Source organism: Rhinolophus hipposideros (assembly GCF_964194185.1).
Source record: "Rhinolophus hipposideros genome assembly, chromosome: 22".
In the NCBI taxonomy this organism is placed as follows: domain Eukaryota; kingdom Metazoa; phylum Chordata; class Mammalia; order Chiroptera; family Rhinolophidae; genus Rhinolophus; species Rhinolophus hipposideros.
Genome location: NC_138068.1, coordinates 20,364,332 through 20,480,445, shown reverse-complemented (window position 1 = coordinate 20,480,445; position 116,114 = coordinate 20,364,332). Strand labels below are relative to the sequence as shown.

General features: G+C 40.3%; 2 protein-coding genes across 12 annotated transcripts; one reads left to right on the top strand and one right to left on the bottom strand.

Moving 5' to 3' along the window:
* The first annotated feature begins 19,097 nt into the window (after window positions 1-19,097).
* TP53INP2 (tumor protein p53 inducible nuclear protein 2) lies at window positions 19,098-27,909 on the top strand. 2 transcript variants are annotated; one of them, XM_081034162.1, is made up of 4 exons: window positions 19,098-19,333; window positions 23,093-23,268; window positions 23,792-23,960; window positions 24,529-27,909. In XM_081034162.1, exons 2-4 carry the CDS (start codon window positions 23,145-23,147, stop codon window positions 24,779-24,781), a joined length of 546 nt encoding a protein of 181 aa, XP_080890288.1. In that variant the 5' UTR covers window positions 19,098-19,333; window positions 23,093-23,144; the 3' UTR covers window positions 24,782-27,909. The 2 variants fall into 2 exon arrangements, with proteins under 2 accessions (XP_080890288.1, XP_080890287.1); XM_081034161.1 differs by having other exon boundaries at window positions 19,117-19,333; window positions 23,672-23,960.
* On the bottom strand, window positions 27,904-114,411 carry NCOA6 (nuclear receptor coactivator 6). Of its 10 annotated transcripts, none has more exons than XM_081034146.1 (17): window positions 114,217-114,411; window positions 99,955-100,032; window positions 83,939-84,044; window positions 78,427-78,708; window positions 75,392-75,547; window positions 69,443-69,565; window positions 62,595-62,723; window positions 61,080-61,510; window positions 60,647-60,779; window positions 58,436-58,582; window positions 54,851-55,967; window positions 52,207-52,328; window positions 46,119-49,121; window positions 43,158-43,226; window positions 40,420-40,456; window positions 36,938-37,086; window positions 27,904-29,725 (listed from the first exon to the last, which is right to left on the bottom strand). In XM_081034146.1, the coding sequence occupies exons 4-17, from the start codon at window positions 78,659-78,661 to the stop codon at window positions 29,682-29,684; spliced, it is 5,895 nt and encodes a 1,964-aa protein (XP_080890272.1). In that variant the 5' UTR covers window positions 78,662-78,708; window positions 83,939-84,044; window positions 99,955-100,032; window positions 114,217-114,411; the 3' UTR covers window positions 27,904-29,681. The 10 variants fall into 10 exon arrangements, with proteins under 10 accessions (XP_080890272.1, XP_080890273.1, XP_080890275.1 ...); XM_081034147.1 differs by adding an exon at window positions 92,160-92,238 and having other exon boundaries at window positions 60,647-61,510; window positions 114,217-114,349; XM_081034149.1 differs by lacking the exon at window positions 114,217-114,411 and adding exons at window positions 92,160-92,238; window positions 106,876-106,896 and having other exon boundaries at window positions 60,647-61,510.
* Between the last annotated feature and the right edge of the window lie 1,703 nt (window positions 114,412-116,114).

The window sequence follows — 116,114 nt, the reverse complement described above, 5'->3', positions numbered from 1 at the left end:
AAAGATCATTATATCCCCAGGCCCTATACTGGGTGTTGGGGAATAATGCATTGACTTTGTTGCACCCCCTGTCTTCATGCAACTTGGAGAGTAGTTGAAGAGAAACAATAGTCTTCAGAATAAAACAACAAAAAGACTCACAAACCACCAAGAGAGAAGGAAAAATGGGGAGCAGGATGCTAGGAGAATGCAAAGTCAGTCCTGGAGCTGTTAGCTTTTTTGACCAGTGGGAGGGTCATGTCTCCACTGGGAGAGGGGATGGTGAAGGACTAGAGAGAGGCACTCTAATCCTTTGAGCCCTGCTCTGCCAAGCATTCTGCCATACTTTTAACACACATGAGCTTATTTAGTCTGCACAACGTTCCTTCCTACAGATGTAAGTATGTAGTGTAAGCCCTGACATTTGGGGTTTCTTTGGGGGGGGGGTTGTAATACAAGTACCTGACCTCAGCTTTGATTCCTGAGGCATCTACTTCAAAGACAGTTATTTCAAATAAACACATAGCCAGTCACACAACTAGATAAAAGGCCAGACTGACTCCCCCCCCACCCCTCACCCCTGCACTGAGTCTCTTTTGTTTTAGAGCTCTTGGTTGATTTCAGTAACTTACCATTTGGGCTACTTGTTTTTTTTCTCTTCCTATGCTTTAAATTCCTGCTGTTTTGTTTTGAATTCACCAATAAAGACTGACTCCTCGAAACCCTAGGCCCCCACCCTTGACCCCAATAAAAGCAGAACCTAAGGCCTGTGCGCGCTCTCTCTCTCTCTCTCTCTCTCTCTCTCTCTCTCTCTCTCTCTCTCTCTCCATATATATATATATATATATATATATATATATATATATATATACATATATACATATGTATATATATACATATATACATATGTATATATATATATATCCTCAACCTTGCTGTGTGGCCCCAGGTGTGCTATGTAATTTCCCCGTCTTATAAGTAATAAACCTGTATCTTTTCAAAGTTTACTGATGGCTATTGCTGAAGAGCATCTTATGTTCATAAGAACCACAAGGGCTAGTCCAGCCATACTATTAGTTATTGATAGGCTGAGACCACCACAAAACAAAGTGTTGGTATCCCTTTTTACATAAAAGGAAGAGATTTATGTATTACATCATCTTAGAATGAAATATATTACATCATGAAAAGTGGAGGTGATTATAACACAAACCTCAGTGAGGATTGAACATAATTACATAATGTAAAATGCTTAGCACATACAAAGTACTCAACATACATTGTTAGCTGTTTTATTATTATTTGTATCATCCTAACAGATGACTTAAAAATTCTTAGGGTGAGGATTCTCTTTGGGAAAAACAGTGATTAGCCATTATAGGTAGAAGATGTAATCCAAACCGGTGGTTCTTAAGTATGAGTGTGCATGGATAATAGACCTAAATATAACAGCTATATAACTATGAAACTCCTAGAAGAAAACAGGAGTAAATCTCCATGACCTTGAGTTAGGCATGGTTTCTTAGTTACAACACCAAAAGCACAAGCAGCAAAAGAAGAAATAAATAAATTGAACTTCATCAAAATTAAAAACTTGTGCTCCAAGGGACAACGTCAAGAAATGAAAACACAAATCACAATGGGAGAAAATCACAGTGGGAGAATATATCTGATTAGGGACTTTTATCCAGAATACATAAATAACTCTTACAACTCAATAATAAAATGACAGCGCAATTTAAAAATGTGCAAAGAATTTGAATAGACATATCTCCAAAGGAGACACACAAATGGCCAATAAACATATGAAAAGATGCACAACATCATTAGTTACTAGGGAAATATAATCAAAACTACAATGAGATATCACTTCACACCCAGTAGGATAGCTATAATAAAAGACATATAATAACAGGTATTGACAAAGGAAGTGGAGAAATTGGAACCCTCATACGTTACTGGTGGGAATGTAAAATGCTGTAGCCAATTTGGGAAACAGTTTGATAGTTTGTCAAAATATTAAACAGAGTTGCCATATGATCCAGCAATTCAATTCCTAGCTATATATTCAAGAGAAATGAAACATGTCCACACTAAAACACTTGTACACTAATATTCATAGCTTATTCATAGCTATTCATAATATCCAAAAAGTGGAAACAACCCAAATATCCATTTTATTTGCCATGGATAGATAAACAAAATATGGTATATCTATACAATGGGCTATAACTGGGCAATAAAAAAAGAATGAAGTATTCATGCTACAATATGGATAAACCTTGAACACATGCTAAATGAAATAAGCCAATGACAAAAGGCGACATATTATATATTTCCATTTATATGAAATATTCTGAACAAGTAAATCTATAGAGACAGAAAGTAGATTAGTGATTGGCTAGGGCTAGCTAGGTGTGTGTGTGGGGGGCGGTGTATGGAATGGGGAATGACTGCTACAGGATTTCTTTTTATATGGGATTTTTTTTGGGGGGATTATGAAAATGTTCTAAAATTAGACTGTGGTGATGGTTGTACAACTCTATGAATATACCAAAACCACTGAACTATACACTTTAAATAGACGAAATTTATGGTATGTGTATTATGTCTCAATATCTTTTAAAAATGACTGAGCATCAGAAACACTTGGGAGATGTATTTTTAAATGTAAATTCATAGCTCTTACAGACTGTGATTCACTAGGTCTGGGATGGAGCCTAGGAACCTGCATTCTTAATTTCTTTGATTTATTCAGATGCTGGTGGTTCAGGGGCCATGATTTGGAAAACATTACCTCGAAGGCATAACTATCCAGTAGCTTATGCAACAAAAAGATGAAAATATTCACAATAGCTAGCAAGTACCAAGTGCTTACTGTGTGCTAAGAATTATTTTAAGCGTTTTACATGTTTTATCTCATTTACTATATATATATTATTACAGGTACTATAATTAATTTCCCCATCACCACCTGTACATGAAGAACCTGAGGCACAAAGAGATTTAGGAATTTGTCTAAAGTCACCTAGCTCATAAATGGCATAACCAGGCTCTGAAGGCTGCCAGACGTGGTTAAGCTGCTCTGCCTGAGAAAATGAGGGGACCTGGGTTTGTGTTGAGTTGAGTTGGGTTGGGTGGTTTGTTGTAGCTGAGAAGGAAGGGTAGAGAACTGAAAGGAGTGAGGTAATAAAGGAGTAAGCAAGGCGATTTCTCTCCTGAGAAACCAGAAATCCCAGGTGATATGTGGGTTACCCAGGAGGAAGAAATTGAGTCTAAATCACACACCTGGATAGTTTTTCCTTTGGCAGTTACTGAACACCTATCATTGCCAGGTCCTGTACCAGGCTGTGGACATACAGTCCAGCTAGTACATTTCTCTTATTCCAAATAGCAAACTGATTATGGCCATGAAAATTAACTAGGAAGCTATGAGGGAGATCATAGGGCTAAAGAGAAGGTTGAGAACTAGACTTGGAATAGTCAGGACCCAGGTAGGCAGCACCACAGGGCTGGGTAGCAGGGATCATCTGGCGGGTCCATCAGGTATCACCACTGGAATGAATGAACTCCAACAAGTTTTTAATGGTCTTGCATCATGCCATTCAAGAGTCAAATTCCTTGGAAAGAACATGAAATCAATTGATATTAGGTCCTATATATCTGCCATTTCTGCTATGTGGAGGGCAGAAAGAAAAAAGAATCTGTGAGAAGTCAGATGATGAATTTACTATTCTTAGGACAACATACCCTGTAGGCAATTGGGAACCAGACTTTTGAGTGAAGGCAAAGGGTGATTGGATGCTGGATGGATCGGGGGAAGGGAAATAACCACTAATGATGGGGAGAAAGATAGACATAGTCCCTCCCATATTGGAGTTTATAGTATAGCAGGGAGTCATACAAAATAGAAATAATCAGACAAATGAAATAGTTGCAGGTTGTGATTAGACCCATGAGGGCAATAGATCAGGAACAATGATAATGAATAATGGAGGACCTATTATAGACTGGATTGGGTGGTCAAGGAAAGCCCACCTGAGGTGGTGATATTTAAGCTGAGACCTAAAGGATGAGAAGGAGCCACTGATATAAAGAACTGGCAGTGGTGAATGGTGTGCATGGGGAAGAGAGCTTGCAATGAGGGAGGCCGATATGGAGTGAAGTGAGTAAGCGATGAGACTGGAGAAGTAGGCAAGGGTCAAATGGCCGTTGAGGACCATCATGCTAAGTTGGATTCTTATTCTAAGAGGAATGGGAAGTCCACTAAAGGGTTTCAAGTAGAGTTGGAACGTGATCACAATTTGGATTTTTAAAATATCTCTCTGGCTACCAAATGAAGAATGAATTGGAAGAAGCAAGGGTGGCAGCAGGGAAACCAGTAAAAAAGCTACTGCAGTCAACCAGGTAAAAGATGATGGTGGCTGGGACCAGCATGGCAGAGAGAAGTGGGTAGACTCAAGAGATATTTTGCCGGTAGCATTGATCAGCTCTTTCCCAAATCTCCCCATATTGTATCCCCAGCATTCAGACCTTGACTCCTCTACAGGAGGACTGAAGACTTTCATTAACAAAAATTTGAGAGGCAGAAAGTTAGAGCAACAATCTCAGATCGATCAGTATACAAAATCTTTAAACACAACTGAAGGCTTTTTTCCTCCCTGGCTGCCTGATGACCAGCTACCATTATGAGTGACATAAGTAACAAGCCAGGCGAGCAAGTTCATGACACATTAATTTTTTCCACAGAAACAAATGGTCATAGAGGTCCTTTACCCTGAGAATGCAGTAGTACCTAAACTAGAAATTCAAGAAAAACTAACCAAAACGTATGAGAACACACCAGATAATTATCTTTGTCTTCAAACTTGAACCCATTTTGGCAAAACAACAGACTTTGATCAACTTTACAATTTCTTGGATTATGCAAGTCAACCCACACATAGATTTGCAGGATATGGCCTGGATAAGAAAATAACTCAAAAGAATCAGCAAAAGAATCCTAATAGCAGAGTAAAAAAAATCAGGGGTTGCTATGAAAGCAAAAGGAAGGATTAAAGAGGCTGCATTGGCTTAATCTGTGACAGTATTGTTTTTTTTTACCAGAAGAAATAAACTATACAAAAACTTAAAAACAATAACAACCAATGGGAGTGAGTAGAAGGCAGTGGCACGTAGGGAAAAATGAAAGGCAACCTTAAGATTGAAAAAGGAAGAAAGGCCTGATCTAGTTCATTGTACAGACTGGGAAACTAAGGCCTAAAGAGGAGCAGTGCGGGGCCTAGGATTACACAGAAGGTCAGTGGTGGCACTGGGCCTGGAAACCAGAGTTCTCACCATCTGACTCCTACCCTAGCTGCCTCTTGTTCCTGGACTGGGTCTCTGGTGAGGCCCACTGGGAGACCTAAACCAGTTCCCTCCTCAGAGCCTTGGGCCCAAGTATTGTAAGGGCCCAAAAGGAACCAGAGACCTGGCTTTATATAATACCCTGAGGACAGGTGCCTTGGCAGAGCCATTCCCATGTGATCACAAAGAAAGGGCCTGTCAAGAATTAGGCCAATTCCTAGGAAGTGTTTTGGAGAAATTAGAAAAGACTAGATCTTCGTTCCATTATTTGAACCACTGAATCAAGCCTTGCCTGAAGACATTATTGATGAACGTTTCAACCAAATTCCTTTTCTAGTTGAATCCAGTTTGAGTTGGGTCTTTAGTTACTTGCAACCAAAATTTCTTAATCAGGCTCCCAACGGACTCTCACATACTTCCCTGGCTTCGCTTACCATTTGTATGTTGATGACTCTCAGCTCTTTGCTTCTGGCCCAGATTTCTCTTGTTGAGATTCAGACACGTGTATCAAACTCCCTCTTAGAATCGCAACCTGAATATCCCAAAGTCACTTTAAATTCCAAATATCTAAAACGAAGCTCATGATCTTCCTTCCAGCTCTTCCTCCTTAATTCCTCATCTCTGTGAAGGGCACCATCAGTCAAATCCACCTACTCCTTTCCATCTTTACTGCCACCACCCTGTTCTAAGGAACCAGCATTTCTCACCGAGAGGTCGACTATACTCTCCTGACTGGTCTGTTGCTACTCTCCATTCTCCAACCCATTCTCCATGCCCAACATCCATTGTTGAATGAATGAACAAATGAATATCACTATCCCCTCACTTAAAATCTTTCACAGGCTTTCCTTTGCATTTAGTTTAAGAACCAAAGTCCTGGAGAGGCTTGTTGGCTCAGTTGGTTAGAGCTCAGTGTTCATAACATCAGGGTTGCTGGTTCAATTCCCACATGGGCCAGTGAGCTGCGCCCTCTACGAAAAAATTGAAAAAAACCACTTGACTTGGAGCTGATGGGTCCTGGAAAAACACACTGTTCCCTGTTCCTCAATATTTCCCAATAAAAATTAAAAAGAAAAAAAAAAAAAAGAACCAGAGTCCTTAAGACGACTTGCAAGGGCCAACATGATCTATCCCCTCTACCTACTTCGCTCGCCTCTTCCCCCACTTTTCTGCCCTATTTACACCCGAGAAAATAAACTATTAATAGTCATTCCCTTGGTACATTCTACTTTGCACACTCCACCGCCTACTCTCAAAAGAACCCATCATCAATTGGCAAAATCTTACTTATCCTTCAAGATCCATTCTTAAAGTTTCCTTCTCTGTGAAGATTTTGATTCCATTGGGGAGTCAGTTCTCTTATGCCCCCAAAGCACTTAGCAGCTATCTCTTACCTGCACTTCATGATCACTCTCCAGTAATACTGTTATTGGAAGTTCTTGGGAGTCTGATTCTTCTGTTTGTTATGTCTACTGAATGTTACTCACGGTATATTATTTCCTTGTGTATTTCATCAGTTGTTTCCTTGTGGATTAGCTCATGTTTGGATGGCCCTCATGTGTGAAAACTCTGTATAGCCTGCAATGGTGAGGTGGGTGGGGATCAACGGGATTTGCATTTGTTTCTGCTAAACATCTGACAGATAGTTTTGGAGTAGGTCTTCTTTTATGTTAATTTCTCAGCCTCAGGGATTCCCAGCCATGCAGGTAATGTAAATATGAACCCCGGACTCAAGGAGAGCAGGCATGGGGTTTCAAATTCTCAGGAAATAGTTTCTTTCCCCCACTTAAAGACCAGGTCAAAGAGACACATAGGACACAAGGTTTTGTCTCCTTTCTAGTAGTCAGATTTTTTGTTGTTGTTTTCCCCTAGCCTACTCTTTCGCTGTGGGTGTAGCCCCTCAAGGGTCCTTGATTTATCAAAGGTCTCATTTCCAACCCCAAACTTCACATAAGCCCAAGACTTCAACACCTCAGTTGTCTGTTAAAACCCAAACTATTGCAGGTTCCGTTGTGCATTTAAAAGGATGTTTGTTGTTTTTATTTCTAGCATTTCCATGTGTTATATAGCAGGAAGTTCCAGATATTTTTAGAAAAGGGAGTCAAACTGAATACTTACTAGACACAATTGTCCTTGTCTATTTACTTACCTATTTTCTCCATGAATATTAGCACTGGAAGGGCAGGGACTGGGTCTGACTCGTATCTGTGTCGAAACACCCAGCCCAAGACCTGGCACAGAGTAAATGCTCAGTGCATTTGTTGATACCAAACCTCCACTCAGACACCTCTAGTGATGGAGAGCTCACTTTCTCCCAAAGTAGACTTTCCTTTGGAGAGGGTTGGCTACCTGGGTGACCACCTGGCTAATGGGGGATACCTGCTCCTCCCAATATTCAACTTGTCCACTCAAATTCTACAGAAGGGCCACTCAGGGCCTGGATGATGCCAGTGCTACCTGAGACTTTGAGCTTTGATTCAGGATGAATCACATGGGCCAGTTCTAAATGTAAATCTAAAGCTCTCACGCACCATTGGTAGATGTCTAAACTGGCACAACATTTTTGGGGAGCAATTCAACAACATCTATGGAAATTTGAAATACGTATACCTATCAACCTTGCAATTCACTTTTTTGAATCTATTCTATTCATATAAGAATAGTCATGGTAGCATTGTTTGTAGCAGGAAAAAAAATTGAAAACCACCCAAATGTCCCTCAATAAGTGATCAACTAAATAAGCTATCTACAGTCATACAATGAGAAACTATAAGACAGTGGGTTTTTGTTTTTTTTTAAATTGGGGAATATTGGGGAACAGTGTGTATCTCCAGGGCCCATCAGCTCCAAGTCGTTGTCCTTCAATCTAGTTGTGGAGGGTGCAGCTCAGCTCCAAATCCAGTTGTTTTCAATCTTTAGTTGCAGGGGCGCAGCCCACCATCCCATGCAAGAATTGAACCGGCAACCTTGTTGTTGAGAGTTCGCGCTCTAACCAGCTGAGCCATCCGACCGCCCCCGCCTTTTTTTGAGTGAGTTAGATTTACATGTGTTAACATAGGTTGAACTCCAAGTCATATTGCTGAGTGAAAAATGTGAAGCCACAGGACAGGGTATGTGAGGTCTGACAATTAAGTTTGTGAACTTGTTGCAACAATGTTGCTAACCTTTTCTGATATCAGAGGGATTATTTATTATGAATTTGTGCCAATTGGACAGTTAACCAAGTTTACTGTTTGGAAGTACTGAAAAGGCTGTGTGAAAAAGTTAGACAACCTGAACTTTTCGCCAGCAATTCATGGCTCTTGCATTACGACAATGCACCAGGTCACACTGCGTTGTCTGGGAGGGAGTTTTTAGCCAGTAAACAAATAACTGTATCAAAACGCCCTCCCTACTCACCTGATCTGGCCCCCAATGACTTCTTTCTTTACCTGAAGATAAAGGAAACATTGAAAAGAAGACATTTTGATGACATTCAGGACATCAAGGGTAATACGACAGCTCTGATGGCCATTCCAGAGAAAAGTTTCCAAAATTGCTTTGAAGAATGGACTAGGTGCTGGCATCGGTGCATAGCTTCCCAAGGGGAGTACTTCGAAGAGGACCATAGTGATATTCAGCAATGAGGTATGTAGCATTTTTTCTAGGATGAGTTCGCAAACTTAATTGTCCGACCCTGTCTAATATGATATATTTATGTAGAAACAAACAAACAAACCTACAAGTAGCATAAATTGTTACATCCTGGAAGCTATTTGGCAATATCTATCAATTTTTACATTGCTAATTTAAACTTTTTAGATAACCTCAACTGACTAATCCCCACTGATAGATATTCATCTAATAAATAAATATGTAAAATAATGGATACAAGTATTAATTGTATTATTGTTTGTAATAATAAAATGTAGGAAACAACCTTTCTTTCCATAGAGGACTGGTAAATATCGTGTATACATACAATAGGATACTATGCAGGTGTAAAAAAGAATGAGGCTGTTCTCCATGCTGATAAGGAAAGGTCTGTAAGATACGCTGTAAAGTGAAACAACAAACAAACAAGGGACAAACAGTTTCTTTCTATGTGTGAAAAATACATATATATATATGTATATATATACATATATATATACATATATATATATGCTTTGCATTTGAAATGCATAAAATATCTCTGGAAGGAATTACAGGAAATTGGAGTTGGTGATTGTTTCCAGGGAGCAGACCAGATGGTAGAGAACAGGGGAGGGAAGGACAGTGGCTTTTCACTGTATTCTCTATTGAACCTTTGGAATTTTGAACTATATCCCTGTAACTAAGTAAGTAAATAAAACATTTGAAAGCATAATTCTAAACTCAGAAGCAAAACAAGCCTCATGAAACAAAACACCTCTTATATGTATGTTGTGTAGAAAAAGGAAAGAAAGATACTTCTGGGATTGAACGAAGGGTGGTCAAAGGTGACCTTGACTTTATCTTGATTGTTTGAATTTTCTGTTTATAATTTTTTTTTAGAAATTACAAGTTTGCTTGGATTTTATACAATACTTGTGTAAATTGTTGCATTTTAGTTTTTAAAAATAGACTTCAGGTGGATAGAATACAACCATCCTCAGGCAAAGGAGAGAGACTGACGCTTTTCCTTCTGAGAGAAAGATTCATGTCATGCCCTTTGTCCCACCTGCCTTCTCCAAGGACACCCTGGCTCAAAGGAGGCACCTGGACCACTCCTGGCATCATTCCAAAGAGCCTCTTTGTCACCTCTCACCCACTTGGCTCCCTGTTCCCAGTGTTCTGGGCTGAGAAACAGAGCCAACTGACTTGTAGGGTTGTATTTCTAGAGGTCCCCATCGACACAAGGTTGAGCAAGGCCAGCCTAGGAAAATTGGGACATGTGGCTCTGACCTCTTACCTCTCCGTTCATCCCTTTTAGTGCCTGCCACCTTTATCCCCACTTCCCAAACTGTGTTTCTCTCTCAGTCCATTCAGTGAAGAGAGGGTATCTGAAGAACTCATCTAACTAGCTGTGTAGGAGTTTAGTCTTCCCCCATCTTGACTAATTGTATTTTAGGAAACATCTAAAGAGGGCAATACTTAACGGTGTAGGAGGACACAATAAATGTGAATTTCTGGCACCAGTAAGTTAGGGATCCTGAGGCAAAAGGGCTTTGCGGTCACTCTTTTTTTTTTTTTTAAACAGGACTTTATTGGGGAACAGTGTGTACTTCCAGGACTTTTCTCCAGTCAAGTTGTTGTCCTTTCAGTCTTAGTTGTGGAGGGCGCAGCTCAGCTCCAGGTCCAGTTGCCATTGCTAGTTGCAGGGGGCGCTGCCCACCATCCCTTGCGGGACTCGAGGAATTGAACCGGCAACCGTGTGATTGAGAGCCCACTGGCCCACGTGGGAATCGAACCGGCAGCCTTTGGAGTTAGGAGCACGGAGCTCTAACCGCCTGAGCCACCGGGCCTGCCCTGCGGTCACTCTTAAGGCATGTTGATATGCAATGCCATATAGTGCTTAAGAACTATATGGGCTCTGAAGCCAGGCTGACAGGATTTATAACCCAGTCAGTCTATCACTTAGTAGCTATCAATCCTTAGGCAGATAATCCAAACTCTCTGTGTCTCAGTTTCCAAACCCACAAGATACGGGTAATAAGAATAGCTCCCTCACAGGATCATTGTGAAGCTGTAATGAGATACTACATGAAAAACCTTGAGAATACCTCCTGGAACATAGAAAGCAATCAATAGGTATTAGCCATGATCATTATTACTTGTACAAATACTTTTTTTTAAAGGACAGAATTTAAAAGCTTTGAAGTCCCCTGCAGAAGAAAATTTAAGTCTGCCAAGTCAATAAATTACCTGGATATAGAGCAAAGAGGTATTAGTCACCAGTTTTCTATTCCAACTCAAGTCAGGAACACTTATCATGACAGAGGAAGTTCTTAAATAAAAAACTTAAGGAAAATGATGTTTTGACCAACATCTGTGACAACTTTATTTCAAAGATGGAAAACATCTGATGTGGGAGTTATCTACTGAACTTATCCTTCTCAAATGAATAGGTCGATGTTGATTTTGTACACATAGGTCAGTGGTCATATTGTATTTCCTTAACTAAATCAAGTAAGTATATTTCAATTCTGACCCATTCTCTGCACCAAGCTACAGAGAATGGATAAGAATCTTTAAAAGATGCCATTAAGCCCAAATAAAGTCCATACCCCAGATAAATCTCAGGGTCCCACATGACTCAGGTTTAGCACCTTCAATGTCACATTCAAGAACAGCAGTATAAGGGCAAATTCTTGAAAATTAAATGTTCAGCTACAGGGGACTGATTTAATAACTTCAATCCACCCTTATTATGGTACAATGAAATACCATGTGGCTGTAGGAAAGAATGAGGCAGCTCTGTATGTATTATCAGGGACTGCTCTCCAAATTGTATTATTAAGTATAAAAAAAAAAGCAAGTTTCAGAACAGTGTGCATAGTATGCTATCTTTTGCTTTCAAAACAGGGAGATCATATATACATATGCATATGCGTATATGCATGGACTATTTCTGGCAATTCACACAAGAAACTAGTAACAGTAGTTGCCCCTGGGGAATGAAAATTGATTGGAGGGTGCTGGAGGTGGAAATGGGATGGAAACCTATATATATCCTTTTGTTCTGGGATTTTGAATCATGTGCATTTTAACCTATTCAAAAATGAATAAAAGATGTATTAAATCCAAGAACAACAGTCCAACTTCCAAATGTAATTTTAAAAAGACTCTCACATTTGTTAACTCTCAAAAGACATCAAAGGGTCTCCAATCCACGTCAACACTCTTTACAATCTCCTTAGTTCTCACGAATCCTCTGATGCCTCACTGCTACCTGTCAGTGTCCCTCACTCACCAAACCTTATCATTTTCCATCAAAACTGCCCCCCTAAGCCCTGTCCCACAAGTTTTGCTTTTCTCTTTCCTTTCCTCTTCCCTCTCATCTCTCCATCCCATTTCTGTCACCATTACCCCAGTTCTGTATCTCAAAAGCCTAGAAATCAGTAAGACAAGACAAAACTCTCCTTAGAAAGCCATGGGCAGAAAAAAAGTGAGCAGGCAAAGGAATTTCTCGTTATACTCTCATTATATGAAGAAACAGAGGCCCATAGAGAGTCACCCAAAACTACACAGCAAGTCAGAAGCAGAACCAAGACAAGGATGCGGGGCTCCTTTAAAACCATATTCCAGGCCATTGAACCCATTTGCCCAAGCCTTCCATTCATCCTTCAAAGCCTGGCTCAGATAGCCTCTCTTCCTGGAAGCCTTCTTTGCATTTTATTCCCCTAGGACCTTGGCCTATGCTCTGTCCTCGCACTTATTTCCCTGTATTATAACGTCTGTGATTATGTTTCTGTTTACACTGAGTAAGATTCTCAAGTACAGAAAAGATATTTGTCTCCCAGGAAGTAACTAGGCACTCCTGATTGTGTGGTGAACTAAAAGTGTGCAGTGCTCTAAGAGACAGGCAGACAGTGTGTTCTGGATACTCTGAGGAGGGAAAGGTTAATTCCTCCCAGAGAGATCTTGGAGAGCTTCCTGGAGAAAGTGCCATTTGGCTAACAGATACCCTAGAGTTGCATACGATATATTCAAATTACTCAATTTCAACTATATGACTTTGGCAAAAGAAACAAGATAGAAAAAATAATTTTTCTCAATTATGACACTCTTATGAGTTTCACAAAAATATTGGTGCTGAGACAAAATGTACCAGATAGAATACGATTAGTAACTCAAGCTGCCTCTTAATTTTCATGTAAAAAACTTTTTCAACATATGTGTTGCTGTTTTCTATTGTTGTGTAACAAAACTCCACAAACTTAGGGACTCAAGACAACACCCATTTAATTAGGGTGATCACATGGTAAGTTATATAAATGCCTAATCACTACGTTGTACACCTGAAACTAATATAATACTGTATATCAATTGTAACTTAATAGATAAATAAATAAATAAATAAATAAATAAATAATTTTTTTTGCATTTAGTGTCACACTGAAAAAAAAAAAAAAAAGGACGACCCCTATTTCTTAGTTCATAGTTCTATAAGTCACAAGTCCCGGCAAGGCTCGGCTGGGTTCTCTTCTCAAGGCTGAAATCAAGATATTCACCAGCTGTGTCCTCATCTGGAGACTCAACTAGGGAAAGTTTGGCTTCCAAGTTCCCTCAGGTTGTTGACAGGATTCATTTTCTTGTGGCCCTGTTACTGAGAACCCCATTTCCTTTCTATCCATTAGCTAGGGACCGCTCTGGGCTTCTAGAGATCCCTCTTGAGTCCTTGCTATGTGGCCATCTTCACAGCATGACAGTTTATCCCTTCAAGGACAACATGGGAGTGTCTGCTGCTTGAGAAAATAATTTTATGTTAGGTACAAATACATTTTTCACACATAGGCTTTACAGTTTTTATGCTATTTGTCATTGTATACACATGCACATACAATATTTCTATAGACAGCTGAATATACAGAAACATGCACTGACACTTATTACTAGCAGGAAAGCTGGTGGTGGTTTGGAGTGTGATCATTTGTACAGGATGAGAGAGAGAGAGAGAGAGAGAGAGAGAGAGAGAGAGAGAGAGAGAGAGGCAGTGTGTGTGTGTGTGTGTGTGTGTGTGTGTGTGTGTGTGTGTGACAGGCTAAACAGAGTGGGTGAGGGCAGCTTCACTCATCCTTCTGTCAGTACTTATTGAATGCTTATTGTGTACCAGGTACCATGAGAGGATGCCTGGCCAATAGTGTGAATTGCAGTCTGGAGGTGGCAGGGAGGCAAGGAATAGCTGTGAGCAGAAAAGAGCAGTGGTCTGAGCTTTAGGGAGTCAATCTGCTCCTAAAAGAGTGGCTGGTTCAGCAGGAGGGAACTCTGTTGTCCATTGTCTCCTTCCCAGTCTCAAATGTGGAGGGGTGCAACCGTTTCCCATCAAAAGTTCTAAATGTGGGAATTCCTGCAGGTCACTCACATCAGAGCAGTTCACTCAGGTACTTGTCCACACTTAGAAAGTCACCACCCCACCTTCACACCATGGGCAGATGAACTAAAACTCAGCCAAGCCTTTGGCTTCCTGCCAGCTCTTCCTGAAACGAATCCTGTCCCGACCCTCACCTCATCATCATCAAGGACTTACACATAGTTCATACAAACAAACGTGGGTGCATGGAAGTTGGGGCTGGAGGACTGTTTAGAAAGCCTGGAGCCAGCCAGTTTGTGATGGGAAACTGAGGCTCAGACAAAGAAACTGACTCAATTTCAACTCAGGGCCCAGGGCTAGGCGGTGAACCCAGGATTGACAGAACTAGGAGTGAAACCCGGATTTACTGACAATCAGACCAAGCAAGGTCTTTTTCATGATGTGAACACACACACACACACACACACACACACACACCACTCTTACCCTCAATTCAGACATCTCTGGCTTGAACAACAAAGCTTTTATTTTTTTTAAAGGGAGAACTGCTAATGAGTCTTCATTAAGCCACTTTTTTTAAAGATTTTTTTTAATTGGGGAAGGGGTACAGGATTTTATTGGGGAAGAGTGTGTACTTCCAGGACTTTTTTCCAAGTCAAGTTGTTGTCCTTTCAATCTTAGTTGTGGAGGGTGCCATTCAGCTTCAAGTTGTTGTCCTTTCAGTCTTAGTTGTGGAGGGCGCAGCTCAGCTCCAGGTCCAGTTGCCCTTGCTAGTTGCAGGGGGCGCAGCCCACCATCCCTTCCAATCGGCAACCTTGTGGTTGAGAGGACACGCTCCAACCAACTGAGCCATCTGGGAGCTCAGGGGCAGCTCAGCTCAAGGTGCCGTGTTCAATATTAGTTGCAGGGGGAGGAGCCCACCATCCCTTGCTGGACTCGAGGAATTGAACTGGCAACCCTGTGGTTGAGAGCCCACTGGCCCATGTGGGAATCGAACCAGCAGCCTTCGGAGTCAGGAGCATGGAGCTCTAACCCCTGACCTACCCGGCCGGCCCCACAACAAAGCTTTTTGAATAGGAATTCAGGGGATATGGCCCCTTGTTAAAGCATAGGTTTATCTGTTGGGGGAATTGGGGGATTACGTCTGCCTTAGGTGGCTTTACCAATTAAATTTTTTGCCCTCTCTGTCTCAGTTTCTTCATCAGTAAAATGGGAAGAATAATATTACCTATGTTAGGGGATTGTTGTGAAGATTAAAGGAGTTAATCAACATAGGTAAGGACTTACAATCGTACCTGGCACATGGAAATCCCAGTAGTGTCATCATTAATATTACTTGTTTAACTCTGTAGCCTTAGTGGGAGGCAGAGGGAGGATTCTGTTTCTAAAGTGATCGGGCCTTGCTGGTTTTGACTCAGATTCCAAGCTATCCACTGGGCTTCATCTCAGCCTTACCCTCTATCTGAAAGCGGGAAGTGGGGAGGGGGGTATGATGAGCCAGTTCTTCAGCGGGCTCATCATACCTTTGAGTAAATATACTCAAGGTCCTGTGAGGACACACCCAGGCTGACACATCTCTGCCCTTTGAAGTGGGGGGCCCTAGGCCATCAAGGAGTCCCCAGGGTTTGGTGAGGGCAAGCCCAAGCCCCAGACAGGAAAAGAAGGGTGGCCTTGTGACCTCCAATCCTGGGGCCCATAAAACTGGGCAAGTGCTTAGATTTACACGGGGATTGGATGGGCATGTATTAACCCTGAGGGTGTGAGCTCATGTGCACCTGTGTGTATGTTTGCACATGGATACCTTCATTGTGAAGGCATAGGTGCCGATGTCTATTCATGTATGTACACAGGAGTGGCATCCTACATCAGATTGGAAATAAGACTCCAGGTCTACTCCAAGCACGGTGCTTACTGCCTCTTTTTATAGCCCCCAAGCCCAGGCCAGGATCCCAGAATACTAAGCCCACTCCCCGGGCCCAAGGTCTGCAGATGGCTCTGCTGTTCATTAATTCTAAGCGAGTAACTTAACCTCTCTGTGCCTCAGTTTCTCCACCTATCAAATGAGGTGTTTGGTTGAATTGAGGTCTGAGGTCTCCTTCAGCCCTGATAATAAATCTCTGCAGTGGAGATGGATGGATCCCTGGAGTTTTAGGATGGGATTCCCCTAGGCTCCAGCCCCCTACTTCCATGGGTGCCCCTGATTCTACAGAGAAATAGAAGACTGGGGTCTGCCCTAATAGCCTGCACATGGGGTTCAGCTAAGACTAGGAGCAGAATCCAGGTCATTTAGAATATCAGAGTGTTCTACCATTTAGAATACCAGGAGCCCCCTTTCCTGGGCTTGGGGAACCAGAACTGTGCCCAACAGAATGTTTCCTGTACTAGGGTAGAGGGTTCAGGTATAGACTCCTATATCAGCCACTCTTCTTGAGCTGAGCCTTTGATTAGAGTCTACTCTGGCCAGCCCAGCACAGGCCAGGTCAGGGGAGTATATGGACAGAGATTTTGCCCTTGGGATGCCAACTATCCACTTGGGAAGGCACACACACACACACACACAATTAGTCATCATTATTTACTGTTTTTTTATTATTAAAGTTTATTGGGGTGACAATGGTTAGTAAAGTTACATAGGTTTCAGGTATATAATTCTGTAATACATCATCTATATATCACATTTTGTGTTCATCGCCCAGAGTCAGTTCTCTTTCCATCACCATATATTTGATCCCTTTTACCCTCATCTACCATCCCCTCCACCCCTTATCGTCACTTACTGTTTAATGAAAAAATAAATGTCCATCAAGGTAGCTCTGGACACATGGGTAAGGACAGGGAAGGCTACTTAGGGGAAGAAGGGGTGAGTAGAATCTTGAAGCCAAGAAAGATGTCAATTCATAAAGACCTAAAAAAGGTATTCCAGGAAGGGGGAAGAGCTTGAGCCAAAGTGTGGTTGAAGAGTATTCAAGAGACAGTGATGAGTTTGACCTTAGGGGGATGAAGCTGGAATGAACTGAGGCTGGATCACGTAAGGCCACACATGCTGTGTTAAGGAGTGTGGTACTTTGAGACCCACAGGTTTTAGAACAGGCAAGTGGTGTGACAGGAGAGCCCCATTAGGGCTCATTTAGTTTAAGTCAACAAGGAGGTCAACAGAGGATATGAAGTTAACAGGAAATAGATGTGATGGGCAGTGGCTCAGCGTTGCACAGAACGAGGACACTTTGGGAACAATAGACCAGGGGCCAAAACACTGCTTTCTCCTCCCCAAAGAAACCTCTGGGTATTATTTCCTGGCTCCTTCTCCTAGTTGCTAAGGGCTGAGAAATCCCTATGGGGTTTCAGACTAGGCTGGGACAGAATTTTCTCATCAGAGCATGAACCTCTGAACTAGTTCATCCCCATGCCTCAGACCCACCCCACCAGCCCTGCTTTACTGAGAGAGGACCCAGAACCCCTGGCCCTGGAAATTCTGAGGATGTGTATTTGTGGTCTCTCCCCAGGCATTTCCCAGGCCATTGGGGGCCTAGAGAATGGGATTGGCAGAATCCTGAGAGTGAGGAGTTTGAAAGACTCACTAGAGGGAAGCACAGACATGTTAGGCTTGACAGAAAGAAACTGAAGCCCAGAGTTAGCATAACTTGCGTGAGTCACACAGCAAGTTTGGGGCAGTCAGGACTGGGCCCAGATCTCCCTGGGGAGGCTGAAGCACTCTGGGGTTTAGATAATCTGGTACATATATAGAGAGGAAAGGGTTGGGGCCAGGAACTGTGGGTTCAAATCCTAGCTCTGCTATTTACATTAGCTTTGTGACCTTGGGAAGTCACTTGGGCTGAGTCTATTTCCTCAACTGGAAAATGGGGATAACAGTGAAGTTGTTGTGAAGATCCAAACACATTTAAAGTGCAATAGCACAGTGCCTGGCACTCAGTGAGTGTTCATAAAGGTCAGCTAATAGTCTGGCAGTGGCAATAGTAGCTATTCAATAAATGTTTTGAAAGCATTATTGAATATGAATTCACATACTAACAGCGAGATTTGTGAGCTTTGGTTTTCTCTCAGTGTTGTAAATCGGGACTAATAATAATAAATCCCTGTCCTGTCACTTTTCGTCCAGCCCCAGTAGCAACGTAGATTAAATAAGATGTGGTGTGTAAACTTCCATAACAGAGTAGTCTCTAGGTCAATGTTTATTAGCCCAGAGCAGTTCTTTTCCAAGTCCTCCTCTTTAAAATTTCCCTTCAGTGGAACCAACTCCTCTGCATTCCCAGGTGCTGTCCCGGAACCAGGGAAGGGGAAAGTCCCCTACCTCTCAAACATGCCCTGCTGAGGAAATGTGGGGTGGAAAAGCAGAGAATATATAGGGGTGAGGAGGTAAGCCAGAAAAGTGAAGGAGAGCAGGGAGAAGAGTGGTGGGGAGGATGGAGGTGCATGGACATTGTGTGGAGTTGAGAAAAGGGTACAGATTGGGGGACTTGGATATAGGATGCAGGTGAAAGGAGATGAGGGGGAGTGGGAAGGGTGACGGCGCTGGGATATGTGGAGGGAGTGCCGGAAGACAGGGATCCCGTAGGAAGGAGTGGAACCTTTTTCATCGAGAGGTCTGCAGGACACCCCGGTAGGGATCCAAGCTTCCAGCAGTCGCCTCGCTGGACGGCAGCCCGCGGCTCGCAGTGAGGCTTCCAGGCTGGAGCCACTAGCCAGAAAACCCTGGAGACGGGGAGGGGGGATCCGCAGCCTGGGATTGGTCACCGCTCCGCCTGCCATGACGCGAGGCGGGCGGGCCCCTTTGTGACGTCACAATCAGCTGTTTGAACGTTCCAATTTGTGCTGCGAGCCCAAGAGCAGCGGCGGCACAGACTCAAAGCCCCGCGGGCCAGCGCAGCAGCCGGGAGCGTCCCACGCGTAGCCCGGCTGCCTCTCTACCCAACCCCGGCGATGAGGCCCGGCCTGTGATCCGCCGCAGACCCTCGGCCATCCTGCCGCACAACTACCTCAGCGCCACCCCGTCCGCCGCACCGCTCCCGCTCCCAGGTGAGTCCCGACCAGCTTTGGCCAGGGGGCTCCGGGTGCCCGGGGACACGCCCCGCGCCCCCCGCTCCGGGTCTTTGTCTATCTCCGCCGGCGGCGGCTGGGGCTGTATTCGCGTCTCCCGATTGGCTGCCTCACGCCCGGTAGACCATGACGTCTCTCTATTTGCATTTGACATTGAGACGTCACCAAGGCCGGCACCGCCTCCCGTCCTCCTCCCCTCCCCCCGCTCGGGTCGCTTGTCCTCCCATGACCTGGTGGGAGCTTGGTCGCGGGCTGGGCCCATGGGCGAGGAATGCTGAAAGGCAGCGGGGACCGGAGGGGCCTTGGCAGTTTCCTGGGTTAACCAAGAGCTGGGATCAGGCCTGTGATCTCCTGCTTTCTCCTTGCGACTTGAGAGATATTCGGACTGCACTGCTGGGTCTAGGTTGGGGGCTGGGCGTGGTCTTCGGGAGTTGAGGGGAGGCCTAGAGCTCCAGCTCCAGATCGTTGGGACAGCGCCAGATGGTGGTGGAATCCCCTCCCTTCGGCTCCAGGCTCTGCACCCCTGGGACTAACATAATAACATCCTCCTAATCCCTGACATATGTGCAGCGCCTTAGCTGAAGTCACTCCCAGGCCCATAACTAGGAGTCTTAGATCCCATTTCACAGAGGGGAAACTGAGGTCCAGTGAGGGGAAGTGGCTTACTCCTGGTCATGTAGCCAATTAGAGTCATGCCTACCAAGTGAGTGACAGATGTATTAGCCATGGACACCTGCCTAGTAGGAACTCAATACAAGTAACAAGTTACACATCTTCCTGGCACTGAGGACTCTCCTTGGGCTCAGCACCATCCAAATTTGATAGGGCTCCTAGGTCGCCTCACTCCTGGATCATTTTCCAGGAGGTCTTTGGAGATTGGGTCCCCTTTTGTGGCCCTGACCCTCACTCTGTACCTTGGGGTCCTAGAGGCCAATAAAATTGCTGCCTTCCAGCTGTTTTGACCACAGAAAGGTGAGTCATTGGCTCCATCAGGGTGTCTCCAGGGCTCATGTTGGGGTGGGGTGGGGAGTGAGAGTTCCCTTTGTTTGGCCCTTCATCCCCTCCCCAGAGTTGTCAGCTAGAAGGACATGACCTGGCCTAGTGCTGGTGATTACAAGACTTGTGTTGCCCTTGTCTCTGGTCACAGAGAGAGGCAGGAGAAGGGATAGAACAAGAGAACGCCTGACTTTCCAAGTGGATGGGCCTTAAGGCTGGATGGGCTTTGCTCAAGGATGGGCTGAGGCAGAGGTGGCTTGGGGCTCAAGTGCTATTCTGGGCACAGCTGCTGCAGTTATTAAAGGGAATGGTTCTCCCTGGAGCAGGGCTGGGAATGTGAGAACCAGGAAGCTGGCAAGGCTGGGAAAGAAAATCCGGGAGACTCCCTGGTGGTCATGACAGAGGCGGGCACTGGCTGGCTGTTGCTGCTGTTACTCTTGGCTCTGTCACTGACTTGCTGTGTGACCTCAGGTAGGCAGCTCTGCCTTCACCCCCAGCCTCCCTTACCTCAGTCTGTCTAAAATTTGTGGAGGGGCAGAGTAGGCTCTGGTACACCGTGGGGGTTCTGGTCAATACCTGATGAATGAATTTGGTGTCCAGAACCCCAGACCCCTTTTATAGCTGGGCAGAGGGGCTCTGCGGAGAGCAGTGACTCCATCAATGTCTGACTCCTAGCTGACCCCCCTGTCTCCCCTGCATCATTATATTTTGGGGTATTGTTTGCTGAGGCTTTTCTGACTGGCTGCTCAGTGACCTGGGGCGAGGCCTGCCCCACCACCATCTAGCTATGTTTTTTTTGGATAGACTTCTATCCTCTATTCTCAGGTTGTAAAATGGACTGGGTGAATATGATGGTCCTTAAAACAGCTCTTAACTTCTTTATCTCCTCAATGAAGTAGAAGGTCCTTGGAAGGAGGGTGTTCCTCATCAATGCCCCAATCTTCCCTTCCTTCAGGAGGGGCCAAACTTTCTGGATTTTTGGTAACTGAGTCACTAACTCCTCCCTAGGGCTACGTTGAGACATGTGGCTTGTGCTGGGCAGGCACTAATTGGGGTGGCCCAACCTTTCATAATCCCTGTAGATCTCCCACCAGGGAAGCCAGCATCTAGGGAGCATTTCTGGAGCCCACTTTGGGTCTCCAAATGTGGAAATATTCTCAGGCTCTGGAGGTTAGGGGATTCTGGGGCAATGGAAGAGGTAGCTACAAGCATAGAAATACCCCAGTTGGGTTAGCATTAAGAGTAGAATGCCTCTAGGGAATGGAAGTATGGACATGCTGCCAGGGAGTTTTATAGTTAGTGTGGAAACCACCCCTCGAGGAAGGTGACAGATGGCTCAATAACAAACTGTTGACCATCTTCAGGAGACATATATGGAGTGTCAAACTTGAAGGACATCCAGGTTGCCCCTAGCCCAGGTCTAATCCTGAGGTAAGCTGAGGTGGGGAGAGGGGCAGATCTATAACCACCTCCTTGGTGTCTGCATTCCTGGAGCAAGGGGTCTCCTTCCTTATCTTCACCTAGGGAAGGGCTGATTGAGGCCTTGAGTCCTGGTCCAACACTCGGTGCTTATCCTTAAGGGCCCCTGGGGTCTGATTGCTCTCTCCCTCCATCACCTCCCACTGACCTGTTGTCTCCCTGGGGCCAGACAACCTGATCTTCTTTCTCCTAGCCAGTGATGCTGTCCTTGAGCAGGAGCTTAGAAATAGGGGGTAAGAGGGGGAGGGACTGTGGGAATAGGATCTTCCAAGTTCATCTGACATACATAAATGAGGCTTGTGCTGAGATGGTAGCTGTTCTGTGGGATTTTTGCTAGTGAGCACTTTTCAAGACACACAGACTCGAGTAGTGGTTCTTAATCTCTGTACTCAAGGAGTGCTGTTTGGGAAATCATGATGAAAACCAAGGTCCTTCTTCCCAGAAAAAAACACATGGACCATGGCCCCTGGACACCAAGTTGAAAATGCCTAATCCAGATAGACACCCAGCAAAGGCAGCGGAGTATAGTGATTATGGGTGCTGCCTCTGGCATCTGACTGCATGGGTTCAAATCCTACCTCTATGTTTTACAAGCTGTGAAACTTTGGACAAGTTAACTTCCTTCTCTGAGCCTCAATTTCTTCATCTTTAAAAGAGGGATAATAATTATACCCACTTCCTAGAGTTGTATTACATGAGGTGCTTAGTATAGTACCTGACACATGAATGTTAGCAATATGATGATGATAAGTAATCACAACGTTGGGCAGTTTCTTCTTTGCTTGGAGAACTCCTATTTACCCTTCACGGTCCAGCTTGGAGGGCCAATCCTCTGGAGACCTTCTGTGACAGAGTCTAGTCATATGTATCACTCCATCCATGCCCCTAGAGCATGCAATGATATTCATAACTAGTTGATTAGTTTATTGAATGTTTACTCTGTGCCCAGAAACTGTTCTAAGCTTTTTGTGTTTAGCTCATTTCAATCTTAGAAGGGCCCAGACAAGGGTACTATTATCATTGCATTTGACAGATGAGAAAACTAAAGCACAGAAAGTTAAATAACTTTCTAAACTCACACAGAAAATAGAAAAGCCTGAAAACAGGCTGACCTACCAGAAAGCACACACACCGCGAAGCTTCCCCACACATTCCTGTTGTACTCTTACCTGGTCTCGAGGCGGGAGGTGCTATCGCCAGCCAGGAGTTGGGGTAGACTTAATTCAGTCTGTGGTGGCTCTGACTCCTCTCTACTCCTCCCAGGTTTTTTGCACTGCGATAGGGCGCCCCACTGAGGCCACTTCACTCCCCCACCATGTTCCAGCGCCTCACCAGCTTCTTCTTCAGCACACCCCCGCCCCCTGAGGACCCCGACTGCCCCCGAGCTTTTGTCTCCGAGGAGGATGAAGTGGACGGCTGGCTCATCATTGACCTGCCGGGTGAGGCCTAAATCGGGGGCCAGGACTCTGACTCCGGGGCCTGTGAAGGTCAGGTGGCCAAGTAGCGGAGGGGAAGGGAGCTGCCAGAGGACAGGGGAGTCACCCCAGGTCTACTGGGCAAACTGGGACTGAGGCAGTGACACTGGAGGTGGGGTAATAGGGCCCCATCCCATGCTAGCCCGGGCCATCTCCTGGCGGCTCAGTGTTGGGGCCCACACCTCACTGTGCCCTAGGGCACTGGATCGGGACTTCTGTCCCTTGGGTGCCCCGTGGACGCGGCGGGCGGGGCTGCGGGTCTGACTAACGATGCCCTTTCTCTCCCCGCCCCCCTGTGTCTGGTATGTGTGTGTCCCTTCCCGCTGCGCCCCCTCCCCCGCATGGCTCCCCCTCCCGCGCCCCGTAGACAGCTACGCGGCTCCACCCAGCCACGGAGCTCCCCCCGCCCCCGCAGGCCGCCCTCCGCCCGCGCCCTCCTTGATGGACGAGAGCTGGTTTGTTACCCCTCCCGCCTGTTTTACTGCAGAGGGGCCTGGACTCGGGCCCGCCCGCCTCCAGAGCAGTCCCCTGGAGGACCTCCTCATCGAGCACCCCAGCATGTCCGTTTACGTCACCGGCAGCACCATAGTGCTGGAGCCGGGGCCCCCTTCCCCGCACCCCGACGCTGAGCTGCCTGACGGCGACCTTAGCGATGGGTGAGCAGGCCAGGGCGGGGCATGGAATCCTAGAGGGACTTACTTTGGAGGCTAGGGTCCCCTCCTGGAGGTTGGGGCACAGAGCTCAGGTGCCCGCCGGGCACTGAGGGGGCGGGGCCTTTAGAGGCGCGTCTTCGAGGCAAAGGGCAGGGCCTGTGGGCGGGGGATAAGGCTTAGGAGCCGGCCTGAGGGTAAAGGGGCGGGGCTTTGAGATAGGGAGAGGCGTGGCTAAGTCTTGCGATGGGTTTAGAGGCTGGAGGGGCAAGGCCAGAACGCCAAGCGGGTGGGGCTTATAGAAGCTTCTGAGAAGGGCGAAGACTGAATTAGAGGTTGGAGCCTAGCCTTCCCAAGGGTCCGGTTTACGTGTCACATGGGCTGGAACCGGGGAGGTATCTCCAGGTTGGCTTGGAAGAAGGGCTTGTACCCCCAAGAAGGGCGTTGGGTGCCCCCAGTGAGTAGAGAAAGCACTGCTCAAGGGCGAGGATGCCGGGCACGGTGGGAGGTGCCAGCGCCGCCCTTCTCTCCCCGACTCGTTCGGCCCTGACCGAGCCCTGATCTGTCCTCGCAGAGAGCTGGCGCCCGTCCGCCGCGAGCCCCAGGCCCTGCACCACGCTGCCGCCCCTCTGCAGGGGCGGGCAGCACTGATGGAGAAGGCGGGCCAGGTGCGGCGGCTGCAGCGGTCCCGGCAGCGGGCGGAGCGCCACGCGCTGAGCGCCAAGGGGCTGCAACGGCAGAACCGCGCCCGCGAGACCTGTACGCGCCGGCCCAAGCACCAGGGCAACTTCATCTACCAGCCGTGCCAGCGCCAGTTCAACTACTGAGCGTCAGCCGGCCGCACCACAAACCCCTCACCGACCCCCGACCCCTGTCGGAGGCCCTCCGGCGCAGCCAGTGTGCTGTTCGAGGGGCGCCCGCAGTCTGCCCGGGGCTGGACACCACAACCCCCCTCATGTGTCTGAGGTGGGGTAACAGCCCCCTCTTCCACCCACTCAATTTCCTTATCTCTGATCCTCTAATCCGCCTCTGAACCCCCTCCTTCCCTTCACCTTCCCTCCTTCTGGCCCCCATGCCCTGCATCTAGTCCACCATCTCCCCTACCTGACACTCCTTCCTTCTCTCGTCCCTGTCCCCATCGCTACCTTTACATTCATTCCCCTTCATCCTTGTCCTCCAGTCCTCTACCTCTGGCCCACTCCTATTTCTGAGTCTCCTCTTCCAGTCTGAGATCTGGCTCTTTCCTCACCTTACAAGCCTCACCCTATCTCATGTTTGGCACTACACTCGCTCCTGCTCCCTTATTATTCTTTCCCAGTAATTCCCTCCCAATGGATTGGGAAGGGGGGGGACTGAGACTTAAAATTTCTGTCTTTAGTCTGCCCCTTCCCGTTCCCCTGGGGGCTGGGCTCCTTTAGTTGCTTAGGCCTGGAAAGGTAAAGTATGTGGAAGAGGACTGTGAGATGTGAGTTAAGAGGGAGAAGGTGGAGGGAATCATGGGAAAGAGGCAGCCTATTAGAAATGTAGACAGACTGGTTGAAAAGCTGTAGGAAGCAGGGCATCATGGGAGCTGGTACTGTGCTTGCTCAGAGGCCAAGCCCTGCTCTGGCTGAAGCCTGGAATCGGCCCCCACTTCCCTTTCCTATAATCCTACCTCCCAAATCTCTTCCTGAAACCTACCCCTCTGCAGGCCCCTAAGTCTGAAGGGCTTAGTTAGTACCTTGCTGCCCTACCCCCAACATGTCACTCCAGGAGTAGAGGCTGGGCAAGGCCCTGCCATCCTGGCCATCTGTTCACATGCCCAAGGTGCTAGTACTAGCTTAGGAGAGATACAGGACAGAGGGCTTCTAGGCAGGGAAAGTGCACACCCCAGTGTAAGAATGTAAGGGAATGATGCTGGGAGGACAAGCTGTGGGGTGAAGCCATCTCAAGAATGACAGCTCAGCCTTCATCTTGCCTCTGGCTTTGTATTTCACACCCTGCCCAGGATGCCTACTAAACACTCCTGGGTAGGAGGCCAGGAACTTCACTGTTCCAATCCCCAAATAGTCCCTATCCAGGTTCAGGGCTTTCAGGGGGACTCTCCTCATTTTCTCCCCCAGTGCTCTTCATTTCTAGGCTGCTGGGGAGAAACAGGTGCCCTATGGTTGGTTCCCCCGCTTTTCCTCTAGTAAGTACCTGGAGGAGGGAACCTGAATCCCTGGGTGAGACAGAGGGGACAGGGGTAGCCAGTTTTCCCCTTCTCTTGGTGGGACTGAATTTTGGGCTCAGACACCAGCAACAGCCTCTTGGGATACCCCGAGTTGCTTCCCTTTTCCTCTTTCTAACTGTCCGTTTCTAGTGCGTGCTTTTTCTTCCTTGAAACTTTTAAGATTTCCTGTTACATTCTAACATAGGTCTTCCCCCTCACCCCAATTCCAGGTTTTCAGGCCTCACTGCCAAGCTGAGGCTTGGAAAAAACTGCAATCTCATGAGGGCAAAGGCAGCTGCCTTCCCTGACCCTGTCGCCCCAAGCCTCATGTGGGATGTGTGGGTAAGGGAGGAGGTAGCCCCATGGATGCTGGGATGGGGACAGAGGAATCCCTGTTGGGGTCTTTTATCCAAGGGAGTAAGCCAAATCTACACTAAAAACAGATCAAAGTCCTGCTGTCCACTAGGGCCTCAGTAGTTGACAACCTTGCTCCTCTCCCCAAGGTTCTCCTTCAGTTATGACCTAGTGACTTTTATTCTTCCGGCTACGCTGTGGTCGGTCACTTCACAGACAGCTTAGGGTCTTCAGCACTTCCAAGGGCTGAAACTCCCTCCAACTCTTCTGGCCTACTCTTTTGATGCCAGCTAGGGCCTAGGCTCAGTCTTGGGCATGATCCTTCTGGTGAGGGAAGAGTGAGTTACAGGGCATTTGGCTCAAATTTCAAAAGGCCCCTCCCTTACCCATAGTTCTAGAACCTTCCACTCTCATCACCTAGCTGGTTGCAAGGCTCATAGGTTTTTGTACTTTCCTATAGACTCTGTAGCATTTGAGTGTGGCAATATTTTGTGTATAGATTTCTAAGAACCAACACTACTCAGTCTCCTGCTAGTCTCACTCCTGAAGCATAAGACCTCGTCATACTGTATTGACTGTGTATGTGCCTTTCACCTTGAGCATGCTTCAGGATTTTTTTTTTTAAACCACAGAACTTGAATACATGAGGGAACCAGAATTCATAAAGTCCTATGCAACCTTAAGACAGGAGGGGGTTAGAGAGTCTGTCTTGACTGATGTTTTCAGAGACCCTAGAGAAGTTTGTTCCAGTTTGTATAACTTAATGTCAATACTACCAGCACTTTGCCAAAACTGAGTATGTCAGAGGGACCCGTTTCTAGAGAGAGTCCCAACTACATCAAAGGGCGACTTACAGTAATTCCCCAATATGTCTGAGTGCTCTCTTCAAGCTGGGTGTCCCTTTCCAGCCTTTGCCAGTCTGGCCCCAGCAGGGTATCACGTGTATGAATGCAGTTTGCTGTTTTGGAGTATGCCTGCTCCCCGGCCCCTGCCTGGAACCCTGATCAATTTGCTCTTACCTGTAATATCTTAGGTGCAATAAGGACCCCACTAGAGCTCTTGGATGCCTCCTCAGATCCATGTGGCTTTATGTGAGGGGACCGAATGCAGACACACTATAACCCCTTCTACCTTCCCAAAATTTGCCCTGCCACCCAGTTCCAAATGGAGCCAAGTTGAGTGTATCCCTCTTGGGTGTTTTGTGTTTAGACTGGCTGAAATGAGGAGACTCTGGTTGACCATGTTGTGACATGTCAACAGACTCAAGGACACAACCACCTCAACCCGGTCATGTGGCATGCCTGTGTACGTGTGTAACAGGATTCTGATTGTTAGACTGTAATGTTATTCCTCTATGGGAGAGAAAAAAAATTAATATAAAGAAAAACAAATAAAAATCTATTTAAAGCACATTATACTTTCTGCCTGGATACAGCTGAAGTAGGAGAGAAGCATTTTACAACCTCTAGCACAGTACTGGCAGAGGGTATTATTATTAGACTGGCTTTGATTCTGGTTGTGTACGTCATAAGGAAAGGAAGAGCATAGATTAGCTTGCTGGAAACAGAGCCAGACAATGTAGCGTCTGACTCATAAATAACTACTTTTATGGGATCCTTACAACGTAAGACATATATAGTAGTAAGACAGTTGAAATAGAGATGAGAATGACAGAGAATCACAGACTCCTTTTGGTCTCAGCCATTGGGTTTTGGCAAGGGGAAGGAGCTACTGCAGGAGAAGGTATGGAGTATACTCCTATGTCTAGCTATAGGGGACACAGCGCAAGGCTGAGGCCCAGATCAAGACAAGGACAGAGCCCCAAGTATTTGAGTCCCCTGAAGGTAGGCAGGTGGGTAGGGTGGGAGCAGAAGCAACTGGTTTGGGAGACTACAAATTTTTCGGTAAGAACTGAGCAGGAAAGGGAAACACTGAGCATGTTGCTACTAAGTCACGCCTAAGCCTGATGCAGAAGAGGAACAGGGCAGCCCAAGAGTGGAACATAGGGGACGTGTGATAATAACACAAAATGACTGCTTTAATACGGGACTGCCCCACCTAACCACAGAGCTGGACTGAAGGTGGAAAGCTGACTTAAACGGGGCTGGATTCTTGATGCTGTTACAAAGAATCTTGCTGGTCAGTCTGGGCTTATCTCTTACATGGAAGAGGTATAAACCCAGTTGTTTTGGAGCAATCCATCACGTGCATGGAAAACCAGATGTTCTGAGGTAGAGAAAAAGTGCCATTTGGGTTGCTGATGACGTCCTGTCCCTAGTAAATCCTGGGTGGCCTTTGATCCTAAGTTGATTCAGTTATTTGCAATCAAAGAAATTTGACCAACATATATACAAGTACCTGGTACAGTGCGACGCTACAAGCAAATCAGTAAATTGTGCCAAAGTGCAAAAAAAAACCAGCCTATGGATTCCTTCTGGAGCCAAGCCACTGTGGTGCAGTAAGGAACTCTTTTTGCCAAAGAGCTGCTTTCTTCAAAGACAAGAATGAGTTGAATGGGCAAGAAGGTGCATTTTCCTCAACTTGCCAGGTGCATCTCAGATGCAATGAAGACAAGATGGGATTCTAATTCACAAAGAAGGCTGTTCCTATTCTTTTATGGTCCAAAGAAGAGCTTGCTCATCCAATAGTCCCTTACCAATAACATACATTTATCTTCTAGGACAATGACATTTATTTAACACATTCAGTATTTCACATTGTACAAACCCTTAGATTCTCTTTATTCACTGGTCCATTTCTACAACAAATACATCCAAAACACTATATAATAAAATTATTTACAACATTTCCAAATGAGATTTCTTTTGCCCCCACTACTGCTATTCACACAGTACTTCCACAGCACAATACATCATTAGAAGATCTAAAAATGCTCACCCTGTACTCTAGGCTGCTTAGGAAATGTGAAAACTAATAACATAATCGCATTAGCTCCTCTCAATACATGGCATAGAAACCTTGAACTTCATCAACACCAAAAGGGTTCAACAACTCTGCTTTCCCCATTGCACTTTACAAAACAGGTTGCAGGGACTAGGAAAAGGGCCACGTTATTAAAATGACTAGCTGTACAGAAATGGATTTTAAAAAGTCACAGCTCAAAATTGCGTTTTTATAAAATTCACATACATTTACAAGTATTAAGTCGCCGTCCAGCTTGTTTACTTGGATTTTCTTCGCTTGGATTGCACCACACTGGTTATATCTGTGGGGAAGAAAGGAAGGACATGTTCAGTGGACGCAATTCTTTATAGCAGTGACTTTTAGGCAGTCCACAAGAACCAGGACTGACCTAAGTGGAGCTCTATTGGCTCTGAACCAGTTTAAGGGTTTCAAAAGGGGCATTTGGTGTGAAGAGGGTCTCAGGCTTCTGTGGGAGGAAGGTACGGTGCTATGTACTAGAGTGTGTCAATTGGGGAAATGTGATGGGAGATGGTGAACACGTACCTGGTTGGAAAAAAACGGCAGGGTGGGAAGATCTTTAGCTGGTCAATAACCCCACAATCTCTTATCACCAGTTCCAGTCATCCAAAGAAATGATGGATAGAATAACAATGCTTTTGATAAGAAATCAATGAGCGATGCTACAAGCAACTGAGTAAATTGTGCCAAAGTGCAAAAAAACCAGCCTCTGGATTCCTTTTGGAGCCAAGCCATTGTTGTGCAGTAAAGAACTCTTTTTGTCATGCTATAGTCAAAATCTCTAAATAACATGACCATGACCCTTGGTCAACAAGTGTCTACTGTGGCCTAGCCCGGAATATCAAGGAAGCAATTCAGAGCAAGCCACAGCCTACTTTCTGAGCCTAGGTGAGCCTGAGGGCTTCATGGAAGAGGTGGGAACTGAGTGATTTATACACAGGATAACAGTGACATAAAAGGGAATGAGTGTATTTTAATTCCTTTAATTCCTCTTGCATTATCATAGTGTCTTAACTCAATCGTTTCTTATATTTAACCCATGTTTCTAAAGAACTTTTCCACACACAAGATCTTTTACAGCAATGAATAGTTTGAAGCTCTCCAAATGTAGACATTTAAAATCTCATATTGATCTTAACAAAAATTCACCCTCATTCTTAATGCTGCTCCATAGTAGATATTTCAGTTTTAATATGAAAACAATGTTTCAAAATTACTTCCTATCAAGGAGAAAAAAAAGTTTTCTTTCTAACACATTAATATATAAAATGAACCGGATTTATCCATTCCTGGAAAATAGGCTGAATTTTCTGATCTTGCATGTTAGATGCAGTGTTTTAAGCACTTTTTCTTCTCTCTTTTATATCATATTTTGATAATCCAGACTTTAGGTGCAAAAACCAAAAATGTTACTGTTCTGTTAGCCATAGTAATTGCTAAGAAGTGATTACTTTCCAACAAATGACCTGGGCAATATTTTCAGGCTTCTGTTGGAAATTTCAATGTCACATATTGAGTATTTTCTTGCTGGGATGTCATATTGCTTGTGCCATGGCGTAGAATCGGTCTCTCATCGGTCTTCTGCTAATCAGAAGACAGTTAATCTGACAGGGTATTGCTAATGGTGTCATTTTAATTCCATGTAAATAAACGAAGAGTCTCTCACACAACCCACAGCTCCTCATAATCAACGCTTTACATCCAACTCTCAAGCTTCATTTTCACTGTAGCAAATTTGTCATTTATAGTAAAAATATAGTTTTGTCTTGACTGAGTGTTCATCCTTAGAAAAATATCTGTTTATGAGGCCAACTTTGGGAGCTTCTCCTTTAAGGATCAAGTGTGTCTGAGAAACACATATGTGGCTGGGAAAAGGGGTGAGGAATTAGGGGCGATAAACAACCTCAGGCTCTCCCTCCCCCCCACTTCCATCTGTTTCTGCTCCAATGTACCCAAAGATCTGGCAGGCTGCCTATGCTTCTGAGGACGAATCAATGAGCAAGGCCCTGAGTAAACAAGTGATTTGTGCTAGAAACTACCAAAAAAAAAAACCCAAACCTTTTAGATACTAGGCTGGGGGATGGGAATGGTGGTGTATGGTACACTTTTATACTTCCATGCTATAAAAAAACCCTATCAACCTGATTTTGAAGTCTCTTATCACCTTCCCTGGATAAATCTAACCAATGTGGGTCATAGCAGAAAGTCATTTTTAATTAATCTCTTTATAAATCTGTCTGAAAAGATGAGTTTTTTTATGATTCAATTTTATACGCCCTTCAAAATGTTGCCACTTTATTACTCTACTGAACACAGTCCAGAGAATCACGAGGCAAACTCTTTAAGGTAAGGACTTCTAGGGAAGTAAATGGTGGCTGATGGTACATTCAGGGTGTGCATCAGGCCTGTTCCTAAGGCTGCCCAGCTCATCTGACTACGCATAATCCCATTCCCAAGCCCCCACAATCAATACCATTCTGGCAAAAACCCCCATCACATATATTGTTGAAAATTCTGTTTTTTAAACCATCAAGGATTTTACAAATGAATGTCTTTACATATATCAAACAGTCCAAGACTAAGTGGAGTTATATCATTTATATATTCATATTTTAGAACCAACTATATGGTAAAAAACTGGGTCAATAACAGTCTTTCAGATGGTTGTCCACCATATATGTCCTCTGGGAACATTTAAATTGATAATTTGATAAAGGAATTCAGCCTGGTAGCCTTGTTTTTTGACCTTAAGCAAATGTGGCCAAATCTATAGTACAAGGCTCTATTAAATCTTCTAGTATATAGGCTTCACCTTCCAAGGAGTTTTAGAAATTAACCTTGACCTTGCTCACTTCGTTGTACTTTTTACTGTATGATTTTGAGCCAAAATTTCTATTTAATTATAAAAAAAAATTCTGGAAATGTACTTTCAAAATTTGCAAGGCTGGTTTCTAAATGATGCTACAAGGAGTGCAGTTTCAGGCAGTTACTGCTCAGGGTTACCTCCCCTAGGATGTACCTAATTATGTTTGTCATTTGCATTTCTAACACTTCTGTTTGAAGTATCTCTGTATACCCTGTGATTTTAGATCGTTGCTTCTCATTCACTGGCTGTGGGTAGGGTAGGGCTTTCACCCCACTTTGTTGTGAGAGGCATCTTAGGGTCCCCCAGGCATACTCAGCTGCTGATGATTACAGGTTGCTTTGAACTTCCCTCATATCAGCCTGTTTCCCCTGGTTTCTAACTTAGGCATTGAACTTTCATGTTTTTAACTACTGATCCTTTTCCCCAGTTGAAATATAATACAAAATCATACACAAAAGAGTAAATAAAGAATGTTAGGGGAAACTAAAAAAATAATTTCTGTGTTAATGGGGAAGGCATCATGCCAGGAAGCAGAACTATTCATTTGCATATTTGTAAACAACACTTCTGATTAAGGGCAATTTATAAAAGAAGTTCACTTATTCGTGGGAGCTAATTTCTGTGTTTGTAATTAAAAATGTGCATGTTTCAGCAACCCAACCAACCAAAAACAAAACAGATTAGAGCATGTCGTATCAACCATGTGGCATTCCCTGGACCTGGCCAGAAATCATCCACCCCACTTGCTCCAACCTGGCAGTCTAGTAGGCCTTGGCCAGCGTGACATAAGCAACAGTGTGATGTAAGCAAACTCTGGTCTCACAGCAGGAGCATGATTAATGTCACTGGTTCCCTGACAATCAAAAGTTCTCATTATAAGCTACTTATAATATTTCTTAGCTTTCAAGATTCTCATGAAAAACACACATAATTTCTGATTTTCTTTGTGCATATAAAACCAAAATTTTGGAGTACAAAAAGACAAAACCCTTTTTGCCCTTCAAAACTTTAAGAAGTACTGATGCTATAGGAAGATGTTTCAGCTTCCTAGCACTACATAGGTCTCCAAATTTGAGGTACATAAATTTTAGAAACCAGCTTCATATTTTATGATCACTCCCTGGGTATGGGTTCAAATACAATCACAGAAAAGTTGTTTTATGGCTTTGATTCACATTTTTAGATACAACATAGTAAGCCAATAATAAGTATACTTTTGTCTTTAATTTGGATCCAAGAGCTCTAGCACTGGTTTCTGACTTCAATGGTAACTTACCTTAGGACAGTTAAGGATTTACAGCCTGAGGGCTTGAGGCTGTGAGAAGATCTACACAGAATTGTGATTCCAGGGTCTGGCCAGAGCTCAGCCATCCTCTAGGAAAACGCTTACATAGCACCTCTCTTTGCAAGATCACAAAGCCTGTGAGTCATTATGGCCTCTCCCAAGCCAGTTGCTAAACCTCACATCATGGATGGGGCAGGCATCCCAACATGACTACCACCACTTTGGGATAATGTCCAGTTTAAGTGTACCGGCCTATTCCCCACCCCCTTTCTGAAACAGGTTCTGACTTTCCATCTTTTCCTGGCTGGCAGTTCTCTAGAGTGGCTCTAATTTGGGCATCTCTTAACTGTCCCAGCTGCTCCTTAACTTTTCCTGGTGTACTGTAAATGACACCTTTAGTATCTTGTGGCTCTGGGCTCAGGTCAAGTCTCCAAAAATGTGGTATGTGTCATCTCTAAAGGCCAACACTTTTTTCCTACTTTAAAGGTAATTATATACCATACTCTACAGCCTACAAGACCTTGATCCTTTGGGAAAGTGAGGAGCTAAAAGAGTACATAGAATGGAGGGGAAGAGGATTTTCCCACAGAACTCCAGGACGCTTCCATTTAGTGCTCTAAGTTTAGTACTTACATACTCTAAGATGTGCTTCCTTCTGAACAAGTTTCTGCTGAGCAGATGATTCCCAGGGAGGAGGAAGATAGCTGTTGGTTGCATTTCTATATCTAAAGTGGGGATATGTAGAGGAGCTGCCTATGGTGTACGTGACATTCCTGAAGAGGAAAAAAGGCCCCGCCCCACTTCTCCCCTGGCTTTCAGGCAGGCTGAGGTGAGGTGACTTTTACGCCTCTGCTTTACAGGTATATGATCTGTAGACCCGTGGACTATTCCCAGGGGCTCTTGTGAGGCATCATGAAATTTCTGCCCAGAAACCTGACCTGTCAATTACAGTTGAGCTCTCAGGTCAGCGCCTGGTGTGGGTGCACCACAACCTGCACTGGTTTTCAGGCTGGCATCCCAATGGTACTTGACTGTTTCTCAGCAGCCCTGCTGATATCCGGCACTTGGCCAGGATCCCAACCTGAGCTACTCAAGCTCAGTGCATTTCCAGAGAGGGGCAAGTATCATTCCCTCCCTCAGATCTGGACATTTGCACACATTGTACCTTTGGCCTAGAATACTCCATTTAACCCCATAGCTTGGATAATGCCTCCTCATTCTTCAGATGTCAGCTTAAACATCATTTTCTCCAGAAAGCCTTCTCTGACTTGGCAGAGGAGCAAAGCATCCCAGCTATGTGCTCCTACAGTACCATGCAATTTTGCCATCATAGCATTTAACGTTTAACACACTGTATCAGAGCCTATCTTTCTGGCTAGCATATACAGTTGACCCTCGAATAACATGAGGGTTAGGGCGGCCAACCCCCACACAGTCAAAAATCATATAACTTAAGTTGGACCTCTGCACCTGCGGATTCCTAGCTGCAGATCAAAAATACTGTTTTTCATCCTCAGTTGGCTGAATCCACAGATGCGAAACCGGGAATACAGAGGGCCAACTATATAAAAAAATCCGTGTATAGTGTACCCACGTAGTTCAAAACCATGTTGCTCAAGGGCCAATTGTAATTAACATGATGAAGACAGAGATTCTGTCTTTTCACTATTATATCCCCAGAGCCTGGCATATAGTAAGTACTTGATGTATATTTGATAGATGGTTATTCATTTAATAATTACTGATTGTATATCACTTTGTATTAGGCACCATGCTAGGCAGCAGAGATACAGTGGTGAGCAAAACCAGACTTCTGCCCTAGCAGAGAGAGAGAGAGAGAGAGAGAGAGAGAGAGAGAGAGAGAGAGAGAGAGAGAGAAGAGAGAGACAATGTGTGTGTGTGCGTGAGTAAATTACCTATCATATAAATAGACATAAAGTTACAACTGTGGTGTTATGAAGGAGAACATGGTGCTGATTCCTTACAGCAGTGACAACTGAGCTAAGGTTAAGTGGGAAGAGTAGGATGTTAACAAGGAAAAGAGAAGAAGGAAGAGGGAAGAACACTCCATGCAATAGGTGTAACAATATGCACAGGCTTATGATGACAGGGATGAGGAGGGGATGTCTGAGTAGCTGAGGGAAGTCAGATGAGGCTGAGAGAGGCTGATGGGTCTGACCACATAGGAACTTGTGGTCCATGTTGACACTTTTAGACTCTGATCCTAATTATAAGGGTACAACATTGAAAGGTTTTAAGCTAGGAGAACAGTGAAGATGGGAGAAATAGAATTGGGCTACTTAAGATAAAATCAGCAGCTTTTTGTGATGGATGTGAGGGTGACTGGAGAAAGGTGCCAAGGAAAACTCGCCTAATGGACAGATGGTGGTGCCTCCACTGAGATGGGAACAATGGCAGAGGACCTGCGCTTGGAGGTAAAAATCACAAGTCTGGTGTCAGATGTATTGAGTTTGAGGTCCTGTTAAGGATGTACGTGCAGTTGTCTAAGATCTATAGAGGTCTGTAATAGAAATACAAATTCATGAGTCATCTGTGAAAGGCTGTAACTAAAGAAGTGGGGCATGAATGAGGTCAGTTAGGGGGAAAATACAAGTTGAAAAAAGTCAACTTAGGATTGAAGTTTGAGAAAAGCCAATATCTAATGTCTGGGCAGAGAGATTGAGAAGGAGCAGCCAAAATGAGTAGACAGAAAACTATTGATCTGGGTCACAGAAGCCAAGGGCAGAGTCATAAAGGACAGAGCAGTCAACAGAGAAGAGAAAACCGGTAGTGACCTTGAGAAAGTCAAAGAAGATGGGATCAAAGGCAGAAGTGGAGGAATTGGCCTTACACTCAAAGAGGGACAGATGCTCTATTAGAGGAGGAGCAAAGGTGACAGACACTGGTAGACATATGTCTTTGTAGTGAGAACTGAGGGAACTCTATTTTCTCTGTGAAGAGGTGAGTCTTTGCTGAGAGAGAGGGGAGAAAGTAGGGGCCAGAGTTTTGAAAACAGTAGAGAGTGGGAAAAGAGAGTTGACTACTGAAACATAGAAAAATGGGCCATATTATTGAGGACCTATCTGAAGGGGTGATAATGAATCAAACTGCCCTCTTATGTTCTTTTTTCTAACAGTGCTTGCTGCTCTTGTGTACATACACAGAAAGCGCATAGTTAAGTGAACTAACAAATTAAGGAAGGACCAAACAAGCAGCATAAGTCAAGGTAACTTGACAAAGTTAAGGAACAGAAGCAAAGATGAAGGATAAAGTCCTCTGCTGCTGTGATACAGACTCTGTTCTTCTATTTGATCTACAAGTAGCACCCACAGCCCACTACTAACCTTTAGTAGAGCTGGAGGCTGAAGCAGGCCGAGAGGATCGTTTCCGATGTCCGTTTTCCACACTTTCAGAAGCCACAGCTGGCTCTTCAGTTCGGGAGTTTCTCCGGCTTGGAGTTTTGGACTTTTCAATGATCTCTTTGGGCTCACTGCTGACAGACGGAAGCACAAAGTTTCCAAGGAGGTGAGGGAATCAAGTCACACAAAAAGGGGCTCTTCAGGTACAGTTTCATTCATAAGGCAGGGGAACTACATAGGCATTCTGGAGAAAAAATATTCCACCCTGGGACAATGAGCAAAATTACCTTTTGTATTACTGACAATTTAAAAGTGAGTCTAGCTTGTTACATTAGTAAAAATAAAATATTAAGGCATAATGCTGGAGAAATTGTGGAAAAACAGGTAAAAGACATTAAGAATTTCAGACAAAAAAACCCCCAACTTCCTCATCCATTTTCCTAACATAACAATATTCCCCTTCAAAAATTAATAGTACCTAAAATCTAAGAAATTACTAACATATACCGGCATTTACTATGAACCTGGTGTAGTCAGATAATGGCTTATTACAAGTCACATTACAGAAGAATATACACGGGAATATCACAATACACTGATGGTATACTGATTGCCCCTACTTCAATCCCCTTTTTTAGTACACAAAGATTTAAAATTGATAACATCCAGTATTACTGAGGGTATATGGACAAAAACAGATGGAATGTAAACGGTGTAACCCAGTGGTTCTCAACAGGGGACAGTTTTACCTCCTAGGGGACGTTTAGCAACGTCTGGAGACATTTTTAATTTGTCATGACTTGGGGTTAAAAGGGGAATGGGGAGATGCTACTAGCATCTTTTAGTGCCACCAACCAAGGATGCCACTAAACATCCTATAATGCATAAGACACCCCCCCTCCAAAAAAATTATCTAAACTGTCAATAATGCTGAGGCTGAGATACCCTGGTATAATCCTGACGCAGCAATTGCATTTCTAGGTGCCTAAGGAAATAAATCTTTTTACAGAGCTCTAATTACACAAGGATGTCAAAGCATTTTATTCATACTAATGGAAAGAGAAGACCTAAATACTTAACAATAGACTAAATCATAGCACATTATATGCAGTCAAAAAATTCATTTTGTAAAGGTTATTTAATAATACAAACTGTTCATGATACCATGGTGAGAAAAAAATGTTACTACCATTATGAATAGTATAATCCCATTTTCATTATAATTATATTGAGTATATATGTAACCACATATGAATGAATGGGTGTGAGATATACGTGTGTGTACAATATATAGCATTTATATGTAAACACTATATATTAGATATAATACAATATATTAGTTCTATATAAACAGTTAGTGTTTATGTAACATATGAAACACTATTTGTACATATATTCTGTGAAGAGGACTAGAAGATGATGAACTTAAATATACGCAATGAATATTGTTCAATTGTAGGAATACTGGTTTACTGGTGAGTAATTTTCTTCTTTGTAATTCTCTGATCTGATTTGAATTTCAAGTTTTCTTTAATAAACTTTTTACTACTTTCATAGTATATTTTTACTACTTTTTTTATATTTTTTTAAATATTTTTTTACTACTTTTTTTATATATTTTTTTTATATTTTTTTACTATTTTCATTTACTACTTTCATAGTATAAAAATATGCATGTTAAAAGCATTAGAAAAAAAGAAGCTGATTAAGTTTGCTTGTAAGACATAGAACTAAAACAAAAGTAATGCAACAACAACAAAAACTGGTCAAAGAGATGCCTCCTTTGGGAAGTGTCCTGTGTTTTGGGTTCACAGTCCATATTTGGCATTTGAGAGTTGCCATCAGACTATCTAACTTGTTTTATTTTAATGTCTTCTGCCTTCCACCAGCTTACGAGCTCCTTAAAGGCATAAATTATGGCCTGTCAACTGTGGCTACCCCTCCGCTGCTCACTCCTGCCAGAGGACCCTGTGCTGGCAGCACTATGGCTGAGAATTTGGCTACACCGTTCTACCCTAGTTTTATATGTAACAACTGCCCCACAAGCCAAGGCAAGTCAAGGAGAGGTGAGGCTGGAGCTGGTGTGGAATTACAAGTCAGAGGGATTTACACATTCTTTTAGAGGTGGTGAGGATGGCTTTCTGGCTGGGAGCCCAGAAAATGGTCAAAGCCTCTGAGGAAGGAAAATTCCTAATGGAGGTGCCTCTTTTTCCTGGCAAAACAAATGCCACAGCAATGCTGTCCTGGCGTTTAGTTTATATAATGTTATGAACATTATGTAGCGAATGTTCAGGTAGCTCTAGAAACAAACACCCATAGGGTCGTTTTGGTCTGATTACCTTCTTTCGCTAGCCACATAGTTGGTGTATGCTTGAGAAATGCAAATGAATTCAATTAATAGCCCAATCCAAATAAAACTAGACAGGCAGAGTGGTGTAGTAAAATAGCAAAAAATTTGGAGTCAGAAGGACAGGGGTCAAGCTTTAGTTTGCATTTATTGGCGATATTTAATTCTCTCTAAGCTTCAGATTCTTGATCTATAATAGAAATCCCCATCTTGCCTGCTGCAATATGTTAGTGAAGTGTGAGGGCTCTGGAGTCTGAAGGTCTGGGTTTGAATTTCAGTTTCAGTATTTACTAAAACTGTGACCTTGGGCAATTTAGTTAACCTCTGTGAGTTTTAGGTTCCTTATCTCCAAGGGAGAATTTACTTTCCTAATACATACTGTGAAAATTAAATGAGATAATACATCCAGGGAGTTGTAGCCCAGTGCATGGCATGGAACAGCATTCAAATAAATGCTGGCTATTATTACTACCTCACAGGGTTAATATGAGGGTTAAATGAAAAAAATGATTGTGAATGTGTTTTACAAGCTACGGTGATGTACAAATATGAGAAATTCTTTAAAATGTTATCTAGTACATTCCTACACTAAAAAAGGAATGACTGTTGGAAAACAATACTCCTCCTCTCCATGGGGCAGAGGTTGAAGCCACAGTTATATTTCATTTTTTTAGGTTATGTGGGGCAGCATCGTATAACAGAAAAAACATGGGTTTTGGGGTCAGGCCCCACCTGGCTTTCTCCGTCTTCCACCTTGAGGATCAAACAGCTCTACTTCAGGTGTTGCAAGGACTTTTTTAATGAGAATGATAGCAATAGCTCAGACATAGTGAACATTTACTATGTACTAACCACGCTGAGTGCTGAACATGTTACCTCATTTAGTATTTAAAACAATCATGAAAGGTAGACATTTAGCCACCAAGTTTTATTAAGAGAAATGTAATCTCTGAGGGTTTAGGACTCATGACAACTCCCTACTTTAGCAGGAAAAAGAGACTGGTGCAAAGAGGGACGGAACAGGACAAGGTGACGAGAGGTTTAAAGGCTGAGAAAGCGGATACCCTTCCAAGAGGCTTATGCCATATTCATGCTAAGTCTGCAGAAATGATCATCTTACCTTTGCCCAGAGACTATGGCAGCATTTGCCTCGAGTTCTGTAAAAAAATACAAAGGACAGAAATGAGATGTGGAAGTGCCTGGTGTATACGTGCCCCGGGAGAAGCTAGATGTCTAAGAGAATTCTGAATGCCCTGTTTAGGCTGACATGTCTCTGCCCAGCAGTAGCCTCACCCTACATGGTACAGAGACAGAGCTGGCAGAGACACAACTCGGATGTCTGGGGCATAAGACACTTACTTGGTCTATTTTTATTTCTACTCCACACTGCGAAATAATCCTGTTTGGATCAACAGAACTAAATTCACACTGCCTGGTTCATATTTCACCCTGCTATAACTAGGTTAGTAAAATAAGCCTCTTCCTCTCATGTAGAAGAGATTGTTTTCATTCTTAAAATATCCCCACCCTCTTGACACTGTTTTTTTTTTTAAAGACAGTAATCTTCCAATATGTCTTAAACATCTATGAAGAACACACTCCTTCAAAGAACTTCCTTATTGAGTTTTAGAGGGCAGACTACTTTGAGGTATTGCCTACAGACCTCATTACGTTCCTCTCTTCCTCAACATCCCAGCAAATACACTCCAAGAAAAGAAAAGCTCAGTAATTTGTCTAGCAGGTTTTGCTTAAATGAGCCTCCTATGGGTTTGCCAGGCACTTCTTTCTTAGCACCAGCAAACAAACAACTTCTTCCTCCATTGTATGCCTTTAGGAAAGTTCCATCTTTACTAAAAGACTTCCCTGATGCACTTGATAGCGGTGATCTTTCCTGCTTCTGGTCTACCACAGTTCTGTACCTGTACTGTCCCTGCTTTTCGGGACCTCAGCACCTCAGGCTCATAGTACCATACCCTACTGATCACCTGGTAACCTCCTTGAAGGCAATGAAGCCAGAGTCCCTGGGTTGGATTCTGACATCATGGCTTACTAGCCATGTGACCTTGAGCACATTACTTGACCTCTCTGTGTTCAATGCCTCATCTGATAACCACTTTACCCACTACAAAGTTAAGATTAAATAACACACATAAAAGTTTAGTACAGCACCTGGTACGCAGTAGTAACTCAATATTAGCTATTATTATTGTTGCTATGGTGCTCATGTTGACGCAGCCTTCATGTGAGGAGGCTGGAGAACTCTGTCTTTAATGCACAATGCTGGCAGAAGAGAATCCTTGCTTCTCATCTGCTGTTAAGCTCCCCATATCTAAACCATAAAACCCCTCTCCAAGAAATAGACACCAACTCAGAGAATCTCTGCTGCCTTGCTGGCTCTGCTGGAGCAAAGAAACTCAGGTAATGTGTACTTCAGAAATGAAAACGGCTAAGTCAAAGAAGGTGATTACAAAGAAATCTTGATTAGCTTGCTCTTTTGGAGTAAAATTCAAAGTTTTTGAGACTTAACACTATCACAGTTAATTCATATAAGTCGAGATCAGAGGGGTTTGGTGAAAGCAATGAGTGGCTTTGAGGTATTTTAAGGAGATTTATTTAAGTCAAACTTTTAAAAGGAACAGGATTCTTCGGCCAACAGTCTGAGGAAGACATATGACATGATATGGTTAAGGCCCGTTTTCTGGAGTAAAGAGCTGGGACAGGAAATGGAATTCCCTTCCCCTTTCTAGTTGCTCCTTTTCTCACCAAAAAGGAATTTTATTATCTGCCCCTTCTCTGAATGACCTGCTCCATCTCTCCCAATGTCAGATATCATGTAGGCAGTTCACAGCTAAGGAAGACTCTGGGTGGCTGAAATGCTTTTTGCTTGTCCATTCTTTCCAGAGGCCTGATTTTACCCAAAGAGTGTGCAGTAGAAAGTCCTATCCATCATCACATAGGACACAGCACCCTGAAGCAGGTTTAAACATAATCACAAGTTATACCTTACTTTTACTGGCTTAGACTGACTCACAGTATTAAACATGGTTGTATTGTTTTTTGCTTACAAATTTTGTCAAGTGTGTGAACTGTACTGTAAATGAGATTCTAACGTCCTTGTGGAAAGCAGTCATACTTCATTTTTTTGTACTCCTCCAATGACCTATAGTGACAATGACCCTGGCAAGAAGCAACTGTAACATACATATGACATTTAGGTGCTTTGGCAGGCCAATCTACTGCTGTTATTGCCATCAAGACCCTCACGTGCTCAGAGCTGACCCAGCATCCCACAGCAATTATCTGTCAGATTACCGTGGAATCCACCTTCCACCTTCCAGAAACACCACCCCTAGTGCTATTTACAATATCTTGGTCATGGAAAGAAACCCAATGCCATCCAGAGATGACTGAAATGACTGTCTCCCTGGAGGAATGGCTACCTCACCATAGCAGAGGTTCTCGGAACAAGCCTCCACTCCTGTCATAATCATGCAATCACTATCTTAGTGCAGTAACACGTGGGCTCACTTCAGTGAGCTACTATATACCAGTCCGTCATCTGCCAGGGTTATGGAACAGGGCAAACTCTGCAATGGAAACCACCCACAGACAATGTGCACTGAGGTGCCCTTCTTGAATTCCCTGGCTGACACCAGGAATGCGTAAGAGAGCAAGCTGGTCAGGGGGGAAAATAACCTCAAAGAGTACTGCACAAGCTCTGCCATTCAACCGAAGTCTGTTCTGAAGCAAACAGATAAGAAAGTTTCAGGTACTTCCTGGCACTCTGAGTACAGCAGTGGTTCCTTCACATGTAACCCATTCCATTCCAAGAGTTTTTCCAGGTAAAGTGTGCCTTACCTGGTCTGGTAACAGGCCCTTGCAGTGCTGTGGCTGGAGTTTCCTTTGGGACTAAACTCTGTGAAGGAGCTAAGGCAAGAAAAAAAAAACATACAGGCCTTTTACTTTCTTTTCTAAACAAAACAGAAAGTATTGACTGAATCAAGGGCTAAGTTAACTGCTGAAGTACACATTCTCCTAGAGGGCAGTAATAAAAGTTGGCTTTCAAAGTACATTTCAAAACTTACTTAAAAAATTAACTACTATAACACTCAGTAATAAAGACTACCACTAACGGTGTGTTCAAAGATCAAGGATTACATAAGGATAATAGCACTCATAATTTTTACTTCTTGGGGTCAAGTTCTGTCCAGTGTCTAAAAAATCCCAGAGCATACTTTAGTCAGCCACCCAAACCACTTTCGGAAACACAATTACACGATTCACCTTACCATTTAAAAAATTCTGTCTCATTCCTCTAAAGACTACCCTCATTGATACCCAAAATGAATCATACAATTTGTTCTGTACTTTTCTACAGCACCTGGTAAGGGCAATAGGCATAAAGCAGGTATTCAATTCATACTTAATAGATCAATTTGATATGTCATTTACTTATCTAAAATGTACGAAGAACTTACTAGGGGCAAGGCCAAGCACCCTTAGAGACCAAATTACATCCTTGCTGTTTATCAGGAACGCAATCTAGTACTGAAGGTCAAGTACACACACGAGGTACGTTGAACTGCACTGTGACGTTATATAAAGGAGGTTCATAAGTATAAAGTGCTATAGGTGTCCAAAGCATGGGAGATTGATTCTAGATTGAAAAATGTGCAAGTACGTTAAAGGGAGAAACGTACATGTGTGAAAGGACATTAAAGGCTTTGAAGGACAGAGAGAAGCTAGGTGCTTGCAGAGAAATGAAATAGAATATACAATATACCCTAGAATGGAAACTTCTTGGATCATAAAGATTAAGGGCATAAATATGCCAGTCATTCAAGAGTATGTCCTCCCATCTTGACACTTCAGTCTAACATAGAGAAATTTGGCAACAATAAGTTTTACGCTCTTGTGGAAATTATTAATTTTGCAGATCTCTCTTCCTACTAGTAAAGAGTCAATACTGTATTTGTGGTAAGAACTGATTTTGGATGCTTATTTGATAAAGCTTAAATCTACACCTTAACTCCTACTTTTAACTCCAGTATTGATTTCTCGCATTTTCAAGGTAAAAGCACAGTAGCCCCTTGAAAAAGAATGGAAACAATCTTAACTAAAATTGAGAATTTTTCCCAACTGCTGATTTATCTCCCCAAGGTTCAAATATTTCTCTAGGATTATATATGATCCAGATAAAAATATTTTCTAATCACTTCATCATTATTCTCTTGGTACCGAGGGGAAACTGCCCTGAAAGGAAGCAGAATGGAAACATTTAATAGCAGAGAATATATTCGTCACACCAAATTATTTTTAATTCTTAGGGCTGATCTCCATCAACAGAACTAGGACCAGAAACCTACGGAGCCAGCTCTGTGAACTCTGTCTCCTGCAAGGGCAGTGAACTCCTTAAAGCCCTTCTCCTTCCCTGTATCTCTGGTTCTGAAGAGGCAGAAAGAAGGTTAAGTTACCTTTCCAGAGCTCTGTGTGAGGCAACGTGCTGGCCACTTGTGCTAAGTTCTCTCATTCAATTTTTGTATAAATTCTGGGAGGTAGCAATTACAATCTACATTTTATAGGTGAAGTACATGGCTTATAAGAGGTTAAGGAATTTCTCCAACTGCAATTGGTAACCAGTGGAGTTAGAATTTGAACTCTGATCTTACCCTGAAGCTTGTGTTCTTTCTGTCCCTTCTCATGGGTGCTTACCACTCAGGGGTAGGCACTCGAAGCATTTTAACTGCATAAACAAGACAGAGACTATTAGATGGCCTAGGATATAGCAAAGGTCCTTCCAAGCTTTGGCAGCATGTGACTGATTCCGCTCGGAAACAGAGCTTCTGCACCACTTAAGCCTCAAAGGAGGAGGAATGTGTGCATGTGGGAGGAAGGGTGCAAAGAGAAGGAGGGGAGAAGTACATGTACGCATCCAGCATTAGGCCACTTTAACCGTACATGGTAAATAATCTGAACTAGATATACATGAATGGAATAGTCTAACTGACAAAGAGATTGCATAAAAAAGAAACTGGTATTTTTTTTTTTTTACCATTTATTACTATATTCTAGTCTTGTGCTAAACATGTTATACACACTATCTCCTTGAATTCTTGTAACTACTATTGTCTCCATACTACAAAGGAAGAAACTGAAGTTTGGAGTGGTCACGTAACTTGCCTCAGCCCACACAGCTGGTAAATACTGGTGTTGATATACCAACCCAAGCCTACCTGTCTCTCAACCACTTTGCTCCTTCCATGACTATTATCATGAAACCTGATTTTCTGGAAAGCCCTCCTCTGGAGCAGTCAATCAGGAGGAAATTGGCCCGGGGACAGAGTACAGTGAGGAAGGGGCTATGAGAACCACCACTGAACTGTTAAGAGCAAGTCTTTATTATGGTAAGGGGAACTTGCAGAAGCTGCTGTTCACATTTAAGGGACAGTGTCAAGCTGGAGGTTCACAGTACAACTCTGAACAAATACTGCACTTCTCTGAGCTTCAAGAAGGGGGTTAGGGCTACCTAACATGGTTTCATATGAAGATGACGTAAGATAACACATGTAAAAAGGCTTCCTTGTAAAAAGAAAAACTATATAAATGAAAGGTATATTTCATTTCAGCACCATGTTAATCAATGTAAACTTAACATGGGATTTTAAAAGTCTATTTCCCAAAGTACTTCCAATAAACGAAATGCCACTACTGCCATTTAGCCCATTCTTCTTCCTCCAAGTAGAAAAGAAGTCATGCTCTCTCTTGTGGGATAGGCCATCAAAAAACAGACAGGAGATGATGCCAGGCCCAAGTACATACCTATGCTGGGCAGAAGCTCTGGGTGGGATCCCACCTTCTCCTCCATTAGGCCACCTGCAAGGGGCTCAGACGCTGGGCCAACATGATTGTTTTTTGTGGTCGGCGCTGCGGAGATGAGCTCAGAGGGTACCAGAGTGGTTACAATCGAGCGTACACTGGTGGGGAGAGTACCGCCAGGTAAGTTGGGTCCTGCTGAGGCGGAGCCTGAGCCCACGGGGCTAGAGGTCATTTTTAGCAGAGTGGGTGCTGGGGGTGTTGGGGTTTTACTGTCCAGCTCTGTGGGTAACTGCTCTGTTCCCACGAGCCCTGGAGCTGTGGTCTCTAGCCCGTGGCCTTCAGTCTCTCCATCTGCACCATATTGCTCTTCCCCTTTCTCGAGAGAGCCTGTAACTTTCTTACAAGCCTTGGTCAGTAAAATCTGGCCGATTTTGTCCACTTTTCCTTTGCCCTTACTAGATGAAACTGGGCTTCGCCGGTTGACAGAGGAGCCTGGACTGTTGGTCAAAAGGGGAGAAACCATTGCAGTTGATTGTGAAGAGGGCAGAGTGTTCTGATCTGCTGAGGTGCTCACCTGAGGACTAGCCTCATCTGGATTTAATTCTTTTACTTGCTGGACAGGGGGATGGGGAGGAACAACTGGAGAAGTTGTACAAGGCGGGGAAGGCAGCTGAACAGGCGTGGCCCGTGAGTTAAGGACCAAGGGTCGACCTGTCTGTATGTTTGGAGCAGGACTACTGGCGGGGACATTAGGCGGTACAGGAGCAGAGAATTTTATGTTCTGAGGTATGTGTAAAGGGCCAACGACTGCAACGGAGGGGGGCATCAAGCCCGAGTTGGTTGTCAGTGGGGCTGCAGGAATTGTGCTTGGCTGCGAGCCTTTCATAACCTGAATGATTGAGGATGAATTGATAAAGACAGGTGTAATGAACTGAGGCCGGGCATTCGACTGCGCAGCTGACTGTCCCTCAGAAACCATAACCTTGCTACCCACATTGGGCATTGTGACGACTGTTGACATTAACGCAGACTGCAGGTGAGTTGGCAGAGCTGCTGATGTGTTAGCTGAAGTTGTGATGGGATTGGAAGTTACGAACACAGTTATCTGATTTGGGGGCAAGGGAGTGGAAATGGAGGAAGAGCTGACAGGTCTTGAGATTACTGGAGGGATGCTTGGTGCAACATTAGAACTGACCTCACTCAATTCTGGATGCACAAGGGTTGAACACGGCTCATTACTGTGAGGTAAATTTAGAGAGTTAGAGGGTTCTTTAGAAGAAGACGGATCCTGCAGTGTGGGAATGACAGATGTTTTTTTCAGGTCCTCCCCAGAAACTACTGGAGGTGTTACTTCCACATCTGTAAGCCCAGGGGGTTTAATGGTCACATTAGGAGCTCCAGAATTGTCGAGAAGTTGACTTAACGATGTTGGTGCTTCCCTCATAGCAGGAGACACCAAACTTTTGTTCTCTTCGACACTGGGAAGTTTGTTAGGATCCAAAGGTTGCCCATCTTTTTTGGATTGATCTTCAGAGACAACCATTTTAACTTCTTGGGCAGGTCCTGCTTTTATCTCAACATTAGCCTGCTCCTTCCTACCCTGGGTGTTCTGGCAGTCGCTGTCTTGAGGCACATTCAAGCTCTCCTTGTTATCCTCAAGAACGCCCCCCACAGCAGCAACAGGCATGGCAGGAGTCTGAGGATTCAGCCCGCTGTTGTTAGGAAAGCTCCCGGGTACAGGGGGATTGGCCAAAGGAGTGGGACTAACCAATACGTTTCTTGGCAACTCCACGTTCTGCAACAGGGCTGCATTTGGTTGAGAGGCCAGAGTAAGTTTAGGGGCTTTTGCATTTTGCCTCCCAGGACTTGGGGTGGTTTTCCTACTGGATCCAGGACTAGACCTGCGACTGTTGCTTGGACTTGCCCGTTTTGTTGTTCCAGAATTAGACTGCTTTCCAGAATTCACCACCACAGAGTCTAATTTGTGAGTCTGTGGGGCAGCAAAATTGGAAGGATTATTCATGGTCAGAGTTGAAGGTGCTTGCCCAATGGCCTTCAGAGTTGTTGGATTTAGGCCCTGTTGATCAAAGCCCCTGTTTAAATTTGGCCTAGGAGGTAAAGGAATATTAATCTGTGGGGGGAAGAGTCCTGCTATGGAGGCATTGAGTCTTTCTGGTGATAGACTGATTTCTGAAGGTTCTGTGCTGGGAGGGCGGTTGTTGGGTGTCTGTGGATAATAGGGTCTGGGGCTGGCTCTGTTTGGTGTTTTAGGCCTAGATGTTTGGGTTGGAGCAGCCACATTCGGAAAATGGTGGCCATGAGAGCTGGGCAGGGAATTTATAGGGGGCTGCTGCGGAGCTGCACCTTGAGTTACTGAAAGGGGTGATGGTCCGGGTTTGGGCCCTGTCATCATCAACTGATTCTGGGAAACTACTAAATGTGAAGGCATGTTATTTGGGCCTCCCGAGACAGATGGTACTTCACTGCTACTCGCTTCAGGGAGTGAGGACATCTCTCCCAGTGGTGAGCTGGAAGGATTTTGTGGGTTTTCCTGGTATACCATTTTCCTTGAATTGCTTCCCAAAGGCGTATTCACAGGCATTGGCATTCTCTGTTTATCAGGTGACGGTGGCACAGAGGCAGGTCCTTGCAAACTGACCATGACAGGCATACTGCCACTCTGCTGCATGGGCATTCTCTGGGAATCCGGGTTCAGGGGGCCTCTGGGGGGATGGACGTTTTGGGAGACGGGAAGCCTAACGGATTTGGGGTCCTGCTGCATCATGAGCATCATCATCATTTGCTGTTGCTGCTGCTGCTGCTGCTGCTGCTGCTGCTGCTGCGACTGTGGCTGAGTGGGAGGTGGTGGCGGCTGCTGTTGTGGTGGCGGTGGCAACTGTGGCTGTGGCTGCTGCTGTGGTGGCTGTGGTGGGGGTGCCACATGCTGCATGAGCTGAGGAGGCATCTGCTGAAGTGGCCTCTGTTCAACTGGTTGAGAAGGATAACCTAAAACAAGCCCCCCAAATGAGGGAAGTTAGATTTTCAGCAAGAAAAGCTTTGCTACTTCTAGAGTATAGCCAAGCAATACTCATTAAGTGGCACAGACTGTACCAACAGCTCAGGCACACCTGCTCCCAGGCGGGCAGGGGCAGCGCCTCATTATTTGACATTATTTGACATAAGCAAAGGGTAGGCTGCTTAAGGAAGCAAAAAGCAGAGCATCATGAACCTGGAGCTCCTCAGTCTTCAGCGTGTGAATGAGGCATCACTGTCCTAAGACTCTCTGATACACAGACACTCCATGCTATGCAATGCAAGTGGCCCAGTCTATACCAGGCAAACACTCAGATGAAATGAGAAAAACTCCACCAACAGCAAGGAGCTGACCACTCCGCTCTCAGGTCTCATGCAGGCATAAATATTTCACTGTACTTGTGAATGAAGTAAAGCATTAAGGATTCATTTTTTTTTTTTTTTTTAGCACAGATTAACTTTTTTAAGACTTGATTTTGGTGAAAATGCCAGCATTGAACATAGCCTTTTTATTCTTTCAACAGAAGTAAAATATAAAATTCTAGAATTCAATTCCTTAAGAAAGAGGGATATAAAATTACTCTAATCCGTTGGCTCCACACACCATTCTGCATCCCTCAGTATCAATCCTTTGGGGGAACTTGACTGAATTAAACCGCCCTTCCAACGTAAATCAGTTTAGCAAACAGTAGGAGCTAACGGAAGCTGATATACACACTGAAAATAATATGAAGGCACTGAAGTTTCTTTATGGATATAAACATTTTAATTTCCATTTACTTTCTTTCATGTAAAACTCTATTTGGAGCAACATTTTCTATGAATCCACAATTTGAAAATAAGTAAGCCAGAAGCACAGCTCTCAGGAATAAGAAATAATTTCAAGAAAAGAACTCTGAGGGACAATGCCTTTATAGATTTGCAGAAGGCAACATCTCAAATAATTCTTTTTTTTTTGTGAAGATTTTACTTGGCATTTAGAACCCAAACCTTACACAATTAGCAGAAGGGATAAAAAGATCAATAGCCAAGAATTAAGGTGGTTCAGTGGGAAAAAATGGGCATGTAGCTGGGATACAATTTCAACACAAATTAGATTTATCCCATTGTTGCGTGAAAAATATGTTAGTTTTAAGGTGCAGGGTAAGAACGGTTGGCTCCAGCAGTTGGAAGAAATGCTGCTCAAGATTCTCACAGAGCAGTGACCAAATGCTGCTGATCCACAGACCCTGTGCTCAAGACCGAATGAATTAATGTCTTCTGGCCAAAGATTTCCATGGCAACAATGAGTGCAATGTGTAGAATCCAGTTCTGAAAATTTCTTTAAAAAATCCTTTTTTGTTTTAGGCCCAAGTATCTTCTTTATATTTATAATGCCAATAACATATGGCATTTCCATAGCTTTAGCTCAGGTTCCCATTTTAAGAAATTGTAATTTCTGTAGAAGCCCCTTGATGTCAGGACTATGACATAAATGCCTTTTATTTTTAAAATCCGACCACCAGACAGCACAGTAAATACCAAAGACTGCAGCATCTCAAAAGTAATGGTTAAGGGCATGGCTGCTAAAAAATTCCAGAAGCTGGAGGCAGCAGTCCAAAGAGACTGGGGTTTCTGTGATAGAATGGTGGGGGGAGGGAAAGCCAGGACACATGTAGTGCATATAACATAACCAAAAAATCAAATTTATTAATCAAGGGATGCAAACTCATATGCTTTTAGGGGCCAGCTGACAGTGAAGAAGACAAGTGGGCTGGTATAAGACATAGCAGTCCTGTGGACAGAGCCCAACTGTAGAGCAAACGCTCTGTTTAAAAGCATTTAAATTCAGCAGGTTTTTGTTTGGTTTAAGACACTGCGTGACAATCGAAACACTTTACAGACCAAATTCAGCCTGTAGGCCCCCAGTTTGCAAACTGTAGAAATGAAGCAATGATGTGTGTGAGGACCCCTGAGATTCATATAAGAATTCAGATGTGTCTAAGAGAAGAAGGTATCTTCCTGTTCCTAATGCCTTCTAGACATATTTGCCGAAGACTGACCTCCCAGTCTCAATTGTGTTGCTGCAACTCATGGATGGGACTGTGCTATGCCCAAATAATTTGTAATAACACAAAGTACTGACATCATGATGGACTTACTTTTGTTTTTGGATTCACTTTTAAAATACATAAATTAATCCCTAAAATCCCTAAAATAACACCACTCTCACTTATATGCCAAAAAGAAGGTGAAATAACTTGTGAGGAAGAAACAAAACATAATCCTTTGTACACACAGAGAAGAGTGGCCTAAATGTAACAGGCCTATGTGTCTTTAACTGTGTCACAGGAGAATAAGGTTATGTTATAAATCACCGCTCAGACCAAGAGTAACCAGGTATAGAGATATCGTGGCAGCTGGCCTCGATTCTGTAATACTTAGGTTGGAATAATGAATTTTGAGAGATTTTTTCTTTTCAACGTAATTTTTCAACATTTAGAGAGTAAATTATTTTATAATCAGAGAGGGGTACAACACAGGGACTTCAACCATATTGGTCCTATTCATTTTTAATTAAGCTAGGTGTTAGGTATACCGTGTCTTTTATTATTGTTTACATTTTTTTGTGTTTAAAGATTCATAATAAAACTTCTATTTAAAAAATAATCTTAGTTTAAACCCTGGTAGTTCTCTGCTCTGAGAAAGCTCTAGTAGGAAAGGTTGCAGGAAAGACAGGCAAGCAGGATTAGAATGAAAATATCTTTTCATTTAATCTTATTCCAATTTGATGCCAACTAGAACCTTGATATTGACCAGAATAAAGAGGCACTTGACATTTCAGTCTGACCTTACAAGGACTTAAAATGACAAAGACTAATTTGAGCAGAATCTATAGCCTTCAGAAGTCGTATATGAAATTCTTACTTACTATCAAAGCAAAGTTTACAAATACCAGACACATTAAATTGGTAAAGTAACCTAGTTAGGAGACAAAATAATATACTATTGCTTCCTTGAAAAGAAGCCTTGTAAGGCTGTATAAATGACAAGTATACAATCTTTAATATTTGATCACCTGGTGGTCGGCTTGAAAATTCTGGCAGTTTAGGGCCTGAGTTGTCCAAGTTAATTCCTTGATCTCCAGACAGTGGCTGTTGATCGGCCTCCTCCAAACCAGCTGGACGAGTATCTGGGGTGCTAAAAAATAAATTATACATTTGAGAGTAAGTTGTACAGCTCAAACATGAAACTAGCTAAACCTTTCTCCTATTTCTAAAGAACTAAAATCTGTTTGCATTATCAGTCTTACCATATTTACATCTCTCTAGTCTGATAAAATATTCAATATTTGGCATAAAAATAACCTGGCAATTTCATTAAATTTTAAAATCAACTTAATCTAATAGCATGGCTATTTACTCAAAGTGCTTTCTACAAATTTCAGTTATAATGATTTTCATGTAATCATCCATCTTTTAGATGTTTAAAGACTTGACTATAGTTTGGACTATCAATATTATAAAGTACTGTTCCTGTGAAACCACATTATCACTGGTGTAGCTATTAAATTCACCCAGAGTCCAGAATGTTCCTTTCTTGTGGATATTACAGTGGTGGCTCCAACAACTCATAACACCTGGCAAGAAGTTGTAGGTTGGCTGGCAAAAATGGTATTCAGAACAAAGAAGGATGGAGTATACCAGAACAAAGCTAATTAATTTTGTTGCATGCTGCAGCGTGAGTATTTGCAGACATCCCCACTGGCTTTGAAATGCTTTCATTTTTATCTGGGTATAGCTTAGAATCTTTAGTGGGGAAGAAATGAAGAAAACATTAGCTACTAACACTCATATTTCCAAAGAGCCAGAGTACTCACATCCCTCATTTTGTTTATGATCTTACTCTTAGCTGAACCTTTCTTTCCTACCTTTAGCTTCCCTTTACCTTGATCTTGATCACCCACTTAATACAGGGTATTTTATCTCAATGTATTCTATGTAGTTTCAGAAGCCTTACCTTTAATCCATTTTAAAAGACCCACCATATGGAAATTCAGAATCTGAAGCACGTCTTTAGTATATTCAGATGCCTGTATCGATTTGTTCCTATAACTTCTCTCTCACTTCAAACTACAGGCCAGGATTCTATAATATTCTTCCCTTTCAAAGAATTGTATTGCTAAAAAAAAAAAAATCTCAGGTATCTGGTCCAGTCCCCTCATGTTATGGATGAGAAAACAAAGGCCCAGAGAGGTGAAAGAGGCAGGCCCAAGATTCCACAGTGAGCTAATGGAAGAGCTGAGAGCAGGTATTCTTCCTGTTAAACCTACTGTCTACCTTTTCTAGGAGCAATGCTGTATAAGGAAGGCCCTTTTCACAATTTGGAGCCCCTAAAGTAAGCAATCTCCTTTAGATCTGGTGAAAACAGCAAAAATGCATACTAATAGCAACTGATTAACCTTGTAATTTTACTCCTAGACTACTGGGGGGAATAAATATCACCACACAAAAAAATGTTATTCCCATAGGTTGATAGCAGTAAAGAATATAACTCAGAAAAAGCTATTGGAAAAATTAGATAATTAAAGGGCTTACTAAATCTGAATTCAGAGAAATATAGGTAGTTAATATACAATTATTGACTTTTAATTTATAAAATTCAAGCAGCAGTAAATGAGTACGATATAATACTAGAGTACAACCAAAGAAATACTGTGGGGAGGCTGGGGAAAAAGGAGTAGCAGTTGGTCTCATTTTGAACATTTAAGCTTAACTAAAGGGCCCCTATCATTTTCTATAGTTCTAGCAATTTATTTCAATTAACTCATTTATCATTCATTAATCACTATTCCCTGTTAATAAACGTCTCTGAATTCCAGTATTATAATTAAGGGCAGAAAATCCAGTTCAATCAATATTCTCTCTGAAAACACTTTATTAAAGCCAAAAACTCGACTTAAATGAACACTTAGCTTCAGGAAACGAAATAGAAATTAACTGCCCTTGCTGCTGAGATCTTGCAAAAGAACTCACGTGGAGAACCTTTACCAAAAGGGTAACTGATTTAAAAGGTACAATTATCTTAGCATGAGGTTTTGAGCTTCCAGGGATGATAATGAGCCTTTAAAGGAAAAGCACCTGTACGAAAAACCGTTTCTATTTGAGAGACAGCAGTTTCAATTCCAAAACACATTTGGCCTCTCTGGTTCCTCAATAGCCATTATAAGCCTGAAATGCTTTGAGGAGTTGTAGTGTGGTAGCACTGGCTACTTTTCAGGCTCTGAGGTGCCACAACCCTACTGATACTATAAACATAAGAAACATTTATCAGTCAATGGCAATGTCTGAGTCTTGTCTGGACCCTTATTTGAACAAACTGTAAAAAAAATTAATTGGGGAAATATGAACAGTCTGGATACCTCAGAACATGAAGGAAGTGTTGGTTTTTCTCGGTGTGTTAATGGTATTTGTATGGTCTTAAAAAACTGTCCTTATCTTTCAGAGGTACACACTGAAATACTTAAACTGAATTTGCTTTAAAATAATCAAGAGTGTAATGGGGAGAGCACAGATGAAGGCAAGATAGGCTATGAGCTGATAATTGCGAAACGGGGATTTCATTCTACTAATTTTATATATGTTTCAAGTTTTCCATCAAAAAAAAGCTGTCTACATAGAAATAAATGAATGAAATTTGAGACAAAACTTATCACAACCTACTTTATATCTTGCTGACTATTTTTCTTCTTCCGAGGAGGTTTCTTCTTCTTCGGTTTATTTGCGTTGGTATTATTTTGCTTATTGTTTACCCCAAAATGGCCTGCAGAGATGTCACTCTGCAGTAAGTTGACCAACAATGGGCTTGTTAGCGTGACATCCTTATTGACCGGAAAGCCTGGATTCTGACCACAGGACATCTGATTTCCATTGGGTGCTCCACTGAAAGGTGCATTGAAAGGCATCCCATGGCCTGAGAAGTGGTTTCCCGCGGCACTGTTTCCCTGCATGGCCTGCACGTGGGGGGGGACCATGTTGGTTTGTTGCATGCTAACATCAGGCATCATTTGAGACAAGCTGACATCGTTATTTGCTGTAGTAGCAGGATCACCATGCGGCTGGGCCATGTGTGGGCTGGGCCCTGGTGTCCGCAAGACCTGCCCCTGAATCCCCATAACTTGAGAAGGACTATTATTCACAGGCCCTTGCTGGGGCAGCATCTGTCCTGACATCTGTCCCGTAAACTGCACCATGTTTCCTTGCATGTTTGGAGTTGGTCCCCTCATCATCTGTGCTGGTCCCGGCATGACACTGGATTGGTTCTGAGTGTTAAACTGTTGCTTATTCCCCTGCATCTGATTGGTCATGATTTGCTCTATCATTGGGTTCTGCTGGAGCAAAACTTGCCCCTGAGGCCCGATCATCTGGTTATGTGGCGCCATCATTTGTGGGCCCTGCTGGGGAAGCATCTGCTTGGGTGGGGTCATCCTTTGGGGCGAGGGCCCAAGATTTTGGCTCTGAGGGTTCACCATCATCTGGCCCTGTGGCATAAGTGGGGCCCTTGAAAGGATCATAGGGTTCTGAGGGTTCAAGCTTCCTTGTTGCTGGACCATCTGACCCTGGGAGGGCACGATCTGCTGGTGCATGCTCATCAGCTGAGACGGTGGGCCCTGCTGGGGCTGGCCTTGCATGTTGCCCAGGTTCACCTGAGGAACCCCAGAACTACCAGCCTGCTGGTTGTTCATGTTGCCATGAATTCCCATAAGGCTGGTCTGCATTATATTTGGTGGCCCGTGGGACACCTGCATCTGGTTTTGAGGAGGACCAGCTCCTTGACCACCTTAAAGAAAAAAGAACACAGTTTCAGAAAGTAATACTATTATCTTATTGGTATTAAGATACTCAAATTACCTTAATTAGAAAAACACCCATCACCCATGTATCCACTGACAAACATAAACACATGTACTGTGCTTGACATACCTTCTGTGGGTTTTCTAAAATACAGAGATTTGACTGTGGGATAATTGTTACATTCTCAATAACCATACAATAGAGAAGGAGAACCTGTTTCTTCACTCATTGGTAACTTAAAATAACATTTGAAAGATCAATAAAGTTTACTTTCTTTCAGATTAAATGAAGAGCAAGGCAGCATCTCACTGTTTAAAAATGACCTGTAGCTACCTTAAAATGAAGAAAATTAATGAAAAGCACTGTAGGCTAGTGAAATAAATTCTGCTTTAGATGAGTCAAGGAAACAAAGAACGTGATGCATCCTGTTAGGAAAACCTCAACAGTGCTGAGAAGATATTTAAAAATGTTTCTTGGGCAACTAATAATGACTCTCAAAGGTTATATGTGTGATATCTGGATGCTGCACTTTAAAGAACTCCGAACACTTCCTAAGGACAGGTCTCCTCTGTCTCAATGTGGTAAAAATTATTTAATCCTTATCTGAAAGCTGAGCCTCTGGCAGGAGTCAACTGACTGATGACCTAGAAGCTGCAGATAGAGGATAGTTAACAAGGGTATTAAAACTTCAGTGACCCTCCTCTGTGGCAGTCCCTGGTGGGTCTCATGGGACATGTTCTATTCTTCTCAGTTATTTCTAATGTAGACAAAGGACACTGCCTGGCTTGCGACAGTGTTTACTTATTTTGGGTCTTTGGGATTTTCCTATAGCTACTTTCATTCTCTCTCCCTTTTTACTGAATAACCTTCTAGCTTATTTTATTTCCCTTTTATTTTTCATTTTTAAATGGGAACTAGAAAGTGGCAGCCACAACAAAATTATGACGCCAGTCCATGCTCCAGCCAGGAAGGCAGGGGACAAACTGTCCCTTGTTCATACTATCCAGTTTTCTTGAAACTCAAGGAAGATTTTCTAAACCAGTCTTACACACTCTTAACTTGAACTCCATGCTCACTGTACATACTATATACATTGAATATGCCAGTGTATATTCATTCAATTAACAATTATTTATCGAGTACCTATATATACGAGGCATTTTTGGTGCTGAGGTAATATCAATAAACAAGATAGATCAAATCCTTGACCTCTTGGACATCTAGTTGGCAAGAAACAATAACAAATAGGCAAGTAAGTATTTTTACAGGAAGAAGTAAAAGCTAACAAGAGAAATAAAGTACGTAAGAGAATAGAAAATAACAGGAAGAGTAGGCATATCTTAGATGGGACAAATGAGGAAATGAAAACAACATATGCATGTGGAAGACACCATATAAAAATACAAAATAGCAGTGTTTGGGTGGAGGAATTACAAATGATTTTACCACTGTTTTAAAACATAAATTTATATAGCTCAGGAATGCAGTTTTGCACTCGCCGATAGAGAAAGGCAAATAATTTGCCCTACCCTTCTTTCACCCTTTAAGAGGTAGTATGAACTATGTAAGTTAGGACTTTTCTCATTCCTTAGTGATTTACAATTAAAACTGGAATCACAGAACTAAATTAACTCCAAGTGGGGATGGGAGTTCAGAAAATACTTGGCCTACCTCAGTCCTAACTGCCTGAGTGAGAAAGGGTAATAGGATTAGTCATGTGGTACCCAAGCCACCAGAAGCACAAAGTCTGGGCTTATACAATACTGCTTTACAAATACTTTTCAGCCATTCTACTCCACCCTATTTCTCCTCCAAAAGTTCTTATATACAATACACTGTTGACATTAAATCTACTGACTGAAGTCTGGTCTTCAAACACCACAGTGTAAATCAGAATTCAGGCACTCAGCATAAACAAAGCTGTATGTACTATACAGAGATTTTTAAAGTTGCAGTTGTCCAAAATGCCATGTGCCTCCATACTTTTGTACCTACAGTTTTCTCTGCCACAAACACCTTTTACTAACTCACGGACAGGCAAACTATGGCCCATGGGCCCAGCCAGGACCACCGCCAGTTTGTAAGTATACAGTGTTTGCAAAACTGTCATGCTCATCATTTATATATTGTCTCTGCTACTTTTGCACTACAGCAGAATTAAAGTAATTGCAAAGCCTGAAATATTTACTATCTGGTTCTCTTCAGGAAAAAAAAAATTGCTGACCCCTGCTCTAACTCGTTTCATCTCCTTGCCTTAGGTATTTCCAGGTTCTTGAGACATTTTACCTATTTTCGATATACTCATATCTATTACTGCCTTGAAAGAATAATTTGTATTTATGGGTTTGAAATTAAGGGGAGGGACCAGGATTTATGTTTATCCTTGTTGCTTATCACAGTATCTACCACACAATACTCATTAAATGCTTGCTGAATAAATCACAGAAAACAAACCTGCATGCTGGACATTTTGATTTGCTTGCAGCTGAGGGGCTCCTGAATTCCCAGGGGTGGCGGTTGTGGTCGAAGGCACCTGACCTTGCATAAAGTTCGGATTGGCCTGTCCTGCTGAGAAGCCAGGTGGGAGGCGTTTAGGCATTCCTTAATAGAAAACAACGAGTAAGGCAGTTACCTAGCAAATTTATACTCTTGCTTAGATGTGGAATGAATAAGGAAGGATGAGCTGCATGAAGCCTCCACTGGCTTAGCTCTCTGTCACACTGGTAGGATCTTTAAATAAGGTTGGGAAAGATGGTTAAAAAAATCAACACAATCTCTTACATGAGCATTGTCAAAATGAAAAATAAATACTGAAAAATTTACACTTAGAACATGCCAAGGAGAAGATGGCAATCTGCTCCCTAAGTGTGATCTGAGGCCACGTCACAGCAGGGTGTAGAGCTCACTTTCCTCTGTAATACAGCGGACCCCAAATTTTACATACTTTAACACAGGTACCAATGGAATACACTAAATTCCCTCATATTACCGACAAATTGGTAAGAAATACTATAAAACAAAAAGTTGGTTGGGTCCTGATATAAGCATAGATAGGTGGGTTTGTTTTTCCATTGAGGGAAATGGATGACAATCTCCTTTGCAGAAAATTTCCCCCCAATATCGTGCTTGTCTCCTTGGAAGAGACAGGAGATTAGAAACAATTCATAGGAGCTTCAAAGTGAGGCTATATGAAATTTATCATTACGCCTTCCCCTAACGAAGTTTGCTGCAATTCTCACAGCTATGGTACCAAAAGCCATCCTCTAATGGAATCTCACTAAAGTATTACTTCCTTTTATAGGAAGGTTTAATTTCAGAAAACAAATCTGTAATAAGGAGACTCTCAGAACCCACTCATTGTTTATAACGTAGGCCTGGATGTGGCCAGATCACCTAGGTGAGCACATCATCTGCTCTATGAAAGCATCAAGACCTAAAGCTCACTTAAAATTTTTTGTATTAGTCCTTTTTTTTTTTAAGGGCCAAATTTTCAATGTCCTGAAAAACACTTTGTAGACAAATATGCATTTGTCCTTTCTTTAGCAGCGACAAGTCCCCATTTGCATGCTTCCGTTGTAATTAAATCAGTAATCACATTTGCAGGAGGGACTACTCAGCTTCCACTGATCCAGGACTAGAAGCCCAGAACAGGGAAGTTTGGAGCTGAAACATTCTTGCATTTCTAAAAACTTCTTAGGATTCAAATATTAGAGCCTGCATGTCAGTAAAATTAATTACAAGAGAGTGAAAAGATTGATGAGCAACTTAATTTCACCAGAAACCATGGGAACATGCCTTTGCTATGTTGCACTAAAGATGCAAGGGTTTTTTTCTGGGTAGGCAATGGGTGTCTTTTGGTGGGGGTGTGTTTATCAGATGACAGCATTACTGACACTCTTTACACCTGACTGAAAAGCTCCAAGCACATTCATGTGCACTAGATCAATGATTAATAAGAATAAATAATAAACATGGAGATGAATAAGTTTTACTGTAATCGTTTTACCTCTCACACATTAAGCTCCATTGCTTTTTCTTCATACAAGAGGCACCTTACAAAATAAATAAATAAATCTCCTTTAGGTATAACTGGAGGAATTCCCTCTCTAAGGAGCAGGCATTGGCATTATAAAACTACAAAAGTCAATGATTTCTGAACTTATTCCCCTTTAATACTTTAATCAAATTTAACAAATACCATGCTATTTTACTAGGATTATCAAAACTGAAAACTCGAAGGGCCTTTTCCCCAATAAAACCCTGTACTTATCTTTTCATTTTTGCTCTATTGCATAATCTTAGTTTTTTCAATAGCTGAGCAGTTTAGGTTGTTAATAAAATGCATGTTTCTTCTGGACATTTTAATTTACTAGTACAAGATCAGGCAAAAATAATTTGAAAAACAAAATGAGCATCTCTATATTGAATTTTACCTGCATTTTTATCCAGAGGGCTAGCTTAAATGTAACCAGTAAGATACTGTATAAATGTATCAAGTTAATAATTTATCAAGTTTACTAATTTATATCAAATGTCACCACTACATCCACAAAACCAAATAATTACATCCTTATTTCACTCCCTCCATTAAGTTTAAAAATTGCAGTTCTACTAAGATCTAGCTCCAGTAAATTGACCAACACAAATAGCTTCAGTGTTCCTCACCTCCTAGGCCTGGATGTAAACTCTGTGGCCCCTGGTTTGGTGGTTGCTGCTGCATCACCATGAAGTTAGGTGGCCCGTTTCCCTGTTGAACCATAGGATTCCGACCTGGAGAGCTGACGGGCTGCTGAAATCCCTGGGGAAGTGGGTTATTTTGAGGTGGCCTTGGTCCCATCTGCTGCTGAGTTTGGTTAACCGTTGGGGAAGATGCAGGGGATCCCTGCTGGAAGGAGGAGGGTGAGGAGGCAGGAGACTTGTTGGTGAGGTGGGGCTGCTGCAGGGGGGTTGGAACCCTGGAGGGCCCTCCCTGCAAGCTCTTCATCTGAGGAGCTGTGAACTGGCCTGGGTTGCTCATCTGAGGAAAGTTTGTATGGGCTTGTGAGGCTTGCTGGCTGCCAAAGGGATATGGAGGGGGAGGGTGGGAAGGTGTCTGTACCGTGGCTAAGGATGGTCTTGCCTGAAGTTGCTGTTGCATTGGGCCAGGCAAGGGAGCCTTCTTCCACCCTTGGTTTGCAGTCATTGTGCCCAGAGAAGCCTGGGCTGGAGGAGGCTGAAGGGCTCCGGAAGGCAGCTGGTTCCAGCCTGGAGGAACAGGCACCTGAGTTGGGGCAGTAAACTGGGGTCGAATTCCCTGTGGCTGTTGCTGCTGATGTTGCTGTGGGGGTCTTGCCTGCAACTGTTGCTGCTGCTGCTGCTGCTGCTGTTGCTGCTGCTGTTGATGCTGCTGCTGCAGCTGGGGAAAATTAGCGGGGTTCATTTGTCTGTTCACAGGGACAGGCTGCATTGGGTGGTGTGGGGGAGCTAGAGATCCTGAGGGATGACTTTGTTGCTGTATATGGAGCCCAGAGAGGAGTGGATCCATTGCATCTGTTTAAAGACAGTAAACAAGGCCATGATTTACTTATTGCAACCTAGATCCTAGAGCAGTAGTACTCTTGGTGATTCTGCAAATATAGAGTAAAATCCACTGGTACCATTCAATGAAATGTTTATGAGCATCTTCTATATGCAAAGCAATGTACCAAGATGACAGAAAGATAAATCTCGTCTAAAAACAGTCTACGATTCAAAACTGGATATAAGAGCCAAAAAAAATGTGGATAGTGGTATTTTCGAAAAACTCACAGACATAGACAATAGTTTAGGGGTTACCAGAGGGCATGGGGAGAGAGGAGCTCTAGAAGAGGGTAAACAGAGTCTAATATATGGTGATGGAAAGAGAACTGACTCTGGGTGGCGAACATACAATGTGAGACATAGATAATGTATTACAGAACTGTACACCTGAAATCTATGTAACTTTACTAACAATTGTCACCACAATAAACTTTAATTTAAAAAAAAAGAAAGCAACAACACAAAACAGTCATTTAGGTTTGGGGAACACTGGACCTAACGACTTTAGATAGGTTTTTTCACCATAAAACTTCTCCAATATGTTAATTTTGAATCTCCAGGAGGGAAAGTAAAGTATGATGCATTTACCAAATTTACTTCACCATTTAGAATTCTGTCATGGAGTATCTTGCAAGATTTAGCAGACCAAGGAATGCATTTTTAGGAATATTGGGGTGTAACTGATAAGAGAATAATGAGAAATTATTTTTTTTTAATTTATTGGGGTGACAATTGTTAGTGAAATTACATAGATTTTGGGTGTACAATTCTGTATTACATCATCTATAAATCCCATTGTGTGTTCACCACCCAGAGTCAGTTCTCCTTCCATCACCATATATTTGATCCCCCTTACCCTCATCTCCCTCCCCCCAATAATGAGAAATTCTGAGAAGGAAATGATGACTTTTAGCTTGAAGAAATTAGAGCAGATTTTAAAGAAGGCAGCATTTAAAGTGGGCAGTTAGGAATTGCATCAGAGGCAGCTAAATTTTGTAATAATCTGTGCAGGGAGTTCCAGTCTCTTTGATTCCAAAAACCTGGAAGTCTTTACCTGACTGAGAAGCAGGACGAGGAGTTCTGGGCTGTAGCTCTGAATTGGGGCCTGGTGCCATCATGGAAGACGACACATTTCCACCCTCAGGTATCATAACAGTGGCAGGGCTGGTCATTCTTATTAATCCTAGAGGGAAAAAAAAAAATCCCTAGAATAGAGTACTGAAATTGGCACAATGTTTGTTTTTAATGAACTATTTCAAGAATATAAAAAAGTATGGAAACTTTCTGTACCATTGTCTGCCTTGTATACACCCAAGCATCTGCCCTAGCTCCATCAGATACTTATGTATATACATCAGAAGCCCCCTACTCCTTCCCTGTCTCATTCCATTCCCTTCTTAGAATTGGGGTTAACAGTTCCATCCATGTTTTAGTTATCTTTTCCACATATGTAGGTAAACCAAATTCCATTTTCTAAATGCTTTTACTCTTTATAAAAGTAGCACCACACTGTATGTATTCTTCAGTTTCCTTTTTCACTTATTATTTTGGGGGATCTATCCATTTTAACTGCTATAATAGTGCTCCATTTTATGGAACCCACACATCATTCTCCTGTTGATGAATTCTCTTCTGTCCCTGCCCCACCATAACGTTTCATTCTTAGAATTTTGCAATGTCATGTGTTTTTGTGGACATGTGACAGTGTCTTTAGACTACATAACTGCTAGGTGTTAAAGTATAAACATCTTCAGTTTTACTGGATATTGATAAACTGCTCTCAAAAGTGGTTATACCAATTTATACTCCAATGAGCAGTTTCAGAACTCCTCTTGCTAGATAACTTTCTAATTTCTGATACTGTCGGACTTTTTAGGATTTTAGCATCTATGTTCATAAGTAAAAATTGCCTATAATTATCCCTTCTTTATGTCCCCCTTTAATTTTGGCATCAAGATTAAAATAACTTCAAAATAAGCTGGAAAGCATCTTTTCCTCTTTTTCTATGCTCTGGAAGAATATGTACATCTGTTCTTTAAATATTTAGTAAAACTCACCTGTAAAATCAGCTGGGCCTATGGGTTGTACTAACTGATTTATAGGGAGGCAGATTTTCAATTATTTTAATTTTTTAAGTAGTTATACATTTTCAAGTTTGCTGTCTTATTAAGTCAGTTTTAGCTAAATTATATTTTAACCAAAGAAAATTGTTAATTGGTCAATACTTTAAAATTTATTAGCATAAAGTTATTTATGGGATACCCTTTTCTCCATTCTTTTTAAAAATTAAAATATAATTCACTTACTTTAAAATACACTCTTTTAAAGTGTACATTTTTTCCCCATTCTTTACATTGCCTGTGTGCTTCTCGTTTGTCTTTGTTTTTACCAGGTTCATCAATTTTAGTTATCTTTTCAAAGAAACAGCTTTTGTTTTTGTTTTTAATTTTTACTGGGGAACAGTGTGTTTTTCCAGGACCCATTAGCTCCACATCAAATCGTTTTCAATCTAGTTGTGGACGGCACAGCTCATTGGCCCATGTGGGAATTGAACCGGCAACGCTGGTCTTAGCACTGCTCTCTGACCAACTGAGCCAATTGGCTGCCCCTCAAAGAAACATCTTTTGGTTTTGCTGCTTCATTCTACTGGCTTTTAAAATTTCATACTTAACTTATCTTTGCTCTTATCTTTATTATTTCCTTCTACCTAAATTATTATTCTGTTCTTTTTCTCTTAAGTGTTTTCTTAAGTCTTCCTTTAACTCTTTTCTCTTAATTCTTAAGTCAGACATACAGTTTGTTAATTTTCAGTTGATGTTCTGCTTTAATATAAGTATCTGAGGGCTTCAATTTTCTTCTAAATGCTGTATTGGCCATAAATTTTCTTATGTGCTAGTGTCATTCCATTGTAAATATTTTCTGTCCCTCATGATTGATTCTTAAAAAATCATTGGGTATTTAGCATGTATTTTTTAATTTCTAAAAATGTGGAATATCTTAGTATTTTTTTTGGTCACTGACTTGACTTATTATTGCACTATGAGTCAAAGAACATGATTTATGTGATATCAGTATTTGGTATTTACTAAAGCTTGCTTTTGGAATAATACATGGTCAATTTATGTAAATGGTCCATTTATGCTTGAAAAGATTAAGAATCCTTGAATTATTAGTGTAGCTCTATATAATTTTGTCCATTTTGCCTCACATATTTTGAGGCTAAGTTATTAAGAACATAAAAGTTTAATTATTCTTCCTGGTGAATTATTCCTTTAGCATCATACAGTGGCCCTATTTATCCTCTGTAAAGCCTTTTATCTTAAAGTCTGTTTTATCTGATAAAAAGTTATAATCCCTTTTCTTGGTTAATAGTCACTTGGATTATTTTTTTCCTATTCTTTAACTATGAACTGAGTCTTTGTAGTTTATGTTTCCTGTAAGTGCACACAGCTAAATCTGATTTTATTTCTGAATTTAATTAATTACTTTCTTTTTATCAGTGCTCATTTGCCTTTATTGTTAATTACTGGTATATTTTGGTTTATCATTTTATGATTCCACTAGTTTTTACCCATTTTTTTCTATGCTGTTTTCCTATTTTTCCTGAATTTTATTGGATTGGTTTTTTTCATTACGCCCTTTCCTATTACCCCTCTACTACTAGTTTGGAAGTTACACATTCTATTTCTATTATTTTAGTGATATATTTAAAATGTCAACAGACATCTGATTTAAAGTCTAAAGATAATATATGTCATCATTATACTAAATAAGTCAATGCTTATTTAGAAATATTTACCCATGTTTACCAATTATTTAGCTCACCATTCCTTCTTAGCTCTTATTTCTTCCATCTTAGGTTCAATTTCTTTCTTCCTGAAGTACATCCTTGAGCAGTTCAATTAGCAAGGGTCTGTTAATGGTAAATTCTCTTAGTCTCTTTGAAAAGGTCTTTATTTCATACTACTCGATAGTACAGCTAGGTTTAAAATTCTAGGCTGTCAATCATTTTCTCATCACTTTGAAAATATTATTCTAATGTTTCCTGGCTTCCTTCCAGTGCTGTTGTTGAGAAATTAGCTAAGGGTCTGACAGTCTTTCCTTTGCAAATAACTGGTTGTTTATTTTGAATTGCTTTTAATATGCTCTTTGTTTTTCATGTTCTGCAGCTTTACAGTTTTGTGTCCAGATGTTGATTTATTTTTATTTGTAGTGCTCAGGACTACTGGGCTTCTGAATCTGCGGACTCATTTCTTTCATCAATTCCGGAAAATTTTCACAGCCATTCTCTTTGACTACTGACCCTCCTCAATTTCTTTATCTTCTTCTGGAGCTCTTTTCAGACTTATGTTAAACTCTTTCATTTTATCCTTCATGTTTCTTATTTCCATCTCCTTATTTTTTCTGTGCTGCCTTCTGGGTAATTTCTTCAAGTTTACCTTCCATTTCAGCTACATCTAATTTGCTGAGTAAGTTATTTGCTTCAATAAGTTTTAAATTTATGTAAGTTGTGTTCCTCCCCTGCCCCCGCAAATTCTCTTTATGTTTTGACAGGGGCTTGTTCACTTCTTAGGATTTTCATAATTTTAAACACCTTGATATTCCTAATATCTAGAGTCCCAAATTTTGTAAGTCTGGAGTATAAGTTCGTTTTATAGTAGGCTTTCACTATGAGAAATCTGCAATGGCTTGGGTTGAGAATATGCCCCTCCAGAACTTCAATAATTATTACCAGTCTAGGACCACTTAATGACTTCACTTGGCTGTTCCTGAGTCATTTTGATAACACATTAAATGTCCAACACGCATGAGTAGAGAAGACAATTCCCCAAACCACCATTCCCCCTGCCTCACCCCACCCAACTGAGAACCCAGGCCAAGACACAAGTTTTGTACTTGTCTCCCTGTGCCAGAGGGTAAAAATTTTCTAATCTATCTTTCACTGAAAATTCTGGCTTCATGAGTGATTCTGAATTATAATTTCCTTCTTTATGTGGACCCAAGGCAAGGTTTCATATTTTATCCCTACCTCGCCATTAAAACTCAAATCCCCTGGCCCCTGCAGAACTTCTTAATTTGGTTACTGCTATCTAAATGTTCTCGACTTCTCTTTTGCCCCAGAGAATTCCCTTACTTTCTTACAAGCTCAGCTGTACATTAAAACTTTTATCCAGCATTTTTAGGTATTTTGTAGCTGAAGGGGACAGTTAGGTAAATGTTTTTATCTGTTGAAAACTGGATTTGTTTTTCAAAGATGGTAATTTTTCAAAATGGGGGGCCGGCCCGGTGGCGCAGGCAGTTAGAGCTCCATGCTCCTAACTCCGAAGGCTGCCGGTTCGATTCCCACATGGGCCAGTGGGCTCTCAGCAACAAAAATAAATAAATAAATAAATATACTCTTATCTACATGTTTAAAAAAAAAAAATTGTAAAAAAAAAAAAAAAATTGCAAAAAAAAAAAAAAAAAATTGCAAAATGGTAATCAGACAGTTAAGTTCTTGGGACGTAAGAAGAAGCAGGTTTTCTTAGTCTACAATCAGCTGCCTATCCTCAGAAATGTTCAAACACATGCCTACTACAAGCTCAGTAGTGATACTATAAAATACATTCCAACAGTAGGTGGGAATCTGGACTAGATCTATGGTTCACAACTTTGTGGGGGACAGAATTTTGTCCCCCAGGGGACATTTGGCAATTTCTGGAGACAGTTTTTGTTGGTACAACTGAGGGTTCGGGGTGATGGTGCTACTGGCATCTGGTAGGTTGAGCCCAGGGATGCTACTAAACATCCACAACGCACAGGACAGCTCTCCACAGGAAAGAATTATCGGCCCAAGGCATCAAAGGTGACGAGGCTGAGAAACAATAACTAAATGCCTACTACGGCACCTTCACTGATCTTGGGATTCTAAAAGGCTATGAAACAAACAGGCTTTGGATTTGGTTTTAATTACGGAAGACTTCTGCTTATCAGTCAACTTTCTGTTGTCAACATTGAAAAGAAAGTAGTGCTAAGAAATATTTATAATCTAAGACATTCTAGATATACAATTCCAGTCACTTATTGTTGTTCTGGAAGGTAGCTAAGGTCTCTTTCCCTAGAAAGAGTTCTCTGTTTAGTTTAACCTAATACTAAATTTATCTGCATCCACCTCCTCCATGGACAACAGAGAAAACATTCCTAAATTATGCTTGGCAGTAAAGAAAGATACCTAGGGATTAAACTGTTTCTGTGACTACAGATCATTACTAACTGATTATACCTGAAACTTTATACTGTATATATCATCACAATCAGTGACTCTTCATTAAATACCAATCTAACTTAATTTCAACCTAAAGCTTCTAAGTTTCCTAGGTTGCTAACGAACTACATGTATTGCTATAATTTACACTCACTTCCGAGAGATGCTTGGTAAATATGTCTGCTATTTGTCTTGCTTGGTAAATAAGCTCTCCTATTGCAAGGAGAGCTTGCAATTAGTGTACTGATATCATTTTAATGGAGTTTTCACATTTTAAGGCTGGAAGGGATCTATAGCACTGTTTCTAGGACATAAATATGTTTGTAGGTGACTAAGGCCAGTAAATATGAAGTCATTTGGCCAGGAATTGAGACCAGAACCCAGATTTTCTGAGTCTCATCCTAGGTCAATTCATTCTTTCACTAACTATATGCAACTTGGCTAGGCTCTTCCCACTTTTCTTGTGGCCCTGGCTCATCATCTCTCATCAAGCTGCCTTAACACCAAACACCCAGACTTCTGTCTCCACAGAAGTCTACATCGACTGACAGCCTGGGTATTTTACATCTACTATGTGGTACTCCACAGTAGCCCAACAGCACAGGTCCTGACATATAACAGGAACTCAGTAAATGTTAGTAAATGTTGGCTACACGGCTCAGAGCTTATCCACCTTTAAGCATGAACGCAAAAGATTACAGGCACTATTATCTCATTTTATAGGTGAACAAACTGTTGCTTGGAGAGGTACAGTGACTGGCTTGAGGTAACCACTAAATGGGAGTGCCAGGATAAAAACCTAGTTCCTATTCTACGTGGCCAAGTCTTTGGCTACTGTTCAGAACAATGGCTTTAGAAATTGAGCTTCTCCATTCTGCTGCATTTCTTCAAGAGCTACTGTGGTAGGTGGAGGTGAATGACAGGGTATAGTTTCAGGTGCTTACCCTGCTTCAACCACAGTAGCTGTGCTTTTCTGGTTTATGCGAATAAAAGATCCTGAACAGAAAAAGTTTGAAAGCCACAAGAGTACTGAAAAGAACACTAAACTGGGAATTAGATCTGCAATATTAGCCCACTGCTATTTGACCCTGAGCAAATCGCTTCCTTTTTGTGAGCTCCACAGCTTCCTCAGCTTTAAATCAACTCCAATATTCTGTGATTCACAGAATGTTGAATTCAATCTCTAAAGAAGAAATTTCGGGATTACTAGAAAAGGTAGAAAATAATTTATAACTCTCTCAAGTTTTAAATACATAAAAACACATATTCTCCTACGTACTTCTAAGATCCCATAGAAGCATGCAAGAACACTTAGCTCATAGATGCTCAGCCTTAGAGAAAGCAGGAGTTAGAAAGCTACATTCTCCATTATGCTATAAACATCCTGAGTGTAGAAAATATTTTATTCATTCCTATTTCCAACACTTAGCACACATAGGTCCTGTAATATAGCAAGAACTTAAGACTGTAAAGATGATATGCTTCGTGCTCTGTGACTCTAGCCTCCTAAGAGTGATTCATGTCTTGATTTCCTGAACTAGTAAACAGATATGCCAGGAACCCCTGACTATGCCGCAGGACCCAAATGATCATACATTAACAAATAAAGCCAAAAAAGGAAACTAGTAAAATGTCATACAATTGATGGGAAATCTCACCTGGACCACCTGCCATGGGAAATCCCGTCTCCATCCTAACTGAATTTCCAGCTCCCATGGGTCCATTCAGTCTCACATCTTGGCTTCGGTTCTGAGCCAAAGCCAGGTTGATAGCACCTTCCCCTGGAAATGACATTCAGGTTATAAAAAAGGAAATCATTGGAATAAGACACAAATTTTGTTTAAAAATAGGTATACATGAATCGTAGTTTTCTGTGTGTTTGAAGAATTATATGGTAAGTTTACCATCACAAAAAGGGTGACTACAATATTATATGGGTCTTTCTTCAACCTCATCTGATCAGGTTTACTAACATAAAGCATGAGAACATAACCAATTTTCACAACACAGCAGATGGGCAATCATTAATGATGTGTCATATTAGCAGAGAGCTTGGAACACTGAACATTTGTTTTCAACCAGCTTACCAAGAGTGCATGCGCGCGCGCGCGTAGGAAGAAAATGGTACAGGGACACTATAACGTTTGTGAGCAAAATACCATTTCCCTTTCAAAAATTCCAATATAAACAGATATCCAGCAGAGAAATTCATGCAACGAAGAGCAGCTAGGTTGTTAAGTGTCCACTGATAGATGAATGGATAAAGAAGATATGTACACATATACAATGAAATGTTACTCAGCCATAAAAATGAATGAAATCTTGCCATTTGAGACAATATGGATTGACCTAGAGGGTACTATGCTAAGTGAAATAAGTCAGACAGAGAAGGCAAATACCATATGATTTCACTTATATGTGGAATCTAAAAAACAAAACAAATGAACAAACAAACAGAAACAAATTTATAGATACAAACTAATTATTAGAGAACAAATTGAGGGTTGCCAGATGGGGTTGGGGGGGGGTTGGGAGGATGGGGAAAAGGTGAAAGAATTCAGAAATACAAGTTGGCAGTTATAAAAATAATCATGGGGATGCAAAGTACAGCATAGTTAATATAGTCAATAATATTGTAATAACTATGTATGGTGTCAGATGGGTACTAGATCTATCAGGTGATCACTTTTTAAGTTAAATGTCTAATCACTATGTTGCACACCTGAAACTAATATTGTATGTCAACTGTAACAGAAAAAAAACCAGACTAGATAGGTTGCTATTAATCTACCTCTGACATCTGATGATTAGACCAACATTTGTATAGGATTTATAATGCTTATAAAATTTTATCTCATTTAAATCTCACAATAGCCTGGTAGGTAATGTCACCAGAAGTGTTCCAATTGAGTAGATCCTAAACTTACAAGCAACTTAAATCTTATTTGGTCTAATGATAAAATTAAGTCTTTGAAACAAGTTTTGGAATAGTGCCTGCCTTTGATTCAAAATTTTGACTACTGTTCCTCTGGAGGACAGCACCACCTTGTGGACAAATAAAAGTATAGCGAGCCTGTGGCTGAGGAGTTGAAAGGCTGCATTCACAGGTGTGCTGCTTTCTTACCATGGGGTCATGGTTTACAGAGCCAGATGGTAAAGAGGGAAGCTAATGAGGGCACAACAGTTTACTCTGTCTTGTCATTGATGTATTATCAGCTTTCTGTTTTAACCAGGCAGGTAGATTGGTCATAGGGAATAAATATCCTACCAATAAGGAACCAATCAGCAGGGGCTACAAGATGCTCTAAGTTGCCCATGAAAGTCAGGAGTAAAAGAGAAAAAAACAGATCTTGAGGGTTTCCACCAAAGGGAAAGAACTATCAACACACCAAACTTGCTAAGATATTCTAAGCAGAAAGAATATTGTGTCAGATCATGTCACTTCTCTGCTTAAAACTACTCTATTGCTTCCCACTGCTTCAGAAATAAAAGCCAAACTCCCTAGTAGGGTATATAAGGCCTCTCTATTAAATTATCTATCTAGGCTAGAGCTGTTCAAAAGAAAGTCACATGTGATTTTAAATTTTCTAGAAGCTGCAGTAAAAAGCTAAAAAGAAACTGGTGAAATTAATTGTAATATATTTTATTAACCCAATACACCAAATGTATTATTTCAACATACAATTAATATAAAAATTATTAATCAGATACTTTACATCCTTTTTGGGGGGAGCTAGGGTTTCGGACTCCAGTAAGGATTTTGCATTTACAGCAGAGATCAATTTGGACTAGCCACATTCCCGGTACTCAGCAGACAGACATGGCTTGTACAGCCCAGTTGCAGCTCTTGGCTACCACTCTAACCTCAACTCACACCATTTTCTTCTTACATAAAAAGGATTCTGCCTTAGTGGCCTTTTTTTAGTTTCTTAGGCACACAAATCTGCTTCTCACATCAAGAACTTTGCACACGTTGTTCCCTCTGCCTAGAACAGTTCTCCTGCACTCTTCTCAATTTTCATGTAATCTTAAGTGTCACATGCCCAGCAAGGCCTCCTCCAACCATCACATCCAAGGTTAGGTTTCCCTTATCAGAACACCTTGTTATTTCTTCAGCGCACAGCCCATGTAATTACTTGTTCATTCACTTGTTTTCTTGTCTGCATCCCCCATGACTATACTTGTACGAGGGTAAGTAACCATGAGTCTGCCCTAGTTCCTTTGTATCTGTTGTCCCAGGATAGTTATTAATAGCACCCTCTTTTACTCTCAAGTATCCTAATGTACATGATAAATAAATTATGTGGCCACCCCAATTATATCCTTTATACATAGAACAGTGCCTGGTACATGGGAAGCACTCATTAGCTATTTACTGAATATATGATGAATTGTCATTTTATCACAACCTTACAAAGAATTATAGGCATTTTTCTAATATGATAAATGCATTCCTAGAAAACCTCAGGTTCTGTAAAATCTCACATTGAAAATAGGTTTTATGGGAAAAACACTGTTGGGGCCAACTCAAAACCCATGCAGCTCAGTGACCAGAGTTCTAATAAAAACAAAAATAATTGGTGGAGGCAACATACCCCAAAAGACTAGAGTGGAAATGTATGGTTAAAGGTGCTGAGATAATGCAAGTGCAGTGGTGCTCTGAGCCACTGGACTGCCATTAAGGTGGGCACAAGAGGAAGTGCAACTTGTCACAGCCGAGAGCCATGCAATGCTGAGGGTGCACGTCTGGGGAAGTTGACTGTAAGCTCTCATTCTTAATTTTCTTAAAATAAAGCTGTAGGAACTCCCACAGATGCAGCAGCTGAACTAAAGGCTTTTTTCCCCTTATAATTACATTCTATTCCTACTATCCCAGCTTCCCCTGTGCAGGAACAATCATACGAATAAATACAATTTCCACATTATATTGCCATTCACCCATTTGCCGACTGCATATAAGCTGTTGTCAAAAAAACATGTGGAGAGCACTACTGGCTCCCAAATTTGCCAGTTAGGGGTCAACTACAGCCTGCAGGCCAAATCTAGCCTGCTGCCTGTTTATTTAAATAAAGTGTTATTGGAACACAGCCATATTCATTCATTTACACATTGCCTATGGCTGTTTCTGTGCTACAGTAAAATTCTGTTATTGTGACAAAGTCAAAAAAATTTATTCTCTGACCCTTTACAGGAAAAATTTTGTAGACTGCTTTAAATCACCATGAATTTATAAAGGGGTCACAAAATGCCTTCAAAAAAGATGCCTCCCCAACTCCATGGCCAAAACTCAAAAAAGGGAGGGTATAGGGAGTATCTTCCAATGGAGAACAGACTGTTGGGGGAACAACCTGTCCCTCCACCCCTGTAGCAGATACCACGACAGTGGCAACACCTCCTCTTACAACTTACAAAGGCAACAACCCATCACCAGTTCCATAAAAGCAATAGCTGCTGCCACCATTTTCATTCCTGCCTCAATTTCCAGGGAGTGTGGAGAGAGAAAAGGAGATCACCTGGGACACATGTGTTACCTAAAAGTTAGGTAATGTGAAAATCATTTCCGTAACGTGATAATCATTGCCATATTATGTGAATTTCATAATTTCTTGAAAGATGCTACCTATTTTGTCTCTTTGCTGGTACTTATGTTTTAATTTACACTATAACAATAAATGGGAGCCAGTATACCCTTTTAAGAACTAATAGGAAGTTGTTACCTATTTTGTCTCTTTGCTGGTACTTATGTTTTAATTTACGCTATAACAATAAATGGGAGCCAGTATACCCTTTTAAGAACTAATAGGAAGTATGTCTGACTAACAGAAGAAACTGGTATTTCCTTTCTCCCATGGAAAACACTACCACGTAAGGTTCCAAAGCCCTTTAAACTTAGGTAAGTAGGTAACAGAAACTACAAAATGTTTGGGGTTTTTAAGAAACTGCGTATGTGTTTACTTATAAAGAACAAATGTGCTTATGTGCTTATAAAGTATAAAGCGTCTATACAGTGTTATTATATCCAATAGTTGTTAGACTTCCACTCTTCCTAAAAGTTCACACTACATCCAACAGATTACCGTGAATTAATTTTACTTTTCTGAATCCTTTTGGACAATCAAATATTTTTCAAAATACACTATTATTTAAGCCACTATTCCTTTGTTTATCGAATAATGGAATTTACCCCATTTCTCAATCTACTTATAACCCTCTCTAAATAATCTTTGTTTGTTGGTATTGCCCTTTCTGGGGCACAGCAACCTACAGTCCTAACTGTACAAAATGTGTCTCACTCCTATACACAAATGTTGACCGCAGCTGCTGAGTTTCTGTGGAACATTTAGGTTCTAAGCAAACACAGGGTCAGAAGGGCTTGGCCTACCAGTGGAAGGGAAGGCTTGCATTAACACAGGAGGGGAAGAGAGGCTTTTAATTCACTGGGCACCCCAAGATAGAACCTTCTTTGTGCTCCCCCACACTTGGTACATATATCTCTCACAAGTTTGTCTCTCTCAACAAGATCGTGAACTCCTTTTGAGTTCATAACAGCAAGGACCATATTTTATCATTTATTTCCGAGTGCTGAAGCAAAGTAATACTGTTATATATGCGTTTCCCTTGCTTTCATTCAACATGTTTATTAAAGAACCTAACATATACAGGCCAAGCAGAAATACAACAGTGAGCAAAACAAAACGTGGTCCTTGCCCTATTGGAGCTTGCACTCTAAGGGGGAACAAAACAATAATCAAATAATTGTTCTAATGAAAGTGTGAGGAAAATAATCTGAGGGGAAAAAACCCAGACTTTTGTGAGCACACATAATAAAGAACTATGACTTAGTCAAGGACTTCAGAAAATACATCCTCAAGAAGATTTAAGCTGATACTTGAAGGCTGAGCAGGTGTTAACAAAGGGAGGGAAAATGGTAGGGGAATATCCCATATAGAGAAGACATCAATGCAAAGGACCTGTGGCAGGAGGAAGAAATGCATATTCAAGGAACCAAAAGAAGGCTGGACACAGACAGCATGGAGGAGAGTTGTACAAGATTAGGCTGAATGAAAAAGGTAGAGGTCAGACCATGCAAAGCCTGAGGTCATGATAAAGAGTTTGGTCTTTATACTGTGACAATAGCAAGCCACAGCAAGGTTTTAAACTGTGTGGGTGTGGGTGTTTGTGTGTGTGTAGCATATTTTCATTTTGAGAAGATCACTCTGGCCAACTATTTGAAAAATGAATACTGCTATAAAAGAATCGTTCAGGGCCTCCTAATCTGTTAGATGAATAAAGAAATAAAAACTAAGGCTTATTTGGTGGAGAAGCAATTGAAATTAAATAGTCTTTAAAAGACAAATCAGTTCCTGGTGAAGGTGCCAAAGTCTGACAGACTAACAGCCAAAATCAGCCAAGGGAATGGAGTCTGAGGCTACAGATGCTGAAGCATCAGGACTCAACCAGAACCTCAATCCTTCTTTATCCTAAGATGCCACAATGGTTACATAATTACTAGGCATTCTGAAACGTAAAAGGAGAGGAACAGACAAAGCAGCACAGAAAATCATGCTATGTTCTACTGTTGTTATGATTTGGGTCTAGATGGGCACCTTCAATCTGAACGGAGAGAATCCCCAGATCCCGAAGCTGCTGGTTGTTGCTCTGAGCCAGGATCCGTAGCCGCTCCGCTGCTTCCCGGGGGATGTTGAATGTCACACGCACGCTGTTCCAGGGCTCCACCTTCTGTACCTTTAGCTTACTGGATTCTTGGTTGTGAAACAAAGAGAATAATATTAGTAATCTTTTAGTCACTACAAGACATGAAACAAACAACAACAATAAAGTAAAAGCACAAGGCACAAGTAAGAGCACCAGTTTGGAATAGCTGAGAAGCTTAGGCTTTGGCACTAGAAAGACTTCAAATTGAATCCCACCTTTCCCACTTAGCACCTGGGTGGCCATGAACACGTTATTTACCTTTCGGAAACTTACCTTTCTCTTTTCTAAAACCATGAAAAACTACTTCATGAGATTGTGGGTGCTAAATGAGATAATATATGCCAAAACTGAGCACAGGCCGTGATACACTGTAGGCACTGAATAAATGGAAAGCAGTAAGATAGAGTAAGGAATATAAGACAGAAGAGGGAGAGGTAAATTTAAATCAATAGAATAACGTCTACTTCTAGAATCAGTTCAACATATGTGAACTGAGAGCTGAGAACATTTAAGTCTCAAATTTCAACTAAAATTCTATAAAAACATAATTAGCAGATATGCCAAATGTAGGGAATCTGCAGCTTATTTAAGGAAAGAGCACTGAAAAGGAAAATAGATTTACTTACAAAATGTTAAGCAGTTTTACTTCTTCAAATAAAATATTTGAAATTTTAATACTCATATGTAAATATTCACTGAGTAACCCTCTGGAAGGTAATTATAGAGACCGGGAGCACACATTTCTTCCAATGTCCTCTAAATGCTTCAGTTTAAGGAGGGCTTAAGTCTTAATTATTTGTGTCTTTGATTTTTAAATCTTTACCTACTTTAAACAAAAGCTGAATTTCCACTGAAGCACATCAAACGAGGGAAAACAACAAACTTGACAACTAAGCCTCAGCTAGGATAATGTTTTTAAAAGAGGATATAAAAGTTAATTGAGGAGGCGATGTTTGTAATTATACTTTAGAGATGGAAAGCAAATCCCAGGTCCAGTTAGCTGATGAAAAAACCCTTTTTTTCCCAGCAACCCCAGACAAAATAATTTCCCTTTTTGTTAAAACTCAGCTAAATTAAATCTTTTGTATCCTCTATTCAGTTATACATTCCAATATTAAGAAAAGGGTCATTTAACCATAGCTGTTCTCAAAATAAGAAATATTCATAGATAGGGGAAAGTGTCTACATGTTGCCTAAAGCCCCTTCCAACTCCAATACCCTCATACATTGAAAGTTAACTTGTCCAGACATGGGAGTTCACTTATTCTAAGGTGGGGAAAAGAGACCATTTGCTAAGAGCAGTGAGATAATACAATCACAGAAATTTTGAAAGGATTAGGCAATATTTAGTCCAAGTCTATTTCACAGGTGAGTAAACTGAAGCCCCAGTAAGGCTAGGTGACTGGCGCAGAATCCCGTGGCTACCTAGCAGCATCAGAGATGGTATTAAAATCCAGCTCTGATTCACAGGTTCATTTCTTTTCCATGACACTTACACCTCCACACAGCAAAGGCAGGAAGCTTGGGATCCAGGCGCTACAGGGTTCCTAACCAATCTGAAGACTACTGGAATCCTGTACATGATCTAGGCAGGCATCAGCTATGCTTATGGTATTAACTACTTGTGATACGGTAGCAGAAAAATCCTTGTCTACAACATAGTTGCATTTTATCAAGTGTTTTAAATTTCCATCACGTGAGAAGATTTGACTTAAAATACTTTTGGACCAAGAAAATAATCTGATAACACCGTAAGTCTGGGTTTGGTAATTTATTTAAAAGCAATAAACAGATTTAGCACTTTAGAACCATGAAAAATATGGATAATTATGAGCAATGAACAATTTCAGGCCCTCATGACATGGTATACTGTGGCTGATTATAGTGACCATGAGGGTGATGACTGCAACTTCAACACGTAAAATTCTCTAGTATTATGCTAAATAACCCATAACTATAAAGAAGTTTTACAAAACACAGTAAAAATGCCCTTGAAAAAAATGACAGCTTCCCTCCTGACACCAAATCTCAAAGAAAAAAACCCCAAACCTAAAAGAGCTACTAACGAGTACCTGATCAGATCAAGATTTTACAGAAGGATAAAATCTAGGTTTTGCACTATGTCTGAAGGGATTAGATAACTGTGCTAATGAGAAAAGATGGAGAACATCTACACCAAGGTACAAAAACACAAATGCCCACAAGACCAAGACAAGTAATCTAACTGTGTGAAGGTCAGATGGAAGCTGTAGTGAGGTGAGGGCCTGCTTCAGTGGCAGCTGATACTCAGCACCATCTGGGACAGAGAGAGAGCTTGGTGTTATCAGATCTTCCCATTTTTAAAGACAAATCCAAAATCTGGGATTTTAGGTAAAATATCTCAATTTTTAAAGCATTAGCAATGAAATTCAAACATTAAAACAAAATAAAACAAAAAAGACGAAAGTGGGCTATAACATATGGCTGCAGGCTAGATTCAGCAGGCTGTTGGTTAGTAAAATATGATCTAAAATTTAAGAGAACAAATTTCAAGCACATTTTAAGTAGAACCATAAAGTAAAAAGATTTTTGCAAGCTTCAAGAGACCTTAAAGATCCAGTTTAACCTCTTCATTTTACAGGTAAGGGAACACAAAAAACCAGAGAGTTAAAAACAATAAATATATTTGGTCTTCAGAAGTATTCCTCTCCACTAGAGAGGATTAAGGATTATTATGTTAAACAATATTTTATTATACTCAGTTCCATGTACTTCAAAGAAACAACAGCATTTCTATTAAAATGAAAATCCTAAAATTCCAAATCTGCAATTAAAATCAGTCTTTCAACCCAGTATAGCAAAGTTTTAGTGTGTAAAACTCAAGATAACCATAGAAGGGGAAAAACTTCAAAAAGTGTAACAAGACTAAAAAAATAAAGCAAATTACCCATGTGTAACAAACTGGGCACATTCTCCAATATTGTGTCCAATTTCCATTTGAAGTCTTTATCATCTATATTTCCTTTGAAGGCCACAAAGATTGTGGAATCCTCCAAAATACTATCACTTTTTGTGTCATCATCTTCTAGTCCAGAGTCAAAATCCATCTCTGAGTCTTCCACTGTTGATGAACACAAGGAAGTATAGATGTCTTCTAAGTTTGGAAGGTCATCCAAAACCATGGTGAATATTATTCCAGAAGCATATGCCAAGTGGACAGTAAGAAAACCTGTGAAAAGAGAAGACAGAAAAAGCATCACAATGCATAATACAATCAATAATGTATAATACAATCAATAATGTATAATCCATAGTTCTGTGAAAACTGATTTATCTGCCAAGTAATAAGGAAGTACCACAAAAATTAAGAAATTAGAGAAGATAAACTATTTTCATTAAAATATTCTATAACAATTAGTTCTTAAAGGTACTAGAAATAAAAATACACCAGTTTAAATAAAACTCCTTTTATTACGTTATAATGTTTATTTCTATTATGTTATATGTTACCTTTTTGTAAGCCTAGAATATGGGAAGTTAAAACAAGAGATTACAAGAAAATAAAACAGGTATTTTCTGAGAATTAATTTATATAAGCCTTTGGTTGACCCCACAGAGCAAGGGACTCTCCAAGGCTCCCCTCACTCCAATCCTGACAAAAGTTTCAGAGGAGCCAAAACCTCTAAAGCTCTTCTTTTTCTCTAATCTGCAAAGCACAACTTGACCCAATTAAAGGCATCTGGAGGACTACCTAAAATCCTAATCTTTTTTTTTTTTTAATTGGGAATACTGGGGAACATCAGTTCCAACTCAAGTTGTTGTCCTTCAGTCTAGTTGTGGAGGGCGCAGCTCAGCTCCAAGTCCAGTGGCCGTTTTCAATCTTTAGTTGCAGGGGGCACAGCCCACCATCCCATGTGGGAACTGAACTGGCAACCTTGTTGAGAGCTCACGCTCTAACTAACTGAGCCATCCGGCTGCCCCTACGGAAGCTCAGAGGCAGCTCGTTACCTTCCGTCTAGTTGTGGAGGGTGCAGCTCACTGGCCCATGTGGGAATTGAACTGGCGACCTAGGAACATGGTGCTCCAACCACCTGAGCCACAAGGCAGGCCCAATGTATTGTTTTTAATTGACAGAAATTGCTGTACCAGAAGCAATGTGTGACATGGAGCGTTTTCTTGATGGAGGATGAAGTAAAGAGGACTTCACGAAAGAGGACTTCCAGAACTGCTTCAGAAAGTGGCAAGAATGATGGGGAAAGTGTGTTTGAAGCCAGGGGGAGTATTCTGAGGGGGATTAATGGCAATGTGTCTTTTACTGTAATTAACTTTTTATGTAAACATTCACTGTATTTTTTAATCATACCTCGTAAACTATAATTACAACTATGTTTTGCTTTTTTTAAAATATAGATAAGAAAAAAGGACTGAAAATAAAGCCAATAAATGCAAACAGAAATTGTGCTAGGTTGGTAAGATCGCTGGTGAATTTCCTTTTCCTATTTTCCAAATGTGCTATAAGTCAGTAGGGAAACAAAATTAAATACGCTATAATATGGTTATATAACTTGAATGGGAAAAATGTATCAAATTTTAAAAACTGTTTAACTTTTCTTTTTTTAAATACCACTAAACTTCAAGAATAAAGGCTTTCCAAAAACAAATCTAAGGGGAAAAAATTCCTGTTATAAATAAATATAGGAAAAAAACCATTTATGTTTGTGCAGAACATTTTATAGTCTGGTTCTGTGACTTACAAAGGAACAGTGTGATTTGGGAGATTAAGAAACAACAGCATTCAGAAAATCCTTTAGAGACACTACTGCCCTTAGTCATTTGCCATCAGCATTTTACAGATTTTAAAGAATTTTAGAGGTAAATAAACAAAACTTAAAAAGGTTTTTAGGGCTTAAAGCTGTTGCTCATTAGGAAAAAGTGACTGGTAAAACTGCATGAAAAGCTATAGTCATTGAGCAGCTATTCCAAAGTTGGAACAACTGAAAGAAAAGAATTTAAAATTTAAGAAACATTTTCCAAAAGAATCTTTAACTGGAAAGAAGGAAACCAGCTTAAAAACTTGGACTTTGATAGTCTTCTAAAGAGGTAATTGGTCATGCCACAAAGACAGTGTATACAGATTTGGAAAACTCTCTACTGGCAGATACTACAAGTCAGCTAATTCAAATTCAGGAATTACCAGTTTAACAGTACTATGGGCACTATACAAGTGCTTAAAAAAAACAAGAAATTGAAAGGCAGTCTATGAAAAAAATTGCTGGCCTTCCTTCCGAAAAAAAAACTTTTAAAAGAAACTTCTAGTTTCATTGAGACAATGTCCGTTTAAAATCTGTTAATAAAGAATTTAAATCAAAATAATTGACCAATCTTTGAGTGAAATGCAGTTCAGTGACCTACTCTTGGTGAAAGAAAACAGATTATAGTTGACGATCTTGAAATTCATTTGCTACTTATGGTTATCTCAAAAGAGCAAGTGCTATCTCTCTGGCTTTGCCAGAGATTAACCACTAGTTATCTTGCTGAACCACATAATAAATTCCAGATTATCTACGGATTTCACTTCTTGGGTCTCTTTTGATCTTTTATAAAGAATATACAAATAAATGCAATATTCAGGAGAAACTGAAAAAGCAAGCATATTATTTATTCTGCCATTTGAATGTAGAGTAAAACTAGATTTCTAAATTAAATCAGTTCAGGGTAAATATTTTAGGGTAGCCAAATAGTTCCAGTTGAAGGAAAGCTCTTTACAGAATGCCAACTTAAATGTAAAAAAAAAGATATCATTAGAAAGATCACAATTTTGCAATCCCTAATAAAATAAGTCAGGCAAGGATGAAAAGATAAATGTGAAAAATTGACAGAGAACTGGATATTCACAGGATGTCAAATTATCATCCCAGATTTACTGCTTGGAAGGGAAAAACTGTAATTTCACAATGGAAGGACCTGACTGTCACCACCTGGACACAATGATCAACCTTAGGTTAGCAACCAGAAATTATGTACAATATTAAGTGCCCAGAATTACCTATAAAATAGTCTTGCCAAAGCTGTTTAATCTGAATCTAACAAGTTTTTAACAGGAGACAAAGGGAAAACTTAAACAACACCATGAGGAAATAATTAGACAAATCAAGAGTGTGGGATTTCTGCAGCACAATTGGCTTGACTTCTTCAAGAAGTCAGTGGTCATGGGGAAAAAAAAGGTGAGTAAAATTATTTTACATTAAAAGAGATTTAAGAGACTTTAAAATGAAATGCAGTGTATGGACTTGGTTTGAAAAAAAGATACAAAGCACATTTTTAGAATGACTAGGGAATTACTGCTAATTTTGTTAGGTGTGATGATAATGGTGTTGAAAGAAACAATGTTCTTATTGTTTCTTTCTTTTTTTTTCCTTTTTGTGAAAAACTTTTATATTTAGAATTAGCCAGCTGGACTCAGTTTAGATGATTCCAATTTCTGGCAACATCCAAAGCATCATTGTCAGGAGCCAGTGGAACCTGTGCCTTCTTCTCAGGCCGATCAGGGTGCTGACCTTGGCCCCGTCAATACCATGGAGCTTCTTCACAGCCTGTGTGATCTGGTGCGTGTTGGCCTTGACATCCACAATGAATACACGTGTACTGTTGGCTTCTATCTTTCTCATGGCTGACTCGGCAGTTAGGGGAACGTGATGGTGGCACAGTGATGAAACTTGTTTAACCTGGGTGCGCTCTTCTAAGGATACTCAGGCTGCCTTCGGAGCCGCAGTACCTTGGGCCTTCATAAAGTGGGTGACCTGCAGATCCTTTTCTGGGGGGGCTGTGGATGCCTTTCAGCTCTGCTTTCTTTCTTTGCCTTCAAAGTTTTTGCTTTGGCTTTGGCTTCGGCTTTGGGAGGGGCAGGGGCTTCCTTCTTTCCTTTCAGTGCCATCTTTGTGAAAAAGCCTTATTGTTTCTCAAGAGATGCATATTGAAGCATTTAGGGGTGAAATGTCATGATGTCTGTAATTTACTTTAACATACATTAAGCAAATAAGGCAAAATGTTAATAATAGTTAAATGTAGGTGATAGGTATATATTGGTATTATTTGTACTATAATTTTATATATGATTGAAATTGTTCATAATAAAAAGTTTTCAGAAATAAAAAAGGTAAAAACAAGCATACCAGCAATATCGTGCTGCTATAAGGTAAAACTCCACCAGACATCAGGAAGACTTAGAAGATTACATATGAATATCTTCCAAATCACAGTAGGATTAAAAATAAATAAATTTAAATATATATTTATAAATATGTAAATTTATATATCATATATATTCAGCTATCTGGACCAGTCTTTTCTTTTCAGAGTTTTTACCTGATGCAGGTAGCTGAATAATGGGTACAATATTGTCACTGGCCAATCAGATTATCTGAGCAAAAGACAAGACACTATTAGCTATATCAGATATCACAAACGCACATTACTATAGGGGTCAGCAGGTAAAATAAACGAGAGGAGAACACTGGATATTAAATACATTTGCACATACTGTATGAATGGTTTGGGCAATGAGAAGCTCGAATAGCTGTCTATGCTGAACGGTTGCAACTTTGCTCTAGCTTATTTTCTTTTTGGAGGGATGGGAGGAGTTGTACAGGCCCAGAAATATTCTGATTTTTAAGAAAAGACTAAATTCCACATATTTAGTGAAATCTCCAGATTGTAAAACAGATTTGCATTTTTGAGAAATAGTCTATGGGCCAAATGTAACACACTACAGCTGCATAGGCCCACAAGCCATTGGTTTTCAATTTCTAACTAAGTCTGACAATCCAGGTATGACTTATGTGATTGACTACCTTGTTTCCCTGAAAATAAGACGTATGCGGAGCATCAGCTCTAATGTGTCTTTTGGAGCAAAACTTAACATAAGACCAAGTTTTATTTTAATATAAGACCGGGTCTAATATAATGTAATATAATATAATGCAATGTAATGTAATATAATATAATTAATATAATACCTGGTCTTATATTAATTTTTGCTCCAAAAGACGCATTAGAGCTTATGATCTGGCTAGGTCTTATTTTCGGAAAAACACAGTAATACCGCACTAGGCCTGAGTGAACTCTGCTGGGTTTGATGTAGTGCTGGAGGAAACCAGATATTTGAAATGCACTTAAATGTTATGATGTGCCTCTTGGGAGATATGTGGACTCCCAAGAAAAAAAGAGATCAAGCAAGGTCTTAACCCCAGAGGAACAGAAGGTACTCAAACTTAGTGAATTTTGGCTTCATTAAATATGCTGTCTCCCACAATGGGCTAAAGGAGTATCTTCTCCTTTGACAAAACACTAGATGATGAAGCAAACAGAATTTTTTACTTTATGTTAACTTTGGTAGTGTCATTCCATTGCTGGGAATTAAGCTGAGCCATAATCGCTCTTTCACATAAGGTTTCACTCACCAAAATGTCTTGCTTAATTTTTATCATTTATCCAAGTCATCTTCTACGTCCAAACAAGTTGGCATTTTTAGGGCCTGTATTTCAAGGTAGTAGCCAAATAAAAACTCTAAAAAAGAAAAAGAAAAAGAAAGTTACAATATTATATAGCAAATACAGAGGTAATCTATTTTTGTAACAGAAATTAATGCAAATATCAAAAATTATCAAGTCAACTTAAACATCTTCAGATAATGTTAAACTAGGGTTTTGTTTAAGTCCACTAAGAGTATCGTTTTTTCAGAGATCTTAAACCACTCACCAACCAGCATTCAAAGTATAGCAGCAAAACTCAGGGACATATACCAGTTTCACTTAAGAATCTAGGACCTTGGACGCGCCCGGTGGCTTAGGTGGTTGGAGCTCCGTGATCCTAACGCCGAACGCAGTCAATTCGATTCCCACATGGGCCAGTGGGCTCTCAACCACAAGGGTGCCAGTTCGATTCCTTGACTCCGGCAAGGGATGGTATGCTCTGCCCCCTGCAACTAACAACGGCAACTGGACCTGGAGCTGAGCTGCACCCTCCACAGCTAAGATTGAAAGGACAACTTGACTTGGAAAAAGTCCTGGAAGTACACACTGTTCCCCAATAAAGTCCTGTACCTTTCCCCCCGCAAAAAAAGATGCTACCATTTAAAAAAAAAAAATCTGGGACCCTAGGCCTTAGAGCCCTCCCTATATCTTCATTTCTAAATCTGTCAAATTAAAATATACATCATCCTGCACTGTGTGAAGATACTTGGCGCCAAAACCAAAATATTCTGTACATACACTAAATACAAGATGTAGTTCTTTTAACAGAATTTTAAAATTCATTTTTAAACTTCATAAAGTATATTTCCCTATCTTATCTATAATATCTATACATTTTATTCTTCCTTAAATTTTCAGTTTAAGTTCTAAGGTATTCTTTACTGTACACACATAAATTATGCATGGAAAGTGCATAATTTTGACATACTTCAGAAAAATTTTCACTTAATAAGATAATATTCATCAGAATGTCTTTTTTAACTTGGCTGTTATGGTATTACATTATTGCCAAATATTAATTTTATAATCTCAAAATTTTAGATGGATATATGTACTAGGTATTAATAAATATTTATTAGAGAAAAAAACTATCCCTTAAGTATTTTTTAATTCAAGAAAAAGCCATTTTTAAGTCTCCATGGAACATTAATAAAAATTAACCTTTAAGAAAATCCGTAATGAGAATATTAGTAAGTCCAAAAAGTAACAGTAGGATAGGTGAATATTCTGATGACCATGAACTGAACTAAATTTAAAATAAAATAAGCAAACAAAGGCCTTTCCACTTTAAAACAACAACAAAACCCTTGGAATTAGGTTAAAAAAGAAAAATTGTAAAAGTTCTAAAAAATAACAAGGAAAATACTACATACTGGAACCTAAAGAATACAGCCTAATTGTAAAGAAGAAAATTTACAGCCATAAATACCTTTATCGAAAAAAAAAAAAAAGAAATGAGTTAAACATCTGATGAAAGAAAACTTCTCAATTCTTCTTATGAAGCAAATAGACCATGAATATCAAAAGCTGATCAGGGAGAACACTTCATAAATTACCTATATTAAAAAAAGCTGATACAAACTGCAAGCAGAAAGTTACAGATCAGTCTCTCCTTTATTGCTCAATCTCTCTTACACTCATGCAAGATTCTAAATCAAACTTTAAATAGAATACAACAGTATATTAGCAGATTAATAATGCATCATAATCAAGTAGTTTGTTCTAGGAATGAAAGGAAAATGCAGTATTAGGAAACGAAGGGGAAAAATCACATGATCATCATAGATATTAAAAAGTCATTTGACAAAATTCAACAACCCTTCTTGATAAGAAAAAAACACCACAAAACTCAAATAAATAGGAATATACAGTGCTCGCTTCGGCAGCACATATACTAAAATTGGAATATACAAACACTTCCTTAACATGTCAAATCACATCTCTTCAGTCCCCAAATCAGCAAATCTAAAGTTGAGAAGATAGATATCCATGATGTATATATATACTATTAAACACAGTAGAGGTCTAAAGTCAGTGAAACTAAGTAAGAGTAATAAAGGTATAAAAATTGGAAGGAAGAACGTAAAACCACCACTATTTGCAGATGATACAAGTGTGTTCTTGAAAATCCTAGAAAATCAACCAAGAAAACAGTAAAAATAAGAAAATTAACCAAAGTGGCATGGTATAAAATTAATATGCAGAAAACCATAGCTTTTATTACATATGTAATCAATCACCAGTAGTTGAAAAAAAATCTCATTTATAATACCAACAAAAAAGATTAAATATTTAAGAATGAACTAAAAAGAAATGTAAAGCTACAAGAAGAAAATTTAAAAACACTAATGAAAGATCCAAATACAAAAAAGACCTGAATAAGAGAATGACGTACCAAACTCTTGGACAAAAAGATTCATAAACATCAATTCTTCCTAATTTATAATTTAATAATCACAATAAAAAATGCCAACTTCTTTTTTAAACAGACAAGCTGATGCTAAAATTCATATGGAAACAAGTAAGGGTCTCAATAGTCAGAGCGTGAAAGGGATGAGTCCTACCAGATATCAAAACATAAAGTCTCAATAATTAAAACGGTGTAGTACTGGAATATAAATAGATGGAAGACCAACGGAACAGATTCGAAATTCCAAAAATGTATCAAAATGCACATGGAATTTTAATATCTCAAAAAGGTGGGGAAAGATGGATTTTTCACTAAATGGGACTAGGTAACCACATGGAAAAAAAATTAGAGCTATACCTCACATCAAGGTAACTCCAAATGGATGCAAAACTTGAATGTACCAAGTGAAACCCTAAAAGTGTTAGAAGAAAGTACAGAAGAAATTTTTGTAACCTTGGAGTGGGAAAGGTTTTTCTCACTACAATTCAAAATCTAAAGTTATAAAGGAAATGATTAATAAATTCAAATACATAAAAATCAAAGAATTCTGTAAGAAAAGAAACACCATGAAGTAAAAAAAAGACAAAGACATATTGGTGATCATATCATTGATAAGAGAGTAAATCTCCTATATACAAACGTATTGTAGAAAAAAGCATACTGTATTTATAGGTATGGTATATATATATGTACATGTACATATAGATATATAAAATAAAAACAATTTGGACAAATTATTGTGTCCAAAAATGGACATAAGATATGATCAACAAATTTACAGAGAAGGAAATACAAATTAAACATATGAAAAGGTGTTCAACCTCATATATATAAAAAAACATTTTTCCCTCATCAGATTAGCAACATTCCAAAAATTTGAGATGAAACATCTTGGCAAGGTTATGGGAAAATAGGCACTCCCACTCATTGCTATGGTAGTGCAAACTGGTGTCACATCAGCAATTAGGTAATACCTATCAAAGTTACAATTATATAGAGCATTAACTCAGCAAGCTCACTTCTGGTTAGTGATCTTTATAGACACACCTGCTCCCGTACAAGATGACATATATACGAGATTATTCACTAAAGCATTGTTTGTACTAGCAAGATAGGAAATTACCCAGAAGTCCATTAACAAGGATTGATAATAGTATATCCAATAAAAGTTGAAATGCAGCAAGAGTGAGGATGCTCTCTATGTACTAACATGGAAAGATCTCCAAGATACACTGTTCAGAGAGAAAAAAAAAAGGAGTACAACATTGACTACAGTAGGCTACTTCTTTGTGGAAAAAGAAGAGAAAAAATATTTTATAATGCTAGCATTAAAGTACTCTAGAAGGATATACAATAAACAAATAAAAATGGTTATCTTCAAGGTAAATTTAAAAAATCGTGTTGTAGCAAAAGGCAAGGAAGCACTGAGACCAAGGGGGAGTCATCACATACAGTAGCCAGTTTTAAGGAGTTCCCTTAAAATTTGAAACAATTTGAGTATAAGAAAGAATAATGACTAAAATGGATTATACTATGAGTAAGAATCCATTAAAGTACAATAATAGCTCAAAGAAAGAGAGTGAAAATAAGCCTATCATCTGCCACCATTGGAGGTGACTTACAACTCCTTACTCTGAAGATTGATAATTAAGTAGAAATATTTACTTTGTCCTTTTAGAAGGATTCATCCTCACTAGAGAAGGAAATCTCTCCTTTACAGAATGCCAGTTAATAAATGTAGCAGGCAAGGATGATCAAAAGATGCTAAATATCATTTGGTGAAATGGTTGGGGAACAGAAGATTCCCAAGGTGTCAAATGATTATTCCTCAGATTACTTCCTAATTTAATTCCAAAGGGAAAAACAAGTACCTTTATAATGGAGAGATCTGACAGCCACTAGCTTAACTAGTGATCAAACTCAGCAACAATTAGAGACCTTTCATTTATGACCCTTGATGTTATGTAACCTGAGGCACAAGGCATCATCTATGGTGTATTACCACCAAAAATGCCTAATGTAAGTCTAAATAAGTGGTTAAACCTAACTTCCCCTTTCTAGGAAATTCAGGAGAGAGTAACAAGAAAAATCACCTACAGAAATTTTTACAAGAAAAAAATTACATGAAGAAGTAATCAATTACATAAAGAAATAATCAGATCTAGAATTTGAAACATGCTACAACAAACTGATCTGATCTCTTCAAAACCCAAAAGCTTGGGGGAATGAATAGGGGGCGGATACAGTTCTAGAATCAAAGAGACTGAAGAGACATTACAACCAAATGCAATACATGAACGCTGCTTTGACCTGCTTTGAAGAAAACAGCCATAAAATAATTTTTAGACATTGGGGAAAACGGAATGTGAAGTGAGTAACAAAGATGTGAGGGCACTTAAAATTTTTTCTTGGGTGTGGTAATATTATTTGTGATTATGTAGAGAATGCCCTTATTCTTAGATGCATGCCAAGACATTCAGAGATAAAGTGTCACAATGTTTGCAACTTATTTTTAAAGTATTCAGCAAAGATAGGTAGACCGACAAATAGATGATGCAAATATAGCAAAATATGACCACTGGATTAGTCAACTTTTCTGTATATTTGAAAGTTTTCATATTAAAAAGTCGGGGGGAGGGTGTATATAAGGACCGTGGGATCAAGACTTTTCACTGTGTATCTTTGTTTCGATGTTTGAACCATGTGATTGTATTATCTACTGAAAACAAAAGCCAGCTATCTACGATCCTCTTAAATCCTTCGCAGCCAATTGTATTTCTATTCTTACCCCCATGTATTCAGACATACAACACCAAAAATATCCTCTGTTTTCTATCTCCTTGTTTTGAGAGGAGCTCCTCTGACCACATTTCCCCTGTGAGTCATCTGACAGTAAAGAACCTGGACCACGTCATTACCAGGTGCTGAGCCACTGGCACTGCCTCCAACAATATTCCCAGTGGCCAGTTATCTCATACTTGTCCCCCAACCCTACCCCACCCCACCCCCTAACCTCCAGGCTCTGTTGTTCACACACTCTGTTCCTCCCCACCCTTTCCCCTCCCATCCTACAGTTGGTTCCTTCAACAATGCTTCTATCTGTGTTCTGGCCTCCCCTGCTCACCTGTTCTTCAGCACACAAAGTCCACCAGTTGACTTCACCCCAACTGACTTGAAATTTAAGAGCTGGAAAGGAATTTACAGGTTAGTCTACCGTGTTTCCCCCAAAATAAGACCGGGTCTTATATTAATTTTTGCTCCAGAAGACTCATCAGGACTTATATGTTCAAGGGATGTCATCCTGAAAAATCATGCTAGGGCTTATTTCCCGGTGAGGTCTTATTTTGGGGGAAACACGGTAACTTCCCCACTCTCAGAGAAAAAAACAAAACGAAAACCTAGACAGTGGTATCGTGACTTGACTGAAGTTACAGGCTAAGATTGTGGCAGCACCAGGATTAGGCCCTGGTCCTTCAACCTCAAGCTCAGTGCTTCTTCCACCACACACCAAACTTTCTTCTCCTCAGGGTGACTCTATGGTGCACAGTGTGTAATTAGCAGAAATATCACAACCAAGTGATCCAATCTATTTCAGGTCAATATTTACTAATTAGAACTGCCCTAACTGCTCCAAAATGGTTCAAGTCACAATACTTGAGATCAAATACATGCTTTGAAAGAACTTCAGTAGCTCTCAACCTTGGTTACGAATTATAATTATTTGGGGAAGCTTTTAAAAATAATAATGCCTGAGTCATAATAGGTCTTCACTGTGACCTGAGCTTTGGGTATTTAAACACTATCCAGGCGATTCTAATATGCAGTCCAAGTTTATAACCACACTTTATATACATTATTTCATACATTACTTCATATACTGCTCACTATAAACTTTGGTTGTTTCTTCAAAATTTTTTGTTTTTAACATAAGACCATATTGCTTGTGAGAAAATCAAACAAAACTATACAGAATCTAAAAGTGAATTATACCTCCCTGAACTCTATCTTGTTTTTTTCTGTCTGTGACCTTGGAGTCTCTTGTACCTTTCTTAGCTTCCATGTTATCATTTAGAAAACAAGGGGCTAACATACTTTCCAGATCTAGGGACACTATGACTATTTTAAACCTTGGCCATTTGACTTCAGTGTTATATTTCCCTCAGGAACTGGAAATCACTTGGTGTGAGATCTTCAACTCTTCCTTATTCCACTAGTGGCTATTTTCCACACTCTAATCTTCCTCCTTTCAAAAAGTTAACCCCAAGCTAGGAGTGAAAACAGAGGCTACCTAGCAATGCCTGGTTCAGCTGTATCATCGCCTCCACCCTAATTTTTTACTGATATACTTAGGGAAACACCGAGAGTCAGTTATTACAGCAATGGAACAAGAACTGCTAGTCAAAGAACTGTTGGACTCAAAAATGACTTCTGCCAAAAAGCAGGAATGGGCCTTGAGATACAACAACTGAGCCAGGCAGGAAAGATAATAGATTTTTAACTAATCTCCAACATGTGGCTCTATCTCCTCCAACTACATGCTCCAAAACAGCTTTCTCCAAGGCAGCAGTGGAGGGGTGAGGCGCACCACCCTACCACCTCTCTAAGTGAGAGATCCACTTAGAATGATCAGAGCACTTACATGTCCACAGCCTTCCCCTATCTATCAGATTCTATAACATACAATGTATGTTATCCTGGTGTCATGCAGGGACTCTGTTCCCGCTCCCTGCACCAGAACGCAGGACATGGTGAGGCCAAAAAGGAACACCCACGGAGCCATGGATGGGGGGTCATATCACTACACTCTCGCTGGCGGCTGGGCTGGAGACACAGGGAGCAGGAGCCACATGATGCACAATCCGCCATCCACCCTTGCTAACCCCACTTGCTGGCCACAATCTGTAGTCCGCTTCTCTGTCAACCAACCAACCCCCTAGCGTAGCCATGGCAGTTACATTTAGTGGCTAATGGCTAACCGGTAACAGCTGTTGGCCACCCAGCCACAGCGGATGGCCATCTGATTACAGCTGATAGCCATCTAATAACCGAGTCAGCATCTTTCCAGGTGAGGCCGAGAGCCTGGAAACTGCTCTCTGGAACTCTGGTATCTGAAGACGGTCACAGGAAGGGCTGAGGGAACAAAAGACCTGGGAGCATTATGCTCTGGGAAAGTTATTTATAGCCCAGTCTTCAAATAATCAAAAACACATTTTCATGCAGGGAGTCTGTCCTCACACACATTCTCATTTCCAAAGTCAAATTACCAAGCCAGAGGAATAGATTTGCTCCCCTCAATCTAGCAGAAGGCACATAAAGGAATGCTAGACTCTAGGAAGTATCAAGAAACTACATGTATCAATTAATCCTTTAGCTTAACATCTGAAAGGAGAATTCATACAGCTACCAGCTAGTCAGTGAGGGAACCTACCAACCCTATTTATTTGGCAAATGCTAGACCTGTATACTCCTCTCCTTACTCAAGAAGTGAGGGATTAAAAACCATTTGGTAACATAAAAGAGAAACTTTGCACTTGTAATTCAGAAAATAAATCAATTTCTCAATAAATTTGATAAAATACACTGAAATGAGATATCAAAGTCCATAGACAGAAATGAAAAGAATGAGTTGAAATGCAGGTGGAAATAAGAGGAAAAAGAAAAGGAAAAATTATAAGAAAGGTAAATATGCCAAAGTAGAATTAAAATCTTTTCTAGAAGGATAAAGAGAAGAATACTTACTCAGAAACGTGGGGATGACAAATTTGAGAAACTCTTCCAGAATGGAGAAGGAAAGGACAAAGTAATGAAAACTATGGAACTGATAAGGAGAGAAGACAGACATAAACTTCAATTAATTGTTACCCCTGAAACAAATAATCAGAAACAAAATTAAAGATTTTTAAAAAGGGAAATGAAAACTTTCCTGAGTCAAAGAATGTTCTGCATCTCTAACTCAAAAGAACTCACAAAATACCAGGCAAAATTACTGAAAAGACAGTGACAACTAGATTTTTTTCTGGTGAAACTTTTAGATTTATTTCAAGGATAAAGAAAATGCCCTGCAATCACCCAGGAAGAAAAAAACAAGTCATATACAGAGGACCAGAAATCAGATTTCTGCTTTGCAAGCTCAGAAGACAATGGCAAAACAGTAAAGAATTAGAAATGAAAAATAATGTGACCTACTAATTCTGCCCCCTCCCCAGCCAAGTTATCATTTAATGTGAAATCAACATACTTTCAGATGAAAGTATACCAATCAAGTACTTTTTATAAAAATATTATCTGAATAATTAACCAAAAACAAAGACCTTGAGAATAGGGAGAGATGAAATCAGTTAAACATAGGGCTAAGTTTAAATAATTGTTATAAATATGATTAGTACCAAATACTATTTAAAAAATAATTTTGAAAAAGAATATCTATAAGGTACAAAATAAAGATGAACTATTAATCATCGTCTTCATCTGGGTTCTGTGAACAATTTTGCTAATATGTTGGCATTAATTTAATGGGTTAACGGCTCCACATCCCCTTAAAGGATAAAGAGCATTAGTCCACTCTAGACATACGTATAATAGGAACCATACAATAAGTGGTCTTTTATGACTGGCTTCTTTCACTTACATAATTTTTTCAAGGTATTAACAAGTAACAGTACTTCATTTTTTTAAATTACCAAATAATATGCTTTGTATGGAAAAACCACATTTATTTATCCATTTATTCATCAGCTGATAGATATTTGGGTTGTTTCTACTTTTCACTATTATGAATAATGCTGCTAAGAATATTTGTGTACAAGTTTTTATGTGATGTTTTCATTTCTCTTGGGTATTTATGCCCTCATACACATACATACACCTAGGAACGAAATTGCTGGGTCATACATTATCTCTATGTTTAACCTTTTGAGGAATTGCCAGACTGTTTTCCAAATCAGTTATACCATTTTACATTCCCACCAGCAGGGTCCAAGAGTTACAATTTTCCACATCCTCAACAGCATTTATTATTATCTTTCTGATTACAGCCATCTTAGTATGAAGGGTTATCTCATTGTGGTTTTGATTGATTGGCATTTCCCTGATGGCTAATGGCGTTAAGCATATTTTCATGTTTCTTGGCCACTGGTATACTTCCTTTTAAGAAATATCTATTCAAATCCTTTGTCAATTTTTTAATTGGGATATCTGTCTTTATTATTGAGTTGTAAGAATTCTTGCTATATCTGAGATACAAATCCCTTATCAGATACATGATTTGCAAACACTGTTCCATTTTGTGGGTGGCCGTGGATGACTTTTCTTCTTCTTTAGTCCTCTTCTGATTGTTCATTACTGAATGTTGTGTCATGTTTTTTGGGTGAGTATGATTTTGTTTTATAGTTTAGGACAAATTGGTTGAGTACTTTGAAAAATCTTTTATTAAATTCTCATTTCACAATTGTCTTAGTTTGTTCGAGCTGCTGTAACAAAATACCACAAACTGGGTGGCTTATAAACAACAGAAATTTATTCCTCATAGATCTGGAGGCTGACAAGTCCAAAATCATTGTGCCTGAATGGTGAGGTTCTGGTGAAGACCCTCTTCTAGGATGTAGACCGCCAATTTCTCACTATGTCCTCCCGGGGTGGAAGGGGTTAGGGAGCGCTGTGTGGTTCCTCTTACAGTAGCACTAATCTCAGTCATGAGAGGTCCACCCTCATGAATCAGATGCCTACAAAAAGGCCCACTTCCTACATCACACTGGGCATTAGGATCTTAATGTATGAATTTTGGGGGGACACAAACGTTCAGACCATAGCAACAGTGTATTTACACTAAAAAATTCTAGCTAAAGAGTTAAATATAAAAAATGAATCTTACAGTGGATATATATTCAAATATACTTATCAGTTCATGGACTGAAGAGCTAAAGCAAATATAGGTTTGATTATGTAATTTTATTATTTTTTTTAAAAAAATTGCAGGTCAAAGTACTCAGGAGTAAAAAGGCAAAATGCAAGTTGTGAATTATATTTGTAAATGACAAAAAGTTAATAAACTTGATATTTAAAGCATTCTTAAAAATCCAGGAAAACATTAACATCCCAACAGAAAAACTGACCCCCCCAAATGGACAATCTATACAATTAGAAATAAAGATCATCAAAAAATTAAAAGATTGTTACATTTCATAAGTAATCAAAGAAAAGCAAAATGAAATATGCCTTTCTTCCAATATCAAATTGGCAAAGATTTTTAAAATAAAATTGTGGCAACTCAATTGTGGCAAAGATACAATGAAATACATCAACATTCACAGTTTGTTTAAAAATATTCATTCTCCTTAACATCTCAACTATAATATTAACATCTAGGAACCTAACATAATGAAATAAAGACTTACATTCAAAGATGTTCATAAAAATATTAATAGGGGCGGCAGGTTTTGTCAGTGGCTAGAGAGCAGTGCTCAGAACACCAAGGTTGCCGGTTCAACTCCCACATGGGCCAGTGAGCTGCGCCTTCCACAACTAGATTGAAAACAACAGCTTGAGCTTGGAGCTGAGCCACTGGTGGGCAGACAGTTGGCTCAGAGCTGAGCCACCAGTGGGTGGCTGGTTTGCTCCGTGGTTAGAGTGCAGTGCTCATAACACCAAGGTCGCTGGTTCGATTCCCACATGGCCAATGAGCTCACCCTCCACAACTAGACAGAAAACAATGACTTAACATGGAGTTCATGGGCCCTGGAAAAACACATTGTTCCCCAATATTCCCCAATTAAAAAAAATTATTAATAGTGAAAACTGGGAGCTAGTTGAGGATTCAACAAGAAGTGATTTAAATAATTTAAATGTATTCAAATATTGCTTCTCCATTAAAATTCATATTTTCAAGAATATTTAACACCATGGAAAATGTTCATATTTTAAAATATAAAAAGAATATAAAACTGCAGTCAGTATTTCAATTTTCTTAATTGTGTGTACGTTTATATACACACAGGGAAAAGACAAAGGAAATAAGTAATAAGACAAAGGAAAGACAAAGGAAATAAGTAATAAGACAAAGGAAAGACAAAGTAAAAAGACAAAGGAAATCAGTAATAAGATAAACAACCCATTAAAAAATGGGCAAAAGATTTTTTTGGGGGAAAACATTTGAACAGACAACATCTAAATTAGAAAGGAAGAAGTAAAACTGTTATTATTTGCAGGTTACATGATACTATATAGAGAGAACCCTAAAGATTCCACCAGAAAAACTATTAAAACTAATAAATGAATTCAGTAAAGTAGCAGGATACAAAATTAATATTTAGAAATTGGTTGCATTTTTATATACCAATAATGAACTATCAGAAAGAGAAACTAAGGAAAAATCTCACTTACAGTTGCATCAAAACAAATAAAATACCCAGGAATAAATTTAACCAAGAAGATAAAAGACCTGTACTTGGAAAACTCTAAGACACCGAAGAAAGAAATTGAAGAGGATACAAATAAATGGAAGAATATACTTTGCTCGTGGAAAGGAAGAATTAACATTGTTATAAAATGCCCATACTTTCCAAAGCAATCTACAGATTCAGTACAATCCCTATCAAAATACCAATGGCATTTTTCACAGAACTAAAACAACCCTAACATTTATATGGAACCACAAAAGACCTTGAATAACCAAAGCAATCTTAAGAAAAAAGAACAAAGTTGGAGGTATCATGCTACCTGATTTCAAACTCTACAAGACTCTAGTAATCAAAACAGCATGGTACTAGCTGGCATAAAGACAGACATATAGATCAATGGAACAGAATAAAGAGCCTAGAAACAAACCCATGCCTGTATGCTTAATTAATTTTTGACAAAGGAAGCAAGTGTATACAATGAGATAATCTCTTCAACACCATGGTGTTGAGAAAACTGGAGAGATATATGCAAAAAAGAAAAAAATGAAACTAGACCACTTCTTATACCACATACAAAAATAAATTCAAAATGGATTAAACATAAATGTAAGAAATAAAACTGGGCCCAGTGGCTCAGGCGGTTGGAGCTCTGTGCTCCTAACTCCAAAGGTTGCCGGTTTGATTCCCACATGGGCCAGTGGGCTCTCAATCACAAGGTTGCCGGTTCAACTCCTCCGAATCCTGCAAGGGATGATGGGCTCAGCCCCCTGCAACTAAGATTGAATATGGCACCTTGAGCTGAGCTGCCTCCTCTATGGCTCAGTTGGAGTGCGTCCTCTCAACCACAAGGTTGCCGGTTTGACTCCCGCAAGGGATGGTGGGCTGTGCCCCCTGCAACTAGCAACGGCAACTGGACCTGGAGCTGAGCTGCGCCCTCCACAACTAAGACTGAAAGGACAACAACTTGAAGCTGAACAACTGAACAGCACCTTCCACAACTTAGATTGAAAGGACAACAACTTGACTTGGAAAAAAAGGCCTGAAAGTACACACTGTACCCCAATAAAGTCCTGTTCCCCTTCCCCAATAAAATCTTTAAAAAAAAAGAAAGAAAGAAAGAAAACTATAAAACTCCTAGAAGAAAACATAGGCAATAAACTCTTTGACATCACTCTTAACAACATTTTTTTTTTGGATATGTCTCCTCAGACAAGGGAAACAAAAGAAAAAATAAACCAATGAGACTACATCAAACTAAAATGTTTTTACACCGCAAAGAAAACCATTAGCAAAATGAACAGATAACCTACTGAATGGGAGAAGATATTCGCCAACGATACATCCGATAAGGGATTAATATCCAAAATATATAAAGAACTCATACAACAACACCAAAAAAACCCGAACAATCCAATTTAAAAATGGGCAGGGAAACTGAATAGATCATCTCTCCAGAGGACATACGCGTGGCCGACAGACATATGAAAAAAGATGCTCAAATCACTAATCATCAGGGAAATGCAAATTAAAACCACAATGAGCTATCACCTCACACCTGTCAGAATGGCCATCATCAATAAAGCATCAACAAGTGCTGGCGAGGATGTGAAGAAAAGGGAACCCTCCTGCCCTGCTGGTGGGATTGTAAACTGGTACTGTCATTAAGGAAAACAGAACAGAGATTCCTCAAAAAATTCAAAACAGAACTACCACATGACCCAGCAATTCCACTTCTGGGTATTTATCTGAAGAAATCCAAAACATTAATTAAAAAAAATATATGCACCCCTATGTTCACTGCAGCATTATTTGCAATAATCAAGATGTGGACGTAACCTAAATGTCCATCAACAGACGAGTGGATAAAGAAGATACGGTACATATATACAATGGAATATCACGTAGTTATAAAAAGAATGAAATCTCGCCATTTGTGGCAACATCCCTGGCTGGCACCTTGAATGCTGCCTATAAGAGGCCCTGAAACAGATGACCCACCTAAGCTGTGGAAAATGTGCCATAATAAAGGTGTATTGTATTAAGCTGCTAAATTTATGTTAATTTTTTATGCAACAAGAAATAAGTAATAGTCTCCTTGGAAATCCTGCTGTATATTTATTTCCTTTAATACTCTTTGGCAGTTTCTTAAAAAGTTAGATACTGTACCATACAACTCAGCAATTCTACTGCTATGGATTTACCCCCAAATAAATGAAAACATGTCTACACAAAGACTTGTACAAAAATGCTTATAGCAACTGTATTCACAATCATCAAAACTGGAAACAATTCTAATGTTCATCACAGGTGAATGGATAACCAAACATCTTATATCCATGCCACAAAACACTACTAAGAATTAAAAATTAAAAAGGAATGAACTACTAATGCATGCAACAACATGGATAATTATCAAAATCATTATACTGAGTAAAAGAAGCTAAACACAAAAGACAATATAATGTATGAATGCATTTATATAAAATTCTAGAAAATGCAAAGCAATATAGTATAGGTGGGGCTCTGGGAGACACAGACTACAAAGGAGTATAAGAAACATTTTAGGGAGATGGAAATTTTCTGTATCTTGGTTGTGGTGGTTGTTTCATAATACATACTATAAACTAATAAATATACTGTCAAAACTTAACAAAACATGTTTCACACTAAATGGATGCATTTTATTACATGTAAATTATACCTCATTAAGTTGACAAAAAAATCACTTTCTTTGTCAAACTTTCTTTAACTACATCTAATACAGCTGATTCCATTATTCTGCCTTAGTCCTCAAACAGTATTCTACAGATAAATTACCCAAACTGCAGAGAAGCAAGGGCTTCCTGAATTCTACAGTAGCTAAAACTTACAGAATGTAAGAATGTGTCAGGCGCTGTTCTGAGCACTTCGCATTATTAACTCAATTGGTCCCCCAAGAGCCCTATGAAGTAGATTATATTACCCCCATTTGAAAAACGAGGAAACTGAGGCACTGAGAAGAAACTTGCTTAAGGTCATACAGCTTGCAGTAAGTGGCAGAGCCCTGATCTGAGCCCAGGCAGTGGGATTCTGCAGGCTCTTCATCACCACCCCACTCTGTATCTCAGACCACTTGAGTCTCAGGTAAAAGCATCCTCTCAGCTCACTAGAGACTGACAGGTTCATTCACTCATGCAACAAATATTTACGCAATGTATGTCAGGTATTGTTCTAAACGCTAAAGACAGAATGGTGAAGAAAATATAGACATGGTACGTGCTTTTATGGAGCTTACATTCTAGTAAGAACTTAGGTTTAAAGTGCAGGATTCTCAAATCAAAATATTTATCCACTTATTAATATATTTATGCAAAAAAAAAAGTCACAAGTTGAATAATGGCCAGATCTGATTTAACCAGGTAGAGCAGGAGTACCCAAACTTGTCTGCATTTTAGAATCACCTAAGAAACTTTTAAAAATTCCACAACGCCCAGGCCATACCTCTAGGCTAATTAAATCACAATGGGTGAGTGGGGGGTGGGGGGGAAGAAGGGAGGGAGACAAAGGCATCAGTGGTTTGCCAAGGTCTATAGGTGATTTGAATGTGAAGATAAGTTTGGGAAATCACAGAGCTCGAGTTTTTATCTGTCTGAGTAAATATCAAGTTTATTCATGGTGATGAGAGAGGTATAGAGATGTACACTTGCCCTTCTCTGAATCAGAGACTTGCAAGGTAGCTTTGATTTTTTTCCCCCCAATGTTATGAATTCTGAGAACATCAGAAAGAGGGCCAAATAAATATTTCTTTCTTGGATTTATCCATGCCTCTATTCCCCTCCAGAATCATGGGCAACTGAGATACTGATCTTTTCCTCTTTTCTTGGTACTTTCCATTAACCAATAAAGAATTCTTCTATATTACATACATCCAACATAACTGATAAAGACATGACTCAACTACTTTTCTATTAAGCAGATCTTAATTCAGTCACTTTGGGTCCATCCAAATAAGCTTGCCAAAGCAAAATACTCTACAGACATTGAGATCAACACTCCTTTTTTAAAAAGTAAAGTCTATTTATAATTCAATCCTTTGTTAAGTAGAAATCAAGTCTTTAAATAAATCAAACTTGCATTTGTGTTCTATAGAATCAACAGACCTGTTTAAGAACTCTTTGACCACTCTCAGAAAAGATAGTTAAAGGTTCAGTAGGACCCCTCTCCATTCCATCCAGGACCTAAACAGAAAGGCAAAAAAGCAAAGAGGAAGAAGAGAGAGATCAGAAGAAAGTCCAATAAACCTATTCAATGTAAATTTTGCTGACTGCCCAAATTCATTTCTACCACTGTTTCTGCCAATTTCACTCTGGAAAGAGTTGTAAAAGGCATGAGATTATCTATAGTCTCAAATCCAGGGTGTTTTTGTTTTTTTAAACAAGGAAAGCTTATCATAATCGCCATGGAAGGTTTTTCAAAATATATCAGTAGTGATTACACAAGAGTGCTCATTTTATAATTAATTACCCTTATGATCTGTGTACTTTGCATTATGTATGTGACTTCAATTAACAAATATTAAAAAACAGATACAGTTGTCCTAAACAGAACCCCTGAAGGATTCTAATTAAGTAGGGAGGAGAAACAGTGTCCCACAGAGGTTACATGATTTGCCCCTACATAGTGGACTACATAGTGAACTACATAGATCACATATGTAGTTAGTTACAGATTTAGTCTTTCTTGTTATTTTCCTATTCTTTCTGTAAAACTGTAAATATGCTGATTATACTTTTTAATTTAACATTTACTCTCTCATACTCTGAAAAATATTTTATTACAAATGACAACTGTAAAAAACAAACAAGCAAACAAATAAATGGAAAACACAGATGTCCTGGGTTCATAACTTCCCCATCGCAGCTGCTGCACCATTCACATAAGGAAATTAAATTAAATAAAGCCTAATGCCCATGCAACGATTTCCTAACCTCAATATCCACTTTTTAAAATATTTTCTATAAGGCAAATGTCAAATGATTAGTAGTAAAATCAACTAGGTGATCTGGAGAATAGCCTAGCATTAATTATGATAATGAAATACAGGGTAATAGAATAGAAACAGAGCTAGGCTGAGCATGGCAGGGTGTGCCCCGAGTTCTAGTCATGATCTTCCCATAAAGTTGTACGATTTGGGGCAGGACACAACCTCTCTGGGCCTAAGATTCCTAAATTATAAAATGAATCACTAAGCTAGAGCTAAACAGAATCTCAGGTTCCTTCTAGGCTTAAAAAGACTCAAGGACTATTTATCAGGAATTTTAATTATTATTCTATATGCTTTCACTTTAACAAATGAATATCTCTATTCAAATGTTTTAAGTAGCTTTGTAAAATAAGGATCCTTGAATTCCTAGGGTATCTGCCTTATAAACCTAAGACTGGATATTACACTTACAGTACTTAAGAAATTAAGTTGACCTTTTTACCACATAGCTTTAAATATTTCAGGATAACTTACAAGGAATTTTAGAAGTGTCTAAATAAACGGCCAAATGTGAACTGGCAAAGACAATTTGCCACGGCACAACTGAAGCAATATCCAATCCAATCCTCCCTCTCATGAGGATCCTTTCAGAACCTCTCATGAGGTTCTTATAGAACTAGTACATGCTTCCTGTTCCCAAGTCCAGGATTCCAAGGGAAAATTTATGCAAACCTCTAGCAAAATCACAGAAATTTAGTTCCCTGAAAGGATCAATAAAACCTGTCACGGAGCCTGGCATTTCAATACTGGAACACTAGTTTGCTCTTGGTAAGGATAACAGACAATTTAAGAGATTAGGGAATATTAACATTAACTCTTAAACTTCAATCCTGACATTTTAGTGTAAGAAACGAAAGGTAAATTAGTGAAATATGAAATCTGAGACTCCTAAAACTAATACTCATCCTAACAGATATAGTTAATAATTTAATCATGTACATTACAAACCAAAAGAATAAATCAGAGGCTCAATGAGATTTTTCCCACCTTGTTCGATACCACAGTATGTGTATAAAGTAAAATTTAGAGAAAAACTACTTTGTTCATAATGTTCTAATTATGAACACTACCATGTTCTTTCGATCATAATAAAGCTACAATAAAAAAAAATAAATGTTTGGAGTACCAGTCTTTTAATCCATGCTCTAAATATACAAGTAACATTGAAAAGTTGACCAAATCCTACAATTTAGGAACTAATAAAAAATTGCCTAAAAATAACTTTCCAAGAATCTGAGCAGAGTAAGAACTAAAGAGGCCTTGGCAATAATCTGGTCCAATACCCTTATGGAACAGATGAAAAAATTGAATCTTGAGTGAAAAATTTGTCCAAAGCTTCTTAGTAGGGAAGTCTTTAATTTCTTATGTGACACTTCTTTACAAATGAAATACTTAATTTTAAAAGAACTATAAAGTATATATACAATGATCATGAATGTTGTCTTGCAATATGATGATGGAAGATAACTTTATCTAAGAATAATGGCTTTCTTCCTCTATTAAATTTCTAACAATAGTTAAATCATGAGACTTGGGTTCTAAATTAAAGAAGTCCTTAAACCATCACTCTAAGAGTCTGCCAGTGTTTCTTCTACAGGATCTTAACATATTCATAATGACAGTGTTGTCAGGATTTTTTTTTTTTTGCTTTATGCTCTTATAATTGTCACTTTTTAAATCAAACAATGAAGTCCTAAGATCAGCTTTCAAGTCCTATAGCTACCATTTCGTCATTATTAAAGACACAAAAAATAAACTTAGCAAACTTGCAGACAGAACTGCATTAAATGAATACAATTATCCTTATGATGATATTTTCAAACACAGGTATAGCATTCAAAATGACTTGGAACAACTAGAAAGGCATTTTCTTCAAAGTTTCATATCATTTAAAAATTAGAAAATCTGATACTATGCTTATGCCTAACAATGAAAAAGAGATATTTTTATCATAAAAGGAAACTCAATGGCAAGATAAACAGGTTCATTAATATTAAAAAACAAATATCTGCCCAAGTTGCAAAAAAAAAAAAAAAGAGAAAAACAAAATTAAGGCTAAAAAAGCAATAATAACAAAACAAAAATATAGAAATAAAATTTAGAAGAATTATTAACTTCAGTGAGGTAGTGATAACCTGGAAGTCATAAAGAAAAAGATCAACAGACATGATTAAGTAAAAATTAAAATAGTCTGCCAAAAGAAACTGTGAAGTCAAAAGCCAAATGGGACTGGGAAAATATATTTTTGCACCATATGACAAAAGGGATTATCCCAAATACACAAAAGCACCTGCAGATTGATTAAAAAGTAAAAAATAAACATTAAAATTAACAATGCAAGAGAAAAATAAGGACTGGAAAAGGTGATTTGTGGAATAGGGAATGCAAATGTCTGACGAATACATGCAATTTATCAATGGTCAGGGGACAGTAAAATTAAACAAGAAAACACTTTTCACCCAGTTGATTGGCAAAAACTAAAAAAATAAATAAAAAAATACTTGTTATCCAATGCCAGTGGGAATAAGAACTGCAACAACCTTTATGGAAAATAACCTGGCAGTTCATAATACTGAAATAAGCTTATCCTTTAGCCAATATTTGGGAATTCATCCTGCATAAGTAAAAGCTCCATTTCTTAAAAGTATACACACAAGGATGTCTATGCTTGTGATGGGGGAAAAAAATCAGAAACGACCTGAATGTCTGAAACTTATGTAAATGGAATATTATGCAGCTGGAAAAAGGAATTAGATATCTATCTAATGACATAGAAGAAAATACATGATATGCGATAAAGTAAAAAAGTAGAAGTCGTAGAATACATATGGCATCATGATAATCTTATGTAATAAGAGAAAATGAATCAGTATATATATATCTGTGTTTCTAAGAGCATAGAGAATAATACAGCAGAAACACTAGGCTATACACTTGGGTAGTTTGCAGGATAGGAACTGGAGGATGGGTGGTAGGCTTTTTCTTCATGCATCTCAAATGATGCTCAGTTGTTTCAATTAGCCTATACTGCTTTTGTGGTTTGAAAAGAAACTACTATTTGAGTAAAACAAAAAAGAAATGGATAAGAAAAAAATCTTTAATAGGAATGACAGAAAAAAGTTATTTAAAAGATTGGTGTAGGGCCGGCCCGGTGGCTCAGGCGGTTGGAGCTCTGTGCTCCTAAATCCAAAGGCTGTCGGTTCGATTCCCACATGGACCAGCAGCCTCTCAACCACAAGGCTGCCAGTTCAACTCCTCCAGTCCCACAAGGGATGGTGGGCTCCGACCCTGCAACTAAGATTGAACACAGCACTTTGAGCTGAGCTGCCACGGAGCTCCCGGATGGCTCAGTTGGTTGGAACGCATCCTCTCAACCACAAGGTTGCCGGTTTTGACTCCTGCAAGGGATGGTGGGGCTGTGGCCCCTGCAACTATCAACAGCAACTGGACCTGGAGCTGAGCTGCGCCCTCCACAACTAAGACTGAAAGGACAAGAACTTGACTTGGAAAAAAGTCCTGGAAGTACACACTGTTCCCCAATAAACTCCTGTTCCCCTTCCCCAATAAAATCTTTTTTTTTAGAAAAAAGATTGGTGTATTAAAAAACAACCAAATGAAACACTCAGAGGACAAGGAATAAAAAGAAAATTCTGGGTATTTTTTGTGTAGGTACGTAAAACAACTTTTATGAGTTTAAGATTTAGTTGTATTTCAAAAAGAAAAATAAGCTTTTGATTCAATAGCTTTATGTATTTTAGGTTTGTCTGCTTAGAATGTTTTTTTTTTTCAAAAAGCAAACATGTCTTAATCACGAGATCCTGTCGAAGAAATGCCCCATTATATATTCACAATCTGTACCATTGTTTTTGGTTAAATTATATTTTATTTTAGCTTTATTTGCAATTTATCTGTTATAACAATGCACCATTCTTTGTTATACTGAATAAAAATTTTAAATGCATAGTACAAATTTAAAAGAAAAACACTAAATCTACACTGAAAAACTGGTCCAATGATATGAAAATTAGTTCAAAGAAAATTGAAAAAATGCTCATTCTTGATAAAAATTAAAAACATATTTGCTAGTCACAAAAGAAAGAAAGTGCAACTTCACAATGGACAGATCTAGCAATCACAACCATAACTGTGTCATCAAAGTTACTATCAATAGTGGGACAACCAGACATTTCCGTACCTTGTGATATCATTCAACATGAAGAATATTTATTATTTTTACCAAAATGTTTAACTAGAATTTAATCAAGTCTTTAGCATCTAACCATTTCTTTAGAATCTAATCAATTCTTTAAACCTTCCAATTTAGGGAAATACAAGGAATAAAGGAACAAGATAAATGTCACAAAGAAAACAATCAGATAAATCCAGAATGTGGGACATTCAACAAGAAAACTGCTCTGGTCTCAACTAATCAATGCTATAAAAAAAAAAAAAGGTGAGGGCACAAACAAGAAATGGGAATTGTTGCAGTTAAAAAAAACAACACAAAAAAACAAACAAAAATAATAACATGCAAATGCAATGAATGGCCCTTAATTTGATTTCACTTCAAACATTTTGGAGACAATTGGAGAAACTTAAATATACCACCTACTGATAAATTTTGTTAGATGTGATAATGGTATTCTGATTACGTAGGAGAATGTCCTTATTTGTAAGAGATGGATGCTAAAATATTTAAGGCACAGTACCATGATGCCTTTATTTTAAAAAGATTTAACATAATAAGTGTATTTATTAAGCATATGGCAACAAGCTGAATATAGGAGATGGGTAAAAGGGTGTTTAGTGTGCTACTTCTGGTGGGGTTTTTTTGGTATATTTGAAATCTTTATAATAAAACTTTAAAGTATAGCCCCTCCCAAACTGTGAAGTACAACTATTATACTGGACGAAATAAAATTATGAAATCCAATATTAACTAACAGCTAGTGGCAATGTAAATTGGTAGTTGCTCTAAAGAATACTCTGACAATATTGCTAAAAAGTGGTATCTTTAGACTTAATTAAATCATTTTAGGAAAAACACTCTAATAAAAAAACTGGGGGGAAAAAGATATACAAAGAGATGTTAGTTACAGCAGTACAATTTAGAATTGCAAACCAAAAATAAAAACAAACTCAAAATCACCCAAATGCCAAATAACCAAAGAGTATTTAAACTTTGGTGAGTATGTACCCATGAAAAAAGATAACTATATATACAAGTGGAAAAATGCATCAATATATTGCTAAATGAAAAAAGACAATAAAAACTATACGCATTAAACTTTGAAAGACTATACGCATATAAAAATGACTAGGAAGTTATGTGCTTATTTGTCTGTAATATTTAAACACAATTTTAAAAATTTCATGAGTAAACATACTCTTAGAAAAAATATGTACAATGCAAATCTAGACTCAGGAAGAACTGCATAGGCACAATAAGAAAAAGCACCTGAGGACTACTGTTAACCACAATCTAAATGAGTATTCACAATTTGAATACAGTCCTACTGCAGACAAAAAGCCAACATAACTATTAGGTTGGTGCAAAAGTAATTGCGGTTTTTGCAATTATTTTTGCACCAACCTAATATCATTAAAAGGGCAAAGAAAAAGAATGTATCATTGGCTTGTATAGTACAGAATCTTCCTCAATTCTTTCCATTAGTCAGATGTTTTAAAAAGACATGGAAAAACTGAAAAGTGTTCAGAGAAAAATCAAAGAGGTGATTTTAAAATATGAAAGAAAATAAAAAGCAACATGATTACTACTGAAATCCATGGAGATGCTTTTGAATAGAGACCTTAAAAAGCTGACGTACCTCAATACCCACAGATGACTGACCAGGAGGCTAAGAAAACCCTCAAAGTTTGCTGTTGTGGTGTTTTTGTTGTTTTATTTTTGGTTTTGCTTTTTATGTAAGAGGGATTTCTTGGCTGTCCTGGTGAAAAATTACTGGCATAAGCAAATGAGGGAAGCTGGGTGTGTTAAATAATCAACCATCTGCTTTTCTTTAGGGTGTCCACTTACCCATGATTACCAGATCACAAAATCTCCCTAAGGCTTGAATCAGTTATCCACCATTTCAAAATTCTGCAGTGCAATCTTGCTCCCACTCGGAAACATTTCAATGTCCTAGATCTGGCATCTAGGGCCCCAAGAAACTACTTTGGCTTTAATCTCTCCACCTCTCCAACACACCAGCAAACCAGATTTCTCATTATTTCATTTCCTAAATATTCCTTATTTCTATGTCCATTATTCCGTTTCTTCTCTCCTTAACTTGTTGCAATCTAACTCTTTTATTTAATAAATTTTAATTTAGTACCTCTGTATCATCTCTGTATCATGTCGCCTGTCATGGGTTGAATTGTGTCCCCTATGTCTCAGAGGGAACATGGCCCTGCTGACACCTTGAATTCAGGTTCTAGCCTCAAGAACTGTGAGAGAATGATTGGTGTTTTAAGCCACCCAGTTTGTGACTACACCTAGAAAAGGAATCCACCACCTTCTCCATGAAGCCTTCCCTGATCCTCTAAATGGAAGTGATCTCTCCTGAATTCCCACAGTATTCACTATCTCATTTAAACCACCCTTTCCCCTCTTTTTTCCCCTCTTTTGATTTGTTCACATCACTTCCCCAGATGAATTAGTTTCCTGAAAGGCAGAAACTAATTACTCATCCACTGTATATGTCTCTCAATGCTGGTAGGCAGGCAACATGTACTGACTAAACTAATCAAATTTCTCTCCACACTTACTTATTCTAATCTCAGTGCTTCCGAGTCATCTCCACATACCACTGCAGAATTACACCTTAAAGAACTCAGTTAAAGGCTCATTTTCTTTAGAAAGCATTCCTAGATTCAACTTTACTTATATTAGTTATATCAATATATTTCACACTGATATATGCGTGCATGCATATGCACACACTGCTGCTAACTAATATCTACAATGAGGAAGAATGTTTAACAAATCTATTATTTAGGGCCTATTGATCTGAATCTGGGCAGATGCTGGTGTGCCTACCTTGTCACCTTTACTGGTATTTGGTAATTAACCACAGTGTCTTTGAATTTCTCCAAGTGTTTGAATTTTTAAAGTCTGTATTTTATAGAAGGAGCAACCTTATTTCAATACAACATTTAAAATTATGGCAAAGGACTTAACCTAATGAATAATTTCCCTTAGTAAAATCCAAAACAGGAATTTCATTCACAAATTTGCAACTATTTCTTCATCTGAGAGACAGCTGCTGTCTGATTTTTAGAAAATGTACATAAATGGAACTATGGAACTAATATCAGTTTCATATTCAATGGTTCAATATCAGTAAAGGAGCTGGTTAATGGGAACTTTCTTTGCCTCCTTTGTGTGTGTGGAAGGGGGGATTTGCAGCTGGTTAATGCTAAATACAATCCTAAATACCTATTTGAAGTATAAATACCCTCTGAATTCAGTGATCAGTAACAGTATTAACTGACATAGCTTCCCCCCCCAGCTTTATTGAGATATAATGAATACAACATTGTATAAGTTTAAGATGGACAATGCACATATGGAGAAATATATAACAAGTATAACAACAAGGTTAGTTAATACATCCACATCCATCACCTCACTAACTACCATTGTGTGTGTGTGTGTGTGTGTGTGTGTGTGTGTGTGTGTGTGTGTGTGTGTGTTTGATGAGAACATTTAAGATCTACTCTCTTAGCAACTTTCAAGTGTATAATACTTTGCTATGGTCACCATGCTGTCACATTAGATTCCCAGGAACGTATTCATCTTGTAACTGGAAGTTTGCACGCTTTGATCAACATCTCCCCATTTGCCCCACCTTCTAGCCCCTTGCAACCACCATTCTACTGTTTCTGAGCTCAGCTATTTAACTGACATAGTTAATATTAATTCATCATTAATAGTCTGCCATAGAATACACAGTTCTCCACAAATCAAAGAAGATGTGGCTCTGGCCTTTTGCTTTATAGAATTTACTCGTATATATAAAATATAGTTTATCACCAAATTCTAGGGCTGCATTACTCCCCCCAACAAAGCCATAGTACTCCCTTTAGGCACATATTTATATATACCTCTAGTCGTTTATTAATTAACTCAGTAAATGCTCACTAAGCTCCTAGACAGCTGCCTTAAATCTTTTTAGAATAAGGTGACTTAGAAAAAGATTACATTTTTAAAAATAAATAAATGTGCCAGACAACACACTAGATAGGCACTGGGGCCAGAGGGAAAGAGGAACAAACACAGGCCCAGCCTTCAAGGAGCACCCAATCTAGTGAAGAGGGAGAGGGAAACTAATTCACATCTCTCCCTTCTCTCCACGCTGTTCCTACACTTCACGACCAAGCTTACTTTCTTAATGTACAGTTTTAATTATGTCACCATATGACCAAAAATTTTCGCGGACTCCCCATTACTTAGTCGATTAAGTCTAAACTTCCCAATTTGAAAAAGGATTCCAAGCCTTCCATGATTAGGTTGTACAGTACGCAGAGACTAAGAACACAAGCTTTGGAATTGGACTGCCTGGACTCAAGCTCTTTCTCCATCAATTGTTAGTTCTATTCCTCAGTTTCTTTATCTATAAAAAGGGATACAAAACTGCTTATCTCAAAGGGTTGTTATGAGGTTTAAATGAAATATGTATAAAATGCTTGGCACATTTTCTGGCAAATAGTGCAAAAAGTGTGAGCTACTACTATTATTATTGTTGTTGTGGTCGTTCAACCTCCATTTCCAACCATAACTCCAACAACAACCCTATTACCATGTTGTTCTTCAGCCAAACTGGACTCTTCACTATCTCCTAAACACCCATTTTTACAATCTTGCTTTCACTCAGTGTGCAAAAAACTGTCTCATCTCCAAATATTATGATCCTAACCATTCTCGGCAGCCCCACTCAAAGGCCACCTTTCAGGTAGCATTCTCGATTATCCCAGCTCTATCACACATTACATACATTCCACACGACCCTTAAACCTTGGCTAGATTCATCTTTGTGTCCTACAGAGTTCTAGACCAATGTACATGGTAGGACTCAATAAATGTGTGACAAATTAATGAATTCCTAAATTTCCTCTCTGTAATCCAACTGCTTTCTTGGAAAACAGCTCTACGTCACAAGTACAAAGAGCTCTTCTCTACTATTTCATAAAACTGGCCAACTAATTTTATTTTCTATCACCAATGTGGCAATTTCTAATGTAGTACCCAGCATATAGTAGATGCCTAAATAGCCAGTGCTTTGAACTGAATTTCACCTCATCTTTTAATTTCAATTATTTCATTCATTATGATCAAGTATGAGTCAGCCTTAGAAATAGATTTTTTTACCTGCCCACAAACTCATCTGTCAATTTCTGGCCATTTTGACCCTATCCCAATCATTTACTGATTTAGGAGAGATAATATTTAAAACCTCAGTAAAGTAAAAACCAGAAAATTAAATGCCTACAGAGTGAAAAAAGTAAATGAGCAAAGCAAGTGAGTAGTGAGGACTGCATAGAAAACCAGGAAACACACAACCCACTTAAAAGCTTTGGCTTTTAATGTAGTCCTATGAGAGAATATGGGCTTGGTGTTGACAAATCTGAAATTTGTACAAATTTTTAAGACATTAAGAAGATTGTATGAACCAAACAAAAGGTGTCTGCAGGTCAAATTCAACCACAGGCTGCATCTTTTGCTACAGAAGTTCTCTGTAAAAGAAGTGTTGAAGAAGTTCCATCACAGCAAATAGGCTAAGACAACAGCTACTAAAACTAATCAACCACCTGGAAGCATCTCCTGCAGTACTTAGCCTGGTCTCAACCACTGTTTTGACCTGAAAACCAAATTAATTCTTCGACTGTTCAGTATATTGACTCTCAGCTTAGTGCTGGGAATCTGAAATGAACAATGTACTAAATAACAGCTAACATTATCAAGTATTTTCTAGGTGCCACACTGTTCTACATGTTACATGAATTAACTCAATCCTCACAATGATCCTATGAGATAGATACTATTATCCTACTTTAAAGATGAGGAAACTGAGACAACTTGTCCAATGTCACACAATTAGCAAGCAGTGGAGCTGGAATTAGGACCTCAGACTCCACTGAAAGAGCTCACAATTTGAAAACAGAGACCATTCAATAAATGGTGCTGGGATAACTAATTATACATAAGGGGGAAAAAATGAAACTGAGCCCTAACTCACACCATACACAAGAGCCAATTTGATCTAAATCAAAAATAAATCAGTAGAGACTCAAGAAGATAATATAAGAATAACTTTAAAATCTTGGGAGAGGAAAAGATTGATAAATTCGACTTTATTAAAATTCAGGACTTTTTAACAAGAGAACTTAAAGAGATTAAAAAGATCAGCAACAAACTGGAAAATGACACCTGTAATACATGTAACCAACAAAGGATTAATAATCAGAAAATATAATCTTTTGAAAAAGACAACCCCATAGAAAAATGGCAAAACAAGTCCCAGCATGGTCTAAGCTCTGAAAACCTGGCACTATCACAGTTGCCACACAGCAGACCCCAAAACAGACCTTGGCATCACTGACCAATATAAAATATTCAGGGGTCTATGTCATGTCTCAGGTATACAGAGTATGGGGGACCCAGGCAGAAAGACAGAGCCTAGATGGTTTTTCTCTATCGTATAGGAACTGGATGGCAAACCAGAAGTTGAACATCCACATGCAGACACATAGATCAGGAACTGGCAAACATCTTTGGTAAGGGTCAGATCGTAAATATTTTAGCTTTGTGAGCTATATATTTTCTGTCACAACCACTCAACTCATCCATTGGTAGTGTCAAAGCAGCCAAAGACAATATGTTAGAGTGTGCCAGTGTTCCAATAAAACTTTATTTACATAAACAGGTGGTAGGCTAGATCTGACCTATGGGCCATAGTTTGAGGACCCCTAACATAGGCAGCTGTGATTTCCCTACACTCTAGGAATATTTTCTCTGTCTTTCCCTGCCTTTTGTCTGCTAACACTTACCTCTGATTTCCTCAAGCAAAAACTACACTGCATTTGACAGCTTTGCAATGGTTTCCAAAAGTCGTTATGACTCTACCAAAATACATCTTTCTTATTATCTGTGACAATTCTCACCTCATTTTCCTTTTATATTTTTTTAACCTCTTTGACAGCCACTATCCCACACTAAAAATCTGAGAAATTCCCTTTCTCATCACTCACAATGTCAATTATCAACACCTGAAAATTCTAATGCTGTTCAATGTTCAAAGCCTCTGCCTTTGTTCAAGCCCTCATTACTTCTTCCCTGCTCTCCAGTCCACCCTCCTGAAGAATATCCATTTATCTCCTAAAAATTAAACCACATCATCCAGTCCCCTCCTTGAAGACCTTGAATGCCTATCAGCTAAGGATCCAGTTCAAACTCCTTAGCAAAGTCCTTCACAACCAGATTCTGACCAACCTTCTCAGTCTCACCTTTGACACCCCTCTCCCTCTCCTCCCTCCATCCCCCCATGGTACCCACAAAGTTAGGCCTTCCTGCATTAGAAAGACTCAGAACAAATGGATCATGTTGCTTTATATATGGATGGTATATACATATTGAGTATATATTGAAAATCTTATTGCTATGAATGTCCTCACAACCTTTTTGTTGAAAGTCCTTTTTGATTATATGGGAGCCCTATAATGTCTCATGACTGATTTGCATAGCTTCCCTCAGAACGCTCCCATAACCCATGTAAACTTTGAACTCTTCTCTATTGTGATCAAACTTCAATTAGCTTGATCATGATAGAGATCTTGGATCTCTACCATTGTTCACTGTTTTGTTTTGTTTTTAGTTGTGTGTGTGTGTGTGTGTGTGTGTGTGTGGCCCTTTGCTGTACAGTAAACACCTAGACGAGGAGCATCTCTTAAAACTCGAGAAAGTTAGAAGTCAAAAGGGCCCTGAAGTTAACTTCTTTGCACAAATGGAGGTGGGCTGTAATAGAAATTATCAAATAGCTGGTTACCTATACAATTTTTTGTATCCCTCTGAGTCTTTGAAGTGACAAATTCATTACAGAAACAAAATAAATTAAGAGTTCTTTGATATAAACTACCATGCTTGACTTTTTAACATTTTCTCCCAGCTAGCAAATTCCTCTAAGGCAGGAGTATGTTGAATGAGGCAGCGACCTGAGTTCCAGTAACCCCCTCTGCTACTAAAGATCTTGAGAAGTCAACTTTACCTTTCCATGTCTCAGCTAAAATCACTACATCACCTGAAATCATTACATGATCTCTAAGGCCTCTGTCGTTTTTACACATTCATTCCTTCTTCACCATTCTTACTTAACTTCTTCAATAACTTCTTTCTGGTGACCTCCCCAGGTGACCCAGCTCTTAAAACAGTGGGCTGTCCCCTTCCAGGGAAGACACCTTGGGTCACCGCCCATAAACAGCCCGGTCCCTCCTTTTAAAGACACACACCAACTCTCCAAGTTGATGGAGGCTTTCTCTTTTTGCCAACCAGTTCCACTCTCTGCACCCCGTTTGCTGGCCAGCTCCTGCACACAATCGCGGTCTCCCTTTTTTCTCTTCCTTATCAAACTCTTCCCTTTTTGTTGCACCTCCACCCCCCCATAGAGAGTGGATAATCCTGGGGGCACCTATGTCCTCAGGCCCGTAGGAATTATACGGTCTTGTAATTCAGCCCCGCGACTCCAAGGACTGCCCCAATCTGATACCTGCGTCTGTACCCAAAGAGCCCCCATTCCTAATCAACCCCTTCCTCTTCACCCAAACAAGTGCCACAGCCCTGACAGCCTGAAGTCGGACCCCACGCCCCTCCGGGGTCCTACCTGCCCTGGGGTCCTGAACACCACCCACAGCCTAACCCACTTCCAGGTCCTGCTCACCCAAGTCCCACAGACCCCGACCCCGGTTCCGTTTGGACCTAGTATCCCTAGTCCACGACCCTGGCCACGACCCCACGTCCGGCTCCCGCCAGTTCCTCGGACCTGGAACGCCACCCCCTGCAGACCCCGGCCGGCCCTGCACTCCCTCAACGCCCCAGACCCGGCGTCCGACACCCTCTTCAACCCGGCCGGGCCTCCGCTCCCTCCAGCGCCCCCGCCCGCAGGCCCGGGGCCCGCTCCCCAACATGGCGACGGGGACACGAGCACGGCGGGCGGGCGGGGCGGCTCCCGGCCAGGCCCGCACAGAAGCCGTGCCGCACGGCCAGCCGGCGCCATTTTCCCGCGCCAGGCCCGGGCGGCGTTTCCTTCCAGCGTCGCCAGCCGGGCCGGGACCGTGGACGCCCGGCGGGCCCACCCCTTACGGGCCAGCGTCGCCGTCACCTCACCTGAGCGCGGCCCCAGCCCTCCCGGGCGGGCCTCGGAGCACCGGCCCGGGCCGTCCGTGCCCGCGGCCCTCCGTGAGTGCGTCCGTCCGTCCTCGCGTGCGCCCGTCTATCCGGCCGTCGGCGCCCGGCCGCCAGCAGCCCGACCCGGCAGGGCCTCAGGGAGCCGGCGGGGAGGGGGATGGGCCGGACCGGGCCGGGGAGGGAGGGGGAGGGAGGGAGAGAGGGAGGGAGTGCGGGAGGGGGCGGGGCGGGGCGGACTAGGGGTGGGTGGGGCTGGCCACGTGACCAAACGTCCCCGAGCGCGCGAGGCGGAGCGCGCACCGGCTCACTTGGGTGCAAACCTTAGGGCCCGGGCCGGGTGGATCTCTCTGTCTCCTGGCACTGCAATATCTCAAGTGGCACCTGCCCCCACTTCAGAGTCACTGTGCAGCCCTTTAGGAGTCCTCTGGCTGAGTGTTCTTGGGCAAGTCAGTTCACCAAGCCTCAGTTGACCCATCTGAAATATGGGGATGATAATACCAAAGAGGAAATGAGGAAGGCATGGAAAGCACTTGGTACAATGCCTGACACATTGTGTCATATGGTGATAAAGATAACCTTTAGCCTTTATTATCATTTGCCGATAAGTCCTTCTCTGTCTTTTCCCATCACCATCACCCCAGCAAGCTCAGTAGGTGCCCTCCCTGCTCCTCAAATGTAGGGAGGCCTCTCTAGCACCGGACCTGATGTCTGTCATACAGGCCTGGATTCAGATGTGGCTTTCACTCTTGGTAGCTATGTGATTTTCTTTGTCTCTGAACCTCAGCTTCATCAGCTGTAAAACGGGGATTAAGGGTCTGTTATCACAGAAGCATCACAGAAGACAGAAGACGAGCAGATGGATTGTAAACTGATTGCAAAGCTCAAGAATACTGGTATCATCTAAGAAAAGGAGTCTTTCATTCCACAAATATTTATTGAGCACACACTGTGTGCTTGGCTCCCCTCCAATCTATTCTCCACCCTGCTGTCAGAGCAATGTCGGTAAGTCAGAAATCTGATCTAGTCCCTCCCCTGTTTGAAACTATTTGATGGTTCCACACTGCTCTTAAGGTAAAGACGAAATAGATGTCTTACTGTTGTTCTTCCCACATCTCCAGACTTATCTCAGGGCCCTTTTCCCTTGTCTGGACTCAACTACAGTGACCTCCTTCATATATTGCATTTCCCCCTTCTCAGGACACTGGCACATGCTGACCTTCAGCTTAAAATGCTCTCCCTGCTAGATAACTCATCAGCCCTCAGATACCAGCTCACACGTTTCTTCCCCAAGAGCACCTTCCCTGACCACTCCCCAGGCAGTTTCTCTTGCTTGTTCTCGATAGGAGGTACTAAGTTGTCTATTCCGTCTTTACCACTGACTGGACTGTGGACTCCATAAGAAGAGAGACTTTATCCATTTTGTTTACTGCTGTTTCCTCAGCACATAACACAGTGCCTGGCACAGAGGAGGCTCTCAATAAATATTTGTTGTATGTAGGAATCCTGGCACTAAGTGCTGGGCCCAAAAGGGCAGAGAAAAATAAAGAGAACTACACGCGGCCACAAGGGTCACCTTAGACCTTTGAGCCTATGAAAGGAACACCAAAAGGATTTACAAAAAGAGCCTGGAAGAAAAGTTTGGTTATTTTTTTAAAAGATTTTATTGGGGAAAGGGAAAGATTTTATTGGGGAACAGTGTGTACTTCCAGGACTTTTTTCCAAGTCAAGTTGTTGTCCTTTCAATCTTAGTTGTGGAGGGTGCGGTTCAGCTTCAAGTTGTTGTCCTTTCAGTCTTAGTTGTGGAGGGTGCAGCTCAGCTCCAGGTCCAGTTGTCATTGCTAGTTGCAGGGGGCTCAGCCCACCATCCCTTGCGGAAG

Coding starts and splice junctions, on each gene's coding strand:
- TP53INP2 (XM_081034161.1), top strand. CDS start 23,145: ATGTTCCAGCGCCTCACCAGCTTCTTCTTCAGCACACCCCCGCCCCCT. Junction 23,269..23,671: donor GCTCATCATTGACCTGCCGG/GTGAGGCCTAAA, acceptor CGCGCCCCGTAG/ACAGCTACGCGGCTCCACCC. Junction 23,961..24,528: donor GACGGCGACCTTAGCGATGG/GTGAGCAGGCCA, acceptor CTGTCCTCGCAG/AGAGCTGGCGCCCGTCCGCC.
- NCOA6 (XM_081034145.1), bottom strand. CDS start 78,661: ATGGTTTTGGATGACCTTCCAAACTTAGAAGACATCTATACTTCCTTG. Junction 62,724..69,442: donor TCCCATGGCAGGTGGTCCAG/GTGAGATTTCCC, acceptor TTTTCCCTCTAG/GATTAATAAGAATGACCAGC. Junction 52,329..54,850: donor AATAGTCAGCAAGATATAAA/GTAGGTTGTGAT, acceptor TTTATTTTTTAG/CACCCCAGATACTCGTCCAG.